The 144,179-nt window shown below is 33.4% G+C and overlaps 1 protein-coding gene across 1 annotated transcript; it reads right to left on the bottom strand.

Moving 5' to 3' along the window:
* Positions 1 to 57,285: 57,285 nt before the first annotated feature.
* On the bottom strand, positions 57,286 to 59,538 carry LOC139865870 (transcription factor BHLH3-like). Its single transcript, XM_071853971.1, has 4 exons — positions 59,419 to 59,538; positions 59,061 to 59,183; positions 58,619 to 58,789; positions 57,286 to 57,526 (listed from the first exon to the last, which is right to left on the bottom strand). The coding sequence occupies exons 1-4, from the start codon at positions 59,494 to 59,496 to the stop codon at positions 57,428 to 57,430; spliced, it is 471 nt and encodes a 156-aa protein (XP_071710072.1). The 5' UTR covers positions 59,497 to 59,538; the 3' UTR covers positions 57,286 to 57,427.
* Positions 59,539 to 144,179: the final 84,641 nt, after the last annotated feature.

A 144,179-nucleotide genomic window follows, 5' to 3' on the forward strand; every position in this document is an offset into this window, starting at 1 on the left:
AAAACTAATGTTGTTTCTCTCATGTAAAAGATTTATCATTAGTATCTCAGTCTTTGATTTGTCAAGTTTAACTTATGTATTAAAGGGGAACCATCCTACAGATTCAGATGCCGACGAGGTTACCCTTTAAGACGTGAAGGTTTTTAATATTTCACATACTCATATGCTTTAGTGGTGTATGGGTCAGTTTCACCATCTTTAGCAGTTTTTAAGGAATGTGATGCAACCGAAAAAATGAATTGCTTTGGTATGCTATGAAAATTAGGTAATATATGAAAAGAATCATGAAAAGAAGGTAAGGAATTGGTCACGTATTTCGTACCGACATTTAGAGGACGGTTCCCGGATTTGCAAAGGAAGTTACATTGATCCAACATGAATGTAAGGTTATTATTAAGAAGAACACGTGAGTCAGTGTGATATTGTCTGTGTACAATCTCACGAATAGTTGTACCGGTCAAGAATGAATTAACGGGTCAAGAATGAAAGTATTTTCAAATTTACGTTTGAAAATGCAAATTTAATTATCCCTACAGGTTTTGGTTATTATTTAAAAACTTATAGCTTTAAGTAATTCCTAATTTGGATATCGGCTTGATTATATTTTTGAATCGTTATTTATACAGGCATGAACTATTTGGACCTGTTGCACCTATTATAAAGTATAAAATAGTAGAAGAAGCTATACAGATTGCTAAGGACACTAATTCAAGTTATTATTTACAGTAAACCTGCATGTACGTAGCTATGTTCCTTTTTTATTAAAGACTCATACTTTATATATATATGCATGATTATTTGCTTACATATTTACAAGTGGGTCAGAATTAATGGGTCAGTGTAACGGGTAAATATATTTATTTTTTAAAAGGCATTGGTAATGAGTCAGAATTAATGGGTCAGTGTAATGGGTAAGGTTGTTATAAAATTTTTTATTTTTATTTTTAAAATGTACTGGTAATGAGTCAGAATTAATGGGTCAGTGTAATGGGTTTTCTCACGGGTCAATATGGGTGATCTATGAAGTACACGACCCTTTTGTTTCAAATTTCAATTCGATTACTCATATTAAATCATTTTGCATTTTGTTGCATTACAATAACACCACCATTATGTTTTTTTAACAGATTTTATCGAAGAAAGGCGTTGTTATCATGCCTGACAAATTTGCAAATTCAGGGGGAGTAACAGTTAGTTACTTTGAATGGGGGTTCAGGTAAATTAATAAATAAATAAAGAAAAACTAATGTTGTTTCTCTCTTGTAAAAGATTTATCATTAGTATCTCAGTCTTTGATTTATCAAGCTTAACTTATGTATTAAAGGGGAACCATCCTACAGATTCTGAAGCCGACGAGGTTACCCTTTTGTTTCAAATTTCATTCGATTACTCATTTTAAATCATTTTGCATTTTGTTACATTTCAATCCAATTAATGTCAAAACTCTTTAGTTGATAGTCTATCTACCAAGTTGTATTGAAAGAATCACAATATCATCCTTGCACAATCAGTATCACAATTCTTTACCTGCTACACGAGAAATTAAAGTTGAAGAAGACTTCAAGGATGATGAGTTAAGAGGAGCTGGTGTGCAAAACCAGAATCAATCTTCAGGTCATGATAAACCAACTCAATTTCCAACAAACGAGGTCCATATCAATCCAAATCCAAACCCTAATCATGCTCTTTTGTTCACATTTCCGATTCGTAAAGCGAGATGCTTGGTATTTTTCTACTAACACTTTTTTGTTTCTTTAAATGCTTTGAAATATTTTTATGACCACATCCTCTTTTATTTAAATAAATTACATAAAGTAGATTATCTATAATTGTAACTTATATGATATAAAGTTACTTATTTACCAACGGTTTCTTATTATTTTTCAGCGAATTTCAAATGAATGGCACGGTTTACGAGCAAGGGTGAATATAGAGTTAAAGGGGTGGGGTCCTATGACCCCACTAATGTATACATTTTTCATACAATATACTTTTCAAATCATATATGACACCACTAAATTTAACTAGATGACCCCATATATTTTAAAATCATTGATTTTTTTGGAAGTAAACAAACACTAAGTGTCCTTTAAATATAATTAGCTTTGAAAAAATTTTTAGGACCCGGTAACGTTTTCATCCTGGATTTGCCACTGTCTACCAGAAGTTTTCCCTGGCTCAAGTGTTATTGTTGTCAATCTTGATGCAAGTACGGGGCTTTATAGTGGAGAAAGGAAAATAACAGCCAAGGTAGTATCTAGAGGATGGAGGCAATTTATTAGTATAATGAGTTGGCTGATGGAGATCTGTGTACGGTGACCTACGATGTTAGCTGACTAACGTTCCAACTAATTGAAGTAATGAGGATTCTTTAAAATTAACTGTTTGACAACAACAAATAAAGGTTTGGTTAGTTTTTCACTGTTTTGTTCATGTGTGACGTGTTATAAGTTTGCTATGTACTTGGAACACTCATTATCATACTTTTAATTTGCATTGCTATATATATGTTTGCATTTTTAATTTGCATTGCTACATTGGATATAGTAAAAATAAAGATATAGCTAAACTCTAATACATTATTGAAATTCTTAATATTGTTTTTACACTCACAAAGTCCCGCGAATTCGCGGGTCCTCAACTAGTTTGTAATAATAACAACACTAATAATAATAATACTATAATAATTTATATATATCACACTTCGTATCTTATATAATAATACCCCCACTACTGATTTTAATATTAATAGTAATTTTTGTATATATATTATATATATCACAACATACATATAATATTAATTGTGTACAGAATTCATACTTATATATATACATATATTAAGGTTCATTTTTAATAATAGATTAATTATTTTATAAATAATACTTTACATTTTTAATTCAATTGATTGATTTGTAGTTTATTAATTCAATTTATTATATATACTTATTTTTATCTTTATATATATATCTATATATATATATCTATATATATATATATATATATATATATATATATATATTTATTTATTTATTTATATTTATTTACATTTTTATTTACACACAATTGTTCGTGAATCGTCGGAAATGGTCAAAGGTCAAATGCACTCATGAAAAAAAATAGTTCAAACATTTGGGAACTCGGTTTAATAGATTTTGCTTATCGTGTCAAAAACATATAAAGATTAAAGTTTAAATTTGATCGGAAATTTCCGGGTCATCACAGTACCTACCCGTTAAAGAAATTTCGTCCCGAAATTTGAGTGAGGTGGTCATGGCTAACAATAAAATTGTTTTCATGATAAATATGAGGTGATAATAGAGTTTTATCATCATTGATTAATATAGATAAAACAATTCAATTATTCGAAGAGCACGAATGAAGTTATCACAAAAGAGTCAAATGAATAAATGAAGTTTCGTTTTAACTTTTGACGTTGTCTTGGTTGAATTCCGGAATTCAAGGGATTTACAGAAAATCTTCGTGATCTGATTAAGATTTGCTTCTTCTGTGATTAAAGAAATTAGGATCTCTATAATTAAATACGGTTATCAGTCCTGATTGCTCTGTCGGATATTTTTACTATAAATCAACTTCTTCCGTTCCATTACTTTCACCATTTCAATACTTTCTTTCTTAATTCATACATCGAAAAGATTGTGAATGCTTAATCCATTCTAATCCTTGATATTTTCCTAATTATCATTTCTATCATCATTCTTTTCAATCTTCCATCAGAAGATCTGTTTACTTCTACTATTACCTTGAGGTGATACTATTCTTAATTATACCGTGTCTTTATATTGCTATTCATACTAATATCCACAGTTTGTAACCTCTGTGTTGTTGTTGGGTCTTATATCTTCCCTTATGTTTCGGAGCTCCTTGCCTTTTTATTCTCCTCTCGATTGCTTAGTAAAACGAGTAACGGTCCAGAATTCATAGGTATGGAGTTTCGAATGAACTTGATGTTCCAAGAAAGAAAGAACGTAACAGCACGATTTGATTTGTCAAATTACCAGAATCATTGAGAATAGAACTATCAAGAATATATTTTCTTGATATGTTTAGAAGTTAAGCAGAATGAAAGAGTTATGTAACATGGCACATGATGACGTTATGATCTGTGAATCATCACGTTCCATTAGAAACTCAGCATGACTTACTGTAATATAATCACGTTGATCAAGTGTCATTATATTATACTAACTCATGCTTCAGTTCCCAACATTACTTCAATAACATTCATATTTTAAGCTCGAAAGTTTACAGAATATAGAAACTAACAGTTTCTATATGATGTAACACTGATAGCACGAAGAGATTAATGATTTCAAATAAGAATAGTTATGAGAATATCTTCAGAAATATGGAGGATATTTATAATGAAAGATACGATGATATCTTGGAATTTCTAATATCGAAGGATGGTGAAGAAAATTTGTCCGTAAGAGTTTGGAGTCAGAAGCAAGGTATTCGCTAAAGATTTCATCAGAAACAGAATCATCAGGATTCTTAATGTACAAGTTTAGTCCTTGTGATTCGTTCAGAGACTCCTTCATGGTTTGCTCAATCTGTTTTGCAGTACCAAATTTTCTATCTAGCGTTCCTAACACTCCCTTCTTTATCATCAAACTTTTTGCCGTTTAGACCATCTATAATTTTTTTTTTTCCTCTGCATTTAATGCTACCATATCTGAGTCATCGATTATCAATCCGAGGTGGTTTCAGGAGAATTGTGTTTTTAGATGATTAAACGCTGATGGTAATATGATGGAATATGAAAGGTTTCCCGATAACAATAAAAGAGCACGCATATATATCAAAGTGATAATAAGGTTGTTTCGAACGAAAAGTCGAAGTTGACTTGTTGGAGCTGTGACAAAATTGGCTAATTTGGAAAAGGGATTGAAAAGTTATTTTCGGTAATAACAACGCCAAAGGAGTTAGCACAGATACGTGTCAAACGTTTTCTCAGGTTCCGAGAGTTTTTCAGGTGCATAACTATAGGCATTAATCTTTTCTTCCGTAGATGAAGTGCGGTTGGTTCATCCTCCCGATTGAGATGTTTTCAAGAATCATGAAAGGTTTGAATGCATATTGTAATCGTCAAGATACAAATGAGGTTTAAGATGAAATCAAGTGGCAAACTTGAAGAATTGTTTAGTTTCATATGTTATAATCAATATTTTAATTCATTTTAATTGTCCAATGTTGGTAGTCCACAGTTGATAGTCCACAGTTGACAGTCCAATATTTCATATATAGTTTAATATATAATATTCGAATTAATTAATACGTTTCGTGACCCGTGTACATGTCTCAGACTCGATCACAACTCAAAGTATATATATTATTTGAGAATCAACCTCAACCCTTTATAGAGAACTCGATCATTACTGCATATAGAGTGTTTATGGTGATTCCAAATAATATATATAGATGTGTCGATATGATATGTGAAAACCTTGTATACGTGTCCCGATATTTAAAGTTCGTAAAAAAATAAATAACAAAAATTTAAATGACGATAAATAAAGTGCGTAAAGTAAATAACATAAATTAAATGACGATAAATAAAATTGCGAGAATGTAAATTGCGATAATTAAATTGCGATAAATAAAATGTAATCAGTTAGCTAGGAACAATTAGCTAGGAACAGTTAGCGTGGATTCTTAACAAAATTTCTCATAGTTAATTTGTTTGTTTCTAACAAATTTTATTTTGTCGAATGTTTTCTTCATTATGCCACTTGTTGGATTCTGATAAATCAAAATTCAAATATGAAATTGGATGAATATGGTTATTCTGTGGTGAACGAATTTGTATATCGGTGGATGTAAGTAGGATAGTATATGACTGTTGAAACAAATTCGAAGAACGTACAATGTAACTTATTAATGTGAAATTTAAATATTCCTCGGGTACTACCTACCCGTTAAAATATTTTCACCATTAACAGTTTGTATAAGAGAATTTTTAATTACAATCTTTATGAAAACATATATACATATATATTTTCTTCAGATGTATTCATGGATTTAATGAGTTAATATGATATTAACTCATTTGCTTTTCAGTTGGAACTAGAATAAATAATCTCTAAAACTTTAGAGATTACATATTCGCCATGTCGAACGAAGATAAATGAGGTAGAACGATACGTAGAACGAAGATCATACTCAAAGTACAGATGACGATATTGAAGCATGGATTGTTGATGGTACTGGTGCTGTTATTGATGGTACTGTTGGTGCCGGTGATGCTGCTGAAGCTGGTAAATTTTGCACCATATTCTCCGATTTGATTATTCGAGCGTGAATTTCGTTGACTTATTACTTCAGGATGATTGTCGGTCGGAACGAGCGGATGAATAAGGTTCAGAATTGTGGATAGAATATAATCTTGTCGAGTTACCCTGGAAATGAGACTGAAAATGGTGTCTCGAACAGGTTCGCCGGTAAACGCTTCAGGTTCATTGTCAAGAGGTGAATTCGGTTGGTGGAAGGGATTGCCTTCTGTGCGTTTCCATTAATTAAGTCGACTACGAACCCATCAGATGAATTGATAATGGCTGATTGGTTGATTCATGCCGATGACGCTGTTTTCGGAGCTTAGGTGAACATCTATGTCGGAATAGCTGTCGGAATAACTATCGGAATAGCTATCGGAATCTGAGGGACTCGAACTGGTTGCAGGATTCATCTCGTACGATCAGATGGAGGATTTTCGATAAGTAATAGATTATAGGATATAGATTAGTACCCTGCAATACATAATTTACATATGCATATATAATACTAAAATCCCATAAGTTACGGAGGAATCTACGAAAGTTGTCAGGCAAGGTTACAGTAACAGATACGCTAAGATATAAAGTAGCAGATACGCTAAGATATGAATTTTGTCTATACACTATTCATGCAGTCAATGCAGTAAAACGTGTCTAGACTAAGAATGATAAGCAAGTGATTCCCTAAGAATGATAAGCAGGAAATTTTCGACACGAAATGATAAGCAAAACTTTTGACATGCAGACACGGTCGGAGTCCAGACTCACTAATGCATCCTAACGACTTATCAGTTAGAAACACTAATGCAGACCTGGTTCGCTAAGACCACAGCTCTGATACCAACTGTAGAGACTCGTCCTAATCCATCCGGACGAAGTCCATATTGATTATAAACGATTCACAACAGTTGATTACATCGCAAGGTACTTGACCTCTATATGATACATTTTACAAACATTGAATTCGTTTTAAAAAGACAATCTTTCATTACATCTAAAGTTGACGACATGCATACCATTTCATAACATATCTTACTATAATTGATTTAATAATAATCTTGATGAACTCAACGACTCGAATGCAACGTCTTTTGAAATATGTCATGAATGACTCCAATTAATATCTCTAAGATGAGCAAAAGTACAGCGGAAGATTTCTTTCTTACCTGAGAATAAACATGCTTTAAAGTGTCAACCAAAAGGTTGGTGAGTTCATTCGTTTAACATAAATAATCATTTCATAATTTTAATAGACCACAAGATTTCATATTTCCATTTCTCATAAACATACGTCCCATACATAGAGACAAAAATATCATTCATATGGATTGAACACCTGGTAACCGACATTCACAATATGCATATAAGAATATCCCCATCATTCCGGGATCCTCCTTCGGACATGATATAAATTTTGAAGTACTAAAGCATCCGGTACTTTGGATGGGGCTTGTTGGGCCCGATAGATCTATCTTTAGAGTTCGCGTCAATTAGGGTGTCTGTTCCCTAATTATTAGATTACCAGACTTAATAAAAAGGGGCATATTCAATTTCGATCATTCAACCATATAATGTAGTTTCAATTACTTGTGTCTATTTCGTAAAACAGTTATAAAAACAGCGCATGTATTCTCAGTCCCAAAAATATATAGTGCAAAAGCATTTAAAAAGGGATTAATGAAACTCACGCATATAAATATTGTAAAACAGTTAATAAAGCATTTGCATGTATTCTCAGCCCAAAAATGTAATGAGTAAAAAGGGAGTAAATGAACTCACCTAATGTATTTTGTAGCAAAAATACATATGACTATATTGAATAATTGAACAATGCAGGGTTGGCCTCGGATTCACGAACCTATATCATTTGTATATTTATATTAAAACATATAATTGTAATTGAATAAATATATATATTTTATCATTAGTGATGTAATTTATATCATTAATAATTTATAAGCTTCATTATTTATTTATATATTTTTATCTTATATAAATATATTTGTTAATATAGTTAGGTTATGTGTACCAAGTATATTTATATACAAAATCTTTATTTTTAATTTTTTTTACTTTTGTGACCTTAATATTGTCATTAGAACTTTTAGTTTAGTAGCCATAATTATATTAATAATAGTGATATAGATAATACTGATACTAATAATAATAATATTAGTAAAATAATAATTTTAATAAAAATGATATATTTAAAAAGTAACGATACTTTTAGTAATAATAATAATACTACTTATATTTATAACAATGATACTAATAATAATGTTTATGAAAAATAATAACATAATATATTGTTTTATAATGATAATAATATTAATAATCCTACTCATAATAACAATAATATTAACAGTCATAATAATACTTATAATAATAATAATATTAATAACAATAGTTTTTAATGAAAATGAAAAGTTTACTAACTAAGATAATGAAAATAATACTTTTGGTAATAATACTTAACACTATTTTTATAACGATCTTATAACTAATTATAATATTAATAACAATACTACTTACTAATACTACTAAGGGTAATCATATTAGTAGTAATAATAATAATAATAATAATAATAATAATAATAATAATAATAATAATAATAATAATAATAATAATAATAATAATCACTATAATGGAATTTATAATTATAAATGCTAACTAATACTTATTATAATAATAATAATAACTAGTAGTCTATAACTAATATTAATAATAAATATAATAATACTAATAATAATTATGATACTTATAATACTTGTTGTAACATATCATTAAATAATAATAATATCAACATTAATAATAATAGTAATAATAATAATAATCACAATAATAATAATAAAAATAATGAAAAATCAAATGTAAAGAGTATACCCTTTTGAAGGTTTTTCCAAAAAGAATTGCTCACAACAAGGATCGAACCCGCGACCTCCCGGATACCCGCTAACACTCCAAACCATCACGCCATACATGTATTTTCTGATTTAATTCCGACTTAATATTTATTTAATCCATATTTCTGTGACCTCTTCTTCTTCTTCCTGATTACCCGTCGACCCGAATCAAAATATTCGTAATAATGAACCAACTACTGGATTTGGGTATTACAGTAGAAACAGATACATTTACGAGTGATGAATTGAATTAAAAGAAAAAAAATATAATCTAAACAGCAGTAGTAGCTGTTATACGAAAAAAAAAAAATAAACCAAAACTTGATTCGACAAATTAGGCGGTTTTAGACCTTGAATCCTACATGAAATAGTTTCCAAATCTTTCCTAAAAACTTTCTAGATTATCAATTTACCCAGAAACAACAACATGAAAACGAATTTATCTATGAACATTTAGGTTGACTTTTGACTTCACAACTTTGACTCTTAAATTCATCATCGATTTGAGAAATTGAATCATGAAACCTTCCAGATAATTTAAACGAGGTATTTAGAACAGAATTGCATTAATAGAATTTAAAATTAATTACAAATTCATGCTACTTGAAAAAATGAAAGTAAGAACAGGGCACGTTGCTGTTCTTCCCCATTTTCTGATAAATTTTGCTAGTTTAAAAGCTGTAGAGGATATTAATGGGTAATGTAGGTTGTCTGTTTTCCTTTTTTAATTAATTTGGTTGAGTCTATAGGTTTTAAGGGCCGACAATACTTATTCTACTAGTACCGTAATATAAAAAAATAATAAAAAGTTTGAAAGAGATGTCAAATTGATTTTTGGATGTACTGTAAGAATTAAATCTGGTTCGTACAAGCTGAAAGTGATGTTTAACAAATTCTGAGATATAATGAAAATCAGATACAGATTGATAACAATTTAGAACTAGTTAAATCCCTAAATTTGTGGATTAATTATAAATAGATAAAAATGGATTTTATTAAATTTAAATAATAACTATAATTATTTTAGTAATAAAAATAATACTGATTTCCTATTATAAATAGCTGTTTATAACTGCATATATATATATATATATATATATATATATATATATATATATATATATATGTCTATTACATATATCTGTATAAATATTAGTATAAATATATATATAACTGTACATATATCAATATTTATATATTTCTGTATTTAATATATATTCGTATATAAATTCATAATATTTATTACTTAATATGTATTTGTATATATATATATAACAGTATATATGCATAGATATATCTGTTTTTATATATATGTATATATATTTCCTGTATATTATAATTAATCTTTTTAATTACTAAATATAACTATAATAATACTCTTATTGTTATAAATAATAATAATAACACTTTATAATAATAATATTATTGATAATAATAATATCTACAATATTAATAATCATAGAAATAATAATATTAATATATAATGTTACTAAAATTATTAATAATAATAGTATTTGTAATAATAACAACACTAATAATAATAATACTATAATAATTTATATATATCACACTTCGTATCTTATATAATAATACCCCCACTACTGATTTTAATATTAATAGTAATTTTTGTATATATATTATATATATCACAACATACATATAATATTAATTGTGTACAGAATTCATACTTATATATATACATATATTAAGGTTCATTTTTAATAATAGATTAATTATTTTATAAATAATACTTTACATTTTTAATTCAGTTGATTGATTTGTAGTTTATTAATTCAATTTATTATATATACTTATTTTTATCTTTTTATATATATATATATATATATATATATATATATATATATATATATATATATATATATATATATATATATATATATATATATATATATATATATATATATATATATATATATATATATATATATATATATATATATATATATATATATCTATATATATATATATATATTTATTTATATTTATTTACATTTTTATTTACACACAATTGTTCGTGAATCGTCGGAAATGGTCAAAGGTCAAATGCACTCATGAAAAAAAATAGTTCAAACATTTGGGAACTCGGTTTAATAGATTTTGCTTATCGTGTCAAAAACATATAAAAATTAAAGTTTAAATTTGATCGGAAATTTTCGGGTCATCACATCAAGTACCTCGCGATGTAACCAAATGTAATGTATTCGTCCAGATGGATTAGGACGGGTCGTTAAAGTTAGTATCAGAGCGGTGGTCTTAGCGAACCAGGTCTTGCATTAGTGTGTCTAACTGATAGTTGTTTAGATGCATTAGTGGGTCTGGACTTTGACCATGTCTGCATGTCAAAAGTTTTGCTTATCATTTAGTGTTGAAAATTATTTGCTTATCATCCTTAAAGTCTAGACACGTCTTACTGCCTCTATTGTATAGACAGTGTATAGATAAATTCATATCTTAGCGTATCTGTTATTGTTACCTTTGCCTGACAGCTTCCGTAGATTCCTCCGTAACTTATGGGATTTTAGTATTATATATGCATATGTAAATTATGTATTGCAGGGTACTAATCTATATCCTATAATCTATTTCTAATTGAAAATCCTTCATCTGATCGTATGAGATGAATCCTTCAACCAGTTCGAGTCCCTCAGATTTCGATAGCTATTCCGATAGTTATTCTGACAGCTATTCCGATATGGATATTCACCTAAGCTCCGAAAGCGGTGTCACCAGAATGAATCAATCAATCAGCTATCCCCAATTCAACTGATGGTTTCGTAGTCGACTTAATCAATGGAGACGCGAAGAAGGCGATCTCTTCCACCAACCAAATTCACCTCTTGACAATGAACCTGAAGTGCTTACCGACAAACCTATTCGAGACACCATTTTCTATCTCATTTCCAGAGTATCTCGTCACGATCATATACTATCTCAGATTCAAAACCTTATTCATCTACTCGTTCTGACCGACAATCATCCCGAAATAATGAAAGAAGTCAACGAACTTCGCTCTCGGGTAATCAATTTAGAAAACATGGTGCAAAACTTACCAGCTTCAGCAACATCACTGGCACCAACAGTACCACCAACAACTCAAGTTTCAACATCACATGCCTCAACATCTCATTCTGTACCCCGAGTATAATCTTCGTTCTACGTGTCGTTCTACATCTTTGATCTTCGTTCGACATGATGATTATGTAATCTCTAGTGTTTTAGAGATTATATATTCTTGTTCTAACGGTAAATCAAATGAGTTTAATATCATATTAACTCATTAAATTCATGATTACATCTGAAGGAAATATATATGTATATATGTTTTCATAAAGATTGTAATTAAAAATTCTTCTGTACAAACTGTTAATGGTGAAAATATTTTAACGGGTAGGTAATACCCGAGGAATATTTAGATTTCACATTAATAAGTTACACTGTACATTCTTCGAATCTGATTCAACAGTCATTTACTATCCTACTTACATCCACAGATATACGAATCCGTTCACCACCGGAAAAACTATTATCATTCAATTTCATATTTGGATTTTGACTTATCAGGATCCAACAAGTGGCACAATGAAGAAAACATTGGACAAAATAAAATTTATTAGAAACAAATAAATTAACTATGAGAAATTTTGTTAAGAATCCACGCTAACAAAATCCTAGCTAACTGTTCCTAGCTAACTGTTAATTCCTTATTACATTTTAATTATCGCAATTTTAATTTTCGCAATTTTATTTATCGTCATTTAATTTCTGTTATTTACTTTACGCACTTTATTTATCATCATTTAAATTTCTGTTATTTATATTACGCACTTTAAATATCGGGACACGTATTCAAGGTTTTGGCATATCATATCGACGCATCTATATATATTATTTGGAATAATCATAGACACTCTATATGCTGTAATGATCGAGTTCGCTATACAGGGTTGAGGTTGATTCTTAAATAATATATATACTTTGAGTTGTGACCGAGTCTGAGACATGTATATAACGGGTCACGACACGTATTAATTAATTCGAATATTATATATTAAACTAAATATGAATTGTTGAACTACAAATTGTGGACTCCTAACTATGGACTAATGACATTGGACAATTAAAATGAATTAAAATATTGATTATAACATATAAAACTAAACAATTCTTCAAGTTTGCCACTTGATTTCATCTTAAACCTCATTTGTATCTTGACAATTACAATCTGCGTTCAAACCTTTCATGATTCTTGAAAACACCTCAAACGATAGGATAAATTGTGACACCGCTAATTTTTTTTTTATTATTTTAAAACATGGCCGAAGCATTATACTATTTAAATACGTTATAAACATTAACTATTGCTAAGACAACCAGTGTCACGTTTCATTACAAAATACATATTAATACGGAGAAGACGTAGTTACAATCTGTTTTCAAAAGAACACAGTTTAAACTATAAAAGATCACATCAGAGTTAATCCTGTCAAACATTACATCACCATGCCCGTCTTCTCCTAAAAAGCACTATCTACAAAAGCTATCAACCTGCAGGGAGGAGATGGAGGGGAATTAGCATGAAGCTAAGTGAGTACGACTAACTACAGGCCATAGCATACATAAGCGTTATACTAATCATGTGACAGTCTAACACACAAACATCACCCAAGTGCCATCTACAGAGACTCTGGCGGCTCGGCCAAACCATTAACCACCAGCTGATCGGACTGGGGCTTACCAGAAGTTCCTCCACCACCGTATGTATATACATAATCCACACGTGACGAACATGTCATTCACATATATATACACCACGGTTGTTTAGGCTACCACAGAGGAACCCAACCCGCAGGTTGATCTCTCCTAACGAGGCTACCACACAATAGGGACGCACTGGGCTCCAACAGACAAGCATCAACTAACATGCAGTCATCACAAAGTACTAACTAACCACAATAATAACTATATCTAACAAGCATGGCAATCATAATATAACATGCTTCTATATACTATATTCTCCAGTTAGTCCCACTCACCAATTACCAGCAACCAGCTCAGATAATCTACTACTGAGCGGCTTCCTTATCTTTTTCACCTGAACATAAGGAAAATCAAGTTAGTTACTGTCTAATAGCACCAAATAACACAATATATAAATTTTTGTATAAAAAAATGTCCGCTAAAAATTTTTGCTTGACACTTTATGCACTTTCAAAATTTAAATCATAAACATCAAAATACAAGCGGGCAGCATAACGGCTAAAAATCAACACTTAGGTAAAATATTCTGCCCTGGACACTCAGTCGATCGACTGACTCTTACAGTCGGTCGACTCATTTGGTATTACATCAATCGGCTGAAGGTAAATCTCAGTCGGTCGGTTCACTCAACAGTCGATCGGTTGTCTTCGTCAATCGGCCGGTTCAACCCTCAGTCGGTCGACTGTCGACCGACAGTCGGCCGACTGTATTCATCTTTACCAGAAACTGAACAAAGTCTACGGACTTCACGATAAAATCCTCAAATCTCGATCTAGAGCTCGTTTTAAACACCAAAATCGACCACAACTTGTTCACTACTTGTTATAGACTCAAAACCCACAACAATTTGACCATAACAACACTTAAATCACTTGTTTTGACACAAATTTACACTTTTATGAAAACTAACACAAAACCTTAACTTTCTCAAAGATTAGAGCATGGAAGCTTATGATTCTTACCTTAAAAGAATCAGTGAATCACAAGGAATACAAAGATATGAACAATTTGAGCTCTAGATAAAGATTAAGGATTAGGGTTTGATTGTAGGTGGAAGGGAAGGTACGGTGTGTGTGTGAGTTGGTTCTGGAAAAATACAAAAGAGAGACAGCACTAGTCACTTAATTGGGTTTAATTCCCACACTGTGTGATACATGGATATTTATCAGTTATCTGAAAGCTTTCGTACAACATTTGGCAACCCAAACGAAGTCCAAATTAAATAAACAAACCTGTTCTGTAACCCTTGTCATAAACTGGTCCTAACCTCATCATTATATAATAATAAATATTAAATAAAAATAAAAGCATATAGTAACGCAATACAAACTTAAGGGCAATCTAGTAATCTTACATCTATGCCCGATTGAGGATGTTACATAAATCAACCGCACTTCATCTACGGAAGGAAAGATTTATGCATATAGTTATGTACCTGAGAAACTCTCGGCAACTGAGTAAACGTTTAACACGTAGCTGTGCTAATTCCTTAGTGTTATTATTACCCAAAATAACATTTCCATTCTTTTTCAAATTAGCCAATTTTGTCACAACTCCAGTAAGTCAACTTCGACTTTTCGTTCGAAACAACCTTATTATAATCTTGATATATCTGCGTGCTCTTTTATTGTTACCGGGGAACCTTTTATATTCCACCATATTACCATCAGCATTTAATCATCTAAAAACACAATTCTCTTGAAACCTCTCGAATTGATAACCGAAGATTCAAATATGGTAGCCTTAAAAGCAGAGGAAACAATAAAATTGTAGATGGTCTAAATGGCCAAAAGTCTGATAATAAAGAATGGAATGTTGGGAACGTTCGATAGAAAATTTGGTACTGAAAAACAGATTTAAACTAACCATGAAGGAGACCAAGGAAAAATACAAGGATCATACCCTGTATTCCAAGAATCCAGATAATTCTGTATCCGATGAAATCCTTAAAAATACCTTGCTCCGTAGTCATGTTAAAATCTTGCGGAATATCTTTCTTCATCAACCTTCGAACTTTGAAATTCCAAAATATCAATGTATAATTATTATAATTATTATCAAGTGTTAGGTATTATTATCAAAATCATTATTTCCAATTATCATTACTATTAAATTATTCACTTTATGAAGAACTACTATTATTATCATTATTATGAGATTTATTATAAACATTTTTACTAATATTATCATATATAGAATTATTAAAACTATTAACATTATCATTAATATTAGTACTATCATTATTATTATTGTCATCACTTAAAATATTATCTTAAAATACTACTTTAACAAATAAATGGTATTTATATAAATATATATTTAATACATAATACATAACAAAAATTTAATATCTTTTTATGTACAAAATGAATATATGAAAAATATATATATTTAATACAAAAAGGATGTAACTAATAAAATTATATATATATTTGTTTGATTACAAATATGTGTGTTAACAAATATACAAATGATATAGGTTCATGAATCCGAGGCCAACCCTGCATTGTTCAATATAGTCATATGTATTTTTACTACAAAATACATTATGGTGAGTTTCATTTGCTCCCTTTTTAATTGCTTTGCAATTTACATTTTTGGGCTGAGAATACATGCGATATTTTATAAATGCTTTACGAAATAGAGACAAGTGATTAAAAATGATATTCTGCGGATTGATGTGCTAGGTAATTTAGTTACGTGTTATAAGAGCATGTAAGCACGAATCCTAAAGATAGATCTATCGGGCTTAACACCCCCATCCTATAGGCTGCACTAGATATAAGAGCTAGTGGACGGATGTTTAGTACTTCAAGGATTATTTATACACTTGCGAGTGTACGTATCCATCTTTGTGAAGATGACTTATTATATTATTGTTAAGATTGGTTACTGAGGCCTCAACATAAGCAGAACGATTTTATACACTTTCGAGTGTACATATATTTATAAACTGAAATCTTGTGGTCTATTAAAATAATGGAAATGATTGTTTATGATAAACTAATGAACTCACCAACCTTTTGGTTGACACTTGAAAGCATGTTTATTCTCAGGTATGAAAGAAATCTTTCGCTGTGCATTTGCTCATATTAGAGATATTACTTGGAGTCATTCATGACATATTTCAAAAGACGTTGCATTCGAGTCATTGAGTTCATCAAGATTATTATTAAGTCATTTATAGTTGGATATATTATGAAATGGTATGCATGACGTCAACTTTCGATGAAATGAAAGTTTTTCTTTTAAAAACGAATGCAATGTTTATAAAATGTATCATATAGAAGTCAAGTACCTCGCGATGTAACCAAATGTAATGTATTCGTCTAGATGGATTAGGACGGGTCGTTAATCCCCAAATGGGTCATACAAGTCTCAAGTAAACAAAACCCTAGCCATAAACCAATTAAAACTCGAAACACAGAGTTAAGACTTACCAATACCACCACAACGTAGCTAGTGACGTAGGGAACAACTTTAAAACTTGGGTTCGGGTGAGATTTGGCCTTCTTCTTCACCAAAGTGAGCTCTCTCACTCTAAAACCTTATCTCTCTCTCTAGATTTAATTTAGGTGGTTGAAGAAATGCTAAATGAGGTTTGGATGAGGTTGAATCAGTTTTAGACTCCCCAAAACTGGCCTCAAATGAAAAGACCAACATACCCCCAAAAGATACCATTTAAAATGGCTAAAATTGTCAAACAACGACATCTGTCACGTTTCGCAACAACTTGTCACGTTACACGACACCCAAGACGCGACAAACCGCACCAGAACGCGACAAAGTGGACAGTTTGAAGGATTTTAACCTGCCGCGTTCCAGCTTCACCTGTCGTGTATCGCGACGAGCTGAAACGCGATTCATAGAGCCCAAACGCGACAGGAGGCCTGACCACACCATTTTCAACATTTTCCAACATTTAAACCATACACAATCATTTGCGGTTAATATTAAACATTTACAAAGCAAAACACGTACCTTTAGTCCATGTATGAGGAAAACGGGATGTTACACGAAAACATACGATTTCTAAATGAAAAGTTATTAATTTTTCGATAGCTTTCCAACGACATGCATATCATATACTTTATATCAGTAGCATATGTATCAAATTCGTGATTCATCATAAACTAGCTAATGACAAAATTAAAGCATACAAGCATGAATAAACATATATACTCGAGCACTAGATGAAATGTCCCGTTCTTATTGATTAAAAACGTTCCATATTAATTGATTTCGTTGCGAGGTTTTGACCTCTATATGAGACGTTTTTCAAAGACTGCATTCATTTTAAAACAAACCATAACCTTTATTTCATCAATAAATGTTTAAAAAAGCTTTACGTAGATTATCAAATAATGATAATCTAAAATATCATGTTTACACACGACCATTACATAATGGTTTACAATACAAATATGTTACAACAAAATAAGTTTCTTGAATGCAGTTTTTACACAATATCATACAAGCATGGACTCCAAATCTCGTCCTTATTTAAGTATGCGACAGCGGAAGCTCTTAATAATCACCTGAGAATAAACATGGTTAAAATGTCAACAAAAATGTTGGTGAGTTATAGGTTTAACCTATATATATCAAATCATAATAATAGACCACAAGATTTCATATTTCAATACACATCCCATACATAGAGATAAAAATCATTCATATGGTGAACACCTGGTAACCGACATTAACAAGATGCATATATAAGAATATCCCCATCATTCCGGGACACCCTTCGGATATGATATAAATTTCGAAGTACTAAAGCGTCCGGTACTTTGGATGGGGTTTGTTAGGCCCAATAGATCTATCTTTAGGATTCGCGTCAATTAGGGTGTCTGTTCCCTAATTCTTAGATTACCAGACTTAATAAAAAGGGGCATATTCGATTTCGATAATTCAACCATAGAATGTAGTTTCACGTACTTGTGTCTATTTTGTAAATCATTTATAAAACCTGCATGTATTCTCATCCCAAAAATATTAGATTTTAAAAGTGGGACTATAACTCACTTTCACAGATTTTTACTTCGTCGGGAAGTAAGACTTGGCCACTGGTTGATTCACGAACCTATAACAATATATACATATATATCAAAGTATGTTCAAAATATATTTACAACACTTTTAATATATTTTGATGTTTTAAGTTTATTAAGTCAGCTGTCCTCGTTAGTAACCTACAACTAGTTGTCCACAGTTAGATGTACAGAAATAAATCGATAAATATTATCTTGAATCAATCCATGACCCAGTGTATACGTATCTCAGTATTGATCACAACTCAAACTATATATATTTTAGAATCAACCTCAACCCTGTATAGCTAACTCCAACATTCACATATAGAGTGTCTATGGTTGTTCCGAAATATATATAGATGTATCGACATGATAGGTCGAAACATTGTATACGTGTCTATGGTATCTCAAGATTACATAATATACAATACAAGTTGATTAAGTTATGGTTGGAATAGATTTGTTACCAATTTTCACGTAGCTAAAATGAGAAAAATTATCCAATCTTGTTTTACCCATAACTTCTTCATTTTAAATCCGTTTTGAGTGAATCAAATTGCTATGGTTTCATATTGAACTCTATTTTATGAATATAAACAGAAAAAGTATAGGTTTATAGTCGGAAAAATAAGTTACAAGTCGTTTTTGTAAAGATAGTCATTTCAGTCGAAAGAACGACGTCTAGATGACCATTTTAGAAAACATACTTCCACTTTGAGTTTAACCATAATTTTTGGATATAGTTTCATGTTCATAATAAAAATCATTTTCTCAGAATAACAACTTTTAAATCAAATTTTATCATAGTTTTTAATTAACTAACCCAAAACAGCCCGCGGTGTTACTACGACGGCGTAAATCCGGTTTTACGGTGTTTTTCGTGTCTCCAGGTTTTAAATCATTAAGTTAGCATATCATATAGATATAGAACATGTGTTTAGTTGACTTTGATTTTAAAAGTCAAGTTAGAAGGATTAACTTTTGTTTGCGAACAAGTTTAGAATTAACTAAACTATGTTCTAGTGATTACAAGTTTAAACCTTCGAATAAGATAGCTTTATATGTATGAATCGAATGATGTTATGAACATCATTACTACCTTAAGTTCCTTGGATAAACCTACTGGAAAACAGAAAAATGGATCTAGCTTCAACGGATCCTTGGATGGCTCGAAGTTCTTGAAGTAGAATCATGACACGAAAACAAGTTCAAGTAAGATCATCACTTGAAATAAGATTGTTATAGTTATAGAAATTGAACTAAAGTTTGAATATGATTATTACCTTGTATTAGAATGATAACCTACTGTAAGAAATAAAGATTTCTTGAGGTTGGATGATCACCTTACAAGATTGGAAGTGAGCTAGCAAACTTGAAAGTATTCTTGATTTTATGTAACTAGAACTTGTAGAATATATGAAGAACACTTAGAACTTGAAGATAGAACTTGAGAGAGATCAATTAGATGAAGAAAATTGAAGAATTAAAGTGTTTGTAGGTGTTTTTGGTCGTTGGTGTATGGATTAGATATAAAGGATATGTAATTTTGTTTTCATGTAAATAAGTCATGAATGATTACTCATATTTTTGTAATTTTATGAGATATTTCATGCTAGTTGCCAAATGATGGTTCCCACATGTGTTAGGTGACTCACATGGGCTGCTAAGAGCTGATCATTGGAGTGTATATACCAATATTACATACATCTAAAAGCTGTGTGTTGTACGAGTACGAATACGGGTGCATACGAGTAGAATTGTTGATGAAACTGAACGAAGATGTAATTGTAAGCATTTTTGTTAAGTAGAAGTATTTTAATAAGTGTATTGAAGTCTTTCAAAAGTGTATAAATACATATTAAAACACTACATGTATATACATTTTAACTGAGTCGTTAAGTCATCGTTAGTCGTTACATGTAAGTGTTGTTTTGAAACCTTTAGGTTAACGATCTTGTTAAATGTTGTTAACCCAATGTTTATAATATCAAATGAGATTTTAAATTATTATATTATCATGATATTATCATGTATGAATATCTCTTAATATGATATTTATACATTAAATGTCTTTACAACGATAATCGTTACATATATGTCTCGTTTAAAAATCATTAAGTTAGTAGTCTTGTTTTTACATATGTAGTTCATTGTTAATATACTTATTGATATGTTTACTTATCATAGTATCATGTTAACTATATATATATATCCATATATATGTCATCATATATTTTTTACAAGTTTTAACGTTCGTGAATCACCGGTCAACTTGGGTGGTCAATTGTCTATATGAAACATATTTCAATTAATCAAGTCTTAACAAGTTTGATTGCTTAACATGTTGGAAACATTTAATAATGTAAATATCAATCTCAATTAATATATATAAACATGGAAAAGTTCGGGTCACTACAGTACCTACCCGTTAAATAAATTTCGTCCCGAAATTTTAAGCTGTTGAAGGTGTTGACGAATCTTCTGGAAATAGATGAGGGTATTTCTTCTTCATCTAATCTTCACGCTCCCAGGTGAACTCGGGTCCTCTACGAGAATTCCATCGAACCTTAACAATTGGTATCTTGTTTTGCTTAAGTATTTTAACCTCACGATCCATTATTTCGACGGGTTCTTCGATGAATTGAAGTTTTTCGTTGATTTGGATTTCATCTAACGGAATAGTGAGATCTTCTTTAGCAAAACATTTCTTCAAATTCGAGACGTGGAAAGTGTTATGTACAGCCGCGAGTTGTTGAGGTAACTCAAGTCGGTAAGCTACTGGTCCGACACGATCAATAATCTTGAATGGTCCAATATACCTTGGATTTAATTTCCCTCGTTTACCAAATCGAACAACGCCTTTCCAAGGTGCAACTTTAAGCATGACCATCTCTCCAATTTCAAATTCTATATCTTTTCTTTTAATGTCAGTGTAGCTCTTTTGTCGACTTTGGGCGGTTTTCAACCGTTGTTGAATTTGGATGATCTTCTCGGTAGTTTCTTGTATAATCTCCGGACCCGTAATCTGTCTATCCCCCACTTCACTCCAACAAATCGGAGACCTGCACTTTCTACCATAAAGTGCTTCAAACGGCGCCATCTCAATGCTTGAATGGTAGCTGTTGTTGTAGGAAAATTCTGCTAACGGTAGATGTCGATCCCAACTGTTTCCGAAATCAATAACACATGCTCGTAGCATGTCTTCAAGCGTTTGTATCGTTCTTTCGCTCTGCCCATCAGTTTGTGGATGATAAGCAGTACTCATGTCTAGACGAGTTCCTAATGCTTGCTGTAATGTCTGCCAGAATCTTGAAATAAATCTACCATCCCTATCAGAGATAATAGAGATTGGTATTCCATGTCTGGAGACGACTTCCTTCAAATACAGTCGTGCTAACTTCTCCATCTTGTCATCTTCTCTTATTGGTAGGAAGTGTGCTGATTTGGTGAGACGATCAACTATTACCCAAATAGTATCAAAACCACTTGCAGTCCTTGGCAATTTAGTGATGAAATCCATGGTAATGTTTTCCCATTTCCATTCTGGGATTTCGGGTTGTTGAAGTAGACCTGATGGTTTCTGATGCTCAGCTTTGACCTTAGAACACGACAAACATTCTCCTACGTATTTAGCAACATCGGCTTTCATACCCGGCCACCAAAAATGTTTCTTGAGATCCTTGTACATCTTCCCCGTTCCAGGATGTATTGAGTATCTGGTTTTATGAGCTTCTCTAAGTACCATTTCTCTCATATCTCCAAATTTTGGTACCCAAATCCTTTCAGCCCTATACCGGGTTCCGTCTTCCCGAATATTAAGATGCTTCTCCGATCCTTTGGGTATTTCATCCTTTAAATTTTCCTCTTTTAAAACTCCTTGTTGCGCCTCCTTTATTTGAGTAGTAAGGTTATTATGAATCATTATATTCATAGATTTTACTCGAATGGGTTCTCTGTCCTTCCTGCTCAAGGCATCGGCTACCACATTTGCCTTCCCCGAGTGGTAACGAATCTCAAAATCGTAATCATTCAACAATTCAATCCACCTACGCTGCCTCATATTCAGTTGTTTCTGAATAAATATGTGTTAAAGACTTTTGTGGTCGGTATATATAATACTTTTGACCCCATATAAGTAGTGCCTCCAAGTCTTTAATGCAAAAACAACCGCGCCTAATTCCAAATCATGCGTTGTATAATTTTGTTCGTGAATCTTCAATTGTCTTGACGCATAAGCAATCACCTTCATTCGTTGCATTAATACATAACCGAGACCTTGCTTTGATGCATCACAATAAATCACAAAATCATCATTCCCTTCAGGCAATGACAATATAGGTGTCGTAGTTAGCTTTTTCTTCAATAACTGAAACGCTTTCTCTTGTTCATCATTCCATTCAAATTTCTTCCCTTTATGCGTTAATGCAGTCAAGGGTTTTGCTATTCTGGAAAAGTCTTGGATGAACCTTCTGTAGTAACCAGCTAGTCCTAAAAACTGACGTATGTTTTTCGGAGTTTTCGGGGTTTCCCACTTTTCAACAGTTTCTATCTTTGTCGGATCCACTTTAATACCTTCTTTGTTCACTATGTGACCGAGGAATTGAACTTCTTCCAACCAAAATGCACACTTTGAAAACTTAGCGTACAATTCTTCCTTCCTCAATACTTCTAACACCTTTCTCAAATGTTCACCGTGTTCTTGGTCATTCTTTGAGTAAATAAGTATGTCATCAATGAAAACAATGACAAACTTTTCAAGGTATGGTCCACACACTCGGTTCATAAGGTCCATGAACACAGCTGGTGCATTAGTTAAACCAAACGGCATGACCATAAACTCGTAATGACCGTAACGTGTTCTGAAAGCAGTCTTTGGAATATCATCTTCTTTCACCCGCATTTGATGATACCCGGAACGTAAGTCAATCTTTGAATAAACAGACGAGCCTTGTAGTTGATCAAATAAGTCGTCGATTCTCGGTAGTGGGTAGCGGTTCTTGATGGTAAGTTTGTTCAACTCTCGGTAGTCGATACACAACCTGAATGTACCATCTTTCTTCTTGACAAACAAAACAGGAGCTCCCCACGGTGATGTGCTTGGTCGAATGAAACCACGCTTTAAAAGTTCTTGTAATTGGCTTTGCAGTTCTTTCATCTCGCTGGGTGCGAGTCTGTAAGGAGCACGAGCTATTGGTGCAGCTCCTGGTACAAGATCTATTTGAAATTCAACGGATCGATGTGGGGGCAATCCCGGTAATTCTTTCGGAAATACATCGGGAAATTCTTTTGCAATGGGAACATCATTGATGCTCTTTTCTTCAGTTTGTACTTTCTCGACGTGTGCTAGAACAGCATAGCAACCTTTTCTTATTAGTTTTTGTGCCTTCAAATTACTAATAAGATGTAGCTTCGTGTTGCCCTTTTCTCCGTACACCATTAAGGGTTTTCCTTTTTCTCGTATAATGCGAATTGCATTTTTGTAACAAACGATCTCTGCTTTCACTTCTTTCAACCAGTCCATACCGATTATCACATCAAAACTCCCTAACTCTACTGGTATCAAATCAATCTTAAATGTTTCACTAACCAGTTTAATTTCTCGATTCCGACATATATTATCTGCTTAAATTAATTTACCATTTGCTAATTCGAGTAAAAATTTACTATCCAAAGGCGTCAATGGACAACTTAATTTAGCACAAAAATCTCTACTCATATAGCTTCTATCCGCACCCGAATCAAATAAAACGTAAGCAGATTTATTGTCAATAAGAAACGTACCCGTAACAAGCTCCGGGTCTTCCTGTGCCTCTGCCACATTAATATTGAAAACTCTTCCGCGGCCTTGTCCATTTGTGTTCTCCTGGTTCGGGCAATTTCTAATAATGTGGCCCGGTTTTCCACATTTATAACAAACTACATTGGCATAACTTGCTCCGACACTACTTGCTCCGCTATTACTCGTTCCGACACCATTTGTTCCTTTCGTTCTATTAACCCCTGGTCCGTAGACCTCACACTTCGCCGCGCTATGACCATATCTTTTACACTTGTTGCAAAATTTGGTGCAGAACCCCGAGTGATACTTTTCACACCTTTGGCATAGGTGCTTCTGATTGTTGTTGTTGTTGCGGTTATTATTGTTGTTGGGATGATTGTTGTAGTTGCTGTTGTTGTTGTTGTTGTTGTTGTTGTTGGGCCGTTTGTTGTAGTTGCGATTGATGTTGCGATTGTTGGGATAATTATTGCGATTATTGTTGTAATTGCTATTGTTGTTGTATTGGTGATTCTTATCACCGTTTTCCTCCCACTTTCTTTTGACTTGCTTCACATTGGCCTCTTCAGCAGTCTGTTCTTTAATTCTTTCTTCAATATGGTTCACTAGTTTTTGAGCCATTCTACATGCCTGTTGTATGGAGGCGGGCTCGTGTGAACTTATATCTTCTTGGATTCTTTCCGGTAATCCTTTCACAAACGTGTCGATCTTCTCTTCCTCATCTTCGAATGCTCCCGGACACAATAGGCACAATTCTGTGAATCGTCTTTCGTACGTGGTAATATCAAATCCTTGGGTTCGTAACCCTCTAAGTTCTGTCTTGAGCTTATTGACCTCGGTTCTGGGACGGTATTTCTCGTTCATCAAGTGCTTGAATGCTGACCACGGTAGTGCGTACGCATCGTCTTGTCCCACTTGTTCTAGATAGGTATTCCACCATGTTAACGCAGAACCTGTGAAGGTATGCGTAGCGTACTTCACTTTGTCCTCTTCAGTACACTTACTTATGGCAAACACCGATTCGACCTTCTCAGTCCACCGTTTCAATCCGATCGGTCCTTCGGTTCCATCAAATTCCAAAGGTTTGCAGACAGTGAATTCTTTGTAGGTGCATCCTACACGATTTCCTGTACTGCTAGATCCAAGGTTATTGTTGGTATGTAGCGCAGCCTGTACTGCGGCTATGTTTGAAGCTAGAAAAGTACGGAATTCCTCTTCATTCATATTCACGGTGTGTCGAGTAGTCGGTGCCATTTCCTTCAAAATAGTCAAATGGAACAAGTTAATCATACAGAATATTAAGAGTAGTTAATAGTATTTCGTAGCATAATATGAACTCATTTATAAAAGCTTTTTCTTCATATTAGCGTTTTATAAGTTTAAATTCGGGTAGTACCTACCCGTTAAGTTCATACTTAGTAGCTAATATACAATTCAACTACTACAATTCTATATGAAAAACTGATTATAATAATATTTCGCGTTCAAACTTTTACACAATATTTTACAAACTTACAATACCGCTTATTTTACATATAGCATGAAATATAGGACACAATAAATTTGATACAAGATGGTTGTGAAGATAATTCTAGCTAGTACTCAAGTCGTTCAGCAAAGGCAATAAAGACACGTAATTCATACGTCCAGAAACAAGTCATGCATTCTGGTTTTACTAGGATTACTTCCCATCCTTGGTCTTGTGGAACATAACCGTTATGGCCGTTGATAAGACAGCGTGTTGTAACGTCATCAAAGGGACGAGGGTTACATAATGTCCAACAGTCCCGTAACAATCTAAAAACCTCATTTCTTACCCCAATTACCGACTCCATCACTTGTGGTAACGTTTTGTTTAATAGTTGTAGCCCGATGTTCTTGTTCTCACTTTGGTGAGAAGCGAACATTACTAATCCGTAAGCATAACATGCTTCTTTATGTTGCATGTTAGCCGCTTTTTCTAAATCACGGAGTCCAATATTCGGATATATTGAGTCAAAATAATTTCTTAACCCATTGCGTAAAATAGCATTTGGGTTCCCCGCAATATATGCGTCAAAGTAAACACATCGTAACTTATGGATTTCCCAATGTGATATCCCCCATCTTTCGAACGAAAGCCTTTTATAAACCAAGGCATTCTTGGAACATTCTTCGAATGTCTTACAAACTGATCTCGCCTTAAATAGTTGTGCCGAAGAATTCTGACCGACTCTAGACAAGATTTCATCAATCATGTCTCCGGGTAGGTCTCTTAAAATATTGGGTTGTGTATCCATTTTGTGTTTTTATACTGTAAAATAGACAAGAGTTAGATTCATAAAAAAAATACTTATTAATACAAGCAATTTTTACATATATCATAAAGCATAAGCACACTATATTACATATATTACACCACACGAATACAACTATCTTATTCCGACTCGCTTGTTTCTTCTTCTTCGGTTTTGGTTCGTTTTACCAAGTTTCTAGGGATATATGATGTTCCCCTAATACGAGCCGTCGTTTTTCACATTGGTTTAGAAAAACCTGGTGGTTTAGAGGTTCCCGGGTCATTGTTACAACTTAAGGACTTCGGGGGTTGACGATACATATAAAGTTCATCGGGGTTGGAATTAGATTTCTCTATTTTTATGCCCTTTCCCTTATTATTTTCTTTTTTTGCCTTTTTAAATTCAGTTGGGGTAATTTCTATAACATCATCGGAATTCTCGTCGGAATTCGATTCATCGGAGAATTGGTAATCCTCCCAATATTTTGCTTCCTTGGCGGAAACACCATTGACCATAATTAAACTTGGTCGGTTGGTTGAGGATTTTCTTTTACTTAACCGTTTTATTATTTCCCCCACCGGTTCTATTTCTTCATCCGGTTCCGATTCTTCTTCCGGTTCCGATTCTTCTTCCGGTTCCGACTCTTCTTCCGGTTCCTCTTCGGGAACTTGTGAATCAGTCCACGAATCATTCCAATTTACATTTGACTCTTCATTATTATTAGGTGAGTCAATGGGACTTGTTCTAGAGGTAGACATCTATCACATAATATCAAACGCGTTAAGAGATTAATATATCACATAATATTCACATGTTAAAAATATATAGTTTCAAACAAAATTTGTTAAGCAATCATTTTTCATGTAAACACGGTCGAAGTCCAGACTCACTAATGCATCCTAACAAACTAGATAAGACACACTAATGCAAAATTCTGGTTCTCTAAGACCAACGCTCGGATACCAACTGAAATGTCCCGTTCTTATTGATTAAAAACGTTCCATATTAATTGATTTCGTTGCGAGGTTTTGACCTCTATATGAGACGTTTTTCAAAGACTGCATTCATTTTAAAACAAACCATAACCTTTATTTCATCAATAAAGGTTTAAAAAAGCTTTACGTAGATTATCAAATAATGATAATCTAAAATATCCTGTTTACACACGACCATTACATAATGGTTTACAATACAAATATGTTACAACAAAATAAGTTTCTTGAATGCAGTTTTTACACAATATCATACAAGCATGGACTCCAAATCTCGTCCTTATTTAAGTATGCGACAGCGGAAGCTCTTAATAATCACCTGAGAATAAACATGCTTAAAACGTCAACAAAAATGTTGGTGAGTTATAGGTTTAACCTATATATATCAAATCATAATAATAGACCACAAGATTTCATATTTCAATACACATCCCATACATAGAGATAAAAATCATTCATATGGTGAACACCTGGTAACCAACATTAACAAGATGCATATATAAGAATATCCCCATCATTCCGGGACACCCTTCGGATATGATATAAATTTCGAAGTACTAAAGCATCCGGTACTTTGGATGGGGTTTGTTAGGCCCAATAGATCTATCTTTAGGATTCGCGTCAATTAGGGTGTCTGTTCCCTAATTCTTAGATTACCAGACTTAATAAAAAGGGGCATATTCGATTTTGATAATTCAACCATAGAATGTAGTTTCACGTACTTGTGTCTATTTTGTAAATCATTTATAAAACCTGCATGTATTCTCATCCCAAAAATATTAGATTTTAAAAGTGGGACTATAACTCACTTTCACAGATTTTTACTTCGTCGGGAAGTAAGACTTGGCCACTGGTTGATTCACGAACCTATAACAATATATACATATATATCAAAGTATGTTCAAAATATATTTACAACACTTTTAATATATTTTGATGTTTTAAGTTTATTAAGTCAGCTGTCCTCGTTAGTAACCGACAACTAGTTGTCCACAGTTAGATGTACAGAAATAAATCGATAAATATTATCTTGAATCAATCCACGACCCAGTGTATACGTATCTCAGTATTGATCACAACTCAAACTATATATATTTTGGAATCAACCTCAACCCTGTATAGCTAACTCCAACATTCACATATAGAGTGTCTATGGTTGTTCCGAAATATATATAGATGTGTCGACATGATAGATTGAAACATTGTATACGTGTCTATGGTATCTCAAGATTACATAATATACAATACAAGTTGATTAAGTTATGGTTGGAATAGATTTGTTACCAATTTTCACGTAGCTAAAATGAGAAAAATTATCCAATCTTGTTTTACCCATAACTTCTTCATTTTAAATCCGTTTTGAGTGAATCAAATTGCTATGGTTTCATATTGAACTCTATTTTATGAATCTAAACAGAAAAACTATAGGTTTATAGTCGGAAAAATAAGTTACAAGTCGTTTTTGTAAAGGTAGTCATTTCAGTCGAAAGAACGACGTCTAGATGACCATTTTAGAAAACATACTTCCACTTTGAGTTTAACCATAATTTTTGGATATAGTTTCATGTTCATAATAAAAATCATTTTCTCAGAATAACAACTTTTAAATCAAAGTTTATCATAGTTTTTAATTAACTAACCCAAAACAGCCCGCGGTGTTACTACGACGGCGTAAATCCGGTTTTACGGTGTTTTTCGTGTCTCCAGGTTTTAAATCATTAAGTTAGCATATCATATAGATATAGAACATGTGTTTAGTTGATTTTAAAAGTCAAGTTAGAAGCATTAACTTTTGTTTGCGAACAAGTTTAGAATTAACTAAACTATGTTCTAGTGATTACAAGTTTAAACCTTCGAATAAGATAGCTTTATATGTATGAATCGAATGATGTTATGAACATCATTACTACCTTAAGTTCCTTGGATAAACCTACTGGAAAAGAGAAAAATGGATCTAGCTTCAATGGATCCTTGGATGGCTCGAAGTTCTTGAAGCAGAATCATGACACGAAAACAAGTTCAAGTAAGATCATCACTTGAAATAAGATTGTTATAGTTATAGAAATTGAACCAAAGGTTGAATATGATTATTACCTTGTATTAGAATGATAACCTACTGTAAGAAACAAAGATTTCTTGAGGTTGGATGATCACCTTACAAGATTGGAAGTGAGCTAGCAAACTTGAAAGTATTCTTGATTTTATGTAACTAGAACTTGTAGAATATATGAAGAACACTTAGAACTTGAAGATAGAACTTGAGAGAGATCAATTACATGAAGGAAATTGAAGAATGAAAGTGTTTGTAGGTGTTTTTGGTCGTTGGTGTATGGATTAGATATAAAGGATATGTAATTTTGTTTTCATGTAAATAAGTCATGAATGATTACTCATATTTTTGTAATTTTATGAGATATTTCATGCTAGTTGCCAAATGATGGTTCCCACATGTGTTAGGTGACTCACATGGGCTGCTAAGAGCTGATCATTGGAGTGTATATACCAATAGTACATACATCTAAAAGCTGTGTATTGTACGAGTACGAATACGGGTGCATACGAGTAGAATTGTTGATGAAACTGAACGAGGATGTAATTGTAAGCATTTTTGTTAAGTAGAAGTATTTTGATAAGTGTATTGAAGTCTTTCAAAAGTGTATAAATACATATTAAAACACTACATGTATATACATTTTAACTGAGTCGTTAAGTCATCGTTAGTCGTTACATGTAAGTGTTGTTTTGAAACCTTTAGGTTAACGATCTTGTTAAATGTTGTTAACCCGATGTTTATAATATCAAATGAGATTTTAAATTATTATATTATCATGATATTATCATGTATGAATATCTCTTAATATGATATTTATACATTAAATGTCTTTACAACGATAATCGTTACATATATGTCTCGTTTAAAAATCATTAAGTTAGTAGTCTTGTTTTTACATATGTAGTTCATTGTTAATATACTTAATGATATGTTTACTTATCATAGTATCATGTTAACTATATATATATCCATATATATGTCATCATATAGTTTTTACAAGTTTTAACGTTCGTGAATCACCGGTCAACTTGGGTGGTCAATTGTCTATATGAAACATATTTCAATTAATCAAGTCTTAACAAGTTTGATTGCTTAACATGTTGGAAACATTTAATCATGTAAATATCAATCTCAATTAATATATATAAACATGGAAAAGTTCGGGTCACTACACTAGACATGGATACACTATAAATATATAAAAGATAAAATATGAATGCTCACGTATCAATATTGTGATTCAATATTGCAGGAAAGTATGTAGACGCAACGTAGATGATAAACACTAGGTTTGACTTGCGAACAATACCCACGAACATTACCCATAACCTCCATAGCTATAACCCATAGTTTCCTTAGCTCTATCCCGCTCAAAAACCCGTTTTTGAAAATAACTCGCTCATGACCTTGTCGTAGTATTTTATGTATAATAATAATAATAATAATACTCCTAACTATAAGATTAATAATAATATTAATCTTAATAATAATAATAATAATAATAATAATAATAATAATAATAATAATAATAATAATAATAATAATAATAATAATAATAATAATAATAATAATAATAATAATAATAATAATAATAATAATAATATAAATATATATATTGAGAGCAGATAGATGTGTAACTCGTCGAATAAACTGGCCTTTTTATAGTGCATTTTTGATTTTGACTGCTCCGCAACCGTGGAGCTTTTGTGCCTTACAGCTCCGCGATCGTGGAGCTCCCTGAGCCAGCTCACACCTGATTTGTTTTCTTGTTTGTCGACATATTATTTTATATTTAATATATATAATTTATATTAATTAAATATATATTATATTATATTCTCGTGCATGGTTAACTTGTAATTTTAGCTCCGTTGTCTTGTACGTTGATGCTCGACTTATGTCCCGGTTTCGGTTTCTCTAACGTCCTTTCGTATTCTTAGAAACGCGTACTTTACGTTTTGTGACGTGTACATTTATCAATAATTAGACTTAATCAATGATAAACTATATTACCCGAAGTATAACTTAATCATTTGAGTGTTTTGGTCATTTGCTTCTATAAATCATCTTTTCGTTACCTATTAAAATATATTTAATAATATCGAAACGTTTTATATCAAAATTACGTTCTTTTAACAAAACATTTTAATAATAAAAATTCTATTATATTGAAAACGTTTTCGTACATTAAATATTATGATAGTTAAATAATTAACTTATCAAGAATCACGAGAAAAAATATTGTAAAGCATGCATTGAAAATTAAGCAGGAATCTCTACTACTTTTGTCTAATTCATGTTATTTGACACTTTGTTCTCACTTGTAGATTACACTACTATTTATTCCGAATATTGTTAAAAAGAAAAGTTTTCTTAAATCACAATGGACCTCACAACAGAGATCCGTAACAATAACACAATCTATAATAGATTTGATAAATATCTTTTAATTCCGTAGATGAATATATTAAGAATATATTGAGACAAATACGCTTAATGTAAAGTATTATACATTTAATACTTTGTTAACATTTTCAAGTTTAATATATATATATATATATATATATATATATATATATATATATATATATATATATATATATATATATATATATATATATATATATATATATATATATATATATATATATATATATATATATATATATATATATACATATTCATATCCATTTATATAATCGTTCGTGAATCGTAGAAATTTGGTCGAGGTTAAATAAATACATGAACATAGTTCAAAATTTTGAGATTCAACTTAACAGACTTTGCTTATCGTGTCGGAATCATATAAGATTAAGTTTAAATTTGGTCGAAAATTTCCGGGTCGTCACACGTTCTATGTAAAAAGTAAGTAGTACATGATTAGTTAATGAATGTTGATAAACATTGAGGATTGAATTTTGGAATGAGAGGATCACTTGCGCATAAAGTAAATAATCTTGGCAAGGAAATCGCGGAAAGGTTTACAGCAGTTGACGGTAGTCACCTACCTATCACTGAGAATGTATTGAGAAATGATTGTTCAGGAACTCAACAGACGGTTGAGGTCTCCCCTACTACGATTTATACTCTAGTGAAGGATTGCCAAGTAAGTCCACAAGGTGAGTTTACTCTGTTTGAACCTATACCAGTTTCTATTTAGCTTTATTACTTGGGCCGAAACGCTTTTGGTTAGTCAGGTATCCAAAGGGGGTTGTTCTCACTATGAACGGGTCGAAAATCACCTGCTTGAGAAAGTTATTGAAGGAGACTGCTTCAATGCCAAAGATTAAAATTGCAGTGTGGTTCATCTCTAAGTGTGGTGCATCATCATCAAAGTTGTATTTGTTATTTCATTTCAAGTTTATCTTCATTTATGTTTAAGTTTGCAAAAGCAAAAGAGCAACATCGAAAAAAAAATGTGTGGATTATGTTATTGGTTATTTATTCGTGTATATATGTTTAAGAAGAAATAAAGATGGTGCACCACATCAACTACAACGAATTCGTGCTATACAAGTTTAGACTTCATGTCTATCATAAAGTTAAAGTCTACATGTGAAAGATGATCAAACGCTATGCTGATCAGAACAATTTAAGTTATCTATATCTGAGGGGGAGAAGTGCCAGAGTTTCAGATCTAGAAAACTCAAATGATTCTGTATGTCCTGGAAATCATAATTTTAGCAGGTTTTTGCTTATCATTTAGAGGGACGTTACACTCGGGGTGTTACACTCTTGGAGTGTTACACTCGGGGTGGAGAAATGACTTCTCTTTATTCAAGGATAGAGGAAGGATTGTCTACGTCTCACCTCCCCCATACCTCACTCATGTGGGATTAGGTTTTGTTGTTGTTGTTGTTGTTGTTGTTGTATTTAGAGGGACGTTACATCTATTGTCTGTGATATGGGTTGTGCCGATTGATCTAGATAGCTGGGGATATCTTTTGGAGGATATTCTGATTTAGAATTCAATCACCCCCAAAATCATAATATCATTCCATCATTATTAGCTTTCCGGTCAAGCATGGGGTTTATAGGGACTGATAACTGTGTTCTTACGGAGTATGCAATAAAATTGAGATAAACAAAGCCTTCTGAATCGAAAGATATAAGTTTAAGGTAGAAGATCATGGCTGACAGGGTTGCTAGAAACATCATGAGATGTTCCTGTTCAATCAAATCAAAAGTACATCGAGGTGATAGCGGACATCGTCAATATATTGTGCTCAATTGACTACCTAATAAATTTGTGCGATCTCAAGTGAGGTCTAAGTTTAAGATTATTTGATTTTCGACTAAATTTAAACTTTATCTTTATTTGATTTTGACACGATAAGCAAGGTCTATAAAGTTGAGTCTCAAAGTTTTTGAACTGTTTACATGGAAACATTTGACCTTTGACTATTACCCGGCGATTCACGAACAATTGTGTGTAAATAAATATGTATATATATATATATATATATATATATATATATATATATATATATATATATATATGTATAAATATAAACATAAGTGTATATATAATATTTTGAATTAATAAAATACACTTTAATCAATTGGAATTAAAAATGTAAAATAATATGCAGAATAATTAAGTTACTATTAAAATGAATATATATATAAATATAAATATATATATGATATTATTATCTATAAATATTAACTATTCAATAAATGTCAATATATAATATAATATTACATAAATAATAATATAGTATTATATTAAATTACAAGCTTGAATAAAATTGATATATTAATATTATTATCATTACTTTCATTATAATTATTATTGTTAATATTAAAATTTGTATTAGTAATATTTTTACTACTAATATAAAATATGTATATATAAAATTTGATATGTTTAAGTTGTATTATTATTATTATTATTATTATTATTATTATTATTATTATTATTATTATTATTATCATTAATAATATTAAAATTATTATAAATAGTATTATTATTAGTATCATTAATAAGATTATTATTCATTATTATTATCATTATTATTAACTAAACTATTAAAATTCTCATTATCATATTATTATTTATCATTTATTATACTAGTCTATTATCAATAATATTATTATTAGTAATATTATTAATTATTAGTAATATTATTAATACTATTAAAATTTTTTTAATTATCAAAAACTTATTAATTTTATATATATATATATATATATATATATATATATATATATATATATATATATATATATATATATATATATATATATATATATATATATATATATTTTAATTTAATATGTTTCATTACATAGATTTTCATTTCTATATATAGAAATATTAATATAGTTAGGTTATGTGTAGTAAATATATTTTTATATAATATCATGATAATAATACTAAAATATTGATTTAATCATAATAGTACTAAATTTTTAACATTAATGATAATACTAATTTTAATACTAATACTAATAATACTACTGATAATAATAATAACTAAAATAAAAAAATAAGATAACTACCTCTAATGTATAAGCTTTCAAATAAAATTTGCCAAAGACAGGACTCGAACCATCGACCCCTCGCTCACCCGAACACCCTCTAAACCAGCTGCTCTATTCTGCTTTTCACAAATATTTCGTAACCTTCCTGTATTTAATCCCTTTTATTTCTGTTTCTATTTCTTTTTCCTTTCGATCCATAATTCGACCAGGTTTCAATCCCATCTAATAACAATTTTCTATTTCGATTTTAAGACTTTAAGATATCAGAAAAATAGTCTTATTGTGAAGGATTTAAGTATATAACAGAATAAATAAATAAAATATGAACTGAAACAGAAAAAAAAATGATGAACAACTTGATTTTGATTTTTGAATTTAAGAATGTTTTAGACTTCGATTACAACATGAAAAAGGTTTTAAATCCTTCCTAGAAACTTTAAGAGTCCTTAATTTATTTAGAAACAACAAACAGAAATCGAATTTCCTGATGAACTGAATGGTTGACTTTTGATTTTTAATGTTTGACTCCAAAATTTGAATTCAATAACAGGAATTGGAAGTTGAAATTTTGTATAAAGTTTGAATAAACGAATCCTAACAAAACTGTTTTTCTATATTTTGAAATACTATTCAAATTTGAGTAATTGCCTTTTCCACAATTCACGAACATGAACTCGAGATTGATTATGAAATTAAGATCATTTTAGACCACGATTTCTTCCTGAAATAGGTTTTAAATCGTTCCTGAAAACTTTCTGGACCTTTAATTTAATCTGAAACATCTACACAATCTCAAATTTCTTCAAGAACAAAATGTTTGACTTTTTAAGAATTAAGTTTAACTCAAAAATTTGAATTCAATATAGAAATTTGGAATTTAAGACTTTGCAGATAGTTTGAACGAATCATTTCTAACAACTCTGTATTAACACATTTTGAAAAAACATTACAAAATCGAGCTTTTGATTATTTGAACCAAGAACAGAGGCGAAAGATTTGTTTTCTGAATTTTCTATTTTAAATTATCAAATGCATGTGATGTTATATATAATATGCTGAATAATTGTAGTAAAAACATGATGGGATTAATTGAAGTCGACTGGTAACAACTTGTAGACAGAATATTCAATCAAGAACCCAAAAGCAGAAGAAAACAAATATAAAATATAAAAGTTTGAATTTAATCTCTAACAAAATTTGGAATTGCTAAATCTAATTTGTACGAATGAATATGATGTTTAACTATGTAGTAGACAGAAAACAAAAATCAAACACAGTTTGATTGTGATGCAAAATAGAAATACGTAATTTTCTCATATATATATATATATATATATATATATATATATATATATATACATATATATATATATATATATATGTATGTATATAATTGTATTATGTATATAAATTGCTGTATTGATATATATGTATAATTCGTATTTTATATATATATTTTTATGTATATCTGATTTTTATATATCTATTTATATATGTGTGTTTATATATATATATATATATATATATATATATATATATATATATATATATATATAAATTACAACACTAATAATATATATATATATATATATATATATATATATATATATATATATATTTGTTCGATTACAATTACGTGTGTTAATTATATATATGAATGATATAGGTTCGTGAATCCGAGGCCAACCCTACACTTTTTCAATGTCTTCATATGTATTTTTACTACAAAATACAGTATAGTGAGTTCATTTGATTCCCTTTTACTCTTTACATTTTTGGGACTGAGAATACATGCACTGTTTTTATAACTGTTTTATTAAATGCTTTTGCAATCTATATTTTTGGACTGAGAATACATGAAATGCTTTTATAAATGTTTGACGAGATAGACACAAGCAAAACATTCCTCGAATGAATTGTTATACTGACAGAAGTTCTGTTGATTACTATTGAATTAGTTAGACTTTATAATTGCCACTAATTGATGTGAATATTTCCCCTTGATTATTATAGCTTGGTAACCTAAGAATTAGGAAACGGGTATGGCCCTAATTCACGAGAATCCTAAAGGTAGCTACCGGGTTTAACACCCCCACCCAGAATGTTCACTAGACGGAAGAGCTAGTGGGCGTGGTGTTTAGTACTTCGAGGTTTATATATTATACAGACGACATGTTCTGTTTTGGGAATGTTATTGATGCGCATTATATGTTAAGGTCGGTTACCAAGCCGAGCAATGAAAGTAAAGTGAATGTTATGTATCGAGAGAATGATTTTTATACACAGGTTATGTGTATGATATTTTGTACACGAGATATGTGTACGGTTATAAAGAATTGTTGAAAAATAGTTTCGTACATGAGAAAGGTGTACTGTATTTAAAAGATATCGCATGTACATTACAGGTGAGTATAGGATTCGGGCCCATTTGTACCATGCACATTTAAATCTTGTGATCTATCAAAATGATGATTTATTGTTTATGATAAACCTATGAACTCACCAACCTTTTGGTTGACACTTTTAAGCATGTTTATTCTCAGGTATGAAAGAAATTTTTCGCTATGCATTTGCTCATTTTAGAGATATTACTTGGAGTCATTCATGGCATATTTAAAAAAGACGTTGCATTCGAGTCGTTGAGTTCTTCAAGATTATTATTAAGTCAATTATAGTTGGATGTATTATGAAATGGTATGCATGCCGTCAACTTTCGATGTAAAGAAAGTTTGTCTTTTAAAAACGAATGCAATGTTTGTAAAATGTATCATATAGGGGTCAAATACCTCACAATGAAATCAATTATTGTGAATCATTTATAATCGGTATGAATGGGTCCTTTTAGGTACCTCCTACTCAACATGCTCAGGAACCTCCAGTACCGTCTACTCAACCTATTCAACAAGTCACAACATCTCCAGCTGCTTCTACATAGGAGGGTAGTTCATTGGCTCTTGCAAATGCTAATCCTGCATTTATTTCTCTCCAGGCTACTGTGCTCAATCTGGTTAATAAGGTTGATGATGTGATAAAGAAGAATAAAGACAAAAAGAAGGAGGTGAGCGAGTTACAAGCTAAAGTGGACTCTCTGACCTCTGAACTTGAGAAGTCGCAGAAGTTAGCTGCTGACCTGAAATAGTTAACAGAAAAACAGGCTAAGAGGATCAGACAGTTGGATCGTCGTGATAGGAGGTTCAAGGGTAAGTTAATGGCTGATCCTCAAGATGGGTCAATTCGTTTTAAGATGGAGTATATTGATGATGATCTCCTGTCTACCGAAAGTGAATACTCTTCAGACTCTTCATCAGAGGGGACTGAGAACTGATTAGCTCGCTAGACTATGATGTGGAGGAGGGGGAAATTGTACATACGATGACAGATGAAGAGGTAGCTAGAATGTTTGATATAGAGGTAGATAAGTTGATTACTACTGAAAAGGCTCCAAATACTGCTGGTACACGTGAGAAGAGGCATTCAGGTGATGATAGTGCTGAAGAAGTTATTGTTGAAGATGCTTCAGATGATGAGAATGTAGCTGACAGTGTTGATGAAGATGACTTACCGGAGTTTGCTGATCTTTTTAATCAACAAAGTGATGATGTTTTGAATCGGAAAGTGGATGAGAAGCGAACTGCTAAGGAAGGTGAGTCATCTGGTGTGAACAAAGAAGGTGAGAATCTTGATACTATAAACAAACAGAAAAACAAATAATGGAGGGAGTATCAGAGATCCAGCACCAAAACATGGTTTAAGAAAGTACCGTTGGAACCAAAATACAAGTTATATTATGATCGAACGGGAAAGGTTACAGGGGGTAAGATTCTCAGTTGGGCGTATTTGAAAGATTTGAATTGCTTTGCAGTACGTAGAGAGAATGGGGTGGATTACTTTAAGCATGTTGTTGATATAAAAACACTCCCATATTTTGAGATGATAGAACTTGCAAGATTGACACTGCTCTATCATGAATCTGATGGATGGGGGCAGTGGATGAAGTTTAAGATTAGAAAAGAATTCAAGTATGGATGGTCTGTGTTAGAGCCGCAGTTTCCAAAAGTTTCTTATCGTACTGATCAATCAACTGGGAACATAGTTCGAGTGGTTAGGTATAAACGTGCAAAGACTATGAAGTATGCACCAGTTCGTAAAATGCCATAGAATTTTGGTGATCGTTTTAGATGGTGGTATTATGATGGAAGAACAGAAGAAGCGGTGATTGTGCTGGATAATCCTAATGGTAGTTTGGACCAGATTAGGATTATTGATCCTAGGTGGATTCGAAATTTGTGCAAGAATGATATCAAGGTGTTGATGAAACACCCAATCTTTCATGAGTTGCCTAATACCGAGCAGGCAATTCAGTTTAATCGTGTTGTTTGCATTTGCTATGCTTATGATATCCATGCTTAGTGTCTATCTTTCTTTGTTGAATTCATAACCTGTGGAGTTGAACGTTTTTATTTTCTGGTTTATTTCGATTTGGATGTAATAACTTGCTCTAAAACGTCTTAATTCTCATGTTATTGAATATGTTTGATTGTGTGATTAGTTATTTTTGCAGGGAAAGTATATTTTGTGATTTAAGATAATGAACTGGGTCCTAGGGGGAGTTTGTTGGTGCATATTTAGTCCTCGAGTTCATTATGATCATGTTAAAATGTTTTATCATTTAAACTTTCTCTGTTGGATTGTAACTGCACGGTTGCAGGCATGCAACCGTACGGTTAGACAGGCAACCGCACGGTTGCAAGGTGCAACCGCACGGTTGCACGTGCTGAGTGTATATAATGGGTATAATGGGTTCATTGTTAGGGTTACGAATCCTAATCAATTCTACACGTACAATCCGATACCCTAGTGTTCTAGCATTCATATTAGTCGATCTTTAACATATCTAAGTTAATTTTGTCATTAAGATCAAAGGTTTTCATTGGATTTTGAGTATAAAACCCAATAACGAGATTTTTCACACTCGTTATTGAATCTTAGATCGTTTAATCCTATTTACACGATCCTACACTGCCTCCTCATCAATCTAGTCAAAGAGTAATCTAAGAATCAAGATTAATAATTTCAAACCATAAAAAACGTACACATGAACCCATTTGATCCTCTTCCTGTATTTGTTGATAATAAGGTCATAAACCTTTCGAGCTTGAAGTTTTTGTCGTAGTTTTTTCCTATAACAGCATATGAATCGCGTTAAAACAAAACATAATTCAAGATCACAAGTAAACCAATAACAAAATCTCTAAATTAGTACCTGAAGTAGACATATTTTTCCAAGTGTAAACCCTTTTCGATCAATTTCAAGGAAAGTTTTACTTTTGTCACAATCCTTCATAAAACTTTCCCTACAACCAACAATACATGCTACATTAAAAATACAATATGTAATAAACAGTACAACATATTTAAGCAAATAAGCAACATTCGTTTAAGGTATACTTTTATGGAATTTGCTGTTATGTATTTGTAAGTATTATATGACCCAAAAAATAAGATTAATCACTGAGATTAATCACCCACTTCGACAAACGAAAGACAATAAAAACAAAAAATTAAAGAACGCGAGATTTAACGTGGTTATATGTAATCGAATGTCGATTACCTTAATCCACGGACCAACTAGAGAGATTTTATTGATATAATTCGTAGATACAGATGAGGGCTACAATAGGATGCTTATATAGGATAAAAAACAACAAAGAAAAACCTTGGAGAACAAAGAAAACGTCAATATGGAAACTTCCCGTCAGACCAAGCCGCGTCGCGGCTATAGAGGGCCGCGCCGGGCCTCAAAGGTAAAACTTCGGACAGTAGGTTTCTTCAATCTGATGAGCTGTTCACGTGTTAGGCCGCGTTGCGCCTTCCAAGACCGTGGCGCGCCTCCCTGTTCATCCGAATCCTTTTGTTTTGATATTCTTCACATCCAACAATCTCCCACTTGAAGACAGTCAAAACCATGACTCACATTGTCAACCCATCATACAAACTAACCAAGATCGCCAAAGCACTCTTTACCGCCAAACTCCATTTGGGACACGCACACTCCTATCACATACGCCGGATAAGCAGACTTTCGATACAAGGTCTTTAACACTTCTTGTTAGAATCGAATCATTATCTCTCTATCTCCCTAGTCGGTCACCACCTTCTCATTAGTTCATAAGAAGATCTGTTGAGGCTATGCAAAACCTCAACTTGTCTATTGACACCACCTTAGTAAACATTTCCACGGGATTCTTCATACCAAGGACTTTCTCCAATATCAAAGTACCATTCTCAATACGTTCTTGAATAAAATGATACCTCAAATCAATGTGTTTCGTACGATTATGAAACATCGGATTCTTTGCGAGATTGATTGCACTTTGGTTGTCACAATATAAGACGCAATTGTCTTGTCTTTTACCCAACTCACACAAGAAGTTCTTCAACCAAACGAGCTCCTTAGAAGCTTCCGTAATAGTCATATACTCGACCTCGATGGTCGACAAAGCAACACTCCTTTGTAGTCTAGACATCCAACTAACCGCCGTCTTACCAACCATGAACACATATCCCGTAGTACTCTTACCCGAATCACCAAATCCACCCAAATTTGCATCCGCATAACCTCTAAGTATAACATTGCCCTTAGTAAAACACAATCCCATATTAGAAGTACCTTTCAACTAACGAAGCAACCATTTGACCGCTTCCTAATGCTCCTTCCCCAGATTAGACATATAGCGGCTTACAACTCCCAATGCATGAGCTATATCTGGTCTCGTACAAACCATGGCATACATAATACTTCCCACAGCCGATCTATACGGAACCTTTTCCATCTCCGCTTTGTCTTCTTCCGTTTTAGGTGATTGATTCTTCGATAACTTTATCGCGCTTCCCAAAGGCATAGTACGAGCCTTTGCTTTATCAACATTAAAATTTTCTACTACTTTCTCAATGTATTTGGATTGAGACAAGTATAGAACACCTTTAGCACGATCACGCACAATACTCATTCTAAGTATTTGCTTAGCATTACCAAGATCCTTCATCTCGAACTCTTTTGAAAGCATACCTTTCAACTTATTGATCTCGGACATGTCCGAACCCGCAAGCAATATGTCATCAACGTATAACAATAAGATTATGTAAGAAGACTTGAATTTCTTCAAGTAACAACAATGGTCCGCTTCACATTTTACAAAATCAACCTTCTTCATAAACTCATCAAATCTCAAGTACCATTGCCGAGGTGCTTGCTTCAATCCATACAAACTTTTCTTTAACATACAAACCCACTTCTCTTTACCCTTTACCTCAAAGACCTCGGGTTGCCTCATGTAGATCTATTCATCAAGATCCCCATGTAAGAATGCAGTCTTCACATCTACTTATTGTAGATGTAAGTCCTCGAATGTGACCGACGAAAGCACCAAACGAATAGTAGTCATCTTCACCATCGGTAAAAATATCTCTTGGTAATCAACCCCTTTCCTTTGTTGAAACCCTTTAACCACTAACCGTGCTTTGTACCTCTTCTTGCCATCCACCTCATTCTTTGTTCTATACACCCATTTATTTTGCAACACCTTTTTATCATGAGGTAATTTCACTAGTGACCAAGTCTTGTTCTTCTCAAGTGACCCCATCTCTTCTTTCATAGCAAGCTCCCATTGAATGGAATCTTTGGACTTCCTTGCTTCAAAGTAACTTTCGAGTTCACCATTCTCGGTATAGAGCAAGTAGTTTGTTGAAGAAGAATACCTAGGATTAGGTTTGGGCACTTTATTCGAGCGTCTAAGTATAGGAGCAACCGATATGGTTGGACCGCTTTCATTAGTAGTCTCCTCATCACTAGAACTCGCACTATGTTTGGAATTAACACCGCTATTCGAACCATCCCCATCATTGTCAAGATCCGACCCACCACTATTAATCGGCAATTCATTGTTCCCCGAACTCCCATGAGAACCCGCAAGATCATCAAGAGAAACATCATCAAGAATAACATGATCCGGTTTTTGACTCTCCGTTACTGGTTTGTCATAGACCGAATCTTCATCAAAGGTAACATCACGCGATCGGATAACTCTTCTAGCTTCATTATCCCAACAATGATAGCCCATTTCATCATAACCATAACCAATGAACGTACACTTCTTTGACTTAGCTTCAAGTTTATCTTTATCAATATCTTTGGTTTTCACATAATCATTACACCCAAAGATTCTAAGATGATCATAACTAACTCTTTTACCTAGCCATTCTTCCTCGGGAATTCGAAAACCCAATGGTGTTGAGGGTCCCCTATTAATCAAATAAGCCGCCGTATTAACCGCATCCGCCCAAAACATCTTAGGCAAACCGACATGTAGTCTAATACTCCAAGTCCTTTCATTCAACGTACGATTCATACTTTCGGCGACCCCATTGTGTTGCGGTGTCTCCGGTACCGTTTTCAACCTTCTAATACCGAACTTTGCACAATGGTCTTTAAACTCAAGACTACCATATTCTCCTCCATTGTCCGACCTTAAGCACTTGACCTTTAAATTTGTCTCATTCTCAACCATAGCTTTCCACTTCACAAAAGTACCAAAAACTTCGGATTTAGTTTTAAGAAAGTAAACTCATACCTTTCGAGTGGAGTCGTCAATGAAGGTGACATAATAACGAGAACCTCCATGTGATTCTACATTCGTTGTCCCAAAAACATCCGTATGAACTAGCTCCAATTTCTTTAACTTTGGTGAATTCCCCGATTTAACAAAAGTTACCATCTTTTGCTTCCTATAAGTACATGGTTCGCAAAACCCAAGCTCTATCTTTTTCAAATCTGGAATTCTCCCACTCGAACTAACAACATGCATACCCTTCTCACCCATATGCCTGAGTCTTCGGTGCCATAGAGTAGAACTAGCCCCAATGTCAATCGTAGTAATTGTGAAGACCCGTCCTAATCCATACGGACGAAGTCCATATCGATTATAAACGATTCACAACAGTTGATTACATCGCGAGGTACTTGACCTCTATATGATACATTTTACAAACATTGCATTCGTTTTTGAAAAGACAATCTTTCATTACATCGAAAGTTGACGGCGTGCATACCATTTTATAATATATCTAACTACAATTGACTTAATAATAATCTTGATGAACTCAACGACTCGAATGCAACGTCTTTTGAAATATGTCATGAATGACTCCAAGTAATATCTTTAAAATGAGCAATTGCACAACGGAAGACTTCTTTCATACCTGAGAATAAACATGCTTTCAAGTGTTAACCAAAAGGTTGGTGAGTTCATTAGTTTAACATAAATAATCATTTCATAATTTTAATAGACCACAAGATTTCATATTTCCATTTCTCGTAACATACGTCCCATGCATAGAGACAAAAATATCATTCATATGGATTGAACACCTGGTAACCGACATTCACAATATGCATATAAGAATATCCCCATCATTCCGGGATCCTCCTTCGGACATGATATAAATTTCGAAGTACTAAAGCATCCGGTACTTTGGATGGGGCTTGTTGGGCCCGATAGATCTATCTTTAGGATTCGCGTCAATTAGGGTATCTGTTCTCTAATTCTTAGATTACCAGACTAAAAAGGGGCATATTCGGTTTAATAATCCAGCCATAGAATGTAGTTTCATTTACTTGTGTCTATTTCGTAAAACAGTTATAAAAGCAGCGCATGTATTCTCAGCCCAAAAATATAAAGGGTAAAAAGGCAAATGAAACTCACCATAATGTATTTTGTAGTAAAAATACATATAACGATATTTAACAACTGAACAATGCAAGGTTGGCCTCTGATTCACGAACCTATATCAATTGTATATTTATTAATATATCTAATCGTATTCGAATGAATATATATATATAAATTTATTAATTACATTAATTTTATATTAATAACATATATTTTTAATTTGTATGTACCTTCAAATGGTTAATATTTTTATAGTTATATTAATATATTCATATACATACTTGTTTAATGTTATATTTAAAAATCAATAATTTGTTGTTTGTAAGTGTTTATATAAATAATTTTAGTAGGTTTTATATATATAGTTATGTGTAGTTTTAATATAAGTATAGTATATATAATAAATATATTTTATGTACAAAATATTTATTTGCTTAAAAATGATAGTTTCGATAATAACGATTTACTAATAATAATAAGCATAACTTTATTAAAAATGATAATATTAATAATAATATTGATATTGTTAATAATAATACTAGTAGTTATAAGAGTGTTACTAATACTTAATATTAATGAAAATAATGATAACTTGTATTATCTTCATAATAATGTTAATAATAATGATCCTAATCATAATAATAATAATAACACATCTGTTAATAATAATAATTATCATACTTTTAATAGCAATAATAATATCGATATTTTTGATAATGTTAATGATAACATTTATAAAATTGATAGTGATGTTAATAAGTTTTATAATACTAATAATAATAATATTATTACTTAATAATACTACTAATACTCATATTAACCATATTACTAATATCACTTATAATAATAATACTTTTAATACTAAATACAACAATAATAATAATTAGAACAATAATAATAATATTAATATTAATAATAATAATATACTTAATAATAATAATAACTTGATAAATGAACTACCTTCAAGACTCCAAAAAGAATAAGAAACTGTCCAAGCCGAGACTCGAACCCCCAACCCCTCGAACACTCATCAATCCTTATAACCAGCTGGGCTATGCCCAATTTCCGAAATAATACAGAAAACATTTATAATTAACCCGTATCTTATTTATTCCTATTTCTCTCCTTCTTCATCTTCTAAATCGACTAGAGGTTCCAACATCATCAAACAAATTTTTAAAACAAGATTTAAAAGATTGAACTTTAGTTAATACGACTTATATTTGGAACATTAATTCAATAGATACACAAAAACAAAAAAAAAATAAAAAAAAAAGAACAGCAACTGTTTCGTCGCTGCTTCAATAAATAAATAAAAAAATTTGATTTCGCATTAGAAGTTGTTTTGGACAAAACTTTGAACACGAAAGGTGTTTAAAATTACTCCTAGAAGCTTTACAAATTATCAATTTAACTTAATTCATAATAGAAAGCTCGAATTCGATTTAAGAACTACTGTTTGACTTTTGAATATTAAAGTTTGACTGCAAAATTGAAATTCGATAATTAAAATTAGACATTGAAACTTTGCAGATAGTTTAACTAGATGAATCCTAATCTAATTGCATTTTTAGATTTTGAAGATTAATGCTAAATCGAGCTTTTGCTAAAAAGTTATGCAACAGAGTTTTTGAGCTGTGAAAATAAAATAAAAAAATGTTTACTCTTCAATTGCAGAAGTGTGTTGAAATATTAACATTTAACAATGAATTTGATCAGTTTTAATCCACTGGTTATGTCGACAGGTCTAACACAAGGACAGAAGAAATAATATAAAAATATAAAGGAAGAAAAAATTAAACAGATAAAGATAAAATGGAAAATTAAACTTGTACTGGTTTTTGGCTATATACTGGGTTGGATTTTCAACTGGTGGAGGCAAGTAACAAAGTTCAACAAAGCTGGATAGATACCATTAACCAATTCGTACTATAATAATTTTATATAATTAATATAATAAATATTAATAATTAATAATATTAATAATATTAGTTATTATATTACTGGAAATTAATAAATAAATAATAATGATATATTTATTAATGATTTTAGTAATAGATGGTATTATTTTTCAATAACTATAATAAAATTGATAATATTACTAATATTAAGAATAATAGTATTATTAACAATATTAATAAGAGTAATAATAATGATATCAATAATAAGTTTAATAATAACACTAAAGCAAAACCATTGTATCAATTTTATTTTATTTTTTATTTATGTACTTTCTTCGTAATAATGATAACACTGATATTTATATTAAATGTCAATTCTGATAATAGCAATGAGAATAATAATATTATTAGTAAAGATAACAATTTAGATGCATTGAATTTCATATCTATAAGTTATCTATAATGATATAAATAAATACTGATTTTAATGAAGATCACAATAATAAAAGTATTAATATTATTAATAGTACTACTAATGTTATTAGTCATTATTAATTTTATTAATGATAATATAAATAATATTAATGATATAGCAACTTTTACTTATCAAAAATTCATATATATATATATATATATATATATATATATATATATATATATATATATAATGATACAAAAAAAATTGATAATAATATTAATAATACAATTATAATTTTTAACTTGTAATATAATATATTACCATTTATTATATCCTATCTATCAATTATATAATTTATTGAATCTCTAATATTTATAAATTACAATATATATAATATTACTTATGTATAGCATTTGTTTATACATATATATTTACATAATTTATTTACACATAATTGTTCGTGAATCATCGGGAGTGGTCGAAGGTCAATTGATTATATGAACATCGTTTCAAAATTTACTAGACTCAACATTACATACTTTGCTTATCGTATCGAAATCATATAAAGATTAAGTTTAAATTTAGTCGAAAATTTCCGGGTCACTACAGTAATCACCGTGTCTTCTTCAAACACCTCAACCATATAAAGAGTTCCCCTTTTATGTCCACGTGCCACGACACTACTACCCTTAATCACTTCCCATTGGCAATTCTTGAAAGTAACCTCATTACCTTCTTCATCTAATTGACCAATCAAGATTAACTTCCTCTTTAACTTAGGAATAAACCTCACGTTCTTCAAAGTCCAATTAGAACCAAGAGTAGTCTTCAATACAATATCTCCTATACCTTTAATCTCGAGACTTTTGTTGTTTGTCAATCTAACTTTACCTTGATACGTCCGAAAATTCCTCATCACGCTCTTAGTGGGTGTAGCGTGAAACGAAGCTCCCGAATCCAAGGCCCAAGACTCCACCGAACTTTCAATACTACATAGTAATGCATCCTACGTATCTTTCGCGGTCAAGTTAACATCTTTAATTGGAGCATTCTTACGATATCTTTGATAATGCCCCTTTTGATTGCAACCCAAACAAATAACATCACTTCGGTCGTTCGATGGATACCTCTTCTTAAACTTCCCTTTACTCTTCATCACACCGCGATCAACTTTCCTACCACGGTTGTCGGTACTCAACAAAGAACCGGATAACAATTCCCCCGAACTTCTCTTACGAGTGTCTTCATCGAGAATTAAATCCCTAATTCCTTCATACGCAAGCTAAGTAGTACTGGTAGAGCTACTAACCGCGGTAACCGTACCCGACCAACTTTTCGGTAATGATGAAAGCAAGATTAGTGCTTTTAGTTCATCGTCAAATTTGATTTCAACCGACTCTAATCTTGAAACAAGATTGTCGAATTCATTGATATGATCCGTTGCACTCATACCTTCCTTCATCTTCGTGTTGAATAATTGTCGCATGAGAAAAACCTTATTCGCCATCGTAGGTTTCTCATACATGTTGGAGAGCGCCTTTAAACAATTAAACGTTGTCTTTTCGTTCATAATATTACCAACAACGTTCTTGGCGAGTGCAAGACGAACCGCATCCAAAGTTTGACGATCCAAGAGCATCCAATCGGCATCGTTCATGCCTTCGGGTTGGTCTCCAACAAAGGTTGGTGAAGTTTCTTTTGATACAAGTAGTCTTCTATTTGCATCTTCCAAAAGGCGAAGTCTTTACCATCAAACTGCTCAATCTTCAATTTACCATCTTCCGCCATCGATCCCAATATGAACCTTGAGCTCTGATACAAATTGTAAGGATTATAGAACCCAAACAATAAGATTAATCAATGAGATTAATCACCCACTTCGACAAACGAAAGACAATAAAAACGAAAAATTAAAGAACGCGAGATTTAACGTGGTTATATGTAATCGAATGTTGATTACTTTAATCCACGGACCAACTAGAGAGATTTTATTGATATAATCCGTAGATACAGATGAGGGTTACAATAGGATGCTTATATAGGCCAAAAACAACAAAGAAACACCTTGGAGAACAAGAAAACGTCAATATGGAAACTTCCTGTCAGACCAAGCCGCGCCGCGCCTCAAAGGTAAAACTCCGGACAGTAGGTTTCTTCAATCTGATGCTCTGTTCACGTGTTAGGCCGCGTCGCGCCTTCCAAGGCCACGGCGCGCCTCCCTGTTCGTCCGAATCCTTTTGTTTTGATATTCTTCACATCTAACAGTATTCACTGTGATAACTCAAAAAAGTTCAAAATGGCAACAAAATTAGTACCAAAACGGTTCCTTCTTCTATTACTACAATAAGCTTCAGAAGTTTGATGCAAGTCCATACACTTCAAATTAAATATTTATTGCATCAAAACCGTAAGAAAAACTAACAATTTCATTTACAATTTCACAATGCATCTCCAGTTTCTCACTAGCAACACATCAAAGGGTGGTCGGGGAAACAGTTGATAACGGTCCCGTGATTACCCGATTAGGCAATAATAGTCTTCCCGGGTAACCTGAACAAAACAACATCATCCGTTTACATGTTTATACACCCTTTTAAGCTTTCGTTGCAAACTAATACTACATCATTGCTTACAAAAACAAGTGCTTTATACATAAAATTAACAGCAATTGTTCAAAATATATAATATTATACAATTTACAATGATATATTTATATTTATAATATAGTCTATAAATGCTAGTACAAAATATCAATATATCAATTGGGATTATAATAATTACATAAAAAATCGAAATTCTGATCTTAGTTGATCAATAAACCTCTGTTCGACCATTATTGAAACACCACAACTTTCACTGAAATTACATTTCATTACATACAATAGAAATAGAATAATAGATAACTAAATATAATACATATAGTGCTAGTACTTAAGGGCGTGCAACACGTGCTCTATAGGCCCCTTTTTTGAAATAGATAAATAAATATAATACATATAGCGTTTTAAATATATGTACGAATAAGTTCAGTTGACACTAAAATATTTGATTAAGTACTAGCAAATTTAAAAAAAAAACACTATATGTTTGCATATATTTATTCGTGCAACACGTGCACTCGCACAGGGCCCATAATTCAAAGGGGTCTATAGTGCTAGTACTTAACCAAATATTTTAGTGTCAACTGAACTTATTCGTACATATATTTAAAACACATTTACTATTATAAATGCATTTACAATTACACATATATTTTTTTGAAATAATATAATGAATTAACCATGATATATTACTATTACTATACATTAAAACACTAATAAGTTTATCTCCCGCATCTGTTGATCCTAATGGTGCTTGGAAGGCATGCCGTAATGACCTCGGGAAATGTTCATCATCTCAGATGACTTTCTTTCAAGGTATTGTCTCATTCGTACCATTTTCATGACTTTTTAAACAGAACTAAATGCAGTCGTGATAAAATAGGCCTGGTTTGGTTAAAGGCCAAAGAAGGTAGTAATTTGTTAGCATGGGTCAAAACTGACTGGATCAAATTGTTTTGAGTTTTGACCAGATGCTAAATGCAGGTTTCAGAAACCAGATGCTAAATGCACTTAAAGGATTCTCTTCATCTAAACAAAATGGTTTGTTTGTAATTTCCTGTTTTGCGCATTGTCAGACCGAGAGGCAGGATACATGGTTTGCAGATGATTCTCAAGTTATTAACAACAAGGTCCATATAGCTAGTCATGAACATAAACAATTTATAGTTAATATTTCAAATAATTAAATGATTGAGAACAAGTTATACACGACTAATATCATACATCTTTAGTCAATATATAAGTTATCAAGTGTAGGGATGGCACCCGCGGGTCGCGGATGCGGATCCATTGGATCCATCGCCCGTACCCTCGGATTTTTTGTCAACCCGTCAACCCGCGGATCTTCATTATCGGATTTAATTTTGGATCCATCGCCCGTACCCGCGGATATCCGCGGGCTATGGATTTACCCGCGGATCTTTTTCATAAATTAGTACTACATTCGTATTTTTTTTTTAAAAAGCTATAAATTTCATAAAGATAAATAATATTTACAACGTATGATGCACATTACATACAAACAACAACAACAAAACCCAATACCACCTAGGTGATGTAAGGGGGAGGTGAGATGTAGACAATCCTTCCCCTATCCGAGAATAAAGACAAGTCATTTCTCCACCCAGAGTGAAACACTCTCAAAAGTAGAGAAAGTCATCCCTCCCTGTATTCGACGGATAGAGAGATTGCTTCCGAGTGGACCTCCGGCCAAAAAGTAGGAAATTTGTTTTAAAAAATAAAATAAAATTGAGCCGCCATGAAAATGGTAAAATCAAATTTCCACGGATTTTTAAATCCTGCCTGAAATTTACTTTAGGCTCTAAGAGTCAGTCAAGTCGTCAATAAATCGACGCTTACATACAAACTTGCCCTTAAATTACATTTAAGCTAATACTGGAAAAGAATGCATAAAAGAGACTAAAACACGAGCCTGACACATTTTAATGACTTAGCCAACCCCGGTTCTTTTAGAAGCTACACCAATATAAGTTAAATTAATCAAAATACGTTATACTAGTAGTCTAGTACTACTTGCACGCATCAAACTACTGGAATTTAATAGTGATCGATCACCAAATTTCTATGTTATTGTTTGAAATTTTTTTAAAGTCAATGAATATTACAATAATGTAAGGATCCGCGGATTTTTAACGGATATTTAACGGGTATATCCGCGGATTCTTCAAACGGGTGTATCGGATCCGCGGATCGGATTTTACCCGCGACGGATGTAATACATCCATCACCCGCCCGCAACCCGCTAGCGGGTACAAGATTAAATCCATCGCCCACCCGCGGGTAAAGATTTTTTATTTTATCCGCCCATCACAGGCTCGGGTACCCGCGGATCTCGGATTTTTTTAGATCCATTGTCATCCCTAATCAAGTGACGTTGGCTTAAATGCTACGGAGTGTTTATATAACCTATCTCTGTTTTATATTACTAATGGAATTGAGTATTGTTGTTGTTATTGTACGTTCAAGATTACATTGTTTATACGTAAATTTAATTTGAACTTATGGTAATTATTGATCACGCACACAATAAGTTACTATGTACTATCTTTTCTATAGTGAGCTTTAGTTGGTTATATTTTTTTTTTGCAAGTGTATCCTCTGTGTTCTATAGGTGTTATGTCAAAGCTTTGGTCTCATTCCTTGGAATCTTCTGGTTTTCTATGGAGCAATGGAATTGATGCCAACAGCCTTTGTTGTCTTTTAAGGTTTGTATTTTTTTATTTTACATAAATGTGGGTTGTAGATGTATAAGAATATACGAGCACTACAAAAAATTTATCAATTGTTCACGTATATTTTTACACACTTGTAAAAAAGTGTGAGCTTTTTGACAAATTCCTCACACTTATAAATATCTATAAGTTTGCTACATTTATAAATGTTGAATGTTATTTAAATTTCACACTTAAAATCGTAGTAAAAGTTTGTTCACACTTATTAGTGTGTACAAACACAAATTTAATCACATTTAAAAATGTGAGTAAATTTGTTACACCTCATTTCTTCACACAAGGGGGAGCGTGAACAAATCAAGTGCGACAAAATTAACTTAACACTCTTAAGTGTGGTTATATTTATGATTATATACATAAATTAGTGTGAACTTTTTTCCCTACACTTTTATGTGTGAGACTATAACGATATTCTACACTTATAAATGTAATACATTTACACACATTTACAAGTGTGAGGAATTTAACAAAAAAGTACACACTTTTTAAAAGTGTGTAAATTTATGCGTGGTTAATTAGCAAATATGCTGTAGTGGAGCTTGATGAATTTTAATACGCATTTAGTGTTTGTTGATGATGTCAATAACATTTTTGTATTCAAGAGTTCATTGTTTATGAAGTGAAGATAATCTAAAAATATCATATTGTGTTTCTGCATAGATATATTATATTTGATTATATAGATGTACGTATATATGTGTGAATGTATATAATGAAATTTTTTGTCAATTTCTTCACGATTGAAACAGTCAACTTTATATATAAAAAATATGAAAAGATATGTTGTGTTTTTCACACTTTGAAGTGTTTAGAATAAAAGTTCACATGCAAAAGTGTGAAAAAGCTAGTTGATATCCTCACGCTTCAAAGGGTGAAAAATTATGACTGTATTTTCACATTAATAAGTGTGACCAATTAAGTGAATTAGTTACGCTTGAGTATGTGAACGAATTTGTTAGTCATTTTCCTCACACCTGCCCCAAACGTGTGCTTTGTACTTCTTCACACTTTTATGTGTACACATATGACCAAAAAAATGTGAACAATTAATCATTTTGTTGTAGTGAATAAACATACAAATTACGTATTTGATTTGTCATATTCTATGTTTAATAGTAAATTCAACAAATTTGGTTATATCTTCGACAAGGATCACAAGTTCTTATGGATATATATTAATAATGCCACATTATATGAATTTTTATTATATTACGTTTTGTTTTAATCACATATTCAGAAATATTATAACATTTTTTGAATATCCAATGAATATCTATTAACCCGCTTAATTCATTGAATACGGATATGGATATATGGATGAACTGAAATTAAATGGATATGTATATGGATATGGATATGGATGAACTAAAACAAAATGGATATGAATATGGATATGGCCTCACCCGATCCATATCCGATCCATTGCCATCTCCAGAACCCTACTTCATGAGTGGTAAAATTAATGAGAGGAAATAAAGACTAAAAAACTCCCTTATTTTTTAGTAATTTTATTTTTGTACATTTATATTTCTTCAAATCGAGGTGGAGGGATACCACCTTACGGATACACTAAAATCCGCCACTGACTATTTGGCCCCTTTTGTTGTGCTTCATATTGAAATGAAGAGCTGGTCGGTGACGGATGGTGTAAGATAGCAGGAAGTAAATTAGGGTGCTATTGTACACTGGCAGGACGATCTAGTCACAAATTTTCGCTTCCCAGTGAGTGAAAAATTTGTCCCCGGGTGAATTTGATTGTTAATTTTTTTGAGTGAAAATGTGTTTCCTCAATAAAGAACGTAAGGAATAAGTGGCGTCATGCGATTGATTTAAAGGTTTTTGAAAGATTTGTTGTTAATTTTTATTGAGTAAAAATGTGGTAACGTAAGGAATAAGTGGCGTGATGCGATTGATTTAAAGGTTTTTGAATGACTTGCATGCAATGGTGCGCCGTCGTATTTTTGTACCTAGGACTACACAAATAATTGAAAGGGTCTATAGTTTAATTTCTTTTGGATGGCTACCGACGAGAAAAAAATCCTTGATTTACATGTATTCGTTTTGCAAGTGACGGACAAAATTATAAAATCTTATCAACAAATTGTACCGGTAGATGGATTGCGTGTATCATCCTTCGAGGTAAATCCTATACGTTGATCAATAAAACTTATTTAACTTATCCGTGAGTACGCATCATAATAATCACGTACCAAAAAGGCATAACATTCATCGCTTTTTGTTCTACTTTATATCCTAGGTAAACTTGTTTTCACATTGTTGATAATGCCGTTGTTTATTTTGACTAGAACTCGTTTTGATATCTTTTGTATCGGATTGTAGTTGTTGATTTTCGTATTCTTATTTGTATTAATGTTATTACGTTTTTTCACAAAAAAAAATTGCATAATGTGGTACGAATTTATTATGTCACTGATTTATTGGTGTAGTGTACATTGAGAAATATTTCAAATGAAACCAACTTTTAAGTTAAAATTCAAGGGACCAATCAGAGTGCGACACGTGACGCGATAATCACATGTGATTGAAAAAAAAAATTTAAAAAAAAGTAAATTTTTTTTTCGAATTTTTTCAATTTTTTTTAATCATATGTGATTGAATTTGACATGCAGTAAATCACATGTGATTCTGCATGTCAATCACATGTGATTCTGCATGCCAATTACATGTGATTGTAAAACCCAATCACATGTGATTCTGCATGTCAAATCTAATCACATGTGATTGAAAAAAAATTTATTTAGTAAAATGACGAATTTCAGTAAATTTATTTGTGCTAAAACCTTTAAACACCAAGTTTTTGATCAAAACTTAATCAAATCACCGAATTAAAGTCTGAAATTTTGAAGATATGATCACGAAACGCTAACAAAAATCACCGAATTAAAGTCTGTTTTCTGTTAAAAAAAAAAGTTTGAGAAAAAATTTGAATTTCTTTTCAATCACATGTGATTGAATTTGACATGCAGAATCACATGTGATTGTGTTTTACAATCACATGTGATTGGGTTTGACAATCACATGTGATTGGATTTGACATGTTAAATTTAACAAAAAAAATAAATTTCGAATTTTTTTTTTTCAAATTTTTTTTAAAAATTTTTTTTTTAATTTTTTTTTTTTTTGAATTTTTTTTTGTTTTCAATCACATTTGATTGTTGCACCACACATCACACTCTAATTGGTCCGTTGAATTTCAAGGAAATTATTGTTATGTCATTGATTATTTTATTATATTACTGTATCTATTACTTCGTATCTAATACTATTCGTATCTAATACTACGTAACTATAGTCACGAGCTTACTTTGTGGGCTAAGTAAATATACATAAATAAGAGACCCATAGCGGCCCATTTATTTAACTAAATGGAGTCCCAAATTTTGTGTTTGTTTCTACTCCAAAACAACAAGCAATAAATTTATAAAACACCCCATCAAACTATCAAACTATGACAAATTTATAAATTTTTCAGGGATAAAAAGTGTAAAAATATAATTTTATTAAAAAAATTAAACTAACTCCAACCAAATTTTTAACGGGCCCTATCTTCCCGCTCGGTGCAAGTTAAATTTTTCCGACATTACCGTTCAACTCGAAATAATTTTACGCACACAACGCAACTCCCTACACGCGAAACGGACTGTTTTTAAAAAACGTTAAGTATTTTCGGGCTACTTTTTATACATATACATACACGTATGATAAACAACTCAAACTAACCATCTCATATATATCGATGGTTCTGATCCCTTTTCTACGAGATTTTCCGAGCGTTAAAAACGTGTTATATATTAGATATACTAGGTAGTAACCAAGTGTTTTCAAAAATACCCGTAGCAACGTGTATTCTGTAAATAAATAATACTACGTGAAACATGGATATGCAACCCGAAAGGCCTCACTGCATCGCGCGGGCCGGTATTTTTCTAATTATAGACTAAACAAATACGGAGTACTTATCAAGATCAACTAAAGTCAAACACAAGTTTTTTTGAACAGAAAGTCAAACAAAAGTTAAAGAGGTTTTTGTATATTGATAGTTCAGGAGTTCATTCTGTAAATATGATGTAATTAGTTCGTTAAAAAGTTTGTTAGGATGTTAAGTAATTAGGTTACTTAAAAATCCATTCAATTTTATTTATGAAAATTGAAAAGGTGGTAAACATGTTCCTAACGGTTTTACAACACCAATACTGAATTATGAGTACAGGTTTATAAATATGACGTACTTAATTAAGATTTATATTTCCTGAATACAATTTGTTAATCGATATCTCTCTCCAAAGCTAGCTAGCTATTTCCTTGGATTTCCTAATTACTGATTACTAATTACTATTGCTAATAGTAGATAAAATAAAAAAAATGAAGCCAAGAAGAATGCTGAAAAACTTAGAGAAAAATAATCTCAAAAATTTAATACTCTTGATCGTTGCTTTCGATCCAATCTTGAATTGCCTGTAGGACTGACTGTTTCACTAAATCAGTGTCGATGGTCTCTCGATTTTCTTCACTCTGCAAGAACAGTTCATTTTCATTAAGTAAACGCGCTCTATCATCATATGCTAAAAGTCATAAAGTTTGAGTTCAATAACTGATACTATGAATATGTAAACAAAACTTATACAAATCTAATCTAAATGTTTACATCTACTATGTGTACAATTAAGCCCTGTCAAAACACGTCACTTACTAAGAACGTGAAATTATTACTTAATTTCTCATTTTTCACAATTTTATTTACACTCGGCTTTGAATGAATAATTAAAAGAAATAATAATAATAACAGAAAAATTAGCATAATCGAAGATTTTTTAATGACATTCACTACATATTAAAGAATTAATGCTTTAAATACGAGTAATAAATTTGAGTTTTTCTAAAATAGTACAAAATGTGTAGAAATAAAGTTATTAGCAAGTTAGTGAAGTAGATTTCAAGTAGCTATAAGTAATAAATGTCCTAAAAGTTTAAATATTACCCTTATGACTATGTTTAGAAATTTTCTAAATTTATATTTATCAAAAAGAATGAAATTCCAGCGGCCCATTTCTTTCCGTTTATTGTTGTTGCTCAAAGGACAAAATAAATGAACAGACGACACGTCGATGCCTATAGGTTCCAGGTTGTCGGTCGTTTAACCCTTAAATTTTAAAGCCTTAAGCCGTCACTCACTTGGCCCGGACCAGGGATAGCTCGGTAGAGGTGTTAATCGGTTAAATTTTCAGTTCCCTTTGTTCAACTTTAAAATTTCTGAGAGCAAAAGTGAACATGCCGAAAACTTAATTTAAATTTAAAGTGAAAATAAAACTAAATTTGAATTCGATTTGGTTTCGGCTTAAACGAAAAATCAAAAAATCACAATCATAAATACCGATTTTTGAATTCGATTTTTTAGTTTGAAATGAGTTCGATTTTTGTTATAAAAAAAAAAATAATAATAATAAGTTAACCAAAGTAATTGGTTGAATCATTGATGCCTAATTATGATGCAAATGGATGACAAATGATCATTCTACACCTTAATTTCAAGCATATTTATTGTATAGAACATTTTAGTTTTTCACAATTCAAAATTGATCCCAGCTATAGATCAAAGGTAATTACCTCAATTCCAAGTGCTTCAAGATGAAAATTTTCTGTACAAGAAACCCTTGCTTCCAACACGTTAATATTCATATCTTCAAACACTTTCAACACAAAAACAAGTAGACCGGGGCAGCTTCTTTCTGAATACACATTTACTCGTATACCTTTTTCTTGGGTTTCAACCATTACCTGCGTCAAAACACGACTACAATTTAATCCACACACTACATACTTCGTTAGCACCGGTAGCACGTGCTACCAGTAAAATAAGTCATCTAGTGGAAAAAAAATTTGAGTTTATAAGTAGTGACACATGTGGATAGTATAAAAGTTTTATGAAACACCATTGAAATAAGTCTAGGGAAAAAATTAGGCTTTTAACGAGTGACACTAGTGATTACAATTTTTAAATTCGTCCCTGCCTATATACCAAGATATATGTACGTGTATATATACGTACCATTGGGTATGAGTTCTGGTAGCTGGATGAGCTTTGAGCTATGTCATGAGTCAATAAGTCTATTTTCTGTTTAAGTTCTTCTATATACTTTGATGCATCAATTATGATCGACGAATCTTCCTTCTGCAACAAGTATAATTTTTAACGAACAGTTCGTTATTAGAATGCACAACACTTGAACTTAAATTTCTTTCTATATATATAATCGAAAAATAAAGCTGAAATTTAGAGATGGAATTAAAGATGCAACTTCTAATTAATTATACTCATAGATTGGTGAAAAAATGTAAGTTTATAAAATATGAGAACTTTAATCGAATGAAATGAGGGAATCAGTGAAGAAAAAAATGGGGATTACTGAATGAGAATTTGTAATCGAGCGAAGAAGTTGCAGGTTATCATGCAATGCAGCTTTCTTGTGCTCCCTTGACACCATTTTTGAGTTATTTATTGAAATATAGTATATGTTTTATTCTTGCTTTTGTGATGACTAGCATTAACAATTCTCAAGGCCTTTTAAAGAAGGTATATGAGCACTCCAAATCAAAATCAAAATCATCAATTTGTTTGCTACTTACACATGACTATCTTTAGAGTAAAATACCCAAAACCTCCCTGATGAAAAAGATCTTTATCTTTCGAACATATTTGTTGGTGTTGTTTGGTAAAACATAGATAAACGTTGAATGATTCAAAAGCCGTATAATTCTCAATTGAATTTGATTTTGAATGACAATAATTTGTTTGATGATAATTATAAATTAACTTTGTGATTGTAAAATCAATCTATTAACCTTATAAATGAATAAATAAATTATAAAAATTGTTTAGCAAGTTTTCCTAATATAATATAGGGGAAAATATAGGGGGGATATTAAAGGAAACAAATATGTTGAATAATTTAAGAATATTTTAGCTCTGAATTTTTCAACATGGATTGTCGAACGGTTAAGCATTAATTGTCATTTAGATGTCAGAAACAAATACTTAATTTTGAATGGTTCAACATTTAGCATTTAACCATTCAATTAAGAGATAATCAATGCACCCCACGATTCCCACACTACCCTTATGTTAACAATTTAATAACAATAGTATTCAACATAATGACAGGTTGATTAGTAACAACAAACGAACGTGAGGTACGAGAGAAGTGAGATGTAGACGATCATTTATTAAGATAAACGGATTCATTTATCACCCAACAGCAAAGAAAGTCACCCCTATACTTGAATGACGTGTTCCAAAGTTTTCTTTATAGCTGAAATGAAATGACATGGGAGGAAGTAAGATCCTCTCCATTTGAAAGAAATGATTAGGAGGAAAATTACAATAAAATTATTTATCGATTTCATTTCCTTTCTTTAAATTCGTATTTAAACTCACGAACACTAAATTAATTCTAATTTCTTTTTGTTTATTTCTTCTCTCTGAAATAAAACTTCGAAGCAGAGCTAAAGAGGGTGACTGCTTTCAGATGGAATTCCGGACAATATGTAATAAAGGTAATGATCATTTGATTGAAATTCCTAAATATAACCTAATACTAAACTTCAAATATCCACTAACTTTCAAAAACGACCGATTCTAAAACAGCATCTTATAAGATTGATACGTAATTTGGGCATCTATGTCGTTACTTTTTTTTTTTCCATTGTCAACGTTGTGATTATTAGACGAGTAGGTCAGACCCAAGTCAGATTGTAAGCTTGAGTCCATTATAGTAATTAGGGTTTTAGAGTATCATTTATAATCTATAATTGAACCCAAGTTGACAGTCGAATTTGAGTCTAACCTAACGTCTAATAGTGATATAACATCTCTCGTTCTATAACTCGTTTAGACAATGATGTTTATTATGCGTAAGATGTTTTGTGATTAATTTAACGTATTTATGATATTTGTAATTTTGGTAGACAGAAGACAGTGAGGGTATACTTGTCCAATTACAAAGTTGTGAAAAAAGCCATATAACAGGGGCACTGATGAAGAATATTATTTGGATTCAATTCCGGACTCGTGATCATTGTTTGGAATTAAATGTTGAACGTGTGTCCATGATATAGAAATATTATTATACATGACACATGCATGTACATATATATACATATGCGTACGTACATGTTTTATGTTTATATGCATATATACACGTATATTGTTGAGTCATGATCTCTCAAGACAGATTTTGGGGTAACAAAGCCTTGATGATGTTTTAGGTAAACTTCCACAACTTTGACCGGTATATATACATTTTGACACTCACGTAACACGTTTCCGCATAGCATATGCATGCTCATGGTAAAGGAGGGCTTACGTAGAATACTGCCTAAATATTCTTCAAGTGTTTGTTTCCGGTTAAATGTATAGCAGTTCGGATGACGGAATACGACTATTCGGGATAAGCTTGAGGATGGTTCCTTCTATCCATGATTAATGTTAATTTCTTCCTTGACTAGAAACTTCTCTCTTAACTCTTCTTATTAGGTATACATAGGTCGGACCATATTTCTTTGATTTTTTAAATTTTGAATACGATCTATATGTCTTATAATTATGTGTGTGTATTTACAAGTAAAAACTTACTCCCTTTAAGAATTTTTTTAGAATAATAAAATTTGGAGGCAAGTTTACATAAATAGATTTTCAAACACGAAGTTTGTAAAAATAAAAAAATCAACATTTGAAATGCCGATTTGCCCCTTTTAAACCCAAATCAGAATTTGAATTGCCGATTTGATCCTACGTGGAACCTCTGTATTAGGGTTTTGCCACCCGTGCCCTAAAGACACACAAACTGGCATTCCAATTGCTGGTTTGTCTGCTTTTTCTGACAAAATCTGAAATCGGCATTCAAAATGCCGGTTTGCATTAGATTTTAAATTATGTTATATTTTTAATTTTTAGGAGTTCTATTTAAACAAAGTATTATTGATTCTCACGGTATTCTTGATTCAGTTTTATCTCAAATAACATTTCACATTTTCCCCCCTTAATTTTACTCTTCACACTGTGCATCCTCGTCGTCAATTCCAATTTTCTCATAGGACAATTCTCTACGGGGGTTGTTTTAAAGAGGAACTGAGCTTAGAGAAGATCATGAACTCACATGCGAGCAGTTTGAAAAATTATCATTGTTGTGTATGATAAGTGACATTTTTGTTGTTTACCTTGATTGTGTAAGTGAATTCTATTAGAATTTTTCTTTTTTCAAAGAAGACAAAAATGTTAGGTACATGTTGAAAGGTATAACATATTGTTGGGATATGGATACATTCAACAATGCTTTGGGACTCCCGACAGGATGTTTGCAATTTTACAATTCTTCCACTCAAATTGATGGCGATCTTCTTGAGACACATGTTGTTGGCGAGACTTCTATAGAAGATGTTGTCAACAAATGTGTTGAAGATGAACGTCTAAACATTTGTCTCGAGATAAAATAGATGTTTTATGGTTTTCTTAGAGACAATAAAATGAAAATATATATACTATAATCCGTGGCAACATAAATGGCCGTCCATAGTGTGCGGACCATGATTACTCCAACAAGGGGCTTCCAATTGAAGCTCTTATGATACACTGAATCACAAATGTTTACCTTTTGATGTCGGATATATCATGGTTAATCGGATGCAAGAATTTAGGGAAAGCTTAAATGCACCGTAATTTGGGATGATGATTACCAAGTTATTCCGACATTTTGACATATTAACATCAGGTTACTATCGTATTCTTGATAGAACTCGTCTAGTTGCCTAGTTTGTTCTGTGTTAATTGTTTTATAAATTATGGTTGTGAATATAAGTTTCCAAATATTGTATTAGTTTGTGTTTATAAATAAATGTTGTATCGTATCAGTAAGTCTTTATTAATATTAAAAGTATTACTACGTATTATTAATCTAAAAAATTTTAAACAACACTTTTATTAATAAACATAAATACGATTACATTTTTGGGGGTAAGAAAATACACAATTAAACATTATACAAAATAAAAACATTACATAAACTAAAAACGTTACACAAAGTAAACTAAACACATAATTAAACCAGATGCAAGTGTATAGATTAATGTCTGGTAATTGCTCTTGTTCTTATTCCATCCATTCCTCTTCGTCGTTTGGAAAATCAAATTTTTGTTTAGTATTGTGAAAATACATCACACCGAGTGTTCGAAGGGTATTTTTTCATTGATAAACTCAAACAACTTTGAAATACTCATACTATTAACATCAACATATGGGAACGATTTTCTCGTACCGATCACGTATCGCTTCATATCTGCCGAAAACTGACCCTTGTAGTAAACATTTTATGGATCCATGGGTGTGGAGTAAAAGAGTGTTATGTGTGGAGTTAAAGAGTGATACAATCAAAATAACAAATAGACGTGTGTTTATATAGACTAGTATGTTTTGATAAACCGGCATTCTGATAGCTGATTTCAGCGGGTTTGTTTGTAATCTCTTAATGATAGATGGTGTTGAACAACTCACAAATGAAATTCTCTTTTAACCATTAAACACCTAAATTTATATAATATTCTCTTTAATTATATCTTGAACACTTATTAAACAACTATTTTGTAGTTTTTATTAATATTAACGTCAAAGGTTAATAAGATTATTTTACATTATTCACACGGGTTAAGGCTACCAAATGGCTTTATACTTTTATTATTGTTCCAATATAGGATATATACTAGAAAAATACCAGTGTAGGTCACATATTTTTAAAAAGTGTTCTAAAGTAGACCATTGGTGACCGGTTACTCGCGTGTGCAGTCTCTGAAACTAACGAACATTTTATATATATATATATATATATATATATATATATATATATATATATATATATATATATATATATATATATATATATATATATATATAGGGGCAGGTTCAAACGAGAACCACAAAAAAGCGAGAACTGCGAGAACTTTTTAATTTCATAGTTTTTATACATTTAAATGCAACAAATTAGATGCACATGTTAACTAATTCTCATATCATTAACAAACATATGTTCATTACCACAAATTAAATGTTAAATTGTTAATTATGTGAAATGTTCACATATATCACAAATAAATATGCACATGTTAACGAGAAACTATATATTTGATTATATAGGTAAAATATAAGATTTTTCAAACTATTTTATGTTCATCCTTACTCTCCATCAACGTTTATGGGTGATTCAATCTACTCACATGTGAAAATCTTTGTAAATTATAAGTTCTCGCGGTTCTCGCCATTTTTGTGGTTCTCGTTTGAACTTTTGACTATATATATATATATATATATATATATATATATATATATATATATATATATATATATATATATATATATATATATAACATCCCGTTTTTCCCGCACATATTGAAAGGTACATACTTAATCATTTGTACGTTTGTAACTCGCTAGATTATGCGTAATTGTATAGATATATGTGTATATATATATATATATATATATATATATATATACTTGATAATGTGTGCGCATACAAGTTTATGCATGGGCTTTGATAGCGTTAAGTCTTGTGAGGCTATTGTTGAAGGTTAGGCGAATGTAGGAAGCGGGATTTAGGTGTACGAATCAAATGAAATCAAAATGTGTTTTAGATTGTCAAACTGTTCAGGCTTAGGCTAATGCCGCGCCGCGGCGATCTGGGCCGCGACGCGACAAACAAAGGAAATCTGGATCAGAAGTTGAGTTAAGAAGGGTCTCTTTTCCTTTTATACGCCGCGCCGCGAGAATTGGGTCGCGCCGCGACATTTCTGCTGGACAGATTCCGGACTTAGCTCATTTTAAGAGATTTTAAGGGGCAAAATGGTAAATTGACATGTGGATCTGATGGGAGCATTAAATCTCCACCACATATCCATTTAATTCATTTTCCTTTTATCTTTTCTTTCCATTTTCTCTCCCAAAGCACAAAACCAACTTAGTTTAATCTTGAGATTTGAAGGTGAAGATTTGTGAATCAAACCTAGGAGCAAGAATTAAAGTTGTTCTTCTTGTTGTTAGCTACAAGAGGATAGTTTTGGTAAGTTCTAACTTTATGTTTTAAGTTTTAATTGGTTAATGGCTAGGGTTTTGGTTACTAGAGATTTGTATGACCCATTTGAGGGTAAAATGGGTGAATTTGGGTTGTGTTGTTGTAATGAAACCCTAATAGCCACAATCTAGGGTTTTGGCATTATGATTTGAGGTTGTAAGTGTCAAATGGTGTTGTTAGTCACTAATGCACTTTAAGATTAATGAAAGAAGTGTTAATGTGTAAGTTTGACTTGATTGTGAGTCTAAGTAATATAAAATGGGTCAAAATGTACTAGTTAACCTAATTAGATGAAATGGGTATGGATTACCCTAAGTTTTGTGTTAATTGAAGTTAGTAGACTTTAATTCACTAGCCTTAGTGATTAAAGTCGAGTCTTTGCCATTTATGGGCGGTTGTGTGTAGTTGAGTCATTTAATGCAAATTGGGTCATTAAATGCTCAAGTGGGAGTATTGTGGTTAATCCCACTAGTTGTGAAATTGAATGTGCACTTAATGATTTAGGTACATTGCGTTGAAGCTCGGAAGTGCTAAATCATCATCCTTGTGACAAGGTGAGTGGAGTAATTATACGTATGTGTATATAGTGTATTTATTTGTGAATGTTATGGTATGAACCACCGAGCCGGTAGTGCCATAACATGTGTGGGTTAGGATGTAAACCACGAGCTGGTAGCATCGAGTGTGAACCGCGAGCCGGTAGCACTATAAACTAAGATGTGAACCACGAGCCGGTATCATCGAGTGTGAACCACGAGCCGGTAGCACTATAAACGAGTATGACTCAAACGCGTATGGTGTGAACCACGAGCCGGTAGCACCATAGTGTTATTGGTTAACCATATTGAGATTGTTGTTTTGTTTAGCATATAATATATATTGAGTTGAGTATATGCTAATGAAGTGGTGTGATAATGTACGACTTGTTAGTGTTACGGGTATGTTGACATGCTACTTGAGTTGCAAGTTCGTATGAGGTATTTGGTATTGTGATTGCAAATGGATAGGTTATATATATGTATGTATAATTGTTGCACTCACTAAGTATTGCTTACCCTCTCGTTGTTTACCATTTTATAGGTTCCGGCTTGGACAAGGGTAAGGGCATACGGTTGGATTAGTTGTCTCCCGTTTATGTTGACATGGGGTGCTTTTGGGTTAGCTTTTGAAGTTGGTCTAACGTTTTGGGTAGTTTAGCCCCAAACCATACTCGAGCGTCGTTTGGATTATAAACTATCATTGTAGTAGGTCAAACTTGTATTAAACTTAATTAATGGCCTTCGTGCCTTTTGTGAACATTTAAATTGTTGTACGTTTAAATGGAACTTGTGGAATGGTTTGCATATTTAATTGGCGCGTAAATGTGTATAAAAAAAAATTATCGTATGGAATATGGGTTGGGTTGTTTCAAGTGGTATCAGAGCATGGTCTAAGGGATTTAGGCGACTTGAGATGGGTGCCTAGACTTGGGCTTTATTGTGTGAGCGCTTTATGCGGGACTTGTAGGACTTTGGGTCTAATCGGGAATTGTTAGTGCTTTGGTTTATGTGAACTAACCTTGTGCTAATTATTTTGTGTTGTGTTTAGCAATCATCAAGCAAGACGGACGTTGTACTAACGAGTTAATGTGACGTGCTTCCGTAACAACGATTAGCTACCGTTGTTACGGGTGCAAATCGTGTTAAACGAGTAATGTACGACGATTGTTGAGCAAGATGGGGTAGTGTGGTACGCATGTATATACTTACGAGTTATGCCTTTCATTCATGGTTTAACCCTTTCCGTTTTATAGAATGAAGACGAGAAACGGACACGATAATGAAATCGGTGGTACAAGCGAGGATCCCGATTTCACGGCCAAAGTTGAGGCCATCTTGAAGAACTACAAGGAGGATTTTCTTATTAGCGTGAGAAAGGTTTTCAAAGAATCGGTTGACGAGCAAATAACCGATTTGATTAATGAACGAATGAAGGCCACTGTCGATGAGGCTCTTGACGCTAGAAATATTTATCCTCGTGGTGAAGGAAGACGGGACTTCCACTACAAAAATTTCAAGGATACTCAATCTTCGATGTTTAATGGGGTGAGGGATCCATTGAAAAGCACTTGTTGGATTTCCGATATCGAGGGGGCATTCCGTACCGCGGAGTGTCCTCCCGAGAAGAAGACGAGGTATGGGTCTAGCATGTTACGTGAAGAAGGCAAGTTGTGGTTGGACAATAAAATCAATTTATATGGTGAAGAGCAATGCATGAGCTTGACATGGGAGGAGTTTAAGAAGGAATTCTTCCAAGAATACCGGACTTCTTCCGACCTTGATAGGATCCGGGACGAGTTGCATCATTTGCAACAAGGTTCAATGGACTTGGTTACTCTCAAGTTTACCTTTTTGGCAAAGACTCGTTTTTGCCCGGAATATGTTGGTGACGATCACAAGCTAATGAAATATTTCTACCGTACCTTGAACGATGAGTTAAAGGGTAAGATTAATAGGGGTATGGCTAAGTCTTTTGAGGAGTTGTTTGAGTTGGCTCGGGGTTTCGAGCCAGAGGTTTCAAGGAAAAGCGATTTCACTTTTTCTAAAAGAAAGTTTGAAGGTTCGAGTCATTCGAACTTTTCCAATAAAAAGAACAAGAAAAGCTCTGAAAGCGTTAATAGTGTGAAGAAGGGTACTTCTGGGGGTTTCGGGCCCACGTGTTATAATTGTAACCAAAGAGGGCACATGGCCCGTGATTGCACCAAGACGTCGACCAAAGTCACTTGCTTTAATTGTGGTAAAGAGGGGCACAAGAGGCCGGAATGCCCCGATTTGAATAATGATCATGCTAAGAAGTTAGAGAAGGCGGCGGGCACGGCTAGGGGTCGCAACTACTTGATGACCAATGACGAAGCCAAACAATCCAACGAAGTTGTCTCAGGTACTTTTATGGTTAACTCTAATCCGGCAAGGATCTTATTTGATAGCGGAGCAAATGTGTCATTTGTGTCTCCAAAATTTGTGCCTAAACTTGATAGACCGTTAGCTAAGTTAAGTCGTCCGGTAGAAGTCGAAATAGTGGATGACAAGACGGTGCTAGTGGTTGATGTGTGTAAAAATTGTGATGTTGTGTTTGGTGCCGAGAACTTTAAAATTGATCTTATCCCGATAACTTTGGGCGACTTTGATATCGTTGTTGGTATGGATTGGATCGATCGAAATAGAGCCGATATTGCATACCATGAGAAATTTATCCGTGTGAAGACCCCAAGTGGGGGAGAGTTAATTATTCACGGAGATAAGCGAAGAAGACTTGTGCCGATATGTTCTTTTGCACGGGCACGTCGTTTTCTTGTTAGTGGTGGCATGGCTTTTCTTGCCCATGTTGTTGATACTCGTGATGAGCCACCACCCATTCGTGAAATTCCGGTGGTTAGTGAATTCGAAGACGTTTTTTCGGACGAGTTACCGGGTGTTCCGACGGAAAGACAAGTAGAATTTCGCATTGAGTTGGTTCCTGGAGCTACTCCAATTGCTAAAACTCCTTATCGTTTAGCACCGACGGAAATGCAAGAGTTGTTAAACCAAACCCAAGAGTTGCTTGAAAAGGGTTTTATCCGACCGAGTGCTTCGCCATGGGGCGCTCCGGTTTTATTCGTGAAAAAGAAGGATGGTAGTATGCGGATGTGCATCGACTATAGGGAGTTGAATAAAGTGACGATCAAAAAATCGTCATCCATTGCCTAGGATTGACGATTTGTTTGACCAACTCCAAGGTGCGACGTATTTCTCAAAGATTGACCTACGGTCCGGCTATCACCAAATGCAGGTCCGTGAGGAAGATATTGAGAAAACAGATTTTCGAACGCGTTATGGGCATTTTGAGTTTGTAGTTATGCCTTTTGGTCTTACGAATGCACCAGCGGCATTCATGGATCTTATGAACCGAGTGTGCCAACCTATGTTGGACAAGTCGGTAATTGTGTTCATTGACAACATACTTGTCTACTCGAAAAGTATGAACGAACATGATCGCCATTTGCGCGAAGTTTTGAAGACATTACGAAGGGAGAAGTTGTATGCTAAGTTCTCCAAATGTGAATTTTGGCTAAGGGAAGTTCAATTCCTTGGCCACATTGTGAACAAAGACAGCATTCAAGTGGATCCGGGGAAGATAGAGACGGTGAAGAGTTGGAGACAACCGACTACTCCTACGGAGGTCCGAAGTTTTCTCGAATTGGCCGGTTATTATCGTCGGTTTATCCAAGACTTTTCTAAGATCGTTTCTTCATTGACGAAATTGACGAGGAAGAACGCGAGGTTTGTTTGGGAGAACGAGCAAGAAATTGCTTTTCAATTGTTAAAGGAGAAGTTATGTCAAGCTCCGGTGTTAGTTTTGCCGGAAGGGGTGGAAGACATGACGGTTTATTGTGATGCCTCATTAAATGGACTCGGGTGTGTTCTAATGCAAAGAGGTAAAGTCATCGCTTATGCCTCTCGACAATTAAAAGAACACGAGACGAGATATCCGACTCATGATCTTGAGTTGGCGGCGGTTGTGCATGCGTTGAAAATTTGGCGCCATTACTTGTATGGTGTTAAGAGTACGATTTATTCGGATCATAAGAGTTTGAAACATCTCTTTAATCAACGAGACTTGAATTATCGCCAATGTAGGTGGATGGATGTGGTGAAAGATTATGATTGTGAAATACTTTATCATCCGGGCAAGGCAAATGTGGTCGCGGATGCGTTAAGTCTAAAGAGTCATCACCCGGCGTTACGATTAGGATTGTTACGTATGATTATTACTAACGACTTTCTTGAAAAACTTGGTGTGATTCAAATAGAGGCATACGTTCACAACAAGCATGCGGAACGAATTGTGGGGCAATCGGAATTCATTACAATGGGTTCGCGTGGTTTGTTGTCTTTTCAAGGAAGAGTGTGGGTGCCTAAGATGGGTGATTATCAACAAGTGCTACTTGATGAAGCACATAAGTCAAAGTATTCCATTCACCCGGGTGCGACGAAAATGTATCTTGATTTAAGGAAAGATTATTGGTGGCCGGGCATGAAACGTGATGTTGTGAAGTATGTTGAGCAATGCGTCACGTGTTTGCAAGTTAAGGCCGAGCACCAAAAGCCGTATGGTAAGTTACAACCGTTAGAAATCCCGAAATGGAAATGGGAGCACATTACCATGGATTTCATCACAAAGTTACCTAAAACGGCGAGAATCCAGTTTGATTCGATTTGGGTTATAGTTGATCGACTGACGAAGAGTGCTTTGTTTCTTCCCATTAAAGAAACAATATCGTCGGAGACCTTGGCTAAGTTGTTTATCAAGGAAGTTATCTCTCGACACGGAGTTCCTATATCTATTATTTCGGATCGAGATACCCGTTTTACATCTCGGTTTTGGGAGAAATTTCATGAAGATATGGGTACGCAATTAAAATTAAGCACGGCGTATCATCCTCAAACGGACGGTCAAACCGAACGTACGAATCAAACTTTGGAAGATATGTTACGTGCGTGCATTATTGATTTCGGTGGTAGTTGGGATGAGCATTTGCATTTGGTGGAATTCTCGTACAATAATAGTTATCATACTAGTATCGGGATGCCGCCATATGAGATGCTTTATGGGCGTAGATGTCGAACCCCGATTTGTTGGGGTGAAGTGGGACAAAAGGAAATCGGGATTACCGATTTGGTTTTAGAGACGAATAGCAAGATTGAGATGATTCGAGAGCATTTGAAAAAGGCTCAAGATAGGCAAAAGTCGTATGCCGATAAACGTAGACGAATGATCGAATTTCAAGAAGGTGACATGGTGATGCTCAAAGTTTCGCCATGGAAAGGTATTATTCGATTTCAAAAACGGGGAAAGTTAGCTCATCGGTTTATTGGGCCGTTTAAGGTTTTAGCTCGTGTTGGTGAAGTCGCGTATCATTTGGAATTACCCGAAGAGCTTGCGGGGATCCATAATACATTTCATGTCTCCCATCTCCGTAAGTGTCTTGCGGATGATTCATCTTGGGTCCCATTAGACGAGATTGAGCTAAATAATAAGTTAGAGTATATCGAGGAACCGATTGCCATACTTGATGAGAAGGTCAAAAGGTTGAGACATAAAGAGGTTAGGACTTTTAAAGTTCAATGGCGTCGTAATAAGGGTTCCGAGTTTACTTGGGAGCCCGAAGAGTTTGTGCTGGTTTATCTTCCCTCTTGTCATGCGGCTTAGATCGCGTGGACGCGCTCCGATTCAAGTGGAGGAGAGTTGTAACATCCCGTTTTTCCCGCACATATTGAAAGGTACATACTTAATCATTTGTACGTTTGTAACTCGCTAGATTATGCGTAATTGTATAGATATATGTGTAGATATATATATATATATATACTTGATAATGTGTGCGCATACAAGTTTATGCATGGGCTTTGATAGCGTTAAGTCTTGTGAGGCTATTGTTGAAGGTTAGGCGAATGTAGGAAGCGGGATTTAGGTGTACGAATCAAATGAAATCAAAATGTGTTTTATATTGTCAAACTGTTCAGGCGTAGGCTAATGCCGCGCCGCGGTGGTTTGGGCCGCGACGCGACAAACAAAGGAAATCTGGATCAGAAGTTGAGTTAAGAAGGGTCTCTTTTCCTTTTATACGCCGCGCCGCGAGAATTGGGTCGCGCCGCGACATTTCTGCTGGACAGATTTCGGACTTAGCTCATTTTAAGAGATTTTAAGAGGCAATAATGGTAAATTGACATGTGGATCTGATGGGAGCATTAAATCTCCACCGCATATCCATTTAATTCATTTTCCTTTTATCTTTTCTTTCCATTTTCTCTCCCAAAACACAAAACCAACTTAGTTTAATCTTGAGATTTGAAGGTGAAGATTTGTAAATCAAACCTAGGAGCAAGAATTAAAGTTTTTTCCTTGTTGTTAGCTACAAGAGGATAGTCTTGGTAAGTTCTAACTTTATGTTTTAAGTTTTAATTGGTTAATGGCTAGGGTTTTGGTTACTAGAGATTTGTATGACCCATTTGAGGGTAAAATGGGTGAATTTGGGTTGTGTTGTTGTAATGAAACCCTAATAGCCACAATCTAGGGTTTTGGCATTATGATTTGAGGTTGTAAGTGTCAAATGGTGTTGTTAGTCACTAATGCACTTTAAGATTAATGAAAGAAGTGTTAATGTGTAAGTTTGACTTGATTGTGAGTCTAAGTAATATAAAATGGGTCAAAATGTACTAGTTGACCTAATTAGATGAAATGGGTATGGATTACCCTAAGTTTTGTGTTAATTGAAGTTAGTAGACTTTAATTCACTAGCCTTAGTGATTAAAGTCGAGTCTTGGCCATTTATGGGCGGTTGTGTGTAGTTGAGTCATTTAATGCAAATTGGGTCATTAAATGCTCAAGTAGGAGTATTGTGGTTAATCCCACTAGTTGTAAAATTGAATGTGCACTTAATGATTTAGGTACATTGCGTTGAAGCTCGGAAGTGCTAAATCATCATCCATGTGAAAATGTGAGTGGAGTAATTATACGTATGTGTATATAGCGTATTTATTTGTGAATGTTATGGTATGAACCACCGAGCCGGTAGTGCCATAACATGTGTGGGTTAGGATGTGAACCACGAGCCGGTAGCATCGAGTGTGAACCACGAGCCGGTAGCACTATAAACTAAGATGTGAACCACGAGCCGGTAGCATCGAGTGTGAACCACGAGCCGGTAGCACTATAAACGAGTATGACTCAAACGCGTATGATGTGAACCACGAGCTGGTAGCACCATAGCGTTATTGGTTAACCATATTGAGATTGTTGTTTTGTTTAGCATATAATATATATTGAGTTGAGTATATGCTAATGAAGTTGTAGTGACCCGAACTTTTCCATGTTTATATATATTAATTGAGATTGATATTTACATGATTAAATGTTTCCAACATGTTAAGCAATCAAACTTGTTAAGACTTGATTAATTGAAATATGTTTCATATAGACAATTGACCACCCAAGTTGACCGGCGATTCACGAACGTTAAAACTTGTAAAAACGACATGACGATATATATATGGATATACATATGGTTAACATGAGATTATGATAAGTAAGTATCTCCATAAGTATATTAACAATGAGTTATATACATATAAACAAGACTACTAACTTAAGGATTTCGAAACGAGACATATATGTAACGATTATCGTTGTAACGACATTTAAATGTATATATATCATATTAAGATATATTAATATATCATAATATCATGATAATATAATAATTTAACATCTCATTAGATATAATAAACAATGGGTTAACAACATTAATTGAGATCGTTAACTTAAAGGTTTCAAAACAACACTTACAAGTAACGACTAACGATGACTTAACGATTCAGTTAAAATGTATATACATGTAGTGTATTTAGATGTATTAAAATACTTTTGGAAGACTTCAAGACATATATCAAAACACTCATACTTAACGAAAATGGTTACAGTTACTTTCTCATTCTTTTCTTTCATCAAGAATTCTAGTCGTATTTTTTACCCGTATTATACACAGCTTCAAAACGTACTTACTATGGGTATATACCAATAGGAACTAGCATGGGATTCCACTCTTGATTATGTCATGTATGACTAATCAATTTTAACTTCTACCATGAGCTAGTCAACTAACTAGAACTCCTTTTAACCCCACTCACCACTCACCAATTACCACTCATCATTCACTCCATTTCACTTCCAATTCTCTTTCTAATTCTCTCTCAATACACCCACACTATTATGAACGTATTTTTACAGTAGTTAATCATCATCTTCATCAAAAATCACTTCAAGAATCAAGCTATAATCATCATAGGAAGAACACTTCAAGAACACTTAAAAAATCCCTTCAAGTTTACTAATTTACTTCCAAGCTTTCTAATCCATTCCAAGTAATCATCTAAGATCAAGAAACCTTTGTTATATATAGTAGGTTATCTTTCTTATTCAAGGTAATATTCATATTCAAACTTTGATTCAATTTCTATAACTATAAACTATCTTAATTCGAGTAAAAATCTTACTTGAACTTGTTTTTGTGTCATGATCCTACTTCAAGAACTTTCAAGCCATCCAAGATCCTTTGAAGCTAGATCATTTCTTGTCACTTCCAGTAGGTTTACCTACTAAACTTGAGGTAGTAATAATGTTCATAACATCATTCGATTCATATATATAAAACTATCTTATTCGAAGGTTTAAACTCGTAATCACTAGAACATAGTTTAGTTAATCTAAACTTGTTCGCAAACAAAAGTTAAACCTTCTAACTTGACTTTTAAAATTAACTAAACACATGTTCTATATCTATATGATATGCTAACTTAATGATTTAAAACCTGGAAACACGAAAAACACCGTAAAACCGGATTTACGCCGTCGTAGTAACACCGCGGGCTGTTTTGGGTTAGTTAATTAAAAACTATGATAAAATTTGATTTAAAAGTTGTTATTCTGAGAAAATGATTTTTATTATGAACATGAAACTATATCCAAAAATTATGGTTAAACTCAAAGTGGAAGTATGTTTTCTAAAATGGTCATCTAGACGTCGTTCTTTCGACTGAAATGACTACCTTTACAAAAACGACTTGTAACTTATTTTTCCGACTATAAACCTATACTTTTTCTGTTTAGATTCATAAAATAGAGTTCAATATGAAACCATAGCAATTTGATTCACTCAAAACGGATTTAAAATGAAGAAGTTATGGGTAAAACAAGATTGGATAATTTTTCTCATTTTAGCTACGTGAAAATTGGTAACAAATCTATTCCAACCATAACTTAATCAACTTGTATTGTATATTATGTAATCTTGAGATACCATAGACACGTATACAATGTTTCGACCTATCATGTCGACACATCTATATATATTTCGGAACAACCATAGACACTCTATATGTGAATGTTGGAGTTAGCTATACAGGGTTGAGGTTGATTCCAAAATATATATAGTTTGAGTTGTGATCAATACTGAGATACGTATACACTGGGTCGTGGATTGATTCAAGATAATATTTATCGATTTATTTCTATACATCTAACTGTGGACAACTAGTTGTAGGTTACTAACGAGGACAGCTGACTTAATAAACTTAAAACATCAAAATATATTAAAAGTGTTGTAAATATATTTTGAACATACTTTAATATATATGTATATATTGTTATAGGTTCGTGAATCAACAGTGGCCAAGTCTTACTTCTCGACGAAGTAAAAATCTGTGAAAGTGAGTTATAGTCCCACTTTTAAAATCTAATATTTTTGGGATGAGAATACATGCAGGTTTTATAAATGATTTACAAAATAGACACAAGTACGTGAAACTACATTCTATGGTTGAATTATCGAAATCGAATATGCCCCTTTTTATTAAGTCTGGTAATCTAAGAATTAGGGAACAGACACCCTAATTGACGCGAATCCTAAAGATAGATCTATTGGGCCTAACAAACCCCATCCAAAGTACCGGATGCTTTAGTACTTCGAAATTTATATCATATCCGAAGGGTGTCCCGGAATGATGGGGATATTCTTATATATGCATCTTGTTAATGTCGGTTACCAGGTGTTCACCATATGAATGATTTTTATCTCTATGTATGGGATGTGTATTGAAATATGAAATCTTGTGGTTTATTGTTACGATTTGATATATATAGGTTAAACCTATAACTCACCAACATTTTTGTTGACGTTTAAAGCATGTTTATTCTCAGGTGAATATTAAGAGCTTCCGTTGTTGCATACTAAAATAAGGACAAGATTTGGAGTCCATGTTTGTATGATATTGTGTAAAAACTGCATTCAAGAAACTGATTTCGATGTAACATATTTGTATTGTAAACCATTATGTAATGGTCGTGTGTAAACAGGATATTTTAGATTATCATTATTTGATAATCTACGTAAAGCTTTTTAAACCTTTATTTATGAAATAAAGGTTATGGTTTGTTTTAAAAATGAATGCAGTCTTTGAAAAACGTCTCATATAGAGGTCAAAACCTCGCAACGAAATCAATTAATATGGAACGTTTTTAATCAATAAGAATGAGACATTTCAGTTGGTATCCGAGCGTTGATCTTAGAGAACCAGAATTTTGCATTAGTGTGTCTTATCGAGTTTGTTAGGATGCATTAGTGAGTCTGGACTTCGACCGTGTTTTCTTGAAAAATGATTGCTTAACAAATTTTGTTGGAAACTATATATTTTTAACATGTGAATATTATGTGATATATTAATCTCTTAACGCGTTTGATATTATGTGATAGATGTCTACCTCTAGAACAAGTCCCATTGACTCACCTAATAATAATGAAGAGTCAAATGTAAATTGGAATGATTCGTGGGCTGATTCACAAGTTCCCGAAGAGGAACCGGAAGAAGAGTCGGAACCGGAAGAAGAATCAGAACCGGAAGAGGAGGAACCGGATGAAGAAATAGAACCGGTGGGGGAAATAATAAAACGGTTAAGTAAAAGAAAATCCTCAACCAACCGACCAAGGTTAATTATGGTCAATGGTGTTTCCGCCAAGGAAGCAAAATATTGGGAGGATTACCAATTCTTCGATGAATCGGATTCCGACGAGAATTCCGATGATGTTATAGAAATTACCCCAACTGAATTTAAAAAGGCAAAAGAAAATAATAAGGGAAAGGGCATAAAAATAGAGAAATCTAATTCCAACCCCGATGAACTTTATATGTATCGTCAACCCCCGAAGTCCTTAAGTTGTAACAATGACCCGGGAACCTCTAAACCACCAGGTTTTTCTAAACCAATGTGGAAAATTACGGCTCGTATTAGGGGAACATCATATATCCCTAGAAACTTGGCAAAACGAACCAAAACCGAAGAAGAAGAAACAAGCGAGTCTTAATAATATAGTTGTATTCGTGTGGTGTAATATATGTAATATAGTGTGCTTATGCTTTATGATATATGTAAAAATTGCTTGTATTAATAAGTATTTTTTTTTATGAATCTAACTCTTGTCTATTTTACAGTATAAAAACACAAAATGGATAGACAACACAATATTTTAAGAGACCTACCCGGAGACATGATTGATGAAATCTTGTCTAGAGTCGGTCAGAATTCTTTGGCACAACTATTTAAGGCGAGATCAGTTTGTAAGACATTCGAAGAACGTTCCAAGAATGCCTTGGTTTATAAAAGGCTTTCTTTCGAAAGATGGGGGATATCACATTGGGAAATCCATAAGTTACGATGTGTTTACTTTGACGCATATATTGCGGGGAACCCAAATGCTATTTTACGCAATGGGTTAAGAAATTATTTTGACTCAATATATCCGAATATTGGACTTCGTGATTTAGAAAAAGTGGCTAACATGCAACATAAAGAAGCATGTTATGCTTACGGATTAGTAATGTTCGCTTCTCACCAAAGTGAGAACAAGAACATCGGGCTACAACTATTAAACAAAACGTTCCCACAAGTGACGGAGTCGGTAATTGGGGTAAGAAATGAGGTTTTTAGATTGTTACGGGACTGTTGGACATTACGTAACCCTCGTCCCTTTGACGACGTTACAACACGCTGTCTTATCAACGACCATAACGGTTATGTTCCACAAGACCAAGGATGGGAAGTAGTCCTAGTAAAACCAGAATGCATGACTTGTTTCTGGACGTATGAATTACGTGTCTTTATTGCCTTTGCTGAACGACTTGTGTACTAGCTAGAATTATCTTCACAACTATCTTGTATCAAAGTTATTGTGTGCTATATTTCATGCTATATGTAAAATAAGCGGTATTGTAAGTTTGTAAAATATTGTGTAAAAGTTTGAACGCGAAATATTATTATAATCAGTTTTTCATATAGAATTGTAGTAGTTGAATTGTATATTAGCTACTAAGTATGAACTTAACGGGTAGGTACTACCCGAATTTAAACTTATAAAACGCTAATACGAAGAAAAAGCTTTTATAAATGAGTTCATATTATGCTACGAAATACTATTAACTACTCTTAATATTCTGTATGATTAACTTGTTCCATTTAACTATTTTGAAGGAAATGGCACCGACTACTCGACACACCGTGAATATGAATGAAGAGGAATTCCGTACTTTTCTAGCTTCAAACATAGCCGCAGTACAGGCTGCGCTACATACCAACAATAACCTTGGATCTAGTAGTACAGGAAATCGTGTAGGATGCACCTACAAAGAATTCACTGCCTGCAAACCTTTGGAATTTGATGGAACCGAAGGACCGATCGGATTGAAATGGTGGACCGAGAAGGTCGAATCGGTGTTTGCCATAAGTAAGTGTACTGAAGAGGACAAAGTGAAGTACGCTACGCATACCTTCACAGGTTCTGCGTTAATATGGTGGAATACCTATCTAAAGCAAGTGGGACAAGACGATGCGTACGCACTACCGTGGTCAGCATTCAAGCACTTGATGAACGAGAAGTACCGTCCCAGAACCGAGGTCAATAAGCTCAAGACAGAACTTAGAGGGTTACGAACCCAAGGATTTGATATTACCACGTACGAAAGACGATTCACAGAATTGTGCCTATTGTGTCCGGGAGCATTCGAAGATGAGGAAGAGAAGATCGACGCGTTTGTGAAAGGATTACCGGAAAGAATCCAAGAAGATATAAGTTCACACGAGCCCGCCTCCATACAACAGGCATGTAGAATGGCTCACAAACTAGTGAACTAGATTGAAGAAAGAATTAAAGAACAGACTGCTGAAGAGACCAATGTGAAGCAAGTCAAAAGAAAGTGGGAGGAAAACGGTGATAAGAATCACCAATACAACAACAACAGCAATTACAACAATAATCGCAACAATTATCCCAGCAATCGCAACATCAATCGCAACATCAACAAACGGCCCAACAACAACAACAACAACAACAACAACAGCAACTACAACAATCATCCCAACAACAATAATAACCGCAACAACAACAACAATCAGAAGCAGCTACGCCAAAGGTGTGAAAAGTATCACTCGGGGTTCTGCACCAAATTTTGCAACAAGTGTAAAAGAAATGGTCATAGCGCGGCGAAGTGTGAGGTCTACGGACCAGGGGTTAATAGAACGAAAGGAACAAATGGTGTCGGAATGAGTAATGGCGGAGCAAGTAGTGTCGGAGCAAGTTATGCCAATGTAGTTTGTTATAAATGTGGAAAACTGGGCCACATCATTAGAAATTGCCCGAACCAGGAGAACACGAATGGATAAGGCCGCGGAAGAGTTTTCAATATTAATGCGGCAGAGGCACAGGAAGACCCGGAGCTTGTTACGGGTACGTTTCTTATTGACAATAAATCTGTTTACGTTTTATTTGATTCGGGTGTGGATAGAAGCTATATGAGTAGAGATTTTTGTGCTAAATTAAGTTGTCCATTGACGCCTTTGGATAGTAAACTTTTACTCGAATTAGCAAATGGTAAATTAATTTCAGCAGATAATATATGTCGGAATCGAGAAATTAAACTGGTTAGCGAAACATTTAAGATTGATTTGATACCAGTAGAGTTAGGGAGTTTTGATGTGATAATCGGTATGGACTGGTTGAAAGAAGTGAAAGCAGAGATCGTTTGTTACAAAAATGCAATTCGCATTATACGAGAAAAAGGAAAACCCTTAATGGTGTACGGAGAAAAGGGCAACACGAAGTTACATCTTATTAGTAATTTGAAGGCACAAAAACTAATAAGAAAAGGTTGCTATGCTGTTCTAGCACACGTCGAGAAAGTACAAACTTAAGAAAAGAGCATCAATGATGTTCCCATTGCAAAAGAATTTCCCGATGTATTTCCGAAAGAATTACCGGGATTACCCCCACATCGATCTGTTGAATTTCAAATAGATCTTGTACCAGGAGCTGCACCAATAGCTCGTGCTCCTTACAGACTCGCACCCAGCGAGATGAAAGAACTGCAAAGCCAATTACAAGAACTTTTAGAGCGTGGTTTCATTCGACCAAGCACATCATCATGGGGAGCTCCTGTTTTGTTTGTCAAGAAGAAAGATGGTACATTCAGGTTGTGTATCGACTACCGAGAGTTGAACAAACTTACCATCAAGAACCGCTACCCACTACCGAGAATCGACGACTTATTTGATCAACTACAAGGCTCGTCTGTTTATTCAAAGATTGACTTACGTTCCGGGTATCATCAAATGCGGGTGAAAGAAGATGATATTCCAAAGACTGCTTTCAGAACACGTTACGGTCATTACGAGTTTATGGTCATGCCGTTTGGTTTAACTAATGCACCAGCTGTGTTCATGGACCTTATGAACCGAGTGTGTGGACCATACCTTGACAAGTTTGTCATTGTTTTCATTGATGACATACTTATTTACTCAAAGAATGACCAAGAACACGGTGAACATTTGGGAAAGGTGTTAGAAGTATTGAGGAAGGAAGAATTGTACGCTAAGTTTTCAAAGTGTGCATTTTGGTTGAAAGAAGTTCAATTCCTCGGTCACATAGTGAACAAAGAAGGTATTAAGGTGGATCCGGCAAAGATAGAAACTGTTGAAAAGTGGGAAACCCTGAAAACTCCGAAACACATACGCCAATTTTTAGGACTAGCTGGTTACTACAGAAGGTTCATCCAAGACTTTTCCAGAATAGCAAAACCCTTGAATGCATTAACGCATAAAGGGAAGAAATTTGAATGGAATGATGAACAAGAGAAAGCATTTCAGTTATTGAAGAAAAAGCTAACTACGGCACCTATATTGTCATTGCCTGAAGGGAATGATGATTTTGTGATTTATTGTGACGCATCAAATCAAGGTCTCGGTTGTGTATTAATGCAACGAACGAAGGTGATTGCTTATGCGTCTAGACAATTGAAGATTCACGAACAAAATTATACGACGCATGATTTGGAATTAGGCGCGGTTGTTTTTGCATTAAAGACTTGGAGGCACTACTTATATGGGGTCAAAAGTATTATATATACCGACCACAAAAGTCTTCAACACATATTTAATTAGAAACAACTGAATATGAGGCAGCGTAGGTGGATTGAATTATTGAATGATTACGACTTTGAGATTCGTTACCATCCGGGGAAGGCAAATGTGGTAGCCGATGCCTTGAGCAGGAAGGACAGAGAACCCATTCGAGTAAAATCTATGAATATAATGATTCATAATAACCTTACTACTCAAATAAAGGAGGCGCAACAAGGAGTTTTAAAAGATGGAAATTTAAAGGATGAAATACCCAAAGGATCGTAGAAGCATCTTAATATTCGGGAAGACGGAACCCGGTATAGGGCTGAAAGGATTTGGGTACCAAAATTTGGAGATATGAGAGAAATGGTACTTAGAGAAGCTCATAAAACCAGATATTCAATACATCCTGGAACGGGGAAGATGTACAAGGATCTCAAGAAACATTTTTGGTGGCCGGGTATGAAAGTCGATGTTGCTAAATACGTAGGAGAATGTTTGACGTGTTCTAAGATCAAAGCTGAGCATCAGAAACCATCAGGTCTACTTCAACAACCCGAAATCCCAGAATGGAAATGGGAAAACATTACCATGGATTTCATCACTAAATTGCCAAGGACTGCAAGTGGTTTTGATACTATTTGGGTAATAGTTGATCGTCTCACCAAATCAGCACACTTCCTGCCAATAAGAGAAGATAACAAGATGGAGAAGTTAGCACGACTGTATTTGAAGGAAGTCATCTCCAGACATGGAATACCAATCTCTATTATCTCTGATAGGGATGGCAGATTTATTTCAAGATTCTGGCAGACATTACAGCAAGCATTAGGAACTCGTCTAGACATGAGTACTGCCTATCATCCACAAACTGATGGGCAGAGCGAAAGGACGATACAAACGCTTGAAGACATGCTACGAGCATGTGTTATTGATTTCGGAAATAGTTTGGATCGACATCTACCGTTAGCAGAATTTTCCTACAACAACAGCTACCATTCAAGCATTGAGATGGCGCCATTTGAAGCACTTTATGGTAGAAAGTGCAGGTCTCCGATTTGTTGGAGTGAAGTGGGGGATAGACAGATTACGGGTCCGGATATTATACAAGAAACTACCGAGAAGATCATCCAAATTCAACAACGGTTGAAAACCGCCCAAAGTCGACAAAAGAGCTACGCTGACATTAAAAGAAAAGATATAGAATTTGAAATTGGAGAGATGGTCATGCTTAAAGTTGCACCTTGGAAAGGCGTTGTTCGATTTGGTAAACGAGGGAAATTAAATCCAAGATATATTGGACCATTCAAGATTATTGATCGTGTCGGACCAGTTGTAGTGACCCGAACTTTTCCATGTTTATATATATTAATTGAGATTGATATTTACATGATTAAATGTTTCCAACATGTTAAGCAATTAAACTTGTTAAGACTTGATTAATTGAAATAGGTTTCATATAGACAATTGACCACCCAAGTTGACCGGTGATTCACGAACGTTAAAACTTGTAAAAACTATATGATGACATATATATGGTTATATATATAGTTAACATTATATTATGATAAGTAAACATATCATTAAGTATATTAACAATGAACTACATATGTAAAAACAAGACTACTAACTTAATGATTTTGAAGCGAGACATATATGTAACGATTATCGTTGTAACGACATTTAATGTATATATATATATCATATTAAGAGATATTCGTACATCATAATATCATGATAATATAATAATTTAAAATCTCTTTTGATATTATAAACATTGGGTTAACAACATTTAACAAGATCGTTAACCTAAAGGTTTCAAAACAACATTTACATGTAACGACTAACGATGACTTAACGACTCAGTTAAAATGTATATACATGTAGTGTTTTAATATGTATTTATACACTTTTGAAAGACTTCAATACACTTATCAAAATACTTCTACTTAACAAAAATGCTTACAATTACATCCTCGTTCAGTTTCATCAACAATTCTACTCGTATGCACCCGTATTCGTACTCGTACAATACACAGCTTTTAGATGTATGTACTATTGGTATATACACTCCAATGATCAGCTCTTAGCAGCCCATGTGAGTCACCTAATACATGTGGGAACTATAATTTGGCAACTAGCATGAAATATCTCATAAAATTACAAAAATATGAGTAATCATTCATGACTTATTTACATGAAAATAAAATTACATATCCTTTATATCTAATCCATACACCAACGACCAAAAACACCTACAAACACTTTCATTCTTCAATTTTCTTCATCTAATTGATCTCTCTCAAGTTCTATCTTCAAGTTCTAAGTGTTCTTCATAAATTCCAAAAGTTCTAGTTTCATAAAATCAAGAATACTTTCAAGTTTGCTAGCTCACTTCCAATCTTGTAAGGTGATCATCCAACCTCAAGAAATCTTTGTTTCTTATAGTAGGTTATCATTCTAATACAAGGTAATAATCATATTCAAACTTTGGTTCAATTTCTATAACTATAACAATCTTATTTCAAGTGATGATCTTACTTGAACTTGTTTTCGTGTCATGATTCTGCTTCAAGAACTTCGAGCCATCCAAGGATCCATTGAAGCTAGATCCATTTTTCTATTTTCCAGTAGGTTTATCCAAGAAAATTAAGGTAGTAATGATGTTCATAACATCATTCGATTCATACATATAAAGCTATCTTATTCGAAGGTTTAAACTTGTAATCACTAGAACATAGTTTAGTTAATTCTAAACTTGTTCGCAAACAAAAGTTAATCCTTCTAACTTGACTTTTAAAATCAACTAAACACATGTTCTATATCTATATGATATGCTAACTTAATGATTTAAAACCTGGAAACACGAAAAACACCGTAAAACCGGATTTACGCCGTCGTAGTAACACCGCGGGCTGTTTTGGGTTAGTTAATTAAAAACTATGATAAACTTTGATTTAAAAGTTGTTATTCTGAGAAAATTATTTTTATTATAAACATGAAACTATATCCAAAAATTATGGTTAAACTCAAAGTGGAAGTATGTTTTCTAAAATGGTCATCTAGACGTCGTTCTTTCGACTGAAATGACTACCTTTACAAAAACGACTTCTAACTTATTTTTCTGACAATAAACATATACTTTTTCTGTTTAGATTCATAAAATATAGTTCAATATGAAACCATAGCAATTTGATTCACTCAAAACGGATTTAAAATGAAGAAGTTATGGGTAAAACAAGATTGGATAATTTTTCTCATTTTAGCTACGTGAAAATTGGTAACAAATCTATTCCAACCATAACTTAATCAACTTGTATTGTATATTATGTAATCTTGAGATACCATAGACACGTATACAATGTTTCGACCTATCATGTCGACACATCTATATATATTTCGGAACAACCATAGACACTCTATATGTGAATGTTGGAGTTAGCTATACAGGGTTGAGGTTGATTCCAAAATATATATAGTTTGAGTTGTGATCAATACTGAGATACGTATACAATAGGTCGTGGATTGATTCAAGATAATATTTATCGATTTATTTCTGTACATCTAACTGTGGACAACTAGTTGTAGGTTACTAACGAGGACAGCTGACTTAATAAACTTAAAACATCAAAATATATTAAAAGTGTTGTAAATATATTTTGAACATACTTTGATATATATGTATATATTGTTATAGGTTCGTGAATCAACCAGTGGCCAAGTCTTACTTCCCGACGAAGTAAAAATCTGTGAAAGTGAGTTATAGTCCCACTTTTAAAAACTAATATTTTTGGGATGAGAATACATGCAGGTTTTGTAAATGATTTACAAAATAGACACAAGTATGTGAAACTACATCCTATGGTTGAATTATCGAAATCGAATATGCCCCTTTTTATTAAGTCTGGTAATCTAAGAATTAGGGAACAGACACCCTAATTGACGCGAATCCTAAAGATAGATCTATTGGGCCTAACAAACCCCATCCAAAGTACCGGATGCTTTAGTACTTCGAAATTTATATCATATCCGAAGGGTGTCCCGGAATGATGGGGATATTCTTATATATGCATCTTGTTAATGTCGGTTACCAGGTGTTCACCATATGAATGATTTTTATCTCTATGTATGGGATGTGTATTGAAATATGAAATCTTGTGGTCTATTGTTACGATTTGATATATATAGGTTAAACCTATAACTCACCAACATTTTTGTTGACGTTTTAAGCATGTTTATTCTCAGGTGATTATTAAGAGCTTCCGCTGTCGCATACTTAAATAAGGACGAGATTTGGAGTCCATGCTTGTATGATATTGTGTAAAAACTGCATTCAAGAAACTTGTTTTGTTGTAACATATTTGTATTGTAAACCATTATGTAATGGTCGTGTGTAAACAGGATATTTTAGATTATCATTCTTTGATAATCTACGTAAAGTTTTTTTTTAAAAACCTTTATTGATGAAATAAAGGTTATGGTTTGTTTTAAAATGAATGCAGTCTTTGAAAAACGTCTCATATAGAGGTCAAAACCTCGCAACGAAATCAATTAATATGGAACGTTTTTAATCAATAAGAACGGGACATTTCAGTTGGTATCAGAGCGTTGGTCTTAGAGAACCAGAATTTTGCATTAGTGTGTCTTATCGAGTTTGTTAGGATGAATTAGTGAGTCTGGACTTCGACCGTGTTTACTTGAAAAATGATTGCTTAACAAATTTTGTTGGAAACTATATATTTTTAACATGTGAATATTATGTGATATATTAATCTCTTAACGCGTTTGATATTATGTGATAGATGTCTACCTCTAGAACAAGTCCCATTGACTCACCTAATAATAATGAAGAGTCAAATGTAAATTGGAATGATTCGTGGACTGATTCACAAGTTCCCGAAGAGGAACCGGAAGAAGAGTCGGAACCGGAAGAAGAATCAGAACCGGAAGAGGAGGAACCGGATGAAGAAATAGAACCGGTGGGGGGAAATAATAAAACGGTTAAGTAAAAGAAAATCCTCAACCAACCGACCAAGGTTAATTATGGTCAATGGTGTTTCCGCCAAGGAAGCAAAATATTGGGAGGATTACCAATTCTCCGATGAATCGGATTCCGACGAGAATTCCGATGATGTTATAGAAATTACCCCAACTGAATTTAAAAAGGCAAAAGAAAATAATAAGGGAAAGGGCATAAAAATAGAGAAATCTAATTCCAACCCCGATGAACTTTATATGTATCGTCAACCCCCGAAGTCCTTAAGTTGTAACAATGACCCGGGAACCTCTAAACCACCAGGTTTTTCTAAACCAATGTGGAAAATTACGGCTCGTATTAGGGGAACATCATATATCCCTAAAAACCTGGCAAAACGAACCAAAACCGAAGAAGAAGAAACGAGCGAGTCGGAATAAGATAGTTGTATTCGTGTGGTGTAATATATGTAATATAGTGTGCTTATGCTTTATGATATATGTAAAAATTGCTTGTATTAATAAGTATTTTTTTTATGAATCTAACTCTTGTCTATTTTACAGTTTAAAAACACAAAATGGATAGACAACCCAATATTTTAAGAGACCTACCCGGAGACATGATTGATGAAATCTTGTCTAGAGTCGGTCAGAATTCCTCGGCACAACTATTTAAGGCGAGATCAGTTTGTAAGACATTCGAAGAACGTTCCAAGAATGTCTTGGTCTATAAGAGACTTTCTTTTGAAAGATGGGGGATATCACATTGGGAAACCCATAAGTTACGATGTGTTTACTTTGACGCATATATTGCGGGGAACCCAAATGCTATTTTACGCAACGGGTTAAGAAATTATTTTGACTCAATATATCCGAATATTGGACTTCGTGATTTAGAAAAAGCGGCTAACATGCAACATAAAGAAGCATGTTATGCTTACGGATTAGTAATGTTCGCTTCTCACCAATGTGAGAACAAGAGCATCGGGCTACAACTATTAAACAAAACGTTTCCACAAGTGACGGAGTCGGTAATTGGGGTAAGAAATGAGGTTTTTAGATTATTACGGGACTGTTGGACATTACGTAACCCTCGTCCCTTTGACGACGTTACAACACGCTGTCTTATCAACGGCCATAACGGTTATGTTCCACAAGACCAAGGATGGGAAGTAGTCCTAGTAAAACCAGAATGCATGACTTGTTTCTGGACGTATGAATTACGTGTCTTTATTGCCTTTGCTGAACAACTTGTGTACTAGCTAGAATTATCTTCACAACTATCTTGTATCAAAGTTATTGTGTGCTATATTTCATGCTTTATGTAAAATAAGCGGTATTGTAAGTTTGTAAAATATTGTATAAAAGTTTGAACGCGAAATATTATTATAATCAGTTTTTCATATAGAATTGTAGTAGTTGAATTGTATATTAGCTACTAAGTATGAACTTAACGGGTAGGTACTACCCGAATTTAAACTTATAAAACGCTAATATGAAGAAAAAGCTTTTATAAATGAGTTCATATTATGCTACGAAATACTATTAACTACTCTTAATATTCTGTATGATTAACTTGTTCCATTTGACTATTTTGAAGGAAATGGCACCGACTACTCGACACACCGTGAATATGAATGAAGAGGAATTCCGTACTTTTCTAGCTTCAAACATAGCCGCAGTACAGGCTGCGCTACATACCAACAATAACCTTGGATCTAGCAGTACAGGAAATCGTGTAGGATGCACCTACAAAGAATTCACTGCCTGCAAACCTTTGGAATTTGATGGAACCGAAGGACCGATCGGATTGAAACGGTGGACCGAGAAGGTCGAATCGGTGTTTGCCATAAGTAAGTGTACTGAAGAGGACAAAGTGAAGTACGCTACGCATACCTTCACAGGTTCTGCGTTAACATGGTGGAATACCTATCTAGAGCAAGTGGGACAAGACGATGCGTACGCACTACCGTGGTCAGCATTCAAGCACTTGATGAACGAGAAGTACCGTCCCAGAACCGAGGTCAATAAGCTCAAGACAAAACTTAGAGGGTTACGAACCCAAGGATTTGATATTACCACGTACGAAAGACGATTCACAGAATTGTGCCTATTGTGTCCGGGAGCATTCGAAGATGAGGAAGAGAAGATCGACGCGTTTGTGAAAGGATTACCCGAAAGAATCCAAGAAGATATAAGTTCACACGAGCCCGCCTTCATACAATAGGCATGTAGAATGGCTCACAAACTAGTGAACCAGATTGAAGAAAGAATTAAAGAACAGACTGCTGAAGAGGCCAATGTGAAGCAAGTCAAAAGAAAGTGGGAGGAAAACGGTGATAAGAATCACCAATACAACAACAACAACAATTACAACAATAATCGCAACAATTATCCCAACAATCGCAACATCAATCGCAACTACAACAAACGGCCCAACAACAACAACAACAACAACAACAACAACTACAACAATCATCCCAACAACAATAATAACCGCAACAACAACAACAATCAGAAGCAGCTATGCCAAAGGTGTGAAAAGAATCACTCGGGGTTCTGCACCAAATTTTGCAACAAGTGTAAAAGAAATGGTCATAGCGCGGCGAAGTGTGAGGTCTATGGACCAGGGGTTAATAGAACGAAAGGAACAAATGGTGTCGGAACGAGTAATGGCGGAGCAAGTAGTGTCGGAGCAAGTTATGCCAATGTAGTTTGTTATAAATGTGGAAAACCGGGCCACATTATTAGAAATTGCCCGAACCAGGAGAACACGAATGGACAAGGCCGCAGAAGAGTTTTCAATATTAATGCGGCAGAGGCACACGAAGACCCGGAGCTTGTTACGGGTACGTTTCTTATTGACAATAAATCTGCTTACGTTTTATTTGATTCGGGTGCGGATAGAAGCTATATGAGTAGAGATTTTTGTGCTAAATTAAGTTGTCCATTGACGCCTTTGGATAGTAAATTTTTACTCGAATTAGCAAATGGTAAATTAATTTCAGCAGATAATATATGTCGGAATCGAGAAATTAAACTGGTTAGCGAAACATTTAAGATTGATTTGATACCAGTAGAGTTAGGGAGTTTTGATGTGATAATCGGTATGGACTGGTTGAAAGAAGTGAAAGCAGAGATCGTTTGTTACAAAAATGCAATTCGCATTATACGAGAAAAAGGAAAACCCTTAATGGTGTACGGAGAAAAGGGCAACACGAAGCTACATCTTATTAGTAATTTAAAGGCACAAAAACTAATAAGAAAAGGTTGCTATGCTGTTCTAGCACACGTCGAGAAAGTACAAACTGAAGAAAAGAGCATCAATGATGTTCCCATTGCAAAAGAATTTCCCGATGTATTTCCGAAAGAATTACCGGGATTACCCCCACATCGATCCGTTGAATTTCAAATAGATCTTGTACCAGGAGCTGCACCAATAGCTCGTGCTCCTTACAGACTCGCACCCAGTGAGATGAAAGAACTGCAAAGCCAATTACAAGAACTTTTAGAGCATGGTTTCATTCGACCAAGCACATCACCGTGGGGAGCTCCTGTTTTGTTTGTCAAGAAGAAAGATGGTACATTCAGGTTGTGTATCGACTACCGAGAGTTGAACAAACTTACCATCAAGAACCGCTACCCACTACCGAGAATCGACGACTTATTTGATCAACTACAAGGCTCGTCTGTTTATTCAAAGATTGACTTACGTTCCGGGTATCATCAAATGCGGGTGAAAGAAGATGATATTCCAAAGACTGCTTTCAGAACACGTTACGGTCATTACGAGTTTATGGTCATGCCGTTTGGTTTAACTAATGCACCAGCTGTGTTCATGGACCTTATGAACCGAGTGTGTGGACCATACCTTGACAAGTTTGTCATTGTTTTCATTGATGACATACTTATTTACTCAAAGAATGACCAAGAACACGGTGAACATTTGAGAAAGGTGTTAGAAGTATTGAGGAAGGAAGAATTGTACGCTAAGTTTTTAAAGTGTGCATTTTGGTTGGAAGAAGTTCAATTCCTCGGTCACATAGTGAACAAAGAAGGTATTAAGGTGGATCCGGCAAAGATAGAAACTGTTGAAAAGTGGGAAACCCCGAAAACTCCGAAACACATACGCCAGTTTTTAGGACTAGCTGGTTACTACAGAAGGTTCATCCAAGACTTTTCCAGAATAGCAAAACCCTTGACTGCATTAACGCATAAATGGAAGAAATTTGAATGGAATGATGAACAAGAGAAAGCGTTTCAGTTATTGAAGAAAAAGCTAACTACGGCACCTATATTGTCATTGCCTGAAGGGAATGATGATTTTTTGATTTATTGTGATGCATCAAAGCAAGGTCTCGGTTGTGTATTAATGAAACGAACGAAGGTGATTGCTTATGCGTCTAGACAATTGAAGATTCACGAACAAAATTATACGACGCATGATTTGGAATTAGGCGCGGTTGTTTTTGCATTAAAGACTTGGAGGCACTACTTATATGGGGTCAAAAGTATTATATATACCGACCACAAAAGTCTTCAACACATATTTAATCAGAAACAACTGAATATGAGGCAGCGTAGGTGGATTGAATTATTGAATGATTACGACTTTGAGATTCGTTACCACCCGGGGAAGGCAAATGTGGTAGCCGATGCCTTGAGCAGGAAGGACAGAGAACCCATTCGAGTAAAATCTATGAATATAATGATTCATAATAACCTTACTACTCAAATAAAGGAGGCGCAACAAGGAGTTTTAAAAGAGGGAAATTTAAAGGATGAAATACCCAAAGGATCGGAAAAGCATCTTAATATTCGGGAAGACGGAACCCGGTATAGGGCTGAAAGGATTTGGGTACCAAAATTTGGAGATATGAGAGAAATGGTACTTAGAGAAGCTCATAAAACCAGATACTCAATACATCCTGGAACGGGGAAGATGTACAAGGATCTCAAGAAACATTTTTGGTGGCCGGGTATGAAAACCGATGTTGCTAAATACGTAGGAGAATGTTTGACGTGTTCTAAGGTCAAAGCTGAGCATCAGAAACCATCAGGTCTACTTCAACAACCCGAAATCCCAGAATGGAAATGGGAAAACATTACCATGGATTTCATCACTAAATTGCCAAGGACTGCAAGTGGTTTTGATACTATTTGGGTAATAGTTGATCGTCTCACCAAATCAGCACACTTCCTGCCAATAAGAGAAGATGACAAGATGGAGAAGTTAGCACGACTGTATTTGAAGGAAGTCGTCTCCAGACATGGAATACCAATCTCTATTATCTCTGATAGGGATGGTAGATTTATTTCAAGATTCTGGCAGACATTACAGCAAGCATTAGGAACTCGTCTAGACATGAGTACTGCCTATCATCCACAAACTGATGGGCAGAGCGAAAGGATGATACAAATGCTTGAAGACATGCTATGAGCATGTGTTATTGATTTTGGAAACAGTTGGGATCGACATCTACCGTTAGCAGAATTTTCCTACAACAACAGCTACCATTCAAGCATTGAGATGGCGCCGTTTGAAGCACTTTATGGTAGAAAGTGCAGGTCTCCGATTTGTTGGAGTGAAGTGGGGGATAGACAGATTTCGGGTCCGGAGATTATACAAGAAACTACCGAGAAGATCATCCAAATTCAACAACGGTTGAAAACCGCCCAAAGTCGACAAAAGAGCTACGCTGACATTAAAAGAAAAGATATAGAATTTAAAATTGGAGAGATGGTCATGCTTAAAGTTGCACCTTGGAAAGGCGTTGTTCGATTTGGTAAACGAGGGAAATTAAATCCAAGGTATATTGGACCATTCAAGATTATTGATCGTGTCGGACCAGTAGCTTACCGACTTGAGTTACCTCAACAACTCGCGGCTGTACATAACACTTTCCACGTCTCGAATTTGAAGAAATGTTTTGCTAAAGAAGATCTCACTATTCCGTTAGATGAAATCCAAATCAATGAAAAACTTCAATTCATCGAAGAACCCGTCGAAATAATGGATCGTGAGGTTAAAAGACTTAAGCAAAACAAGATACCAATTGTTAAGGTTCAATGGAATGCTCGTAGAGGACCCGAGTTCACCTGGGAGCATGAAGATCAGATGAAGAAGAAATACCCTCATCTATTTCCAGAAGATTCGTCAACACCTTCAACAGCTTAAAATTTCGGGACGAAATTTATTTAACGGGTAGGTACTGTAGTGACCCGAACTTTTCCATGTTTATATATATTAATTGAGATTGATATTTACATGATTAAATGTTTCCAACATGTTAAGAAATCAAACTTGTTAAGACTTGATTAATTGAAATAGGTTTCATATAGACAATTGACCACCCAAGTTGACCGGTGATTCACGAACGTTAAAACTTGTAAAAACTATATGATGACATATATATGGTTATATATATAGTTAACATTATATTATGATAAGTAAACATATCATTAAGTATATTAACAATGAACTACATATGTAAAAACAAGACTACTAACTTAATGATTTTGAAGCGAGACATATATGTAACGATTATCGTTGTAACGACATTTAATGTATATATATATCATATTAAGAGATATTCGTACATCATAATATCATGATAATATAATAATTTAAAATCTCTTTTGATATTATAAACATTGGGTTAACAACATTTAACAAGATCGTTAACCTAAAGGTTTCAAAACAACATTTACATGTAACGACTAACGATGACTTAACGACTCAGTTAAAATGTATATACATGTAGTGTTTTAATATGTATTTATAAACTTTTGAAAGACTTCAATACACTTATCAAAATACTTCTACTTAACAAAAATGCTTACAATTACATCCTCGTTCAGTTTCATCAACAATTCTACTCGTATGCACCCGTATTCGTACTCGTACAATACACAGCTTTTAGATGTATGTACTATTGGTATATACACTCCAATGATCAGCTCTTAGTAGCCCATGTGAGTCACCTAACACATGTGGGAACCATAATTTGGCAACTAGCATGAAATATCTCATAAAATTACAAAAATATGAGTAATCATTCATGACTTATTTACATGAAAACAAAATTACATATCCTTTATATCTAATCCATACACCAACGACCAAAAACACCTACAAACACTTTCATTCTTCAATTTTCTTCATCTAATTGATCTCTCTCAAGTTCTATCTTCAAGTTCTAAGTGTTCTTCATAAATTCCAAAAGTTCTAGTTTCATAAAATCAAGAATACTTTCAAGTTTGCTAGCTCACTTCCAATCTTGTAAGGTGATCATCCAACCTCAAGAAATCTTTGTTTCTTACAGTAGGTTATCATTCTAATACAAGGTAATAATCATATTCAAACTTTGGTTCAATTTCTATAACTATAACAATCTTATTTCAAGTGATGATCTTACTTGAACTTGTTTTCGTGTCATGATTCTGCTTCAAGAACTTCGAGCCATCCAAGGATTCATTGAAGCTAGATCCATTTTTCTCTTTTCCAGTAGGTTTATCCAAGGAAATTAAGGTAGTAATGATGTTCATAACATCATTCGATTCATACATATAAAGCTATCTTATTCGAAGGTTTAAACTTGTAATCACTAGAACATAGTTTAGTTAATTCTAAACTTGTTTGCAAACAAAAGTTAATCCTTCTAACTTGACTTTTAAAATCAACTAAACACATGTTCTATATCTATATGATATGCTAACTTAATGATTTAAAACCTGGAAACACGAAAAACACCGTAAAATCGGATTTACGCCGTCGTAGTAACACTGCGGGCTGTTTTGGGTTAGTTAATTAAAAACTATGATAAACTTTGATTTAAAAGTTGTTATTATGAGAAAATGATTTTTATTATGAACATGAAACTATATCCAAAAATTATGGTTAAACTCAAAGTGGAAGTATGTTTTCTAAAATGGTCATCTAGACGTCGTTCTTTCGACTGAAATGACTACCTTTACAAAAACGACTTGTAACTTATTTTTCTGACTATAAACCTATACTTTTTCTGTTTAGATTCATAAAATATAGTTCAATATGAAACCATAGCAATTTGATTCACTCAAAACGGATTTAAAATGAAGAAGTTATGGGTAAAACAAGATTGGATAATTTTTCTCATTTTAGCTACGTGAAAATTGGTAACAAATCTATTCCAACCATAACTTAATCAACTTGTATTGTATATTATGTAATCTTGAGATACCATAGACACGTATACAATGTTTCGACCTATCATGTTAACACATCTATATATATTTCGGAACAACCATAGACACTCTATATGTGAATGTTGGAGTTAGCTATACAGGGTTGAGGTTGATTCCAAAATATATATAGTTTAAGTTGTGATCAATACTGAGATACGTATACAATGGGTCGTGGATTGATTCAAGATAATATTTATCGATTTATTTCTGTACATCTAACTGTGGACAACTAGTTGTAGGTTACTAACGAGGACAGCTGACTTAATAAACTTAAAACATCAAAATATATTAAAAGTGTTGTAAATATATTTTGAACATACTTTGATATATATGTATATATTGTTATAGGTTCGTGAATCAACCAGTGGCCAAGTCTTACTTCCCGACGAAGTAAAAATCTGTGAAAGTGAGTTATAGTCCCACTTTTAAAAACTAATATTTTTGGGATGAGAATACATGCAGGTTTTATAAATGATTTACAAAATAGACACAAGTATGTGAAACTACATTCTATGGTTGAATTATCGAAATCGAATATGCCCCTTTTTATTAAGTCTGGTAATCTAAGAATTAGGGAACAGACACCCTAATTGACGCGAATCCTAAAGATAGATCTATTGGGCCTAACAAACCCCATCCAAAGTACCGGATGCTTTAGTACTTCGAAATTTATATCATATCCGAAGGGTGTCCCGGAATGATGGGGATATTCTTATATATGCATCTTGTTAATGTCGGTTACCAGGTGTTCACCATATGAATGATTTTTATCTCTATGTATGGGATGTGTATTGAAATATGAAATCTTGTGGTCTATTGTTACGATTTGATATATATAGGTTAAACCTATAACTCACCAACATTTTTGTTGACGTTTTAAGCATGTTTATTCTCAGGTGATTATTAAGAGCTTCCGCTGTCGCATACTTAAATAAGGACGAGATTTGGAGTCCATGCTTGTATGATATTGTGTAAAAACTGCATTCAAGAAACTTGTTTTGTTGTAACATATTTGTATTGTAAACCATTATGTAATGGTCGTGTGTAAACAGGATATTTTAGATTATCATTCTTTGATAATCTACGTAAAGTTTTTTTTTAAAAACCTTTATTGATGAAATAAAGGTTATGGTTTGTTTTAAAATGAATGCAGTCTTTGAAAAACGTCTCATATAGAGGTCAAAACCTCGCAACGAAATCAATTAATATGGAACGTTTTTAATCAATAAGAACGGGACATTTCACCAGTAGCTTACCGACTTGAGTTACCTCAACAACTCGCGGCTGTACCTAACACTTTCCACGTCTCGAATTTGAAGAAATGTTTTGCTAAAGAAGATCTCACTATTCCGTTAGATGAAATCCAAATCAACGAAAAACTCCAATTCATCGAAGAACCCGTCGAAATAATGGATCGTGAGGTTAAAAGACTTAAGCAAAACAAGATACCAATTGTTAAGGTTCGATGGAATGCTCGTAGAGGACCCGAGTTCACCTGGGAGCGTGAAGATCAGATGAAGAAGAAATACCCGCATCTATTTCCAGAAGATTCGTCAACACCTTCAACAGCTTAAAATTTCGGGACGAAATTTATTTAACGGGTAGGTACTGTAGTGACCCGAACTTTTCCATGTTTATATATATTAATTGAGATTGATATTTACATGATTAAATGTTTCCAACATGTTAAGCAATCAAACTTGTTAAGACTTGATTAATTGAAATATGTTTCATATAGACAATTGACCACCCAAGTTGACCGGCGATTCACGAACGTTAAAACTTGTAAAAATGACATGACGATATATATATGGATATACATATGGTTAACATAAGATTATGATAAGTAAGTATCTCCATAAGTATATTAACAATGAGTTATATACATATAAACAAGACTACTAACTTAAGGATTTCGAAACGAGACATATATGTAACGATTATCGTTGTAACGACATTTAAATGTATATATATCATATTAAGATATATTAATATATCATAATATCATGATAATATAATAATTTAACATCTCATTAGATATAATAAACAATGGGTTAACAACATTAATTGAGATCGTTAACTTAAAGGTTTCAAAACAACACTTATATGTAACGACTAACGATGACTTAACGATTCAGTTAAAATGTATATACATGTAGTGTATTTAGATGTATTAAAATACTTTTGGAAGACTTCAAGACATATATCAAAACACTCATACTTAACGAAAATGGTTACAGTTACTTTCCCATTCTTTTCTTTCATCAAGAATTCTAGTCGTATTTTTTACCCTTATTATACACAGCTTCAAAACGTACTTACTATGGGTATATACCAATAGGAACTAGCATGGGATTCCACTCTTGATTATGTCATGTATGACTAATCAATTTTAACTTCTACCATGAGCTAGTCAACTAACTAGAACTCCTTTTAACCCCACTCACCACTCACCAATTACCACTCATCATTCACTCCATTTCACTTCCAATTCTCTTTCTAATTCTCTCTCAACACACCCACACTATTATGAACGTATTTTTCCAGTAGTTAATCATCATCTTCATCAAAAATCACTTCAAGAATCAAGCTATAATCATCATAGGAAGAACACTTCAAGAACACTTAAAAAATCCCTTCAAGTTTACTAATTTACTTCCAAGCTTTCTAATCCATTCCAAGTAATCATCTAAGATCAAGAAACCTTTGTTATATATAGTAGGTTATCTTTCTTATTCAAGGTAATATTCATATTCAAACTTTGATTCAATTTCTATAACTATAAACTATCTTAATTCGAGTAAAAATCTTACTTGAACTTGTTTTTGTGTCATGATCCTACTTCAAGAACTTTCAAGCCATCCAAGATCCTTTGAAGCTAGATCATTTCTTGTCACTTCCAGTAGGTTTACCTACTAAACTTGAGGTAGTAATGATGTTCATAACATCATTCGATTCATATATATAAAACTATCTTATTCGAAGGTTTAAACTCGTAATCACTAGAACATAGTTTAGTTAATTCTAAACTTGTTCGCAAACAAAAGTTAATCCTTCTAACTTGACTTTTAAAATTAACTAAACACATGTTCTATATCTATATGATATGCTAACTTAATGATTTAAAACCTGGAAACACGAAAAACACCGTAAAATCGGATTTACGCCGTCGTAGTAACACCGCGGGCTGTTTTGGGTTAGTTAATTAAAAACTATGATAAACTTTGATTTAAAAGTTGTTATTCTGAGAAAATGATTTTTATTATGAACATGAAACTATATCCAAAAATTATGGTTAAACTCAAAGTGGAAGTATGTTTTCTAAAATGGTTATCTAGACGTCGTTCTTTCGACTGAAATGACTACCTTTACAAAAACGACTTGTAACTTATTTTTCCAACTATAAACCTATAATTTTTCTGTTTAGATTCATAAAATAGAGTTCAATATGAAACCATAGCAATTTGATTCACTCAAAACGGATTTAAAATGAAGAAGTTATGGGTAAAACAAGATTGGATAAATTTTCTCATTTTAGCTACGTGAAAATTGGTAACAAATCTATTCCAACCATAACTTAATCAACTTGTATTGTATATTATGTAATCTTGAGATACCATAGACACGTATACAATGTTTCTACCTATCATGTCGACACATCTATATATATTTCGGAACAACCATAGACACTCTATATGTGAATGTTGGAGTTAGCTATACAGGGTTGAGGTTGATTCCAAAATATATATAGTTTGAGTTGTGATCAATACTGAGATACGTATACACTGGGTCGTGGATTGATTCAAGATAATATTTATCGATTTATTTCTATACATCTAACTGTGGACAACTAGTTGTAGGTTACTAACGAGGACAGCTGACTTAATAAACTTAAAACATCAAAATATATTAAAAGTGTTGTAAATATATTTTGAACATACTTTAATATATATGTATATATTGTTATAGGTTCGTGAATCAACAGTGGCCAAGTCTTACTTCTCGACGAAGTAAAAATCTGTGAAAGTGAGTTATAGTCCCACTTTTAAAATCTAATATTTTTGGGATGAGAATACATGCAGGTTTTATAAATGATTTACAAAATAGACACAAGTACGTGAAACTACATTCTATGGTTGAATTATCGAAATCGAATATGCCCCTTTTTATTAAGTCTGGTAATCTAAGAATTAGGGAACAGACACCCTAATTGACGCGAATCCTAAAGATAGATCTATTGGGCCTAACAAACCCCATCCAAAGTACCGGATGCTTTAGTACTTCGAAATTTATATCATATCCGAAGGGTGTCCCGGAATGATGGGGATATTCTTATATATGCATCTTGTTAATGTCGGTTACCAGGTGTTCACCATATGAATGATTTTTATCTCTATGTATGGGATGTGTATTGAAATATGAAATCTTGTGGTCTATTGTTACGATTTGATATATATAGGTTAAACCTATAACTCACCAACATTTTTGTTGACGTTTAAAGCATGTTTATTCTCAGGTGAATATTAAGAGCTTCCGCTGTTGCATACTAAAATAAGGACAAGATTTGGAGTCCATGTTTGTATGATATTGTGTAAAAACTGCATTCAAGAAACTGATTTCGATGTAACATATTTGTATTGTAAACCATTATGTAATGGTCGTGTGTAAACAGGATATTTTAGATTATCATTATTTGATAATCTACGTAAAGCTTTTTAAACCTTTATTTATGAAATAAAGGTTATGGTTTGTTTTAAAAATGAATGCAGTCTTTGAAAAACGTCTCATATAGAGGTCAAAACCTCGCAACGAAATCAATTAATATGGAACGTTTTTAATCAATAAGAACGAGACATTTCAGAAGTGGTGTGATAATGTACGACTTGTTAGTGTTACGGGTATGTTGACATGCTACTTGAGTTACAAGTTCGTATGAGGTATTTGGTATTGTGATTGCAAATGGATAGGTTATATATATGTATGTATAATTGTTGCACTCACTAAGCATTGTTTACCCTCTCGTTGTTTACCATTTTATAGGTTCCGGCTTGGACAAGGGTAAGGGCATACGGTTGGATTAGTTGTCTCCCGTTTATGTTGACAGGGGGTGCTTTTGGGTTAGCTTTTGAAGTTGGCCTAACGTTTTGGGTAGTTTAGCCCCAAACCATGCTCGAGCGTCGTTTGGATTATAAACTATCATTGTAGTTGGTCAAACTTGTATTAAACTTAATTAATGGCCTTCGTGCCTTTTGTGAACATTTAAATTGTTGTACGTTTAAATGGAACTTGTGGAATGGTTTGCATATTTAATTGGCGCGTAAATGTGTATAAAAAAAATTATCGTATGGAATACGGGTTGAGTTGTTTCAATATATATATATATATATATATATATATATATATATATATATATATATATATATATATATATATATAGTGGTAGGATCAAGAGGGAAGTAACTAATCGGGGGGAAGCGGGGGGAAGCAAATTTTTTTTTTCGTTTTTTGAAAAAACTTTGTTCATGGACATTATAGATTGAATGAAAATAAGAACATTTAGAAAAGACACTTCGTGATGAATGTTATAATTTTGGCGAAAAAACGCTCGAAAAGTAAAATATAACAATTATCGTGTTTTTCGAGCGTATGTTGAGGTTTTAGACATTAGGGTTTAGATATTAGGGTTTATAGGGTTTAGATATTAGGGTTTAGAAATTTAGGGTTTAGGGTTTAGATTTAGGGTTTAGATTTAGGATTTAGATTGAGTTTTTAACACGAACGGTTTACAGTTTAGGGTTTAGGGTTTAGGGTTTAGGGTTTGGTGTTTTGGGTTTATTCATAAACCCAAAACACCAAACCCTAAACCCTAAACCATAAACCCTAAACTCTAAATCGGGCTAAATTTTACTTCACAAAACATGGAAAAAAAAAACGTTAACATTCTTCACGAACAATATTATCTTGAATGTTATTTTTGTTGATCGTTTTCCCGCCAAAATAATAACATTCATCACGAAGTGTCTTTTCCAAATGTTCTTATTTTCATCCAATCTATAATGTTCGTGAACAAAGTTTTTTCAAAAAATGAAAAAAAAAAAATTTGCTTCCCCCCGTTTCTCCTCGATTGGTTACTTCCCCATTGATCCTGCCCATATATATATATATATATATATATATATATATATATATATATATATATATATATATATATATATATATATATATAGTGAATGAATCCATGGAGAATTAAGAGTGAGAGATAACTCATAGACTTACAGATTCAACTCAATCTGCAATCACAGATTGCCTCAATCTGCACACATATTGGCTCAATCTGCATTCAGATTGAGGCAATCTGCACCACAGATTGAGTTTAGTGTGTGAATTCTTTGAATTTTCTTCTACTTTTGGTTCTCTCTGGATCCTCACTATATATATATATATATATATATATATATATATATATTATATATATATATATATATCCCAACAATAAAAAAAAACAAATAGTTGTTGGTTAGTATTTGATTACTCCAAGAAGTCCTCACGGGGAATTTGGAGTCCCCCTTTCTCGTTTCTCAAACCAGCCGTCACCTTTGTCTTCCTCTTCTGTTGGTAAATTCATCTCTCTCCACACGTGCACTTATTTTTCCATCGAGCTTGTACTGTTGTACATCATTGATAATTTTACATTTTAAGTATATAATAAATTTATAATGTGATTTTGTACACACGTCAATAAAATGGAGCAAACTATATATTCATAGGAGACAAGGGGGATTGAAGGGTGTGCCAGCCTTTCCCAAGGACTAAATAAACTAAATAAAGCATAAATCTCAATTATATTTTATGTGTAAATAATTATAAGACATTGTTTGTTTTTTGAGTTGAAGACCTTATTATGTTTTATATGTGCGGGCGGGCAGACATTTTAATTGCAGATGGTTTGTTTTTGTGAAGACAAAAGACAAAATAAGATCTTTATATATCTTCAACCTTGCAGCTCAAGGATATTTATATATCTTCAACCTTGTTCGGAATATCATATTCCGACTATCTCTCTCAAGACCATATCTAGTACCTGTTTACGGAGTATTTTTATATAATAAACAGCTTGTAACGACCCAACCCGTTATCCAACCGAATATGCAACAAATATATACATATATATTTTTTTATTACAGAAGGGTGCGCGGCGCGCACAGAGCCCAACAGCTTCTGTTCGGATTTTCCATTTTTCGTTTGATGATTTCCTACTTTCCGACACTTTTAGACGAAACGGTTTTCACAACACATTATAATAAGTAAAACTAACACGTTCCAATAATAAAATGAGTTTTACGACACCGGACCCACATCGGCCATTTTACGACTTTCGTACAAAATACAAGTTTATGACCACATGATTTTTAACACAAAATAAAGACCGAGCATGGTGATTGGGGATACGCTACCCAATCCTAATCGAATCCAAAAGCAAGATCTTCTAAAGCAACCTACGCGAGTCCACTAGTTCCCACGCTTACCCGAGCCACCGCATCCATGCAAATCTATAAAAAAAAGTAAACAACGAGAGGGTAAGCTAACGCTTAGTGTGTGAGAATATACTACATATATATATATATATATATATATATATATATATATATATATATATATATATATATATATATATATATATATATGCATAAAATGGACACGCCACACAAATAATCAATTAACACATACCGGAGCATCCACGTATAAGGCAAACTAAGCATACCGTTCAACCGCTATATAACAAGCTAATAATCAACAAGTAAGTTCACCAACGACGATATGAACAACTCCAACAAGCTACACCCGGAGGGTTAGCTACATCACAACGATACAACGATATATATAACAAAGCGTAAACCGCCCAAGGTTAACCCCTTAACCCAATACCAAATACAGATTGGCCGAACTACACGAGCCTTAGTAAATCCGCATCCACACTAGACTACTATCTTCAATATCACAACAACATCGAGGTTGCCCGAACTACACAAGCCTTAGTGAATCCGCAACCACACAAGATCACTACCTCAATAAGATGACCGAACTACATGCGTCATCGTGAATCCGCAACCACACGTGATCCACTTCTCCAATCAAAACCCACGGTCACGGGATTATAAAATCCACCACATCGGGGTTATCCACAACACAACTCAATATCAACCCTTCGCCATTGGGGTTATATAATCCACATCACAAGCACATGTGATAACGTACACACGAAGTGTGCGCCTCGCCAAAGGTGGTCAACCAAAACGCACAACCGTACCAATCGGACCTATTACACAAGTCCATCAAATCCACCTATATGTGAAGTGAGCTCTATAACCGAGAACCACTTCACCCGACCCGCACCCATCCTACACATACATATGCACATAGGATACTAACACTCACCTTGTCGCCTTGAAGAATGCTACCGAATAATCTGCAACTCGCCGATGGAATGTACCTATTCTAATATCACAATACAAATAACACACTTAGAGTGGATTTACAAACCAACTCAAAACAACACTTAGTGCAATTTCGACCAATTGCACTTCCAAGCACAAAACGCGCCCAAACTAACCAATAATCACTAACACAAGTGAAAATGGTCCTAATACGCCAATTAAACCCAAACACAAGTGTTAAACACTTATCAACCTCAAAATCACCCATAAACCCTAATTTTGACTCATTTCAAAATTAGTCTTTCAAATATACTAAAATGGGTTCCAACACTTCCATAATCACCAAACCTAGTGATTAAACCCAATTACAAGTCCTAATCATAGCCAAGTCGGTTTTCAACCCAAAACCCACCACCAACAACAATAAATACGATTGTTAGCATCAATGAACTCACTCCAAGAGTTTAAATGGGTTTCTCTACAATTCAAGTTCAAACCCTAACTTTGAATATCAAATCAAACATTGAAATTCGGAGTTAGAACTTACCACAACAACCAAAACATAGCTAGGAACGAGGTGAACAACTTTAACGCTCGAGCTTTTGATCAATTCGAGCTTCTTCTTCTCCAAAACCTCAATTCTCTCTCTAGAACTCTCTCTCTCTAAGAATGGATGAGAGTGTTGAATGGATGTGAAAGTGATCCAAAATTGGATCTAAACCAGCTGATAAGCTCTCAGATCCGTCCTCAAGTGAAAAGATCAAAAAGCCCCTCATTAAACTGTAATTAAAATGAAACAGGAAAACTGTCCCAGATGGGGGGCGCGGCGCGCACGGAGGTCAGAACAGCCTCCCAGTTTAATAATTCGTTCCATGCTTCACCCACTTAAGTACACCATAAATACTCTATGTACAATCAATATTAGGGCCTTACAACTCTCCCTCACTTAGAATTGATCACGTCCTCGTGATCCCCGTCACTTAACCGATCGGACCCACACTCGATGGTCCTCAAACATACGTTCCAAACCGACTTCTACCGCAATTATCATAAATTCGAAGATTATTCCATTTACCAATTACACACATGCACGCATTCCGGAACATGCAATGCACACAACATCCGAAATCTATAACGTTCACTTAGAATACACGGAATCGCCACGTATTCTTCCAACTCCTCTAGGCAATTCTTCTCAAAGAGTCACCTTTAACAACTAAATCGTCACTCGCTATTTATTTAAATCCACAAATCCGAGCACTAAAACTTGCTCAATCCCTCACATTGGGAAAAAGAGCACGAATCCTTACTGATACTCTTACCACATAACATCCCTTGTAGTGCGTAATACGACCAATACGTAACTATCATAAATGTAACATCCCACCTTTTTCCATTTACTTTTCCGTTATACTAATTTAAACTCCGTTATATGTTTATAACATCTCCCGTTAATACGCGTTTTAAAATATTCCGTTTAGGTATTTTCCGCACCCGACTACAAACTCGAGGGACTAAAATTGACACGGGGCAAACTAGTTGACTAGGTCAACTAGTCCACCCCAATCACCACCATTCAACCATCTCCCTCTCTCTCTCTTTCTCTCTAGCAAGAACACACACACATTTACCAAATTCATTCAATCATCATCTAAATTCGACCTAGGAGGCTTACAACAAAATAAATTACATATTCGTGATCCTCTCTTCATCCTCTTCATTTTGGTACCAACTTCATCTCGTTTGGGTAACATTTCTAAAACACTAGTTTTCTTTAAATTTATGTTCTTGACTTAAAAGTATGTTAATTAGTGTCTATGGCTCATTGTGATGTCATGTATGTAATTTGTATGCTCGATTTGTTGTTTTTGGTGTAACTAGTTCATTATGAAAATTACTTGCTAAATCCTTGATTTTGGATGATCAAATGTTATTAGATTATTAATGTGCATGTTTTAAAAGTGTTACTAGTATCATTAGCTTCATTTTGATGTATAGATTGATTAAAGAAACTTCATAAACGCGATTATTGATTTTGTGAACTTTTGGTTAGGGTTTGATAGCTTTAAAACGAACTTTTGATGCGTTGAATGCTTGTTAATGTTATTGATAAGTGTTTAGTTGTATTACATGTTTCATTACCTTTAAAACGGCATATCATACATGTAAATTGGATTCCCGGAACTTGAAATGCATCTTGATGAACTTGAAACTTTGATTTTGGACGTTTAACGAACATTCGATGAGGTTATTGTTGTCTTAAATGATAAATTTGATTTAGTTAATGTATCTAGTTGTGTTCCTTGTCGAAAGAGCTTTCCGGTGATATAAAATACATGTTCTAATTGTTTGCGGATCATAAGTTATGATTATTTGAAGTTTGGGTCGTGCACTTGTGTAATTCAGCAAACAGGACCTGTAAGCCATTTGGGACGCCGTCCCACCCTCTTGGACGCCGTCCCACTCTTCATATCAGGACACCGTCCTGATTTTGGGATGCCGTCCCACTCTTCATACTGGGACACCGTCCTGATTTTGGGACACCGTCCTGATACACTAAAACTGGCTGTTTGCTTTGGTCATTTGACATAAAAATGTTTGCTATGCTACGGACCTCCGATTAACATGAAACTTGGCCAACATGCTCATATATCATTATATAACTTAGAAAAACTGTCGGATACCCAACCCGACCCCGTTGACTTTTCCGTGGACTTTGACCCGACCAAGTTGACTTTTAATCAAACTTAACCAAATAATTGTGCAATCGTTCTAACATGTTTTTATACTTGTACCTTGCATGAAACATGACAATTTAATTCACATGCTATTATGATCGAGTCTTAACGAGCCATAGGACTAATTGAACATCTTTGACCTATCGTGTTTACCGTTATTGATACAACCTATTGTTTAGGTCAAGACTAGCATTGTTCTTTGCACACGTTTACTTGTTGAAGTACTTTACTACTCGTGCACTCAAGGTGAGATCATAGTCCCACTTTTACTCTTTTTGAACTTACATTTGGGATGCGAAAACATAAACATTTCTTTACTAAGTGAACACAAGTACATGAAAACAAACATTCTACATACGAGTTTAGAACAAAATCCTCAATTCGATTATCATTAGTTACACTTGCCGGGTGTAAGCGAGAACTTATGTTGTATGGATCCATATGGGTTTGACAAACCCTCATTCAAATGGTTCGCTACCGTTTACGAATGAAATATATTTTCGAGAAACAGTGTATGTTCTAGCACTAAGTGATGGGGTTCTATGGAAGGAATGTTAAGCATTGATAATTGGGTGCTCGTGAAACAAACTTTTGGAATGTATTACTATTATTTCATTGATGCAAATCTTGTGGTTCACTTGTACTTACTTACTTAAACCTATGATTTCACCAACGTTTTCGTTGACAGATTTCTATGTTTTTCTCAGGTCCTTGAACGATACATGATATATGCTTCCGCTCATTATTTTGATACTTGCATTGGATGACGAGTATATATGCATACATGGAGCGTCTTTTGGCTACTTTTAAATTGTGTCGCATAAGTTTCATTTGTACTTATAACTTTGTAACGTAACTTGTGGTGGAACTATTCTCGTAAACTTTGAACAATCTTTACATTTGAAATGAATGCGACATATCTTTTGGTCAAACGTTGTTTTAAAGACTTATGACCACGTAACGGGACCTAAGTAGACGGCGCCGTCAATGACGATTTTGTCGGGTCACTACAGATGGTATCAGAGCGTTGGTTGTAGGGATTTAGAGTTCATTGGTGTCGACCCCGAGTCATAGGGTACATTGGTGAGTCTAGACTACAACCGGCATATAGACTTGAAGTAGGAATTACTTGACTACTTGTGCATTTATACTCGAACGCTTCTACTCATATCTACTCTTAGTTCATCTTAATCTCACGTTGTTTAATTTGATTGACACGCCACCTTGACTATATGAAATGATGTCGAATGCACATATGAATCAGGGTAATATAATTTCCGGGATTATATTACGGTGACTCATATGAACGTTCCGACATTATGACATAAAGAATTTAAGGCGAGTCGAGGAAAAACTTCTCTTTATCTTTATTCTATATCACGGTTAGTATTATTGAGAATACTAATCAATGATATTCTTGTGTCTTGAAGGAACAATGGCTCCTCGTCGTGTACGCCGCAATGAAACTCCCGAACAAGCTCTCGAACGGATGATAGCTACCGCCGTAGATGCGGCCATGGCCGGTCACTCATCCAACAACAATAATAATAACAACCACAACAACAACAACAACAACAACAACAATGGAGCCGGTAACTCAAACGAAGGATGCTCCTATAAAGCTTTCATGGGGTGCAAACCTCACACTTTTGATGGAACCGGGGGACCGGTCGTGCTCACCCGATGGTTTGAGCAAACGAAAGCCGTCTTTAGCATAAGCGGTTGTCGGGACCAAGACAAGGTCAAATACTCCACTCACACCTTAGCCGGTGTCGCTCTTACATGGTGGAATACTTATGTACAATCGGTGGGTACCGATGAAGCTCACGCTCTCTCTTGGGCCGACTTGAGGGAAAAGATGATTGTCGAATATTTCCCTCGTGAAGAAACCCGAAGGCTCGAACAAGAGCTAAGAACTTTAAAGGCGATCGGAAATGATCTCAAGGCTTATAATCAACGATTTTCCGAACTAGCCTTGATGTGCCCAAATCTTGTGAACCCCGAAGCTTTAAGGGTTGAACTTTACATGGATGGTCTTCCAAAGAGCATCAAACACGGAGTAATGTCATCCAAACCCCCTAATCATCAAGAAGCTTTGAACATGGCCCGCAAATTGATAGAGACAGTGGACGAAATCGTAGTACCGACACCTAAAGCCGAGGACAAGTCGGGTAACAACAAAAGAAAATGGGAAGCTCCCCAATCAAGCAACAACAACTTTGCAAAGAAATCTTTCACCTCCGATGGCAAGAAGGGTTATGCCAGAATTCTACCTCTTTGCAACAAATGCAACAAACATCACTTTGGCGAATGTAGTAAGCTAATTTGCCATCGGTGCCAAGGAATTGGTCATAAGGCCAACGATTGTAAAAGTGCCACTCCCGTTGCTCGAAAGTGGCCCAATGCACCAAAGACGGGCACTTGTTACGAATGTGGCCAAATGGGCCATTATAGAAATGCATGCCCGAAGAGGAAAGATAACCCCAATACGCGCGGCCGAGCTTTCAACATCAACACCGAGGAAGCCCGGGATGACACTGAACTAGTCACGGGTACGTTTCTTCTCAACAATTCTTATGTCTCTTGCTTATTCGATTCGGGTGCCGATAAATGCTTTGTATCCAAGACTTTGACTCATTCTTTTAGCACTCCACCTCTTCCATTTGGTAACCCTTATACCATTGAAGTGGCTAAAGGGAAACTATTAAGTGCCGACACATATTACCGGGGGTGTACGTTAAACATTTTGGGTAAGGAATTTGAAATTGACTTGATACCCATGGAACTAGGAAGCTTTGATGTAATAATCGGTATGAATTGGTTAGTCAAAACGAAATCTCACATCCTTTGTGATCTTAACGCAATCCGAATTCCTATCGAGAATGGTGAACCTTTGATTGTTTATGGCGATAAGAGTTGCACCAGACTCAACCTTGTTTCGTGCCTTAAAGTTAGAAAACTACTCCGTAAGGGTTGTTTTGCGATCCTTGCCCACGTTAAGAAAGTCGAGTCCGATGAGAAGCATATCGATGATGTGCCAATTATTAGTGACTTTTCCGATGTATTTCCCGACGAACTGCCGGGTCTTCCACCTCATCGACCGGTTGAATTCCAAATCGATCTTATTCCGGGAGCCGCACCCGTAGCACGTGCACCGTATAGACTTGCTCCATCCGAAATGCAAGAATTGCAAAGTCAAATCCAAGAACTACTTGACCGTGGTTTTATCCAACCTAGCCATTCACCTTGGGGCGCTCCGATTTTGTTTGTTAAAAAGAAAGACGGATCCCTACGAATGTGCATTGATTATCGTGAACTAAATAAATTGATGGTTAAGAACCGATATCCTCTTCCTCGCATCGATGACCTCTTTGATCAACTACAAGGGTCTTGGGTATATTCGAAAATCGATCTCCGCTCGGGTTATCATCAATTAAGGGTTAAGGGGGAAGATGTCTCCAAAACTGCTTTCCGGACTCGTTATGGTAGTTATGAATTCCTCGTCATGCCATTTGGTCTCACTAACACACCGGCGGTGTTCATGGATCTTATGAACCGCGTGTGCAAACCGTATCTCGATAAATTCGTTATTGTGTTCATCGATTATATATTGATCTATTCTAAAAATGAAGAAGAGCACGAACAACATCTCCGACTTGTGCTTGAACTCTTGAGACAAGAACGACTTTATGCCAAATTCTCCAAGTGTGAATTTTGGTTGAAGGAAGTTCAATTTCTTGGTCATGTTGTAAGTGATCAAGGCATTAAAGTCAATCCCACGAAGATCGAAGCCATTAGTAAATGGGAGACTCCTACTACTCCTACTCACATTCGTCAATTCTTGGGTCTCGCCGGGTACTATCGTAGATTCATCGAAAACTTCTCTTTGGTTGCACGTCCTCTAACCGCATTAACTCACAAGGGAAAGAAATTCATTTGGGCGACCGAGCAAGAATCCGCGTTTCAAATCTTGAAAACGAAGCTAACCACCGCTCCTATCTTGTCACTTCCCGAAGGCAATGATGACTTTGTTGTATATTGTGATGCCTCGAAACATGGTTTTGGGTGTGTATTGATGCAATGAACGAAAGTCATTGCTTATGCTTCTCGACAACTCAAAATTCATGAACGAAACTACACGACGCATGATCTCGAACTCGGAGCCGTTGTCTTTGCACTTAAAATGTGGAGACACTATCTTTATGGAACCAAGAGTACTATCTTTACCGACCACAAAAGTCTCCAACACATTTTCGATCAAAAGTAACTAAACATGAGACAACGACGGTGGATTGAAATTTTGAACGATTACGATTGCGAGCTTCGTTACCATCCCGGGAAGGCAAACGTAGTAGCCGATGCCTTAAGTCGAAAAGAAAGAGCGGTGCCTCTTCGTGTCCGAGCTTTAAACATCACCATTCACACCAACCTCAATAGTCAAATTCGTGTAGCCCAAGATGAGGCCCTCAAGGATGAAAACCTTTCACACGAGCTCTTGAACATTATCGTCTCTCGATTCGAAATTAGGGAGACCGGACTCCGATATTACGCTGGAAGGATTTGGGTGCCTAGTTATGGGGACCTACGAAGCCTTATTTTAGATGAAGCCCATAAGTCACGATACTCGATTCACCCCGGTGCCAATAAGATGTACCACGACCTTAAACAACTATATTGGTGGCCGAACATCAAAAGGGACGTAGCTACTTATGTTTCCAAGTGTTTGACATGTTCCAAAGTCAAAGCCGAACACCAAAGACCGTCCGGACTACTTCAACAACCCGAGATCCCGCAATGGAAGTGGGAAAGAATAACGATGGATTTTATCACCAAACTACCAAAAACGACGGGCGGTTATGATACCATTTGGGTTATTGTTGACCGTCTCACCAAATCCGCACACTTCCTTGCCATGAAAGAAACGGACAAAATGGAGAAACTTGCACAACTTTACATTAAGGAGATCGTAGCCCGATACGGTGTACCTTTATCGATTATCTCCGACCGAGATGGCCGTTTCGTTTCTAGATTTTGGCGTACATTGCAAGAAGCGTTGGGAACGCATTTAGACATGAGCACCGCATATCATCCACAAACCGACGGACAAAGTGAACGCACAATTCAAACTTTGGAAGACATGTTACGAGCTTGCGTGGTTGATTTCGGAAAAGCTTGGGACAAGCACTTACCTCTCGCCGAGTTCTCTTATAACAATAGTTATCACGCGAGTATTAAAGCCGCACCTTTTGAAGCGCTATATGGCCGCAAATTTCGTTCACCTCTTTGTTGGGCCGAGGTAGGCGACGTGCAAATCACCGGACCCGAACTCATTCACGAAACCACCGAGAAAATCATTCAAATCCGAGATAGGCTTAGGACGGCCCGAAGTCGTCAAAAGAGCTATACCGACAAACGACGCAACGATCTTGAATTTCAAGTCGGTGACCGAGTAATGTTAAAAGTCGCACCTTGGAAGGGTGTAATCCGTTTTGGGAAACGCGGGAAGCTAAATCCGCGGTATATTGGTCCTTTTGAAATCTTGGAGCGTATTGGAACCGTTGCTTATCGTTTAGATCTTCCGTCTCAACTGAGTTCCGTTTATCCTACCTTCCATGTATCTAACTTGAAAAAGTGTCTTGCCGAACCCGATATCATCATCCCTCTCGAGGAACTTACTATTGATGACAAACTTCATTTTGTGGAGGAACCGGTTGAAATTGTGGACACCTCCGTCAAGACATTGAAACAAAGCCGAATCCCGATTGTTAAAGTCTGTTGGAACGCCAAAAGGGGACCCGAGTTTACTTGGGAAAGACAAGATCAAATGCAAAGGAAGTATCCTCATCTATTCGTGAATTCGGAAACGCAAGATCTCGAGGAACAAACAACGACTACTACGCCTACTTAAATTTCGGGACGAAATTTATTTTAAGGAGTAGGTAATGTAACATCCCGCCTTTTTCCATTTACTTTTCCGTTATACTAATTTAAACTCCGTTATATGTTTATAACATCTCCCGTTAATACGCGTTTTAAAATATTCCGTTTAGGTATTTTCCGCACCCGACTACAAACTCGAGGGACTAAAATTGACACGGGGCAAACTAGTTGACTAGGTCAACTAGTCCACCCCAATCACCACCATTCAACCATCTCCCTCTCTCTCTCTTTCTCTCTAGCAAGAACACACACACATTTACCAAATTCATTCAATCATCATCTAAATTCGACCTAGGAGGCTTACAACAAAATAAATTACATATTCGTGATCCTCTCTTCATCCTCTTCATTTTGGTACCAACTTCATCTCGTTTGGGTAACATTTCTAAAACACTAGTTTTCTTTAAATTTGTGTTCTTGACTTAAAAGTATGTTAATTAGTGTCTATGGCTCATTGTGATGTCGTGTATGTAATTTGTATGCTCGATTTGTTATTTTTGGTGTAACTAGTTCATTATGAAAATTACTTGCTAAATCCTTGATTTTGGATGATCAAATGTTATTAGATTGTTAATGTGCATGTTTTAAAAGTGTTACTAGTATCATTAGCTTCATTTTGATGTATAGATTGATTAAAGAAACTTCATAAACGCGATTATTGATTTTGTGAACTTTTCATTAGGGTTTGATAGCTTTAAAATGAACTTTTGATGCGTTGAATGCTTGTTAATGTTATTGATAAGTGTTTATTTGTATTACATGTTTCATTACCTTCAAAACGGCATATCATACATGTAAATTGGATTCCCGGAACTTGAAATGCATCTTGATGAACTTGAAACTTTGATTTTGGACGTTTAACGAACATTCGACGAGGTTATTGTTGTCTTAAATGATAAATTTGATTTATTTAATATATCTAGTTGTGTTCCTTGTCGAAAGAGCTTTCCGGTGATATAAAATACATGTTCTAATTATTTGCGGATCATAAGTTATGATTATTTGAAGTTTGGGTCGTGCACTTGTGTAATTCAGCAAACAGGACCTGTAAGCCATTTGGGACGCCGTCCCACCCTCTTGGACGCCGTCCCACTCTTCATATCAGGACACCGTCCTGATTTTGGGACGCCGTCCCACTCTTCATACTGGGACACCGTCCTGATTTTGGGACACCGTCCTGATACACTAAAACTGGCTGTTTGCTTTGGTCATTTGACATAAAAATGTTTGCTATGCTACGGACCTCCGATTAACATGAAACTTGGCCAACATGCTCATATATGATTATATAACTTAGAAAAATTGTCGGATACCCAACCCGACCCCGTTGACTTTTCCGTTGACTTTGACCCGACCAAGTTGACTTTTAATCAAACTTAACCAAATAATTGTGCAATCGTTCTAACATGTTTTTATACTTGTACCTTGCATGAAACATGACAATTTGATTCACATGCTATTATGATCGAGTCTTAACGAGCCATAGGACTAATTGAACATCTTTGACCTATCGTGTTTACCGTTATTGATACAACCTATTGTTTAGGTCAAGACTAGCATTGTTCTTTGCACACATTTACTTGTTGAAGTACTTTACTACTCGTGCACTCAAGGTGAGATCATAGTCCCACTTTTACTCTTTTTGAACTTACATTTGGGATGAGAAAACATAAACATTTCTTTACTAAGTGAACACAAGTACAGGAAAACAAACATTCTACATACGAGTTTAGAACAAAATCCTCAATTCGATTATCATTAGTTACACTTGCCGGGTGTAAGCGAGAACTTATGTTGTATGGATCCATATGGGTTTGACAAACCCTCATTCAAACGGTTCGCTACCGTTTACGAATGAAATATATTTTCGAGAAACAGTGTATGTTCTAGCACTAAGTGATGGGGTTCTATGGAAGGAATGTTAAGCATTGATAATTGGGTGCTCGTGAAACAAACTTTTGGAATGTATTACTATTATTTCATTGATGCAAATCTTGTGGTTCACTTGTACTTACTTACTTAAACCTATGATTTCACCAACGTTTTCGTTGACAGATTTCTATGTTTTTCTCAGGTCCTTGAACGATACATGATACATGCTTCCGCTCATTATTTTGATACTTGCATTGGATGACGAGTATATATGCATACATGGAGCGTCTTTTGGCTACTTTTAAATTGTGTCGCATAAGTTTCATTTGTACTTATAACTTTGTAACGTAACTTGTGGTGGAACTATTCTCGTAAACTTTGAACAATCTTTACATTTGAAATGAATGCGACATATCTTTTGGTCAAACGTTGTTTTAAAGACTTATGACCACGTAACGGGACCTAAGTAGACGGCGCCGTCAATGACGATTTTTTCGGGTCGCTACAATAAAGTCGTAAGCAGACGACTAAATTCGCTAGCGTCCATAACGACTATGGCAACGCAAATCCCAAGGTGTACAAAATCGACTATTGTCACACCTGTAACAACATGTGAGCGAAACACGGCTATCGCATCACTAATCACGCAACATGGTCCTCACGACCCCACCATTGGTGTATAAAACAACCAATAGTTCTCAACACAAACCATATGAAGGCTGGCCGAAACTACACGCGCCCTAGTGAATACGAACTACACGAGAGTCACTATCCCAATAGAATGACCGCATCCACATGTGTCATTGTGAATCCGAACTACAGGAGACTTACTTTGTAACAACCCTGCTTTTTCTGTTACTTCCGTTAACCTTCCGTTAGTTTATTTAACGACGATTATTTGACGTTTATGTGTTTATATGTAATAAATGCGTACTTGATCCTTGGTGGGTTACAATAATTAATATGGGTTGATATTAATTCAAATATATATTTCAGAAAAAGAAATACGATAAAAAAGATACGGTTTTGATAACGGCTTTTTGAACAACGTAACGCTCGGGTTTATTTTAATAATTAAATTATTAATTATTAACTTTTTAAAAATATTTAATTTATTGGGTTTTTAATAAATTAAACGATTGGTTGCGTTTAACGATCGGTTTAGCGTTCCGGGCCTTCGGTACGACTAAACGACACTTAAAACGGACCACGAGTACAAGGAATTGGACAACACGAGCCTGGGGGTATCCCATGGGCCCCATTCGGCCGACCCCTCTCCCCTCTCCCCTTATCTTGTTAATTTTTGGCTTAATTGAGGGACTTATGTGTAATTAGTGGAAATTAACCTAGGTATAAAAATACTAGTAAACCTAATCTACTGCACATTCCCTAAAAACAAAATTGCATCTGATTACTCTCCTTCTTCTCCCCCTGTTCGTCGACCAACAACCCTCACACAACACCATTAATTTTTGCTCAATCGAATAAACCTTCTACATAAATGTTGTAATTCCCATCGTCCTCTACGCATGTGTATCATTAATTTTGTGATCCAAGGTATAATCACATGAACCCTAATATTAAAAATCTGATTTTTATTAAAGTTTCATAGTTATGTTGTCAATTGCTCAAGTCTATACGCGTACGTGCTAATAGTAATCGTTATATTAATTGTTTGATGCGTTAGGGTTTAAAACTGAATTTGTTTATGCATGATCAGAAAAATTAAGTTTTTCAAATGTTAATTATTATGTTATATTCAGATTTCTTACAAAAAACTATTGAGTTTAGGCTTTGGTTTTGCTTGATTTCGTTTCCGGATGATCAAGTTATGCTTAATTGAAATTAACGTTGTGTTTTTGTGATTGATCAGAAATCTGGATTTATTAGACCACGAATTGGCATGTGAAACTTATACCACTGGAAATATAATTTAAAAATACTCAAGTTAGACTAGGATATCATGTCATTTGATTATGTAAAACCCGAGATATGCTTGAATTAGTGTAAAAGTAGTTTTATACAGCACTTGCATGAAAACAGCCTTGTATGATAAAATGTGTTGACTTCTGTGTTTAAAGCTTTGCATATTTGAAATTTACACAAAAAGTACTTCACCTTTCATGTAGATATCATAGGCTAATTGTATCTAGATCTTCAGATAATCTCGTGTGAATGTGACTAGCTAAACTAGAATCGAATCTGTAAATTGCTCTCTGTTTTATACTCTGTGGATTGTGTTTATTGAATGAGCATGTAAGCTTCTGAAATATGATTTTTGACATGATATGTGACTTGTGGTTAGTTTATTGTAAACTCCTAAACTTTATGCATTGGACACACTAGTGTCATACTTTGTGTGACTTCTGAATTGAGCTGAAAAACTGTACATTCAACTTGCAAGAATAAACTGTACAAATTGGCTAAACAAAAATTGCTCAAATTTTGATATGTGTTAGTTTGACTTGTCCTTCAACTATGGCCACTGGTCTTGTATCAATTGCATGTTCCTAGCTCCAGTTATAGCCAAAACGAAATCAGAAACTGACTTGGCAAACCCCAAATGTACCCCTTCTGATTCCTGACTTTTAATTATCGTATGAGACCCTGGCCAGACTTTTTGGAATCGATTTTGAGTATACTTATGATCTGGAGTTTTCTATGTTTGCATGAATTTTGTACTATGAGATAATGTGCTAAGTATGCTACGTGTTCATGAACTTTGTGCACAACGATAAACTGAAATTGTGAAATTGACCATGTATGATCTAAAACGTGTTGTTTGACTTAGGTTTGACATGTTGACCAACATTTGACATGAACCTACTGATGTTGACTTTAGTTGACCACATTGACCAAGTTTGATGTGACGAACCGGAGATTTCCGACCAAATTTAAACTCAATTTTTGTATGATCTCGACACGATAAGCAAAGTCTATTAAACCGTGTCTTAAAAGTTTAAACTGTTTCATATATTCAATTGACCTTTGACTGCTTTCGACGATTCACGAACAATTGCTTGTAAATAAATATGTATGTATGTATGTATATATATATATATATATATATATATATATATATATATATATATATATATATATATATATATATATATATATATATATATAAAATGTATAAGTATCAAATATTTAAATAATGTTATCATATAATGAATGATATAATTACATAATTACATAATTAATAAATGGTAATATTAATATATGTAATTACAAGTTAAAATATAATCATATAATTATTATTATTTCCATTATCATTATTAAGATGGATATTAATATTGATATTACAATCAGTATTATAATTATGAGTATTTTAATATAATATATAGATATGAAACTATACATATAATTTGTATGTAAATATTATTATTAATAAACATTATTACTTATAATTATTATTATTATTATCATTATTATTAAACTTAGTATTTTTTTTATTATTAATATTAATATTAATATTATCATTATAATCTTTATCAATAATGTTATTGTTATTATTAACATTATTATTATTATTATTGATAAATATCATTATACTTGTTATTTATATTATTATTATTACTTTTATTATTATTATTATTAATATTTAAAAGAATTAATATTATTATTGAATTAATATTTATTAATTATTAATATTAATTTATAATTCAATTAATCATTTGAGTTTGTTTGATATCACAATCAACCTTTTATTGAAATCTTGTTTGCATCTGAATGTTGTTACCAATCAATCTTAATAAACAAGGATCAGGTACAGAGCAATAGCATCTCTTTTTATATTTATTTTTTTTATTCTCCCTGTCTGAAATTAGTACACGTCAAAATCAATCTTCAATACAAACAAATTCAGTTTGATGTAGCTGTCCATACTGTGTTACATTTTTGTTCTGTCTCTAATCTGTTATCCATCTATCTCAATTTCTGATTTTCTTTAACTTCTTCCTCTTGTCTGCTTGATATCAACGTCGATTCTTTTTCCAATATCAACCCTTTCACCATCTGGAGTTCCTTTCTGTTTCATATCACTTTCACTAGCAATAATATAAGATATATATATATATATATATATATATATATATATATATATATATATATATATATATATATATATATATATATATATATATATATATGTACAATAGACATCAGATACTTAAGAGAAACCCACTTGCAAAAACCTTCGATCACCATGACAACCGAGAACAAACCATCCACCACCTCCATGATCATCTGCTACCCGCTAGTTTCTGTTTCTGTTGTGAACATATCATCATAACAATCCCCACTAACTTGCAACCATCGACAAATATCACCTTTCTTCATTTTCTTTTTGTTCTTCATTGTAAACCACAAAGCACCATCACCTTTCACGACCCCATAATCCTATCACCGAAACCACCTTTCTTCACCTTGGTTTCTTTATAAACACCAACCCAAATCTACATCAACCTAAACAACAACCAATACCATAACCAAACCTGCTGCAATTATACGATCCTTATTGCATTCACTGCTGCTATTACTCTTGTAGATCCTATTTATGACCGGAAACAACTAAATTCATCATTAAAATCCACTTAGTGTTTAAACTAATGCAGCAGCTCCTTTTTTTTCTTTCCTTTTCTTTCCTGTCGTATTTGTTCCAACTACAAAAGCATCCCATATACACTTATATAACTCAGTTGAACAAAAGGAATTGCTTTAAGACTCAATTTACTCATCATTTTATTAGTAGTAATGATTCATAGTGGGGTCTTTTAATATACTACTATTTAATTAATCTACTTTTGGACTATTACTTTATTTTTTGGCCGAAAGTTTCCCAATGAAGAATTCCCACTTGATCATTTAAATAAACTACTTTGTAGTGGGTCAAGGATATCAACCCATATGTCCACATATGATTATAAAGGTAAATTATGGTGTCTAGATTAGATTAAAATAATGTTAGTCGAGAAGGTGGTGAAACGAGAATGATAAAACAAAAATCCAACGAGCTGCTGCAATCCAGAACCATTCGCATATTTTTTTTTGTTGTACGCTAAGGAAAGGAACCAAGAAACCCTAGTGAGCTGCTATATATATGACTGATCCAATGGTAGTTTTCGCGTTATATTTTTGGTGAATCAATGTGTTAAAGTAATAAGAAGACGAAGATGATGTTAAACAAATGATTATGATGATGGATATGAGGTAACAACTATAAAGATAAGGATACATGAAACAAAATAAAAGAGATAATGATGATTCAGTGATGATGTCTAATGAAGAAGATGATGGTGATAATTGTGATATGATATTGATAAGTTGATGGTATGATAATAATGATAATTGATGATCATGAGGTATAAGTATTTGATGATGATGCTTACAATACCGGGTATGATGGTGATAATGAAGAGATGTTAGATGATGATAAGAATCAATTAATTTAGAGGAAGAAGAAGAAAAACGTAAACGGGTTATATGGATTTAAGTTAGGCATAATATCAGAAAAACATGAGTAGAGCAATGGTTTAGGGTGTTGTCTAATGAGTGAGAGGTCTCGGGTTCAAGCCCGGGTTGAAACAGTTTGTATTTTTTTGGAGCTTTTCTTCAAAGGTAGTATTACTAATACTTATTATTATTATTATTATTATTATTATTATTATTATTATTATTATTATTATTATTATTATTATTATTATTATTATTATTATTATAATAAGAAAAATAGAAGATATGATAACTATACCATGAATATAATTATAAGTAATTCTTATTAAAAAAAATTATAATTATAAGTTATGAAAATATTAATAAATATAAAACCACTTTTATTTTAAATACTAATTTAACTTATATAAGCTTAAATATATATAAACATATTTTGAAATAAGTATCTAACATATTTAATTAACTTTTAAATTATTAAAATATTAGAACGAATATATATATATATATATATATATATATATATATATATATATATATATATATATATATATATATATATATATATATATATATACATACATACATATACATAACAATTAAAATATAGATTGTACTAAAATAAGTTCTTTATATTATTTAATATATATACGAATGATATAGATTCGTGAATCCGAGGCCAACCCTGCATTGTTCAATATCGTTATATGTATTTTTACTACAAAATACATTATGGTGAGTTCATTTGATCCCCTTTTACTCTTTACATTTTTGAGACTGAGAATACATGCGCTACTTTTACAACTGCTTTATTAAATGCTTTTGAAATACATTTTGAACTGCAAATACATAAAATGCTTTTATAAATGTTTGACGAGATAGACACAAGCAAAACATTCCTCGAATGAATTATGTGGACGTGATAATTGCCACCATTGAATTATGTGGACGTGATAATTGCCACAATTGATATGAATATTTTTCCCCTGATTATTATTGCTTGGTAACCTTAGAATTAGGGAACATCACTAATTTTGAGAATTAGTGCACTCCTAATTCACGTGAATCCTAAAGGTAGCTACCGAGTTTGACACCCCCACCCAGAATGTTCACTAGACGGAAGAGCTAGTGGGCGTGGTGTTTAGTACTTAGAAGTTTATATATTTTACAGACGACAGGTTCTGTTTTGGGGATATTATTTATGCGCATTATATGTTAAGGTCGGTTACCAAGCCAAGCTATGAAAGCAATGAAAAGTGAATGTTATGTATCGAGAGAATGATTTTATACACAGGTTATGTGTATGTTATTTTTGTGCACAGGATATGTGTACGGTTACTAAGATTTATGAAAGATGATTTTGTACACGAGAAAGGTGTACTGTATTTAAAAGATATCGCATGTACATTACAGGTGGGTATAGGATTCGGGCCCATTTGTACCATGCAGGATTTAAATCTTGTGGTCTATCAAAATGATGAATTTTATTGTTTTATGATAAACCTATGAACTCACCAACCTTTGGGTTGACACTTTAAAGCATGTTTATTCTCAGGTATGAAAGAAATCTTCCGCTGTGCATTTGCTCATTTTAGAGATATTACTTGGAGTCATCATTCATGACATATTTCAAAAGACGTTGCATTCGAGTCATTGAGTTCATCAAGAATATTATTAAGTCAATTATAGTTAGATATATTATGAAATGGTATGCATGCCTGTCAACATTCGATGTAATGAAAGTTTGTCTTTTAAAAACGAATGCAATGTTTGTAAAATGTATCATATAGAGGTCAAGTACCTCACGATGTAACCAAATGTAATGTATTCCTCCAGATGGATTAGGACGGGTCCTTTCATTTGACTTCGGTTGACTTTGTTTGACTTGCATGATATAGTTGACTTTTACTTTGAAACGCATCGAGTCGAGCAATGATACAACTTATACTATGAAACCACACTCATTTAAGATACATATATTGACCAACCTAAATACGTATACTTAGGCTGCATTACTCAGCTATAATCCGTGCAAGTTTTTGTCTGTCATCCGAGCTTTATTCAAAGGTGAGTCTACAGTCCCGCTTTTTACATGTTTTTAGGGATGAGAATACACGCTATTATACTTACTTTATCAAATGCTTTTGTATTAACACGAGTACTATATATGCGTACTGAGTTTGTTCACAAAACCTCTAGCTTGAATACTTTTAATACCATCGGTGTAAGCACAATTTAGATGGACGGATCCGTTAGGTTGATAACCTCACCCTACATTATTAACTATGGTGCATTTACTTTGAACATTAGATACACTCGAACAAGTGTATAAAATTTTACGAGGTAAGGGCGGGTATAATGGTTTCTATACTCGGGTCATTGCTAGTATTCAGGTGCTCAGATTATGCAACATTTTTGTAACTTGGTATTGTACTTGTAAAATCTCGTGGTCAAGGAAATTTAAACTATTTTTCTGATAACTATTTTTCAGATGCTATACAACGTTATGTAAAACTGTGGTTTACAAACAAAATGAGATAAAACTTGACATGGTATTGTCTATAGATATTTGAAACTTGACATGGTAGTGTCAATAAACTTTTGAAACGGGAAACGGTGTTGTCTACAAACTATAACATTAAACCTTGGTGGCCTTCCACTAATAAACGTTTTCGAAATGTTATTTCTTAAACATACTGTATTGTTTACCTAAAACCTGTAGATTCACTCAACATTATTGTTGATCAGTTTTGCGTGTTTTATTCTCAGGTATTAATTGTTTCCGCTGAAGAATATTTCTGTTACGTAGAAGTCAAGCCAAGCACTGGGACCAGAGTTAACATTCCGTTAAAGGGATTTTTGACGGGGTGTTAAAGATGGTATCAGAGCTGTGGCTATAGGGAACTAGGATACATTAGTGTGTCTAACCGTAGGGCGCATTAGTGAAGTCTAGTCTATAGCCGTGTGTCTTGGACGACTTTTATACACCATACCTGCACTATTTGCTTCACAATGCTACATGTAGGGCTACACATTACACCACATGCATATACGCCTTATACCATACAACATGGACTTGGACTAAATATACTATATCACGAAACACATACGTACACACGAAGCCAGATTTAACTAAATTAAGTTGACTACGCCATCTTGAACTTATGGAGTGATGTCGAATGGAAATGTGAGATAGCGTAATGTAATGATCGGGATTACATTACGGTAACTCATATAGAAGTTCCGACATCGCAAAATAAGGAGTTGGGGCTGAGTCAAGTAGGTTACTTGGGTAAACAACGTTTAGAAAACAAACCGTGTAATCTTAAATGTGAGTAGAAACTTACACTGTGCAAATTAATTGTATTATAACTTGTAATCTTGACACAACTCATCACTGCTCGACACTGATGTGATGACCCGAAAATTTCCGACCAAATTTAAACTTAATCTTTATATGAATTCGATACAATAAGGAAAGTCTGTTAGGTTGAGTCTCAAAAATTTTGAACTGTTTCATATATGCATTTGACTTTCGACCATTCTCGAAGATTCACGAACAATTAATTGTAAATAGTTATGTGTGTATATGTATATATATATATATATATATATATATATATATATATATATATATATATATATATATAATGGTAATCGAAAAAATAATTTGAAACATTATATGTTGTTGTATTTAAAATTAATTATGTAAAATAAAATAAAAATAAGATATTATAATAATTATTATTTAATGCATATCTATATATAAATAAAGTATATTAAAAATAAATATTAAATGATTGTATTACTTGTTAGACGTTTCGATTATTATTTAGAGAAGTTTGATTCGAACTTATGTGATTTTAAAATAAACGGTGATCCGAAAATGAGTTCTATAAATTTTAGGCTTATTAAAAATATATTTAGGATCTAGTTATTAAATTTTAGCACTTTTTATATTTTACCCATAATTGAGAGGGACATTTGATGTAAATTTTATTTAATAAATTAAGGATCGAATTTTATACCATAATGACCAAATTAAATAAATATAGTTAATTTAAAAATATGGGATTTTTCTGAAGACCCGTGTCCGCCACTGATTTATCAACGGAGTACGAATTTCAGTCCGTAATTGAAATAGTAGACGACGACTAACTTAATCACACGTTTATATTTTAAATTATATTATAATAATTATTATATTATTATTATGTTACTGTGTTGTTGTTGATGTCTTCCACTATCTATCGTCTATTTGATTATATATACTTATACATAGAGATGCAATTTGGGAAAAAAAGGAAACAACCACCCCACTTGCATCTGTTTTCCGTCAAAATCCAACCCAACAATTGCCTAACAACTTTTCTTTATATACATTCTCTCAATAATTAACTTGATTTAATATTTCCCTTTAATTTCATTCTCTGGCCACTTCGATTAATAAGAACAAGTGATACTCCGTATTAATTATAAGATGAGGGTGATGGATCTAATCAAGTGTGGCTCCTTTTGCACAACAACCATCGATCACAGCCATCATATTAAACCACCATCTTCTTCCTTGTAAGTTTTTCTACCATTTTGCGAAACAAAACGATGAAAACTCAATTAATTTCTACAATACTTTTGTTTCACTTGTGAACCCGACACCACCCACTCGCTTAATTGTTCTGATGTTTAATTGACTCAAACCATCACTCTAACTTCATCTTGATCACTTTTTAACATCATATACTCATGACCAACCATCCCTTTAAACACCCATTTAATCAACCTCATCTCATTCTCTATCCTTTATATATGTATACATGTTTGATATATAAACCCATTTATCTTCTTCTACCTCACCATCACTAATCACCACCGTAACAACTATTGATACTTTTATGTTTTTCTGTTTCAAATTGAAATGTCCCGTTCATATTGATTATAAACGTTCCATATTAATTGATTTCGTTGTGAGGTTTTGACCTCTATATGAGACGTTTTTCAAAGACTGCATTCATTTTTAAAACAACCATAACCTTTATTTTATCAATAAAGGTTTTAAAAACATTACGTAGATTATCAAATAATGATAATCTAAAATATACTGTTTACACACGACCATTACATAATGGTTTACAATAGAAATATATTACATCGACATATGTTTCTTGAATGCAGTTTTTACACAATATCATACAAACATGGGCTCCAAATCTTGTCCTTATTTTAGTATGCAATAGCGGAAGCTTTTAGTATTCACCTGAGAATAAACATGCTTTAAACGTCAACCAAAATGTTAGTGAGTTATAGGTTTAACCTATATATATCAAATCATAACAATAGACCACAAGATTTCATATTTCAATACACATCCCATACATAGAGATAAAAATCATTCATATGGTGAACACCTGGTAACCGACATTAACAAGATGCATATATAAGAATATCCCCATCATTCCGGGACACCCTTCGGATATGATATAAATTTCGAAGTACTAAAGCATCCGGTACTTTGGATGGGGTTTATTAGGCCCAATAGATCTATCTTTAGAATTCGCGTCAATTAGGGTGTCTGTTCCCTAATTCTTAGATTACCAGACTTAATAAAAAGGGGCATATTCGATTTCGATAATTCAACCATAGAATGTAGTTTCACGTACTTGTGTCTATTTTGTAAATCATTTATAAAACCTGCATGTATCCTCATCCCAAAAATATTATATTTTAAAAGTGGGACTATAACTCACTTTCACAGATATTTCCTTCCTCGAAAATAAGACTTGGCCACGGATCGATTCACGAACCTATACAAATATGTACATATATATCAAAGTATGATCAAAATATAATTACAACCATTTTTATTATGTTTTAAAGATTTGAGTGTATTAAGTCAGCTGTCCTCGTTAGTAACCTACAACTAGTTGTCCAAAGTTAGATGTACAGAAATAAATCGATATATTATCTTGAATCAATCCACGACCCAGTGTATACACATCTCAGGCTAGATCACAACTCAAAGTATATATATTTTTGGAATCAACCTCAACCCTGTATAGCTAACTCCAACATTACTGCATATAGAGTGTCTATGGTTGTTCCAAATAATATATATACATGGGTCGATATGATATGTCAAAACATTTGCATACGTGTCTATGGTATCCCAAGATTACATAATATATTAGAATACATGTATAATACAATATAAGTTAGCTAGGATATGATTTGTTTAGATTTGTTAAACATTTCCCGTAGCTAAAAAGATCAAAAATATCCAATCTTGTTTTACCCATAACTTCTTCATTTTAAATTCGTTTTGAGTGAATCAAATTGCTATGGTTTCATATTGAACTCTAATTTAAGAATACAAACAGAAAAAGTATAAGTTTATAGTTGGAAAATTAAGTTACATGTCAATTACTAAAGAGGTAGTCATTTCCGTCGAAAGAACGACATCTTGATGACCATTTTGAAAAGCATACTTTCACTTTGAGTTTAACCAAGATTTTTGGATATAGTTTCATGTTCATATGAAAAATCATTTTCCCAGAAGAACAACTTTTAAATCAAAGTTTATCATAGTTTTTAATTATCCAAATCAAAACAGCCCCCGGTTTCACTACGACGGCGTATATCCGATTTTATGGTGTTCATCGTGTTTTCAGGTTTTAAATCATTAAGTTAGCATATCATATAGATATAGAACATGTGTTTAGTTGATTTTAAAAGTCAAGTTAGAAGGATTAACTTTTGTTTGCGAACAAGTTTAGAATTAACTAAACTATGTTCTAGTGATTACAAGTTTAAACCTTCGAATAAGATAGCTTTATATGTATGAATCGAATGATGTTATGAACGTCATTACTACCTCAAGTTTTCTGGATAAAACTACTGGAAATGAGAAAAACGGATCTAGCTTCAAAGGATCCTTGGATGGCTTGAAAGTTCTTGAAGCAGAATCATGACACGAAAACAGTTCAAGTAAGATTTTCACTCGAAATAAGATTGTTATAGTTGTAGAAATTGAATCAAAGTTTGAATATGAATATTACCTTGAATTAGAAATATAACCTACTATAAATAACAAAGGTTCCTTGATCTTAGATGATTACTTGGAATGGATTAGAAAGCTTGGAAGTAGACTTGTAAACTTAGAAGTATTCTTGATTTTTATGAAACTATACTTATGGAATTTATGAAGAACACTTAGAACTTGAAGATGGAACTTGAGAGAGATCAATTAGATGAATAAAATTGAAGAATGAAAGTGTTTTAGGTGTTTTTGGTCATTGGTATATGGATTAGATATAAATGATATGTAATTTTGTTTTCATGTAAATAAGTCATGAATGATTACTAATATTTTTGTAATTTTATGAGATATTTCATGCTAGTTGCCAAATGATGGTTCCCACATGTGTTAGGTAACTCACATGGACTGTTAAGAGCTGATCATTGGAGTGTATATACCAATAGTACATACATCTAAAAGCTGTGTATTGTACGAGTACGAATACGGGTGCATACGAGTAGAATTGTTGATGAAACTGAACGAGGATGTAATTGTAAGCATTTTTGTTAAGTAGAAGTACTTTGATATGTGTCTTGAAGTCTTTCAAAAGTGTAAGAATACATATCGAAACACAACATGTATATACATTCTAATGGAGTCGTTAAGTCTTCGTTAGTCGTTACATGTAAGTGTTGTTTCGAAACCTTTAAGTTAACGATCTCAATTAATGTTGTTAACCCAATGTTTATTATATCAAATGAGATGTTAAATTATTATATTATCATGATATTATGATGTATGAATATCTCTTAATATGATACATACATTAAAATATCGTTACAACGATAATCGTTACATATAAGTCTCGTTTCGTAATTCTTGAGTTAGTAGTCTTGTTTTTACATATGTAGTTCATTGTTAACACACTTAATGATATATTTAAATATCATTTTATCATGTTAAATATAGTGTATCAATATCTTAATATGATACATATATATTTAGTAGACGTTATCATAACGATAATCGTTATATATATCATTTCGAGTTTCTTAACTTAGTAATCTCATTTCTTATGTATATCACACATTATTAATATACTTAGTGAGATACTTACTCATCATAATCTTATGTAAACCATATATATATGTCCATATATACCACAACATGTTGTTTTTACAATTTTGTAACGTTCGTGAATCGCCGATCAACTTGGGTGATCAATTGTCTATATGAAACTTATTTCATTTAATCAAGTCTTAACAAGTTTGATTGCTTAACACGTTGGAAACATTTAGTCATGTAAATATCAATCTCAATTAATATATATATATAAACATGGAAAAGTTCGGGTCACTACACCAATCAAGTATCATAATCGACAACCCACTTCACCCTATATTTATTTTTGTTATTCAAAGAGCACTTACACAACCACCACCATCTTATCATAAAAATCTGCAACTTTTGTCTATGTGCTAAACCTTGCAAACCACCAAAACAATCTTATGGTAATCGAACTTTTCAGTTTTGCTGTTACTATTAGCATCACCACCAAAAACCACCTTCAATCGTATCTCACTCTCTTTTCCTCTTTCCCTATTGTTCGATAACAATCACCACCACCCCTACAACCACCACCGGAGCACCATTTAATCATCACAACCATCTAGAACATCTACGGCTTACAACCCACCACTCGACCATCATAAATTTCTATTTTATATCTTGTCTGATCAAACTCAAGCCAAACACCCATTAAATTTACTGCTGCTACATGTACCCTTTCTTCCTGTTTTCTGTTTCTTTTCGTTGCCCAAACAGCTTCCTCCACTGCTGCCATGAACCACCTTCAACTCCTGCTGTTACGTGACCTGTTCCACTCAATCAAACGGTTACTATTCCGTTATTGTTACAACGTTTTCTTTTTTTCTGTTTCCTGGTAACTTGAACAAGCAGCTACTGGTGCGTCTGTTAATTGTTTCAGCTAACTTCGATTCTTGCTACCGCTACTTCCTTTTGTTTTTCTTCTGTAATAGTAACTAGATAAATGAGGAAGACGAGTGTGATTATTATACTAATAATAATGGAATAATCAAATAAAGAATGATGATGCGTGTTGGTTTGGTTTCCAACGAACCCCACCCATTACTTCCTGTCGATGTAATTCAAATGCAAAGCTGGACTTAGATCGATTGGGCCTAAGTAAGTTGATTGGGCTGCTGCAGTCCCTTAAAACCTATTATCGATCCATATTTCTACTTGCTAGTGGGCCATGACCCAAATCAGATTTCTGTTGGGCTGTGAACTAATTTCTGTTTGTCTGTTAGACTGAAACGAGACCCATGAATGATATCATGGTGATAAGATGATGATGATGACTATCATGATTATGATAATAATACTTTGATAAAGTGACGATGTAGATGATGTTAGATGATTAATGATGATAGTTTAAGATAATGGTGATGAATCGAAAATACATAAATCATATAGATGATACAATAATGAATGATGATGTGATTAATGGAAGCAAGTGTGAAGATGATAACAATAATGGTGATGAAGATGACGAGTTAAAACAAATTCCACATAGGGATTAAATCAAACGAATGTGCAGTTAAGTGGTTTGGTGTGTGATCTCTAAACGAGAGGTCGCGGGTTCGAACCTGAGCCGTGGCGTTTAATTTTTGGAAAAATTGTTTCTTAAGGTAGTAATATTAGTATTATTATTATTATTATTATTATTATTATTATTATTATTATTATTATTATTATTATTATTATTATTATTATTATCATCATCATCATCATTATTATTATTATTATTATAATTATAATTATTATTCTTATTATTACTATTATTAATATCATTTTATCAAAATTTATAAAATTATCATTTTTATCAGAACTATTATTATCATATTCATTATTAAACCTAATCATTATCATCACTAAAGATTTTTATTATAAATATTATTATAGCTATTATTATTATTATCACTATTAATATTATTTTTAAATATTATTATTATTATTATTATTATTAGAATTATTAACATTTTTTTTAACAAAAGATAATTATGTAAAGATATAAATATTACATATATCATAAGTATATCTAAAATTACTATAACATATATAAATATACATAACATTTGAAATAATAAATACATTACTATTTTAAATAAGTAATATATTATATAATTAATATATATAAACTAGTTGGATTACTATTACATGTAAATTAGAGGTGTTAATATATATACTTGATATAGGTTCGTGAATCCAAGGCCAACCCTCCATTGTTCTGCTTCGTCGTATATTCATTTTTACTACAAAATATTGTAGAGTGAGTTTCATTACTCCCTTTTTATATATATTTTTGGAACTGAGAATACATGCGCTGATTTTACTAATGTTTTACGAAATAGACACAAGTGATCAAAAACTATATTCTATGGCTGGATTATGAATATTGAATATCACCCCCTTTTTAACTTGGTAACCTAATAATTAGGAAACGGGTATGGCCCCTAATTGACGCGAATCCTAAAGATAGATCTATGGACCTCGACAAGTCCCATTCGGGGTACAGATGCTTTAGTACTTCGAGATTATTATTATTATACAGACGAGAGGTTCTGTTTGGGGATATTCTATGCATTAAAGTTAAGTCGGTTATCAAGCGTTCACCATATGAATGATTTTTAATTCGCGGGTTACGTGTGTTATTTGTACTCGGATTACGTGTACAATTAAATATATGAAATCTTGTGGTCTATTAAAATGATGGAAACGAATGTTTTTGAAAAAACTAATGAACTCACCAACCTTTTGGTTGACACTTGAGAGCATGTTTATTCTCAGGTTTAAAAGAAATCTTTCGCTGTGCATTTGTTCATTTAGAGATATTACTTGGTGTTATTCACGACATATTTCAAAAGACGTTATTCGAGTCGTTGAGTTCAACAAGATTACTATTAAGTCATTTATAGTTTGGATATATTATGAAAGGGTATGCATGCCTGTCAACTTTCGATGTAATGAAAGTTTGTCTTTTAAAACGAATGCAATGTTTGTAAAATGTATCATATAGAGATCAAATACCTCGCAATGTAATCATATGTTATTGTATTCGTTCTTATGGATTAGGACGGGTCGTTACATGTGGTATCAGAACGGTGGTCTTAGCGTACCAGGTCTTACATTAGTGTGTCTAACCGATAGTTGTTAGGATGCATTAGTGAGTCTGGACTTCGACCTTAGTTGCATGTCAAAAGATTTTGCTTATCATTTCTTATCGGAAATTACTTGCTTATCATTCTTAAGTCTAGACACATCTTACTGCATTGATTGCATGAATAGTATATAGACAAAATTCATATCTTAGTGTATCTGCTAATTCGTATCTTAGCGTATCTGTTACTGTAAACTTTTCCTGACATATTCCGTAAATTCCTCTGTAATCTACGAAACCTTTTACTTTATATATATAGATATTCTATGTAATTAGAATACCATCCGATAGCCGGAAATCATTTCATATTGAAAAGTCCTTTATTTAATCGTACGAAATGGAACTCGCCACTAGTTCAAGTCCCTCGAATTCCGATATGGAGTTTCACTCAAGCTCCGAAAGCAGTGTGACCGGAATGGTCCAACCAATCAGCCATCATCTATTCTGGGTGAATTGGGGATGAGTTTGTAGTCGATTTAATCAATGGAGACGCGAAGAAAGCGATCCCTTCCACCAACCGAATTTACCTCTTGGCGATGAACCTGAAGCACTTACCGGCGAACCTATCCGAAACACCATTTCCAGCCTTATTTCCAGGGTTGCTCGACACGATTATATTCTATCCACTATTCTAAACCTTATTCATCCACTCGTTCCGATCGACAATCATCCCGGAATAATGGAAGAAGTCAACGAACTTCGCGCTCGAGTAATCAATTTGGAAAATATGGTGCAAAACTTACCAGCTTCAGCAACATCACCATCACCAACAGTACCACCAACATCAACACCGGTACCACCAACAACCCAAGTTTCAACATCACATGCCTCAACATCTCATTCTGTACCTCGAGTATAATCATCGTTCTACATGACATTCTATATTATTTATCTTCATTCTACATGGTGATTATGTAATCTCTAATGTTTTAGAGATTATATATTCTTGTTCTAATGGTAAATCAAATGAGTTTAATATCATATTGACTCATAAAATCCATGATTACATCTGAAGAAAATATATATGTATATATGTTTTCATAAAGATTGTAATTAAAAATTCTTTTGTACAAACTGTTAATGGTGAAAATATTTTGACGGGTAGGTAATACCCGAGGAATATTTAGATTTCACATTAATAAGTTATACTGTACATTCTTTCAAATCCGATTCAACAGTCATTTACTATCCTACTTACATCCACAGATATACGTGTCCGTTCACCGCAGAATAACCATTTTCATTCAGTTTCATATTTGGATTTTGACCTATCAGAATCCAACAAGTGGCATAATGAAGAAAACATTTGACAAAATAAAATTTGTTAGAAACAGACAAATTAACTATGAGGAATTTTGTTAAGAATTCACGCTAACAAAATCCTAGCTAACTGTTAATTCCGTATTACATTTTATTTATCGCAATTTATTTATCGCAATTTTAATTCTCGCAATTTTATTTATCGTCATTTAATTTCTGTTATTTATTTTATGCACTTTAAATATCGTCGTATAAATCGGGACACATATACAACGTTTTGACATATCATATTGACGTCATCTATATATATTATTTGGAATAACCATAGACACTCTATATGCTGTAATGCTCGAGTTTGCTATACATGGTTGAGGTTGATTCTAAATAATATATATACTTTGAGTTGTGATCGAGTCTGAGACATGTATACAATGAGTCACGACATGTATTAGTTAATTCGAATATAATATATTAAACTATATATGAATTATTGAATTAATAACTGTGGACTACTAACATTGGACAATTAAAATGAATTGAAACATTGATTATAACATATGAAACTAAACAATTCTTCAAGTTTGCCACTTGATTTCATCTTAAACCTCATTTGTACCTTGACGATTACAATCTATGTTCAAACCTTTCATGATTCTTGAAAACACCTCAATCGAGAGGATAAACCAACCGCACTTCATCTACAGAAGAAAAGATTGATTTATATAGTTATGCACATGAAAACACTCAAAACCTGAGTAAACGTTTAACACATATCTGTGCTAGTTCCTTTGGCATTGTTATTACCGAAAATAATATTGCAATTCTTTTTCAAATTAGTCAATTTTGTCACAGCTCCAGCAAGTCAACTTCGACTTTTCTTTCGAAAAAACCTTATTATAACCATGTTATATAAGTTGCCTTTCATCATCGTTACCGGGGAACCGTTCATTAGCATTAAAGTTACCAGCAACTTCATTACTCATTTACTTAAGTCTCTTCGAAAAACCATTATATTTGTTCATTAAAACCCTATCATATACTCATCCGCATCTTGTAACAAGAATTGCTTTACCACTTACCAGGAATCAGCAAATCTGTATTTTGAATCTCGCAACGTTTCTACATCAACAATTATATGTATACATATAACATTTATCTCTTAGAATTATGATCTTCCATTCTGGACTTCTGAAAAGCACCCAGTCTACGAATCAATACTCCAAATTCTGAAGAAGAAAAAAAGCTGAATGAAGCAGCAGAAACTGTAGACAATCGTAAATGACCTTAACCGTCGAAAGTTTGATGATAAAGAATAGGGGCCAAAGAAGCTCAAAAGATGAGAAATTTTTGTACTGGGAAACGGATTGAGCAAACCATGAAGGAGGCTATGGACAAATCACAAAGACTAAACCTGCTTTCAAAGAATCCAAATGATTCATTATCTGATGAAGTCATCAACGGATACCTTGCTCCTGACTCTAAACCTTTACGGACAAATCTTCCTCATCATCCTTTGATATTAGAAATTCTAACATATCATCGTATCTTTCATTATAAATATCCTCCATATTTCTGAAGATATTTTCATAACTATTCTTATCTGAAATCATTTATCTCTTCGCGATATCAGTGTTACATCAGAAGGGAAACTGTCTTAGTTTCTAAAATCTGAAACTTTCGAGTTTAAAGTATGAATGTTTTTGAAGTAGTGTTGGAAATTGATGCATGAGTTAGTATATTATAATGACACTTGATTAACGTGATTATATTACAGTAAGTCATGCTGAGTTTCTAATGAAACGTGATGATTCACAGACCATACCGTCATCATGTGCCATGATACACGACTCTTACATTCTATCTAATCTATAAACACATCAAGAACATATTTTATTTATAAGTCCTATCTTTTCCCTTGAATTCTGGTAATTTGACAAGTCAGATTGTACTATTACCGTTTCTTTCTTAGAACGTTAGTCATGTTCATTCGAAACTTCATACCTACGAATTCTGGACCATTGCTTGTTGTACTTAGAGTCGAGAAGAGAAGAAAAAGGTAAAGAGATCCAAAATATAAGGGGGAATACAAAGCCCAACAACAACACCGAAATTACAAACCATGGATATCAGTGCGTATAGCAATATAAAGACACGAGAGGATTATAAATACAATAATCCCTAGAGCATAGTAGAAATAAACAGATTCTTCCGGTGAGAGTTGGAAAAGAAGGACGATCATTACGATAGTTAGAATAAGAACAAGAATTAGAATCGGATTAAGCATTAATATAATCTTTTGAATATATGAACTGAGAAAGAAGGTATAGAAGTAGTGAAAACTAATGGAAGGAAAAGATAAATTTATAATGGAAATATCAGACGTAGTAATCGGGACAGATCATCGCATTTAATTAAAGAGATCCTAATTTCCTCATTTACCGAAGAATCAGATCTTTTAGATTTCATAGATTTTCTTTAAATTCCTTGAATTCCGAAAATCCACTGTGACTACGTCAAAAGTTAAATCTCTATCTCAATATTTTGTGATAGCTTCACTCGTACGCTTCGAGTAATCGAATTATTTTATTAATATTACTCAATGTTGATAAAACTCTATTTATCAACTCATAATCGTCATGAAAACATTATAATTATTAGCCATGATGACCTTGATCAAATTTCGGGACAAAATTTCTTTAACGGGTAGGTACTGTGATGACTCGGAAATTTCCGACCAAATTTAAACTTAATCTTTATATGAATTCGATACAATAAGCAAAGTCTGTTATGTTGAGTCTCAAAAATTTTGAACTGTTTCATATATGAATTTGACTTTCGACCGTTCTCGACGATTGACGAACAATTAATTGTAAATAGTTATGTGTGTATATGTATATATATATATATATATATATATATATATATATATATATATAAATGGAAATCGGAAAAATAATTTGAAACATTATATGTTGTTGTATTTAAAATTAATTATGTAAACTAAAATAAAAATAAGATATTATAATAATTATTATTTAATGCATATCTATATATAAATAAAGTATATTAAAAATAAATATTAAATAATTGTATTACTCGTTGGACGTTTCGATTATTATTTAGAGAAGTTTAATTCGAACTTATGTGATTTTAAAATAAACGGTGATTCGAAAAATTTTAGGCTTATTAAAAATATATTTAGGATCTAGTTATTAAATTTTAACACTTTTTATATTTTACCCAGAATTGAGAGGGACAGTTGATGTAAATTTTATTTAACAAATTAAGGATCGAATTTTATACCATAATGACCAAATTAAATAAATATAGTTAATTTAAAAATATGGGATTTTTCTGAAGACCCATGTCCGCCACTGATTTATCAACGGAGTACGAATTTTAGTCCGTAATTGAAATAGTAGATGACGGCTAACTTAATCACACGTTTATATTTTAAATTATATTATAATAATTATTATATTATTATTATTATGTTACTGTGTTGTTGTTGATGTCTTCCACTATCTATCGTCTATTTGATTATATATACTTATACATAGAGATGCAATTTGGGAAAAAAAGGAAACAACCACCCCACTTGCATCTGTTTTCCGTCAAAATCCAACCCAACAATTGCCTAACAACTTTTCTTTATATACATTCTCTCAATAATTAACTTGATTTAATATTTCCCTATAATTTCATTCTCTGGCCACTTCGATTAATAAGAACAAGTGATACTCCGTATTAATTATAAGATGAGGGTGATGGATCTAATCAAGTGTGGCTCCTTTTGCTCAACAACCATCGATCACAGCCATCATATTAAACCACCATCTTCTTCCTTGTAAGTTTTTCTACCATTTTGCGAAACAAAACGATGAAAACTCAATTACTTTCTACAATACTTTTGTTTCACTTGTGAACCCGACACCACCTACTCGCTTGATTGTTCTGATGTTTAATCGACTCAAACCATCACTCTAACTTCATCTTGATCACTTTTTAACATCATAGACTCATGACCAACCATCCCTTTAAACACCCATTTCTCATCTCCTTCTCTATCCTTTATATAGGTATACATGCTTGATATATAAACCCATTTATCTTCTTCTACCTCACCATCACTAATCACCACCGTAACAACTATTGATACTTTTATGTTTTTCTGTTTCAAATCAAGTATCATAATCGATAACCCACTTCACCCTATTTTAATTTGTGTTATTCGAAGAGCATTTACACAACCACCACCATCTTATCATAAAAATCTGCAACTTTTGTCTATGTGCTAAACCTTGCAAACCACCAAAACCATCTTATGGTAATCGATCTTTCTGTTTTGCTGTTACTATTAGCATCACCACCAAAAACCACCTTCAATCGTATCTCACTCTCCTTTCCTCTTTCCCTATTGTTCGATAACCATCACCACCACCCCTACAACCACCACCGGAGCACCACTTAATCATCACTACCATTTAGAACATCTACAGCTTACAACCCACCACTCGACCATCATAAATTTCTGTTTTATATCTTGTCTGATTGAACTCAAGCCAAACACCCATTAAATTTACTGCTGCTACGTGTACCCTTTCTTCCTATTTTCTGTTTCTTTTCGTTGCCCAAACAGCTTCCTCCACTGCTGCCATGAACCACCTTCAACTCTTGCTGTTACGTGACTTGTTCCACTCAATCAAACGTTACTATTCCGTTATTGTTACAACGTTTTCTTCTTTTCTGTTTCCTGGTAACTTGAACAAGCAGCTACTGGTGCGTATGTTAATTGTTTCAGCTAACTTCGATTCTTGCTACCGCTACTTCCTTTTGTTTTTCTTCTGTAACAGTAGCTAGATAAATGAGGAAGACGAGTGTGATTATTATACTAATAATAATGGAATAATCGAATAAAGAATGATGATGCGTGTTGGTTTGGTTTCCAACGAACCCCACCCATTACTTTCTATCGATGTAATTCAAATGCAAAGCTGGACTTAGAACGATTGGGCCTAAGTAAGTTGATTGGGCTGCTGCAGTCCCTTAAAACCTATTACCGATCCATATTTCTACTTGCTAGTGGGCCATAACCCAACTCATATTTCTGTTGGGCTGTGAACTAATTTCGGTTTGTCTGTTGGACTGAAACGAGACCCATGAATGATATCATGGTGATAAGATGATGATGATGGCGATCATGATTATGATGTTAATAATACTTTGATGAAGTGACGATGAAGATGATGTTAGATGATTAATGATGATAGTTTAAGATAATGGTGATGAATCAAAAATACATAAATCATATAGATGATACAATAACGAATGATGATGTGATTAATGGAAGCAAGTGTGAAGAGGATAACAATAATGGTGATGAAGATGACGAGTTAAAACAAATTCCACATAGGGATTAAATCAAACGAATGTGTAGTTAAGTGGTTTGGTGTGTGATCTCTAAATGAGAGGTCGCGGGTTCGAACCTGAGCCGTGGCGTTTCATTTATGGAAAAATTGTTTCTTAAGGTAGTAATATTAGTAATATTTTTATTATTATTATTATTATTTTTATTATTATTATTATTATTATTATTATTATTATTATTATTATTATTATTATTATTATCATCATCATCATCATCATCATCATCATCATTATTATAGTTATTATAATTATTATTATTATTATTACTATTATTAATATCATTTTTATCAAAATTTATAAAATTATCATTTTTATCAAAACTATTATTATCATATTCATTATTAAACCTAATCATTATCATTACTAAAGATTTTTATTATAAATATTATTAGTATAGCTATTATTATTATCACTATTAATATTATTTTTAAATATATTATTATTATTAGCATTATTAACATTTTTTTTAACAAAAGATAATTATGTAAAGATATAAATATTACATATATCATAAGTATATCTAAAATTACTATAACATATATAAATATACATAACATTTGAAATAATAAATACATTACTATTTTAAATAAGTAATATATTATATAATTAATATATATAAACTAGTTTGATTACTATTACATGTTAATTAGAGGTGTTAATATATATACTTGATATAGGTTCGTGAATCCAAGGCTAACCCTGCATTGTTCTGCTTCGTCGTATGAATTTTTTTACTACAAAATATTGTAGAGTGAGTTTCATTATTCCCTTTTTATATATATTTTTGGGACTGAGAATACATGTGCTGATTTTACTAATGTTTTACGAAATAGACACAAGTGATCAAAAACTACATTCTATGGCTGGATTATGAATATTGAATATCACCCCCTTTTTAGCTTGGTAACCTAATAATTAGGAAACGGGTATGGCCCCTAATTGAGGCGAATCCTAAAGATAGATCTATGGACCTCGACAAGTCCCATCCGGGGTACGGATGCTTTAGTACTTCGAGATTATTATTATTATTATACAGACGAGAGGTTCTGTTTGAGGATATTCTATGCATTAAAGTTAAGTCGGTTATCAAGCGTTCACCATATGAATGATTTTTAATTCGCGGGTTACGCGTGTTATTTTGTACTCGGGTTACGTGTACAATTAAATATATGAAATATTGTGGTCTATTAAAATGATGGAAACGAATGTTTTTGATAAACTAATGAACTCACCAACCTTTTGGTTGACACTTGAAAGCATGTTTATTCTCAGGTTTGAAAGAAATCTTCCACTGTGCATTTGCTCATTTAGAGATATTACTTAGTGTCATTCATGACATATTTCAAAAGACGTTGCATTCGAGTCATTGAGTTCAACAAGATTACTATTAAGTCATTTATAGTTTGGATATATTATGAAAGGGTATGCATGCCTGTCAACTTTCGATGTAATGAAAGTTTGTCTTTTAAAACGAATGCAATGTTTGTAAAATGTATCATATAGAGGTCAAATACCTCGCAATGTAATCATATGTTATTGTATTTGTTCTTATGGATTAGGACGGGTCTTTACAACTGCCTGCCACCACCAATCACTACTTGTCACTACAAGGACACTACTTAAACACACTCATTATTTCATACCACTATTCAGTACTGTTTATCGCTGTTAACTACTACTCAACACCGCCTCTCACTGCTAGTCACGACTGAACACTACTTCTCACTGGTTGTCATTACTAATGACTACTTACTACTACCCCTTGCTACTTGCTACTACTCAATACTACTCATTACTGCTTACCACTACTAAGTAATACTTGACACTACCAACACCTCCGTGTTTTACTACTTGCTAATGTGCATCACAGCTCATTTCTGATACGTCTTTAGAGGAGGAATTCCTGAAAACCGCCCGCACAATACGTAGTAGATATTGTCTACCCAACTTCCAACTTACCTATCATTCAGCCATCTGCCGTTCAAGGTTCTATTTCCCAGTACGAGCCTACCAAATGATAACCATTATGCTTTATTAGGTGCATTTGTATACATGTGTAAATACTTATGATGCGAGCATGCTATCTAATAACTTATCCGTCACTACTATCATCCCTGCTTATCACAACCCATCGCTACTTATCGCTAACGCCACCACTCGTTGCAACTAGTAATACTACTCGTTACCATATCAATTCTCATTCTTTTCCAACGTACTTTTCTTAAGCGGAAATCATTTTTATTATACCCACAAACTTTACCAACCAACTTTGAACACATCGACGCGAACTACACTTCATCTATTTTCCGCGAGTCACATACATCTGGAAGTTTGCACCAACCCTTTTCAATTAAATATCAGATTTTGTTTGAGTTGCCATTACACCTTGTTCATTTTCGCTTTCCATGAAATTCATCACGTTCTCGCTCATCAACCATAATGTTTATATATGCTGTCAACACCGGTGCGGAGAGAAGCTTTAACACTAGAGAATTTGGTCACAATGTTTATAACACTGTACCTTCCTTAGACAACGTGTACTCTATAAAACTATTAAACTGGGAAGTTTTAACTTAGTGATTGAAACAAACTGGTTATCTGACGATACAACCGAGGCAGCTACGACCAGAAGACTATTCGAATTTCTTTCACCAACGATAATAGTGTACAGAGAAGAGATCAGTACACCATCATGTTACACTAATTACTCGAAGGTCCAGAAGTACATGAGATGAGAATGTCTCGCAATTCTGGCACACGTGAGTAAAGATGAGCTGACATTTAAGAGACCCGAATATTTCCCAACTATTAGAGATTGCCCTGAGGTTACACGTCCACCCCACCGTGAACTCGAATTTCTGATTGATTTGGTGCCAACAGCTGCACCCGTTACGCATACAATATACGGAATTACACCTTTAGAACTACAAGAGCTTCCCGTGGTGAAGAACATCAGAGTTGTAATGCCCTAATTTGTGACAGGTACTAGAAGGTGGGTCACATAGCCATGAATTTCCGAGTTGGTGCTCCAGTCTTGTTTGTTAAGAAGAAGGGTAGGTCGATGAGATTTTGTATCGACTACATAGAATTGAACAAGTTGACAATCAAGATTCGGTATCCGCTACCGAGGATTGATGACTTATTTGATCAACTACATGGATCTAGGTGTTATTCTATGATTGATTTGAGATCCGAGTATCACCAATTGAGAGTCAAAGAAGCTGATGTCTCGAAGACGGCGTTTAGAACACGTTATGGACATTATGAGTTTACAGTGATGCCGTTTGGTTTGACGAATGCACCAACAGTGTTCATGGACCTTATGAACCGTGTGTGTAAGCCATACCTAGATAAATTCGTCATTGTGTTTATTGATGATATATTGGTGTACTCCAAGAACAAGGAAGAGCACGAACAGCATCTACGATCGATATTGACCATGCTTAGAAAAGAGCAGTTGTATGCAAAGTTCTCTAAGTGTGACTTTTGGTTACCAGAGATACAATTTATTGGCCATGTAGTAGGGGCCAATGGAATACAGGTCGACCCAGCAAAGATTGAGTTAGTTAAGAATTGGGAAACTCCAAAGACACCAACTCAGATCCGACAATTTTTGGGTTTAGCTGGTTACTACAGGAGATTCATTGAAGGATTCTGATATTGGCTAAAAAGTCACATTTTCACCCCGGTATTAAGGCCCAAAAACAAGAAAGATTCGAACTTTATCAGAAAAATACCCACTTCGTCGGTTAGAATTGAAGACAAGTAATTACGAAGGCGGTGCAAAAAGAATCAAGAGAATCGGAGCTAAAACGAAGATTCTAGAGCAAAAACGGTGAAAGACAAGAAATCAAGTTACGATCCAGGGAATCAAGGCTGACCAGCACTGAAATGTCCTGTTCTTATTGATTAAAAACGTTCCATATTAATTGATTTCGTTGCGAGGTTTTGACCTCTATATGAGACGTTTTTCAAAGACTGCATTCATTTTAAAAACAAACCATAACCTTTATTTCATAAATAAAGGTTTAAAAAGCTTTACGTAGATTATCAAATAATGATAATCTAAAATATCATGTTTACACACGACCATTACATAATGGTTTACAATACAAATATATTACATCGAAATCAGTTTCTTGAATGCAGTTTTTACACAATATCATAAAAACATGGACTCCAAATCTTGTCCTTATTTTAGTATGCAACAGCGGAAGCTCTTAGTATTCACCTGAGAATAAACATGCTTTAAACGTCAACAAAAATGTTGGTGAGTTATAGGTTTAACCTATATATATCAAATCGTAACAATAGACCACAAGATTTCATATTTCAATACACATCCCATACATAGAGATAAAAATCATTCATATGGTGAACACCTGGTAACCGACATTAACAAGATGCATATATAAGAATATCCCCATCATTCTGGGACACCCTTCGGATATGATATAAATTTCGAAGTACTAAAGCATCTGGTACTTTGGATGGGGTTTGTTAGGCCCAATAGATCTATCTTTAGGATTCGCGTCAATTAGGGTGTCTGTTCCCTAATTCTTAGATTACCAGACTTAATAAAAAGGGGCATATTCGATTTCGATAATTCAACCATAGAATGTAGTTTCACGTACTTGTGTCTATTTTGTAAATCATTTATAAAACCTGCAAGTATTCTCATCCCAAAAATATTAGATTTTAAAAGTGGGACTATAACTCACTTTCACAGATTTTTACTTCGTCGGGAAGTAAGACTTGGCCACTGGTTGATTCACGAACCTATAACAATATATACATATATATCAAAGTATGTTCAAAATATATTTACAACACTTTTAATATATTTTGACGTTTTAAGTTTATTAAGTCAGCTGTCCTCGTTAGTAACCTACAACTAGTTGTCCACAGTTAGATGTACAGAAATAAATCGATAAATATTATCTTGAATCAATCCACGACCCAGTGTATACGTATCTCAGTATTGATCACAACTCAAACTATATATATTTTGGAATCAACCTCAACCCTGTATAGCTAACTCCAACATTCACATATAGAGTGTCTATGGTTGTTCCGAAATATATATAGATGTGTCGACATGATAGGTCGAAACATTGTATACGTGTCTATGGTATCTCAAGATTACATAATATACAATACAAGTTGATTAAGTTATGGTTGGAATAGATTTGTTACCAATTTTCACGTAGCTAAAATGAGAAAAATTATCCAATCTTGTTTTACCCATAACTTCTTCATTTTAAATCCGTTTTGAGTGAATCAAATTGCTATGGTTTCATATTGAACTCTATTTTATGAATCCAAACAGAAAAAGTATAGGTTTATAGTCGGAAAAATAAGTTACAAGTCATTTTTGTAAAGGTAGTCATTTCAGTCGAAAGAACGACGTCTAGATGACCATTTTAGAAAACATACTTCCACTTTGAGTTTAACGATAATTTTTGGATATAGTTTCATGTTCATAATAAAAATCATTTTCCCAGAATAACAACTTTTAAATCAAAGTTTATCATGGTTTTTAATTAACTAACCCAAAACAGCCTGCGGTGTTACTACGACGGCGTAAATCCGGTTTTACGGTGTTTTTCGTGTTTCCAGGTTTTAAATCATTAAGTTAGCATATCATATAGATATAGAACATGTGTTTAGTTGATTTTAAAAGTCAAGTTAGAAGGATTAACTTTTATTTGCGAACAAGTTTAGAATTAACTAAACTATGTTCTAGTGATTACAAGTTTAAACCTTCGAATAAGATAGCTTTATATGTATGAATAGAATGATGTTATGAACATCATTACTACCTCAAATTCCTTGGATAAACCTACTGGAAATGAGAAAAATAGATCTAGATTCAAAGGATCCTTGGATGGCTTGAAAGTTCTTGAAGCAGAATCATGACACGAAAACAATTTCAAGTAAGATTTCCACTCGAAATAAGATTGTTATAGTTATAGAAATTGAATTAAAGTTTGAATATGATTATTACCTTGTATTATAAAGATAACCTACTGTAAGTAACAAAGGTTTCTTGATCTTGGATGATTACTTGGAATGGATTTAGAAAACTTGGAAGTAAACTTGAAGAACACTTAGAACTTGAAGATAGAACTTGAGAGAGATCAATTAGATGAAGAAAATTGAAGAATGAAAGTGTTTGTAGGTGTTTTTGGTCGTTGGTGTATGGATTAGATATAAAGGATATGTAATTTTGTTTTCATGTAAATAAGTCATGAATGATTACTCATATTTTTGTAATTTTATGAGATATTTCATGCTAGTTGCCAAATGATGGTTCCCACATGTGTTAGGTGACTCACATGGGCTGCTAAGAGCTGATCATTGGAGTGTATATACCAATAGTACATACATCTAAAAGCTGTGTATTGTACGAGTACGAATACGGGTGCATACGAGTAGAATTGTTGATGAAACTGAACGAGGATGTAATTGTAAGCATTTTTGTTAAGTAGAAGTATTTTGATAAGGGTCTTGAAGTCTTTCAAAAGTGTATGAATACATATTAAAACACTACATGTATATACATTTTAACTGAGTCGTTAAGTCATCGTTAGTCGTTACAAGTAAATGTTGTTTTGAAACCTTTAGGTTAACGATTTTGTTGAATGTTGTTAACCCATTGTTTATTATAACAAATGAGATGTTAAATTGTTATATTATCATGATATTATGATATATAATATATCTTAGTATGATATATATACAGTTAAATGTCGTTACAGCGATAATCGTTACATATATGTCTCGTTTCGAAATCATTAAGTTAGTAGTCTTATTTTTACATATGTATTTCATTGTTAATACACTTAATAATATATTTACTTAACATTTAACATAATTAACCAAGTGTATCAATATCTTAATATGATTCATATGTACCTAGTAAGACGTTGTTATAATGATAATCGTTATATATATCGTTTTCGAGTTTCTTAAATTAATAGTCTCATTTTTATGTATATAACTCATTGTTAAAATACCTAATGAGATTCATACTTATAATAAAATCATGTTAACTATATATATAACCATATATATGTCATCGTATAATTTTTATAAGTTTTAACGTTTGTGAATCACCGGTCAACTTGGGTGGTCAATTGTCTATATGAAACCTATTTCAATTCATCAAGTCTTAACAAGTTTGATTGCTTAACATGTTGGAAACACTTAATCATGTAAATAACAATTTCATTTAATATATATATAAACATGGAAAAGTTTGGGTCACTACAAGCACACCATACGACTTGCCATACGGCCTGCCATACGGCATGCTAGTATGGAAACGGCCTGCCAGATACGTGCCAACAAACGGCCCACCATGCGGTCTGCCAGCCATACGGCCTGCCAAATACGCCCTGCCAGGCGTATGCTGGCAATTTCCAAGTCTATTTAAAGGGTCTTTGTCATTCATT

Source organism: Rutidosis leptorrhynchoides, chromosome 9 (assembly GCF_046630445.1).
Source record: "Rutidosis leptorrhynchoides isolate AG116_Rl617_1_P2 chromosome 9, CSIRO_AGI_Rlap_v1, whole genome shotgun sequence".
NCBI classification, from domain to species: Eukaryota; Viridiplantae; Streptophyta; class Magnoliopsida; order Asterales; family Asteraceae; genus Rutidosis; species Rutidosis leptorrhynchoides.

Coding starts and splice junctions, on each gene's coding strand:
- LOC139865870 (XM_071853971.1), bottom strand. CDS start 59,496: ATGGTGTCAAGGGAGCACAAGAAAGCTGCATTGCATGATAACCTGCAA. Junction 58,790..59,060: donor ACCAGAACTCATACCCAATG/GTACGTATATAT, acceptor GTTTTGACGCAG/GTAATGGTTGAAACCCAAGA. Junction 57,527..58,618: donor TTGAAGCACTTGGAATTGAG/GTAATTACCTTT, acceptor CTGTTCTTGCAG/AGTGAAGAAAATCGAGAGAC.